This window comes from Mobula birostris, chromosome 9, assembly GCF_030028105.1.
Source record: "Mobula birostris isolate sMobBir1 chromosome 9, sMobBir1.hap1, whole genome shotgun sequence".
NCBI classification, from domain to species: domain Eukaryota; kingdom Metazoa; phylum Chordata; class Chondrichthyes; order Myliobatiformes; family Myliobatidae; genus Mobula; species Mobula birostris.
The window spans coordinates 147,134,693-147,265,801 of NC_092378.1; the positions used below are offsets into that span (position 1 = coordinate 147,134,693).

The window sequence follows — 131,109 nt, forward strand, 5'->3', positions numbered from 1 at the left end:
TAAACAATCTATTAACAGGAATTGAGAAAGAAATGAGCAAAAATTGCAAAGGGAGTGGAGTGTTGGGTGTGGATCTGTGCGTGTGTGTGTGTGTGTGTTGGTGTTAGACTAGACTCTGGGAATTGAGGAGTCTAATAGCTTGGGGGAAGAAACTGTTACACAGTCTGGTCGTGAGAGCCAGTTCAACATCAAAACAAGCAATTGATCATCAATACCAAAAGCCTGCATGGATTAGAGAAATGGCAACAAATCGTTAAAAATGTGAAATTGGGTGTGCTAGAAAAATCATTGCAGGCACTACCCATTCATCAAAATATTTTTTTCCAAAAAATCCCTTCAGGAAAATGCTATAAGGCTATTAAAACAAAAATGTCATGCCATCTGAAAAGTGTCTTCACCCAGGCAGTTAATCTGATCAACCATTCCAGTTACTGTAGACCACCCCTACATTCCTCTATCTGTTACCCCCATCACTGCACTGTACCTTAAACACCTTAAATCACTTTTTATAATGCTGTTTATATTGTAAATACATGCTGGTGTTTATGCATTTATGCACATTTTATCTCATATTTTAACTTTATTCTTTACATATTTTTTAGTCTCTATTTTGTTAAATATCGCCGCTCTTTTAGTTGCATGTCCCACCAACTAATATTGATTGGCACCTGATTAGTTCCAAGGGTTTAGATGGGGCTGAGTTTGTTAAGTGTGTCCAGGACAGATTCCTGTCACAGTATGTGGACAGGCCGACCGGGGGAATGCCATACTAGATCTAGTACTAGCTAATGAACCGGGTCAGGTCACAGATCTCTCAGTGGGTGAGCATCTGGGGGACAGTGACCACTGCTCCCGGGCCTTTAGCATTATCATGGAAAAGGATAGAGTCAGAGGGGACAGGAAAACTTTTAATTAGGGAAAGGCAAATTATGAGGCTATAAGGCTAGAACTTGCGGGTGTGAATTAGGATGATGTTTTTGCAGGGAAGTGTACCATGGACATGTGGTTTAGAGATCTCTTGCGGGATGTTAGGGCTAAATTTGTCCCGGTGAGGAAGATAAAGAATGGTAGGGTGAAGGAACCATGGGTGACAAGTGAGGTGGAAAATCTAGTCAGGTGGAAGAAGGCAGCATACATGAGGTTTAGGAAGCAAGGATCAGATGGGTCTATTGAGGAATATAGGAAAGCAAGAAAGGAGCTTAAGAAGGGGCTGAGAAGAGCAAGAAGGGGGCATGAGAAGGCCTTGGCAAGCAGGGTAAAAGAAAATTCTTCAATTATGTGAAGGGAAAAAGGATGACAGGAGTGAAGGTAGGACTGATTAGAGATAAAGGTGGGAAGATGTGCCTGGAGGCTGTGGAAGTGAGCGAGGTCCTCAGCGAATACTTCTCTTCGGTATTCACCAATGAGAGGGAACTTGATGATGGTGAGGACAATATGAGTGAGGTTGATGTTCTGGACCATGTTGATATTAAGGGAGAGGAGGTGTTGGAGATGTTAAAATACATTAGGACAGATAAGTCCCCAGGGCCTGACGGAATATTCCCCAGGCTGCTCCACGAGGTGAGAGAAGAGATTGCTGAGCTTCTGGCTAGGACCTTTATGTTCTCGTTGTCCACGGGAATGGTACCGGAGGATTGGAGGGAGGCGAATGTTGTCCCCTTGTTCAAAAAAGGTAGTAGGGATAGTCCGGGTAATTATAGACCAGTGAGCCTTACGTCTGTGGTGGGAAAGCTGTTGGAAAAGATTCTAAGAGGTAGGATCTATAGGCTTTTAGAGAATCATGGTCTGATCAGGGACAGTCAGCGTAGCTTTGTGAAGGGCTGATCGTGTCTAACAAGCCTGATAAAGTTCTTTGAGGAGGTGACCAGGCATATAGATGAGGGTAGTGCAGTGGATGTGATCTATATGGATTTTAGTAAGGCATTTGACAAGGTTCCACATGGTAGGCTTATTCAGAAAGTTAGAAGGCATGGGATCCAGGGAGTTTGGCCAGGTGGATTCAGAATTGGCTTGCCTGCAGAAGGCAGAGGGTGGTGGTGGAGGGAGTACATTCAGATTGGAGGATTGTGACCAGTGGTGTCCCACAAGGATCTGTTCTGGGACCTCTACTTTTTATGATTTTGATTAACGACCTGGATGTGGGGGTAGAAGGGTGGGTTGGCAAGTTTGCAGACGACGCAAAGGTGGGTGGTGTTGTAGATAGTGTAGAGGATTGTCAAAGATTGCAGAGAGACATTGATAGGATGCAGAAGTGGGCTGAGAAGTGGCAGATGGAGTTCAACCCGGAGAAGTGTGAGGTGGCACACTTTCGAAGGACAAACTCCATGGCAGATTACGAAGTAAATGGCAGGATACTTGGTAGTGTGGAGGAGCAGAGGGATCTCGGGGTACATGTCCACAGATCCCTGAAAGTTGCCTCACAGGTGGATAGGGTAGTTAAGAAAGCTTATGGGGTGTTAGCTTTCAGAAGTCGAGGAATAGAGTTTAAGAGTCGCGATGTAATGATGCAGCTCTATAAAACTCTGGTTAGGCCACACTTGGAGAACTGTGCCCAGTTCTGGTCACCTCACTATAGGAAGGATGTGGAAGCATTGGAAAGGGTACAGAGGAGATTTACCAGGATGCTGCCTGGTTTAGAAAGTATGCATTATGATCAGAGATTAAGGGAGCTAGGGTTTTACTCTTTGGAGAGAAGGAGGATGAGAGGAGACATGATAGACGTGTACAAGATAATAAGAGGAATAGATAGAGTGGATAGCCAGTGCCTCTTCCCCAGGGCACCGCTGCTGAATACAAGAGGACATGGCTTTAAGGTAAGGGGTGGGAAGTTCAAGGCGATATTAGAAGAAGGTTTTTTACTCAGAGAGTGGTTGGTGCGTGGAATGCACTGCCTGAGTCAGTGGTGGAGGCAGATACACTAGTGAAGTTTAAGAGACTACTAGACAGGTATATGGAGAAATTTAAGGTGGGGGCTTATATGGGAGGCAGGGTTTGAGGGTCGGCACAACATTGTGGGCCAAAGGGCCTGTACTGTGCTGTAATATTCTATGTTCTATGTTATATGTTAACTCACCACAACAAGTTCCTAATACACGCAAATGTACAGTACTGTGTAGAATTCTTAGGCACATATCTATAGCTAGGGGGGCTAAGTCTTTTGCACAGTACTGTATATTATGTCTTCCCAGTTTTCAAATAACACTTAATATTACTGAGCTAAAACAAATCTAAGTGCTCTCATTTCTGATTCCCAGCCACCTTTCTACTTTAACCAATATACAGTACTGCGCAAGTCTTAGGCACTGTAGCTACATATTTGAGCCTGGGACTTTGGCACACTACTCTGTATGGCAAATAAAGTTGATCTTTGATGTTAATTACAGATGTTGATAGGTGTTTATTACCACAGCTGTTCTGATCAGAAACGTATGTCTGAAAGGACAGATCCACAGAGTCCAAAGGCCATGCCTGACCAGTGTGTGGAACGACTGGATGGTACACAATGGTGGCTTACTGATAGACCAATGGAGAACATTTCTCTGTCACAAACTCACTAATCGACTATATAAGTTGCTTTGTTCATGAATTGAAGGGCAGGTACTTGCAAGTCCCAAAAATATCTGCTGGGACTTTTTCCAAATAAACAACAATTGAAACAGACTCAGTAGTCACTTTATTGGGTAGCTCCCGTCCCTAATAAACCATATGCTGCTGGTCTTCTGCTGCTGCGATATTTCCAATTCAAAGTTCGATGTGGAGTGTGTTCAGAGATGCTCTTCTGCACACCACTGTTGCAATGTGTGGTTATTTCAGTTATTGTCACCTTCCTGTCAGCTTGGAGCGGAGCTCTGACCTCTCTCATGAACAAAGCGTTCTTGCCCACAGAACTGCTGTCACTAGCTGTTTCTTTTTTTAATTTTTGCATCATTCTCTGTAAGCTCTGGAAACTGTGTGTGAAAATCCAAAAAGATCAGCAGTTTCTGAGATACTGAACTCACCCCTTATGGCAACAACGATCATTGCACAGTCAAGCTAACATTTCCCCCATTCTGACATTTGATCTGAACACCAGCTGAATGTTTTGATCATGTCTGCATGTCTTTATGCATTGAGTGCTGCCACATGACTGGGTGATCAGATATTTCCATCAACGAGCAGACGTACGGGTAATGGTACTGAATGTGTGGTTGCACTTCTGGTGAACAATGAGATTTGAGCCAGAGGATGGTGAATTTGTGGAACTTAGTACCACAGGCAGCTGTGGAGGTATTTAAGGCAGAGCTTAATAGGTTCTTGATTGACGATGGCATCAAAGGTCATGGGGAGAAGACTGGGGAGTGAGGCTGAGGAGGGGTAAAAGGATCAGCTGTGATTGAATGGCAGAGCAGACTTGATGGGTCAAATGGCCTAATTCTGCGCCTATGTCTTATGGTCTTAGGGTCTTATTTTCCTGAACCATTGAAGAACCAGCAAGCTGAACATTTTCATTTATTCTCTTTATCAAACTGATGAATGTTTGGTCATCATAATCAAATCTATCACCAAAAACTATGGAACAGATGATATTGCCAACAGCAGCACTTAACTGAATGGTTGGATTAAATTCTTGGCCTGCAGAGACAGAGATCATTCACAAGTTACTAAAAATGCTGAATACCATTCGACTCTTTATTAAGTGTCCTGAATAGTCTTTCAGTTTCCTCTTTGAATTCAGCATATTTCTGGTGTTTTTCACTTATTGATTTCTATATGTTATGTACAGTGCCTATAGATATTATTCATCCCCCCCCCCCCCCGGAAGTTTTCATGTGTTATTGTTTTACAACATTGAATCACCATGGATTTAATTTGGCTTTTTTGACACTGGTAACACAAAAAGACTCTTTTATGTTACAGTGAAAACAGATCTCTACAAAGTGGCCTAAATTAATTACAAATACTAAAAAAAACAAAATAATTGATCACATAAGTATTTCCCCCCTTTAATATGACTCACCAAATCATCATGGGTGCAGCCAAATGGTTTTAGAAGTCACTTAGTTAGTTGAATGGAGATCTATGTTTGGAGACCTGTGTGCAGTCAAGGTTTTGCAATTGATTGCAGCAAAAATACACTTACACCTAGAAGATCCAACTAATGACGAGTCAGTGAAGAAGAAGAAGAAAGCCCTTAACTCCGACTGGAGTCATCGGGCAGCTGTCATAACGGCCTGTTTTTAGCAGGCTTTCCTATTTTGACAAGCCTGAGTTGCTAGATTGATGCTCCACCCAGCATAGATGGAAAGTATGCAAGGGAGCTGGCTGGATTCGAACTCGTGAGCCTTCGCTCTGAAGTCCGGCGCTGATGCCACTACTCCACCAGCCGGCAAGTTATATATCTCTCGTTACATGCACGTGCAGTGCAACTCTTTGAGTGATTATGTGGAAAATTAGAAGTTAATAACTCATGTCCTTCTACTTTAGGCTACAAACTTATCAACCACTCCTGCTGTGGACCACTTTCTGGAGGTCCAAGATGCCGACTTCTACAAAGAAGGGATCAGTATGCTGCATGACTGCTGATGAAGTGCGTAAATGTAGGAGAGGACTATGTTGAAAAGTAAATGTGCTAGGTTTTCTAAAATTGATTCCGTCTACCTTATCAATCACCCCTCATATATTGTGGTTATATGTTTGTGGTGATTAGATGCGAGATGCACAATGTTACAATTTCATATATAGTTTACAACCAATTAGTAGGATGATATTTTGAGAACAGGGCATCATTTATGATTTCTCTTTAAGGTAAGGGATATGTTTTACACATTTTCTGAAATTTGGGCACTTATGTCAGGATATTTCAGGAAATTGTTGATATGTATTAATAGTCATGAATGAAACCAAGTAAATTTTTTTATACTAATCACCATGAATATTGTCATTGCTGCTATTTTCCAGTTCTGGCTATTTATTATTATTATCTGTTTATATTTAGACAATTTGCATCATTGGTTGCTTGTCAGTATTTGTTTGAGTGTTGTTTTTCATTGATTCTATTGTATTTCACTGTTCTATTGTGAATGCCTGCAGGAAAATGACTCTCAGGGTACTATCAGCTGACATAATGTACTTGCGCAATAAATTTGAACTTTCAACTCTTTATTAAGTATCCTGAATTGACTCTTTTTGTTGATGTCTAGTTCTTGACTTTGGCAGCATAGTTTAGTACAAAGACAAACATCAGTCAGGTCAGTAACCAGTGAGCTAAAGGCTGAGCAAACACACATTGAGACACCAAGGGGTTTTTCTGGAATACATATTCCTGGTACTTTTTAATGCACTGATGAAACACACTGCTTCCCATTCCACTGCGGATAGACTGAATGAGCTAGGGCGTTTGTTTTTGGAGTGAAGGAAGCTGGGAGGTGACTTGATGGAGGTTTACAAGAGACGTTGATTGAGTGGACAGCCAGAGACTTTGTCCCAGTGTGGAAATGGCTAATATGAGGGGGGATAAATTTAAGGTGATTGATGGAAAGTACGGAGGAGATGTTAGTAAGTATTCACACAGAGAGTGGTGAGTGCATGAAAAGTGCTGGTGGAGGCAGATATATCAGAGACATTTAAGAAAATCTTAGAGAGCAACATGGACAATCAAAGCATGGAGGGCTATGTCAGAGGGAAGGTTTAGATTAATAATCTTACAGTAGGTTAAAAGGACAACACAATATTGTGGGCTGAAGGGCCTTTACTATACAGCAATGTTCTATGTTTTATGCTTTTTATGTTTACTCACTTGGACTTACCTTTATGGGATTCAAACACTTTTATCATGAAATGGGCTTCTTTAATGATTTTACCTTCAATAGTTTTCTTGCCCATCCCAAATTCCCGTAGAGTGGACATGGTGAACCTTTGCATTTGCCTCCAAGATTCCCCATTACTCAAAAGGATGCCTACAGTTATTCAGACAAGTTGTCAATGCAACCTGCTACCAAAATTAAAACTGATGAAAAATGAGGAAATATGCTTTCTATCTAATGGAGTGACAGTGGTGACTTATCGCTACCAGACTCACGTTAGGCAATTCACTACTCAACTCTTAATTAATTTGGAGCTTTTATTTTAACTTCTCAACACAAATATCAATGGGGCAGCACGGTAGTGTAATGGTTAGCACAAGGCTTTGCAGAACAGGTGACCGGGGTTTATTTGCAACTGTTGCCTCTAAGGAGTTTATAACTTCTCTCTGTGATCACATGGGCTGGAAAAGCCTGTTCTGCAAAGTAGCTCAACAAATAATTAATTAAATAAGCAATGTTAACCCAGGCCAACAATTTAAGTCATGAATCTTATTCTTCCCTCTCTCCCAAAACTGCACCCAATCAGCGAGAAGGAGCACACGAGGAAGCAGTGATATCACTTCGGTATGTGGCTGAAGCTTACAAAACAGTAGTGCTTCATGGCAGATTGCGGAGCTGGTTGCATCCAATCAGTGAACGGGATGTATTGGAAAGGTGAATAATAATCAGGTAGGAACAAGCGGAGCGGTCGTTGTATGAGTGGGTCAGTGTTGGAGTGTCATTGGCTCATTGGGCTTAGGCAATATCAGGCTGATAAGTTTCTTTTCCTTCTGTATTTGTCATAAGGGGGGCGCTGGGAGCGGATCCAAATGCAAGACACAGACTCTGAAGTACTAGGAAATGGACTAGATTTAGGGGCGGGACTGGATGAGGAACTAGGAACCTGGAACTTGGAACCTGGACAAGGACTCCGAGCCAGAGACTGGACAAGGAACCGAAACCTGTGTCTTGACTTGGGCTCAGACTCCGGATCTAGTTGAGGATATGACATGGCTACAGGACTGGTTGAGGCACATGGACAGGACGAGAACACAAAGCCTTGACTTGGACGTGGCGTGGACTAGGTGAGCTTCTTGGATGTGACTTGTACTAGACGAGGTTCTTGGACAGTACAAGAGACTCCAGCACTGGGCTGGAAGAGATACTCCTGGGCTGGGCGAGAACACATAGCCTTGATTTGCTCGCAGGAGAGACAGGAACGCAGAGCCTCGCTTGAGGGATAGACAGGAACGCAGAACACATAGCCGGGACCCTTCCTTGGGAACAGGACATAGGGCTGCGACTAATACATCGAATGTTGAACACGACAAGATGGTTCTTAACACTAGGTAGCGGCAAACAGCCGGACCTACATAGCAAAGGCATGGACACAGAGGCAGTTCAAAACAACAGTAGACAGTTCCTTATCTTGCTCCAGTGCTTGAACTTGACAGTGGTGCAGGCGAAGTTTGTAGACGAGGGTTCCAGGCCAGGCAAAGCTTTACACAAGGCAAGGCAAGGCAAGGCAAGGTGAGGTGAGGCTTCAGTCTAGTCAAGGCTTCAGGCGAGGCAAGGCTTCAGAAGGAAGGGGCAAAGAAGGGGTTTGGACAGGAACAATCCAGCAGACAAGCCCTGGTCTCTAGAGGTATTTATGTGTCTGCCCAAACGCGAATCATGTGCCTTCATTAGCACAACCAACAGAACAATGGAAAACCGGAAAACCTGGAATACGGATGCATGGACCGGGCATACCCGTTCCTATGTCTTTGGGAGGACACGCACGCCCGACCCTGAGGATTGCCGATCGACACCGGACTCCGCCTGAGTATCGACCTGGGCAGAAGGTGTGGCTCTCATCCAAAGTCATTGCTCTCAAAAACGAGCCAAAGAAACTCGCCCTCGCTTCCTGGGACCTTTCGACGTCGGAAGTATCATCCACTCCACAGCAGTCCGACTTAAACTACCAAGATCTATGCATATCCACCCTACTTTTCAGGTTTCCCAATTAAAACCTCTTTCCGTCAGCCCCTTGTGTCCTCTGATCGAAACCCCTTCACCTGCCCGGATCATCAACAACCATCCGGCATACACCGTCCGGCGGCTTCTAGATGTGCGCCGTCGTGGCAGGGGCCTCCAATACCCGGTCGACTGGGAAGGGTACGTCCCGCTCTTTCATCCTGGACCCCTCCCTCATCCAAGACTTCCATCGGGACCATCCGGACAAGCCTAGACGCTCGCCTGGAGGCTCCCATTGAGGGGTTGTAGTATCATGGTCCCGTCCGGCATTGCCCTATCTTGCTATTATCTCCTTCATGAGGTCTTAATCCCCTCGTCTGATTTCCAATTATTCCCACTTTTAAGGTGACCTTTCCATCTTCAGATCTTTTATTTTCTCAAGAGCCCTAGCCTAATTACAGCAACATCACACACTTCTGGCCTAGAGACTCTCGGATCTCTGCCATACTGCTAGTGCCTTCCACAGTGAAGACTGATGCAAAATACTCAATCAGTTCATTCACCATTTCCTTTTCCCAAAATCACAGGACTTCCTCTCAGCATCATCTTCTAGCGGTCCAATATCTAATCTCGCCTCTCCCCTCACACTTCATAAAGCTGAAGAAACTTTTGGTATCCTCTTTAATATTATTGCCTACTTTACCTTTGTACTCCACTTTTCGTTCTTTATAACTTTTCAGTTGACTCCTATTAGCTCTTAAAAGCTTCCCACTCGTCTGAATTCGCATGAATTGTTGCTCTATTACATGCCCTCTTTGGCTTTTACGATGGGTTTGCCTTCTCTTGGAAGCCTTTCTCTGCCTTCTGTTTTCTCGCCTGAAGCCCTGCCTTGTCTTGCCGGTAACCCTCGCTTCGCCTGAAGTTCTCGTCTTGCCTTGCTTTGCCAGGAGCCTTGCCTTGAGTTGCCGTAACTCTCGCCTCGTCTCGACTGCAGTCCTATCCTCGAGCCACCCTGTACCTAGCTCCCTTCCTGTCCCTTGTCTCCGCCCAAGTAAGCCGAGTCGTCTTGCCGTTACCTGGGGTGGATTCTGTCCCTTCCTGTCCCATGCCTCTGTCCGGTGGTGATCCGTGCCCTGCCCAGGAGATCCACGCCCTGCCCGGGAGGAGCCTGCCAAACCTCGCCTCAAGTCTCCTGCCTCCAGCGTCGCCCCGCCTCAAGTCTCCTGCCTCCAGCGTCGCCCCGCCTCAAGTCTCCTGCCTCCAGCGTCGCCCCGCCTCAAGTCTCCTGCCTCCAGCGTCGCCCCGCCTCAAGTCTCCTGCCTCCAGCGTCGCCCCGCCTCAAGTCTCCTGCCTCCAGCGTCGCCCCGCCTCAAGCCTCCTGCCTCCAGCGTCGCCCCGCCTCAAGCCTCCTGCCTCCAGCGTCGCCCCGCCTCAAGTCTCCTGCCTCCAGCGTCGCCCCGCCTCAAGTCTCCTGCCTCCAGCGTCGCCCCGCCTCAAGTCTCCTGCCTCCAGCGTCGCCCCGCCTCAAGTCTCCTGCCTCCAGCGTCGCCCCGCCTCAAGTCTCCTGCCTCCAGCGTCGCCCCGCCCCAAGTCTCCTGCCTCCAGCGTCGCCCCGCCTCAAGTCTCCTGCCTCCAGCGTCGCCCCGCCTCAAGTCTCCTGCCTCCAGCGTCGCCCCGCCCCAAGTCTCCTGCCTCCAGCGTCGCCCCGCCCCAAGTCTCCTGCCTCCAGCGTCGCCCCGCCCCAAGTCTCCTGCCTCCAGCGTCGCCCCGCCCCAAGTCTCCTGCCTCCAGCGTCGCCCCGCCCCAAGTCTCCTGCCTCCAGCGTCGCCCCGCCCCAAGTCTCCTGCCTCCAGCGTCGCCCCGCCCCAAGTCTCCTGCCTCCAGCGTCGCCCCGCCCCAAGTCTCCTGCCTCCAGCGTCGCCCCGCCCCAAGTCTCCTGCCTGCAGCCTCCAGCGTCGCCCCGCCCCAAGTCTCCTGCCTGCAGCCTCCAGCGTCGCCCCGCCCCAAGTCTCCTGCCTGCAGCCTCCAGCGTCGCCCCGCCCCAAGTCTCCTGCCTGCAGCCTCCAGCGTCGCCCAACCCCAAGTCTCGACCTTGTCCAGTCTCTGGCTCGGAGTCCAAGCCCGGGCTGCTAGCTCTCTTGTCCAGTCCTGTTCCAGGTTCCTGGTTTTCGTATCCATATCCTTGCCGTCGCACTGTATCCTAGTCCTGTCCCTAGTACTTCAGTGTTTGTGTCTTGCACTTGGGTCCGTTCCCAGCCACCGCCCTATGACAGTACCCTGGACGTTAAGCTCCCAGCTATAATCTTCTTTTGTCCATGACATCATATATACCCATCAGTAATTGTGGTACGTTCATCTACCATATTCCATATACCACGTGCAATAAAATACCAACTACCCCATCCTCAGCACTATCACTGCAATTCCCATCCTCCTGACAAATTAGATTAAACCCTCCCGAACAGTTCCAGAAGACCTGTCCACAAGGATTTTGGTCCCTCTCGGGTTCTAGTGTAACCCAACCCCGTGTACAGGTCATGCCTTCTCTGGAACAGATCCCAATGATTCAGAAATTTGAAATCCTGTCCCCTGCACCAGTTCCTCCGCCATGCATTCATCTGCCAAACCATTCCATTCTTCACCACTAGTACATGGCACAGGCAGCAATACAGAGGTTATTAAGCTGGATGTCCTGCTTTTTAGCTTCCAAGCCAGCTACCTAAAGTCTCTGTTCTATACTTCCTCATCCATCCTACCAATTTTATTTGGAGTCATTGAGTCTGCTCAACCTTCCCCTGCCGTGGACCCAGTCTGAGACACCCTGTTCCTGGCACCTGGGAGGCAACATACCAGCTGGGTGTCTCTATCACACCCACAGAATTTCGTCGCTGTTCCTCTGACTATGGAATCGCCTATCACCGCTGCAGTCCTCTTCATCTCTCTTCTCTTCTGAACCTCAGCACCAGACTCAGTGCCGGAAACCCGGTCACTGTAGGTCGTCCCCCTCAACAATATCCAAAGTGAGATACTTACTATACCACTTCTGACAGACACCCAGTTACCTGCACCCTACGAGTGACTATCTCCCTGTAGCTCCTATTCATCACCTCCTCATTCTCCTGTATAAGCCCATGATCATCGAGCTGCCTCATCAATTCCTTAATTTTATTCGCTGAGGAGCTGCAGCTCAGGGGCCTGGTGCAGATGTGGCTATCCAGGAGGCTGGGGGTCTCCCAGAATTCCCACATCTCACCCACAGAACAAAACATTGCCCTGGAGACATTCTCGCTGCACTAACAGCGCCCTGGCAGATCATGAATGAAGGAAAAAAAGAAAATGACCAGATACTTATTTCGCCCAATCCTGATGAGCCAAAGCCTCTCCAAGAATGGCCACTCCGCTTGCGGCTGCCTTACCTGTGGAACCTCCCCGGTTTCCTTGGCTGCGTAAGTTAAGGCAATGCACAGGCCGGTCCGGCCAAACCGGTGAGATTAAGGCGCCTCTCACCGCAAAGCCCGGTTTGTGTGAATTTCTACCCGGTTACAACTCAGTGCGAAGAAATAACAGACAGCACACTGCATATGATTAGAGGGATTATATTTATGAATCCTAACTTAACTAAAAGGTTCATAAAGAAAAGGAAAAGAAAACAAAAAGGGCCCTTTATAATTAAACACTCTAATGGGAACAAGTTTGAGTTCAACTCTTCCCAAAATTCATACTCTCCGATCCTCAGTTGATCTCGGCACCTGGATCACAACCCAAACATTGCTTCTACAGAAAGATTTTTACGTTGGTAGTAAAACTGTTCCCAAAATCCATCCTCTTTTATTTTCCTTATTACTTCCCCCCTTGCACAATGATCCATCCCATGTGCTTCTGAGATCAGGATAGACAATAAAGGGGTGGGAGCTACCAGTAGGCCATCTTCCGAGGTCCATAAGGCTTTCTGGGTTCTGCTTGGCCCCCCTTCGTCTCCACAGAGTTTGTTCTGCCAAAGTTGCCTTTCCCTGTATTTCAATTAGGTCCTCTACCATAGGTTCCGGCTCTAGACTTACCTGGGGTGCAATGACAACGGATGTACACCCAGACGCTTTCCTGGCTGCTTCATCTGCAGCTTGATTTCCCTTTGTTACTGCATCGTTTCCTTTTTTATGTGCCTGGCATTTTACTGTAGCTATGGCTTTAGGTTTCATCAGTGCTTTTATTAGATCTAAAATCTGCTGACAGTGCCGTATGGGATCTCCATTGCTCTTTTTAAAACCTCTCTGTTTCCACACTGCCCCAAACAAATGACACACTCCATGAGCATATGCTGAATCTGTATAGATATCTATTTTCTCTCCTTCCATCATTTCGCTGCCGTCAAAGCTCTGATTTCCGCTAGCTGGGCGGAGCACAGTTGGGGACATGCCTCTATTCTGATGACCTTGAAGTCTGCCTGATCTTGTTGCACTACTGAGAACGCTGCGTGATTCCCATCGTGATCTCTGTAACAAGACCCATCTACGAACAGGACCTTTTTATCTTCGTCCTCTAATGGTTCTGATCATAAATCTGCTCTCAATTTAGCGAATGTCATTGTTTCCCCTGCACAATCATGGGGTTCTCCTTCATACCCTAAAGGGACATAATCAGCTATGTTACTGGTGGTGCATCTCTGTATAGTTATATCTGGAAATGTCAGTAGCATCTGATATGCTGCTATCCGGCTGGTGTCAACACAAATTTCCCTCTTTCCAGTAATTCTGCTACCTTGTGGTGTGTGTACAGAATCACAGGATAGCCCATGGTTACGGATGATGCCTTTTCATATGCATAGTATAGTGCCACCAATCCCTGGTAACAAGGTGGGTACCCCTGAGCCACCTCATCCGGTTTTGCACTGTAGTATGCTATCGGTTGCTTTGCTTTACCTGTGCCAGTCTCCTGCATTAGAACTGCAGTGGCGTAACCTTCCTGTCGGTTGGATACGAACAGATGAAAGGCCTTCGCGTAGTCAGGCAAAGCTAACGCTGGGGCTGACTGCAATTCCTGCTTTATAGTATTGAAAGCCACTTCCGCCTCCTCATTCCACTGTAGATTATTTCTCAAGCTTGTATCTCCTGCTTCCTTCATTAGTTTCCTCAGTGGCATTAAAATTTCAGCATATCCCCCAATCCAATCTGAACTATATCCTGTCAGTCCCAGAAACGTCATCATCTGTCTCACTGTCTGGGGCTTGGGAGCTTTAGTTATAGCCTCAATTTGATCCGGCGCTATCGCCCTCGCTCCCTTGGATATCACTCTACCTAGGTATTCTACCTGTTGCTTGCAAAATTGCAGCTTCTTTCCAAATACCTTATACCCTCCATGTGCCAGTCTCTCTGAGAGGGTTATGGTATCCTGTTCACACTGTCCCTCACTTTCGGAGCAAATCAACAAATCATCCACATACTGTATCAATGTACTTTCCAATGCTATGCCCTCTAGGTCCGCCTTTAACACTTGATTAAATACGTGTGGTGAATGTTTAAATCCTTACGGCATTCTAGTGTAGGTATACTGCTTGTCTCTGTATGTAAATGCCAATAGGTACTGACACTGATCTGCCAGGGGAACGCTGAAAAAAGCTGAACACAAATAAATCACTGAAAAATAGTCTGCCTCTGGTGGAACATTAGTCAAGAGCGTGTGTGGGTTGGGAATTACCGCTGGCCAGTCCTCCACTACCTCATTCACCGCTCGCAAGTCATGCACCAGTCTCCATTTAGATTTATCCGCTTTAAGGACAGGTAACAGTGGGGTATTACATGGGCTGTCTGTCCTTTTGAGTACTCCTGCCTCCAGTAGCCCCTGTATCGTTGGCGCTATTCCCTCTTCTCCCTCTGGTTTCAAGGGATATTGTGGTCTCCTGGGTGGAACTGCTCCCTTTTTCAGCTTTATTTCTCCCGGACTGGCTGTTCTTATTCTCCCTACATCCGTATCATGTTGTGACCACAGAATAGATGGTAACCTATCCAGCCTGTAATCTCTCTGCTGGCCTTCCTCCTTTCCCAATAACGTCAGGTGTGGTTGGGGAGTTACATCGACCTCCTTTGTTGTTCCTACTATATCTATATCTACCTCTATTTTAAAGTAGTTGTTGTCTGCCGATACCCACACCTGTGGCATAATTTTCCTCCACACCGCTACGGTTGCAGTGTGCTTTACTAAGGGTCCCAGGTCTTTAGACTGATGTCCCTCATTTACCAGCAGCGTTATGTGGGGCTCAGCTTCCAGTATCCTGTACCATTTCTCCAAGAAGGTATTCCACCTGACTTGCAGGGCTGCCCCTTGTCTCCCAATTATTATAGCTTATCCTCTTAGGTGTTGCCGGTTACCTGCCTCCTTGTACCATCTCTCCTCTAACTCTTTGTTCTGAGTTTCATCAAAAATCACTGTGCAATGTAACTCGGATTTGGGCGCTACAGCCTGGGGCAATATAGCCTGCACGCCCTTTTTCCATTTTTCCCAGATTTCCCAAATCTGATCTTCTATGTCTCCTATCCAAAAGACATTAGCTTTCTTGACTCCCCGCATTAGTAATTGAGCATTTACTCTTCCCACACTCAACCCACTTCTGGTTCATTCTAATTTTAATTCTAGTTTTAATAGGGCATCTCTGCCTAGCAAATTCACCGGAGTTCCTTTGGACACTAATATCGGCAAAACTATTCCTTTGCTGCCCATCCTTAACCTCACTGGAGCCATACATTGTGTCAACTGTGTTTTTCCCGAGAACCCTACAGTCTTAATAAATTTTCCTGATATAGGAAGGTGAAGGGCATACTACGGCTGTACGCAAGTATATGTGGATCCAGTATCTATCATCATTGGTGTCAGCTGCCCTTCTAACACAACCTGACCAATGGGTTCCTCTTCTGCCTCTCTTGTTATCACTGGGTAGTGTCCCTTCCCACCTGGGTTCTCTGGGCACCACTAATGTCTTGCATAGGTTTTCACGGGTCCACTCGGCCCTGCGGGGACTGGTCCTTGGCTAGACTGTGGTTCCCATCTCATTGGTTCCTGCTCGTACGTGACGACCCATGGCTTACGTGGGCAGTCCCTTCTCATGTGTTCTGGCTGGTTACATCCCCAGCACAGTCTCTGTATCTCTTTTTTGACTTGTTTCCTTACTGGCGCTTCCTGCCCATAACCTCTCCGCCCCCCTCCTTGGGATTTCCAGTCCTGTCTGGGCTGCTGTTTAAATTTATCCTTTCCCTGATAGGGCATTTGCGGAAAAGCTCCCCCAAAGACGTTTATTATTGGCATCGGGTTTTCTAGACTCTGTCTTAAGGCACGACCGGTCCCTCCATGTAATGGCATTTCATTCATTTCAACGGCTGTGCTTAAATCGGTCACTGCTGGCAGCATCTTCTTGCCTTTTCCTTTTTCCTTCTTTTTAAGTTCTTCAAGCTGCATTCGTATCAGCTTTCCTTGCACTTCTTCAGCTGCTCAGACAACTTTCGTTTGTCTTTTCGATATTTTTCGACCGCATGGACTACGTGGTCCCTGAATTCCTGTGGGGTCATTGACATCAGTCCAACCACTTCCTCAAGTTTAGACTTAACTTAGGGAGGCATCGCATCCAAAACAGTATTTCGGAACATCATGGTCATAAATGGGTTGCCTTCCTCCTCTTGTTCAGTTTCCAGTCTCCACCTTTTCAACTGATTTTCTATATAGGCTGCTGGATTTTCACTGTCTCCCAGTGGATCCCCTTTCATGGCTTTGGGGTTCATTTTGGGTGGATCGAGCTCCCTGAGGGCCCCCCATACCCTCTGCCTCACTATGTCAAATTTGGCCCCGTCAATCAGTGTGCTGTCCGCATTCTGTATGCCAGCCACTTCCATCAGCTCTTGTAGTTTGGAGGTTCCTATCAGGTTTACCAGCAGCGCCTACAAATCTCCCATAGCCAACATTCGTCCCGTGGTTTCTTCCTCAAAGGCCCTAATCCACTTCCCTGCACCCTCATGTGGGCTGGGCAAGGTGTTTTTCAGCCCTTCCAGGTCCTGGGATCCCCAAGGAATATAGTGTACTTATCCCAATCCATTTACTAACAACGGCATCATTCTCCCTTTCCTTTCCCACATATCCTGACTCTCCTCCTTGCTTGACTCCCCATCTGCTTCTGAGCACGTTTTCACTGGCTGCCACATGATTCTTTCCGGGGTTTTCTTTCTCCCTTGGCCTCCTCGTGGAGTTCTTCCTTTTTGCCTTGAGCTAGCATTTGCTTGGGCCCATGTGAAATCCTCAAACTCCCGTTGGAAATTCATTCTCTGCTGTAATTTCCTAATCTCTCCCTCTGTTTCTAATATCTGCCTTTTCACTCTTTCTTTTCCTCCTTCAAGACTCCTATCTCCTATTCTCTGCCTACACTCTCCTGCATCCTCTCTTTCGCTACTTAACTCTTGCTCTCCCGACAAGTTACCTTCTGCACTGGCCTGTTCAGTTCCGTGCCCATATAACAAAGATTTCTCTTCATCCCTTTTCGCTTTTAATTCCTGTAACCCTTTGATCTCTTCTTCTATTTCCCTTTTCTCCTGTTGTATCTTTGCTCTGTCTTCTTCTATTACCTTCCGTAGTTCCTCCTGCTCCTTTTCGTCATTCTTTCTTTCCTCCTCGGTATCGCCGACTTTAATTTCTCCATTTAGATCCACTTTTCCTGTTGTCATCGGACCCTGCTTAAGGATTTCTTTCTCATAAAAGGGAAAAGGTTTTCCTACGTCTTTCAGGTCTGGGTATAGAGCTGAAGCCGGCTCCCTGTTATGCTTTTCCTTTTCTTTATCAGACTGCCCCTTTCGTTTCTCAGTGTCTTTTTTACTTACTATTAATATACTTACCGTCTTTCTTAACCTTGACACCCCGGGAATTTTCTGCTCAATATTTCTACTGCTGTGCTCTTGATTAATCCTCTGAGCCTCCTTTTATCCCCAATTCTGCCAGATTCTTTGGATCGGAGAGACCCTTCGGCAGTTGCTTCACACTTCTGAGTCCCCGAGACCCCCCAAAACCAACAGAATTTTTAGTCCGAATTAACGCAAAAAGGGCTCATCTTTTTTCTTTGGGTGCACCCTTAATTCTGTTAGCCCCGTGAGGGTCCCCGAGGGACCGGGAAGCGTCCCAATCTGCCGTTCCTTTCCTCGCGGGTCTCTATCCGATCCTGTTCGTGACGCCAATTTTCTCGTGGTTTCTCGTTTCTCACAAACGACAAGGAGACGCAGAAAACTCGTCAAGACGTTTTAAACTTTAATTTGCTAATCAAAGCTGAGAGAATCTGAAAGCTGGTAGCTGACAGCCCACCGAAGCTTGTATACAGCATTTTTTATAGCAATTTCCTATCTTAGCTACATTATCATATCCAGTCGGCCTGCGATTACTTATCATCAATATATCCGCTCTCGACTTTCCACTATTGTTTTACTCCCCAACTTAATTATGTCCTAGTTTACATTTTAGACCATATGTCCTTTCATCCCTAACCGCAGTTATCTCTTAATTAGTCTTGCGTTGACATACTGCCACATATTTCATCACCTTACTCGCCACCGTTATCTTTCTACTTGGTTTCATTCTAGTTCTCTCCATGAATTAATAGTGATCAGGTCAAAGGTCATGGCTACAGAGTGAATACCACCTATTCAGCTAGCAGTGGTTGAATAGTAAATATTGAAAATGCAAATTGTCCATTTGAGTAAACACTGCGCTTATTATTCAATGCGCATCTGGGAGGAGCGGCTACGGTTGTTGCTGTAGCAACGAGCGTGACCACGCCTCTCGCATGCGGGTTAACGTCTCCCCAGTTGCAGAACTAAGCATTACAGTGGGTCCGAGCTCGCTCAGTTTTTGCCTGGAATCCTGGTCCTGACTGCTGGACGAAGTCGTAAATCAAAAGGTGCCGGGCGATGTCTTTCCCCGGTGTTTTCTCACTGGATACTGTGTTTTTGGTGCTCCTCTGCGCCCTCACCGTGTTGATTATCGCTTATTTTCGCAATGGGTCTAAATCTCACGCAGAGCTCAACTTCCCCCCAGGGCCCACTCCTCTTCCTATCATCGGGAACCTACACCTCCTGGGTCTAAAGAACTCCCACGTAACTCTCATGGAGGTAAGAGGAGTCGCGATCCAGACCAGCAAAGACTGGACATTGTGTATCGGTCCTACCGAGTGCCTGGGAGTGTCGTTAGCGATTCAATTCAGTATTCCGGGAAACACGGCAGGAAAGTTACACGTAACACATATAAAAATAATGCTGGTGTACGCAGCAGACCAGGCAGCATCTATAGGTAGAGGTACAGGACTGACGAATGGTCTCGGCCTGATACATCGACTGTACCTCCTCCTTTTGATGCTGCCTGGCCTTCTGCGTACACCAGCAATTTTTATGTGTGTTGCTTGAAATTTCAGCATCTGCAGATTTCCTTGTGTTTGCGAGGGAAGTTACGTAATACTTTCGCAACTTCCAAAACAACTCCCACTTGGAAATTCCCCTCCAAGTCACTCACTTTCCTGACTTGGAAGCATATCGCCGTCCCATCATTGTCGTTGGGTCAAAATCATGCAATTCCCATCCCAATAGCACTGTGGGTGTCCCTACACCTCAGGGACTGCAGCGCTTCAAGGCGGCAGCTGATCGCCACCTTCTCAAGGGCAACTAGGGATGGGCAATAAATGCTGTCTTAGCTGGCGATGTCCACATCCCAAACATTACTAGTTTAAAAAAAAACTCTTGTTGCACATACTACCTGTTCTAGATAAAACTAGTCAGTGTTTCAACAATAGGAAGTCTTCTGTTAGTACTTTTTCTGTAATAGATGAATATTTACAAGAAAAAAACCGTGCAACATGTTAGTCAATGCGTTAAGTTTTTCAAAATACATTTTAAAATATTAGTATAGCTGTTATTTATGTGCCCCCCCACCCCCGGGATGGTATGCTTCCACAATAATTGAGTGGCTTTCCCGCCCGACCCGGCCACTCTCTATCCAGTAGCGGAAGAACCCTCGGTCAACTGGAGTCTTCATTTCCTCCCTTGGAAACCCCAGACAATTCGGATTGGCAGCGACATCTTCTCCATAATTTCCAACAGCACAGGAGAGGTTAACCAAAAGGTTTTGTGCTTAACCCCGCTTTATATTTATGGTTGCGAGGCTAAGCACAGCTCCAATGCCATACTTAAATTGGCTGACGACACCGCTGTTGTTAGCTGAATCTGAGGTGGTGATGAATCTGCATATATCTGGGAGATTGAAAATCTGGCCAAGTGTGACCTCAACAGCAATCTCAACAAGTTCGAAGAGCTGATTACTGACTTCAGGAGGAGGAAACCAGAGATCCACGAACCAGTTCTTATCGGGGGATCAGAGGTGGAGGGGGTCAGCAACTTTAAATTTCTCGGTGTGTTAGCTAGTTATGTGTGTGTACATTTTATTAGTTTGTCTTTTGTATTTGTAAAGTGTGCTGCCTTTTGCACAACGCCTGTTTGCCCAGTCGGGCATGGTCCTTCTGATTCAATGTTATGGTTCTTGGATTTACTGTGCCCGAAAGAAAGCAAATCTCAGGGTTGTAAATGGTGATATATATACTTTCAACTTAGAGCTATACTTGTAGCTCTTCCCTACCGAGCTTTTGCGGTAGTCGCGCCTAGCATCCTTCAGCACGTCCTCCCGCAGGCAGGAATGTGCCAGTCGGTAAAATTCCCCTGTGGACATCTCGAAGTGCTGACAGACCAAAGGGCGTCTGGCACCAAGTTGATCTTTCAGCAACACGTGTCTCCGGGGGAATAACCACAGATCAGAATGTCCTGTTACACAGCAGCTCAAGGTGAACTGTGACGCACGCTCATGCCTGGGCGAACAGCCCGGCGAGGAAACCTGCCGTGTCCATGGGTACAGCGATGGGAGCATTTAAATTTAGTTGGTGTTTGTGAACGTGTTAGTCTCTGTTATTGTCTACATGTTGTTGTTGTATTGCAGAATGTAATTTGTATTAAAGGGGTTTATATAAAATATACGCAAATTCAGATATTAATAGAATGGAGCCAGGGAGTGTAAACTGAGAGCAGCCGCCAGAGAGAGAGTCCACCTCTAACATGTGGAAGTTGTTTAAAGACCAGCTGATGCGCACACTGCAGGATGTCAAGGTACGGTAATGTGAGTTTGGATGACCAGAGCGGTTATGGAACATGGAATATAAAACATTACAGCACGGGAGCAGGCCCTGCGGCCTGCCGTGACCAATAGCTAATCAACCTAAGCTCTTCTCCCCATACAATGTCCATGTCCCTCAATTTTTCTCACATTCATGTGCCTATCTTAACGTCTCTTAAAAGTCCCTAATGTATCTACCTCCATCATCACCCCAGACAGACCATTACAGGTATCCACTACTCCCTGTGTAAAAATTTTGCCTCTCACTTCTTCGAAATTAGCCTACTTCACCTTAAATGCATGTCATCTGGTATTAGAGCTTTCAACCTGAAGAGAAAGATATTGCCTGTCCACTCTCTCTGTGCCTCTGATAATCTTATAAAGCTCTGTCACGTCTCCCTGCAGCCTCTGGCTCGACAGCGAAAGCAACCCAAATCTGTCCTACCACTCATGATAGTCATGGTCCGGTCCGTGAAATCTGCATTCCAGTTCACAGTCTGGTCCAGTTCCTTATTCCGGGTTTTCCCCAGTTTCTGTTCAAGCAGCTGATTCTCGTTTGTGCTGGCTGCATAAATAGCTTCAGGATTCAGCCTCTGGTGGCTGGACTGTTCTGTCATAATAGGGGGCGCTGGTGGCGGACCCAAATGCAAGACACAGACACTGAAGAACAAGGAACAGGACTAGGATGCAGGACCTGGGCTTGGACATGGTTGCACAGTTTTTTCTTGTAAATATTCAGGTATTACAGAAAAAAATACTTGGAGAAGACCTCCTAGTGTCGAAACACTGGCTAGCTTTATCTAGAACAGGTAATATCTACAACAAGAGTTTTTTTAAATTATTAATATTTGGGATGTGGAGATCGCCAACTAAGACAGCATTTATTGCCCATCCCTAGTTACACTTGAGAAGGTGGCACTGAGCTGCCTTCTTGAACCGCTGCAGTCCCTTAGGTGTAGCTACACCCACAGTGCTATTAGGATGGGAATTGCATGATTTTAACCCAGCGACAATGATGGGACGGCGATATGCTTCCAAGTCAGGAAGGTGAGTGACTTGGAGGGGGATTTCCAAGTGGTAGTTGTTTTGGAAGTTGCGAAAGTATTATGTAACTTTCCTCGCAAAAATGATGTATCGGGCCGAGACCCTTCATCAGTCCTGTACCTCTTCCTATAGATGCTGTCTGGCCTGCTGCGCTCACCGGCATTTTCTGTGTGTTGCTTGAAATTCCAGCATCTGCAGAATTCCTCGTTGTTTTGAACTGTCTCTGTGTCCACGCCTTCACTAGGTAAGTCTGGCAGTTTGCCGCTACCTAGTGTAGGGAACCATCTGTATCCATGCCTTTGCGGGGTAGGTCTGGCCATTTCCCGCTACCTAGTTTTGGGAACCATCTGTGTTCACGCCGTCACTAGGTAGGTCCAGCCATCTGCCGCTACCTTGTGTTGTGAACTGTCTCGTCCTATTCTGCATCCTGTGTGATGAATCCCGGCCCTACATCCTGTACCCAATTAGGGGTCCCGGGTCTTTGTTCTGTGTATCAGTCCCGGCCCTACGTCTTGCTTCCAAGGGGGGTCCTGGCTCTGTGTTCCATGTTCCTGTCTCCCCCTTGACCAAGGCTCTGCGTTCCTGGCTCTCCCTCGACCAAGTCAAGGCTTCGGGGTCTTGTCCCGTCCTAGCCACGATCCAAGAAGCTTGTCCAGTCCAAGCCTTGACTTTGTGTTCTCGTCTTGTCCATGTGTCTCGCCTAGCCCAGGAGTACCTTGCCCAGCCCGGTGCTGGGGTTCCCTTGTCCTGTTCAGGAGTCTCACGTCCAGTCCTGTTGACACTCCTTGCCCTATAGCCACGCCTTGTCCTCGCCACGTCTGGCGTCCGAGCCTGAGTCAAGTCCCAGGTTCTGGGTCCTTGCCCAGTCTCTGGATTGGAGTCCATACACAAGCCTCGAAGAACCCAAGCCTCGAGGTACCCCAGCCACGTCCAGCCTTGTATCCATGTCATGTGCTTGCCAGGTTCTGGGATCCGAGCCCGAGGCAAGACCTAGGTTCTAGGTCGTTGTCCAATCTCTGGCTCGGAGTCCAAGCCCAGGTCCAGTTCATAGTTCCTAATCTGGGTTCCCTGTTTCTTGGCCATGTCCTAGCCCAGGTCCAACATCCTAGTCCTGTTCCTTGATCTTCAGTGTCTGTGTCTTGCATTTGGGTCCACCACCAGCGCCCCCCATTATGATAATGATAGCACATGCTCTCTAATCAGGCAACTTTCTGGTAAACCTCGTCTGCACCCTCTCCAAAGGCTCAACATCCCTCCAATAATGGGGCAAGCAGAACTGAATGCAATGCAGGCTAACTAGAGTTTCATAAAGCTGCAAAGTAACTTCCAGAACTTTGAACTCAATGCTTCGACTTACAAAGGCAAGCATGCCATCTGCCATCTTAACCATTCTGAAGACCTATGTCGCCACTTTCAGGGAGCAAAGAACTTGCACCCCAAGATCCCTCTTCTCATCAATACCAATAAGGGTCTTGCCGTTCATAGCGTACCCACCACTCGCAATTTAAATGTAAAGAAATAATGAAGGTTCCGGCATCTGCAGAATTCCTATTGTTAATGAAGGTTCCGGTTCTGGTGAAGAAGATGGTGCCAGCATACAACGTGACCAATAGCGTTGTCCTTCAGACAATTCACAAAACTATTTATTTTACTTCTTCTATCAAATAGGATTATTTTATAAAGCTAAGTGCAATTGGAACCTGTGATTTACATTTTGATGGCGTCTTTTTGGGTCGATTAAACAATCTGCTGCTTTTTCATCTCTGAAGGAGGTCGGCGAGGTTTGCAGAGTGTGTGGTCTGTATGCCAAGAAACACCGCGGAGAGTTTAAAAAGGCAGGTTGCTACCAACGGCTGTCTTTTGGATCGGGACTACCGAGCGTCGCGGGAGCTGAATTCTGAAGGAAGGCAGTTTTTTTTAAAAAACTTCGAGTGCAAGAAGGACGAGACTGCGCAGGCGCATGACGTCAACAGAACAGTGTGGAGAGTTTGAAAAGGAGACCACCCTATACAGCGGGCAGCTGTCAGAGCGGACAGCGGAGTGAGTGGGAGCAGGGTGTAGGGCTTTGGCTTCCACGGGCTTCAGCGGTAAACGGGAAGAGGCGAGAGCGAAGCACCAACTCTTTTTTTCTCCCCACCACCCCACCCCACTTCGCGAATTGGTCCGGACAGACAGGAACAGCAGGGCTCTCACAGCTAACGGTACGAGCTAACGGTTTAAAAAGTACGTCTGTTTAGATTTCCAGAAGTTCAGAAGGAAGCTAAGAAGCAGGATCTCCAGGGTTGTAATCTCGGGATTATTACCTGTACCACGTGCTAGCGAGGGCAAGAATAGTAGGGTCAGGCAGATGAATGCGTGGCTGAGAGACTGGTGCAGGGGGCAGGGCTTCAGATTCTTGGATAATTGGGATCTCTTCCCGGGGTAGTATGACCTGTTCAAAAATGACAGGTTGCACCTGAACCCGAAGGGGACCAATATCCTGGCGGGAAAGTTTAATAGTGCTGTTAGGGAGGGTTTAAACTAATTCGGCAGGGGGATGGGAACCGGAATGACAGAGCAGAGGAAGGGGAAAACAGAAATAAATCTAAGATAGTGAGCAGTAAATATGTCAGGAAAGACAGGCAAATTTGTAGCCATTGGGATGAGTTGCAGTGCAATAAAGTTGCAATGAAATAAGGTTGCAGTGAAATCAAATCGAGAAGTACCAAATACTAGTCTTAAGGTGTTATACTTAAATGCACACAGCATAAGGAATACGGTGGATGATCGTGTGGTACAGCTGCAGATTGGCAGGTATGATATTGTGGCATTCACTGAGACCTGACTAAAGGATGCATGTCTCTGGGAGCTGAATGTCCAATGGTACACGGTGTATCCGAAGGATAGGACGGTAGGCAGAGGGGGAGGCGTGGCTTTATTGGTAAGAAATGATATTAAATCATTAGAAAGAAGTGATATACGATCGGAAGGTGCGGTATCTTTATGGGTTGAGCTAAGAAATTGCAGGGGTAAAAGGACCCTGATGGCAGTTATTTATAGGGCTCCAAACAGCTGCAGGGATGTGGACTACAAATTACAACAGGAAATAGAAAAGACTTGTCAGAAGGGCAGTGTTATGATAATTGTGGGGGATTTTAAGATGCGAGTGGATTGGGAAAAATCAGGTCGGCACTGGATCTCAAGAGAGAGAATTTGTAGAATGTCTGCGAGATAGCTTTTTAGAACAGCTTGTTGTTGAGCCCACTAGGGGATTGGCTGTACTGGATTGGATATTGTGTAATGAACCGGAGGTGATTAGAGGGATTGAGGTGAAGGAACCCTTAAGAGGCAGTGATGATAACATGATTGAGTTCACTGGGATATTTGAAAAAGAGAAGCTGAAATCTGATGTGTCGATATTTCAGTGGAGTAAAGGAAATTACAGTGGCATGAGAGAGGAACTGAGCAAAGTTGACTGGAAAGGCACACTGGCAGGAAAGACACAGAGCAGCAGTGGCTGGAGTTTATGCCAGAAGTTAGGAAGGTGGAAGACAGGTATATTCCAAAAAAGAAGAAATTTTCGAGTGGAAGAAGGTTGCAACCGTGGTTAACAAGAGAAGTCAAAGCCAAAGTTAAAGCAAAGGAGAGGGCATACAGGGAAGCAAAAATTAGTGGGAAGACAGAGGATTGGGAAGTTTTTAAAACCTTACAAAAGGAAACCAAGAAGGTCATTAAGAGGGAAAAGATTAACTGTGAAATGAAGCTAGCAAATAATATCAAAGAGGATACTAAAAGCTTTTTCAAGTATATAAAGAGTACAAGACAGGTGAGACTAGATATAGGACCGATGGAAAATGATGCTGGAGAAATTGTAATGGGAGATAAGGAGATGGCAGAGGAACTGAACGAGTATTTTGAATCAGTCCTCACTGAGGAAGACATCAGCAGTATACCGGACACTCAAGGGTGGCAGGGAAGAGAAGTGTGCGCAGTCACAATTATGACAGAGAAAGTACTCAGGAAGCTGAATAGGCTAAAGGTAGATAAATCTCCCGGACCAGATGGAATGCACCCGCATGTTCAGAAGGAAGTAGCTGTTGAGATTGTGGAGGCATTAGCGATGATCTTTCAAAAGTCGATAGATTCTGGCATGGTTCCGGAGAACTGGAAGACTGCAAATGTCACTTCGCTATCTAAGAAGGGGGCAAGGAAGCAAAAAGGAAATTATAGACCTGTTAGCTTGACATCGGTGGTTGGGAAGTTGTTGGAGTCGATTGTCAAGGATGAGGTTACAGAGTACCTGGAGGCATATGACAAGATAGGCACAACTCAGCATGGATTCCTTAAAGGAAAATCCTGCCTAACGAACCTATTACAAATTTTTGAGGAAATTACCAGTAGGCTAGACAGGGGAGATGCAGTGGATGTTGTATGTTTGGATTTTCAGAAGGCCTTTGTCAAGGTGCCACACATGAGGCTACTTAACAAGAGCCCATGGAATTACGGGGAAGTTACATACGTGGATAGAGCGTTGGCTGATTGGCAGGAAACTGAGAGTGGGAATAAAGGGATCCTATTCTGGTTGGCTGCCGGTTACCAGTGCTGTTCCACAGGGGTCCGTATCGTGGCTGCTTCTTTTAACATTGTACATCAACGATTTGGATTATGGAATAGATGGCTTTGTGACTAAGTTTGCTGACGATACGAAGATAGGTGGAGGGGCCAGTAGTGCTGAGGAAACGGAGAGTCTGCAGAGAGACTTGGATAGATTGGAAGAATGGGCAAAGAAGTGGCAAATGAAGTACAATGTTGGAAAGTGTATGGTTATGCACTTTGGCAGAAATAATAAACGGGCAGACTATTATTTCAATGGGGAAAGAATTCAAAGTTCAGAGATGCAACGGGACTTGGGAGTCCTCGTACAGGATACCCTTAAGGTTAACCTCCAGGTTGAATCAGTAGTGAAGAAGGCGAATGCAATCTTGGCAATTATTTCCAGAGGAAAAGAGTATAGGAGCAGGGATGTGATGTTGAGGCTCTATAAGGCGCTGGTGAGACCTCACTTGGAGTATCGTGGGCAGTTTTGGTCTCCTTATTTAAGAAAGGATGCGGTGACGTTGGAGACGGTACAGAGAAGATTCACTAGAATGATTCCGGGAATGAGAGGTTTAACATATGAGGAACGTTTGTCCGCTCTTGGACTGTATTCCTTGGAGTTTAGAAGAAAGAGGGGAGACCTCATAGCAACATTTCGAATGTTGAAAGGCATGGACAGAGTGGATGTGGCAAAGTTGGTTCCCATGATGGGGAAGTCTAGTACAAAAGGGCATGACTTAAGGATTGAAAGGCGCCCATTCAGAACAGAAAAGCGAAGACATTTTTTTAGTCAGAGGGTGGTGAATCTATGGAATTTGTTGCCATGGGCAGCAGTGGAGGCCAAGTCATTGGGTGTATTGAAGGCAGAGGTTGATAGGTATTTGAGTAGCCAGGGCATCAAAGGTTATGGTGAGAAGTCGGCGGAGTGGGACTAAATGGGAGAATGGATCAGCTCAGGATTCAATGGCGGAGCAGGCTCAATGGGCCGAATGGCCGACTTCTGCTCCTTTGTCTTATGGTCTAAACCTGGAGACTTGGTACGAGCCAATGATCGACTCCATTTCTGGCTGCTTTTAGAGGACCCTGCAGTTCATGTTGTATGTATTTCTGGTTTCTGGTTACTTCTCTTGTTTGTGATTTGACCCCTTTCTTATTGCTATTTTGTGTGATTTTCATCAGGGTAGACTGTCTGTCTGGCTTGCAAGCAATGAACTACACAGTGCTACATGGAACTAAACTGAATTTTCCTGGACTGTCTCAAGGATGCTGTGGTTTTGATCTGTCATATTCTGTGTTTTTTCCTTGTTCTTTGCCATTTGATCTTTTGTTCTGCATTGGGTGTTTGATGTTTTCTTTGACCGGGTTCCATGGTATTTCCTTCTTTCGTGGCTGTCTGTGGGAATACCAATCTCAGGGTTGTATACTGTATGCATACTTTGATAATAAATGTACTTTGAACTTTAAAGATTGTAAACATTTGAAATATAAATGTTATAAACTTCGAAAAAAATAAAAAGCCCGGGTATTTCAGGTTTAAGAGGATAGAATTACTCAGAGCCCATGAAGGATATAGAGGTGGCAAAAGGCAGCTGAAGCAGGGAATTTGGAAGAGCAAAGGAGTCATGGAATATCCTTGATTTAAGTCTAATTATAAAACACTTTGGGTTGCCGTGGTAGCATACTGGTTCATATATCACAGCTCAGGGAATCGGAGTTCAGAGTTCAGTTCCGACACTGTCTATAAGGAGTTTGTATGTCCTCCCCGTGAGGAGCGTGGGATTACTCAGGATGCTCTGGTTTTCTTCCACCGCCCAAAGATGTACAGGTCAGGGCATTCATTGGTCATTACAGATTGTCCTGTGATGAGGCTTGGGTTAACTAGGAGCGTTGCTGAGCAGTGAGGCTTGTTGCACCAGAAGGGCTTGTTCTGCACTGTATCGCCAAAGAAATAAACAAACAAACAAACAAACAAATAAATAAATAAAATGAAGACCTTCAACTGCCCTGAATGGTGGGAGCAAGTATAGAGGAGTGTTAGGAATGGATGACGTACACTCAGTGGACACTTTGCCTGGTACAGGAGTGGGACCCAGTGTGATCTTCTGCTGCTGTAGCCCATCCACTTCAAGGTTCAACATGCTGTGCGTTCAGAGATGCTTTTCTGCTCACCACTGTTGTAATATGTGGTTATTTGAGTTATTGTCATCTTCTTGTCAGCTTGAATAAGTTTGGCCATTATCCTCTGTCCTCTCTCATTAACAGTTTGTTTTTATCCACAGAACTGCCACTCACTGGGAGTTTTGTTCACTGTTTGCACCATTCTGTACACTCTACAGAAGTTTGTGCATGAAAATCCCAGAAAGTCAGCAGCTTCTGAGATACTCAAACCACCCTGTCTGGTGCCAACAATTATTCCACAGTCAAAGTCACTTATTTCTTCCCCATTCTGATGTTTGCACTGAACAACAAATGAACCTCTTGACGATGTCTGCATGCATTTATGCACTGAGTTGCTGCCACATGATTGGCTGATTAGATGTTTGCATTAATGAGGTGTCTGTGTGTACTTAATATAGTGGCCACTGAGTGTCGTTCCTGGGCTGTACACTAGTGGCCATTTCTGATGAAGTGATAATATAACTGAATATAAAAAAAACAAGGATTTAATTGTTTAATTAATGAATTGATGATATAAATGTGTTCCTGCTATTTCAGCTGTCTGAGAAATATGGTCCAATCTTCACCATCAAGCTTGGGATGATGAGAGCTGTGGTTCTGGCTGGCTACGAGACAGTGAAGGATGCTCTTATCAACCATCCAGATCAGTTTGCAGGAAGAGCCCACATCCCAATATTTGATGATTTAACACAGGGTTTCGGTAACTATCGACATCATTATTATCAAACCAAGTTACATTTGGTTGCATCCTCATTCTTCTCAGTTCAGTTCTTGTTGGAGGCTTGTTATTCTGAAGTGTAAAGCTTGCAATGGTCTCAGACACAACATGAACACACAAGATTAGGCAGGTACTGAAACTCCAGAGTAATACACACAAAGTACTACAGGAACTCAGTGGGGCAGGCAGCACCTACAGAGAGGAATAAAGAGTCAATATTTCAAGCCGAGGCCCTTAATTGTGACCGGAAAGAAAGTGGGTAGAAGCCAAAACAAGAAGCTAGAGTGAGGGGAAGGAGTACAAGATGGAAGGTGACAGGTGAAGTCAATTGAGGGGAAGGTGGGTGGATGGGGAAAGAGTGCGGTTGAAGTGAGAAGCTGGGGGGGGGGGGTAAAAGTGAAACCAGGTGAGGGGGAGATTTGGTAGGTCGAGGAGAGGTAGGGTGGATGATGTGAGAAGCTGGGAGCATCTTCAAATGTCCTTGCAATCGTTTGCAAATTCTGCTTAATATAATCTCATTATACCCAGGTAATTTATCCCTGCGGAAATTTTCATTGGTGTACAGAGGGAGTGTGGTACTATTGGGGGGTGAAATGAGTCACCAAGCTGGACTTCCACAATAAAAGATCGTGTGGCCATATTTTAAAGAATTTGTTCTGCCTGTTATCTTTGCCAGTGTTGATCCCAGTAACAACACACATGCAGGTTATTGGGATCATAGGCTACCATAATTTACCCCTAGTATAGGCATGTGATTGGACAGTCATGACCTAGAAAGTTATATGGCAATGTAAGAACAGAGGCTGTTTCTTGGTGTTTGGTGTATGTTGTATTGTAGGCCATCAACTAATTAAATATAAAAGAAAACATCTAACTGCAATGAGTCAAAGACAATGGAAAAAGGCAAACCAGATGTCTTTGTTCCAGCCATGTGGTAGAAGCAATGGATACCGATATTTTGTGAGACTGTTCTGCAACCTCCATTTTGTGAACTGGTTCTGCTCAGATGTAGCTGGATCAAACCACTTAGAAGTGAACAAATAAAGCACCTACGAGCTCATTTCCAAATAAGACATTGTTTGTGAGATGCTCATATATAACACCTTTCAGCCTTGTATTCATCAACCGGTCACAGCGGCTCCATGCAGTGGGTTATGCCCCTCAACAGTCTCCAAAGCTATGATTGAGGGTAAAGGCCACAGGGGTAATGTGTGGCTGCCCATTTCCTTTCCTTCTCCTGGCAGTCACCCAGGTACTGCACTCCTGAATCCTCGGGGTGACGAACTTCCTGCAGCTCCTATCTGTGACTTCCATATGAGTCAAAGGTCAGCGAGCTGCAGCTGCGGCTCCAGTTCCTTAACATGTTCTATCAGGACCTGCAACTCAATGCACCTGGGTGCAGATATGGTTATCCAGCAGCGGGATGGACTCCCAGAATTCCCACATTTCACACACAGAACAAAACACAGCCCTGGAGCCATTCTTGCCGCACTAACTGGACCCTTAAACATGAGGAATGAAGAATAAAGAAATAGGAAAAGAAACTTATCAGCCTGATAACACATAAGTCCAATGAGCCAATGGCATTCCAACACTGGCCCACTCATACAATGACCACTCTGCTTGCTCCTACCTTATTATTCACCTTCCTAATGAATCCCATTCACTGATCGGATGCAACCAGCTCCGAAATCTGCCATGAAGCTCTACTGTTTCGTAAGCTTCAGCCACATACCAAAATGATATCACTGCTTCCTCGCGTGCTCCTCCTCACCGGTTGGGTGCAGTTTTGGGAGGGAGGGAAGAATAAAATTCATGACTTAAACTGTTGGCCTGAGTTACCATTGTTTATTTAATTAATTATTTGTTGAGCCACATTGCGGAACAGGCTTTTCCGGCCCACGTGATCACAGGGAGAAGTTATAAACTCCTTACAGGCAATGGTGGGAAATGAACCCCGGTCACCTGTTCTGCAAAGCCTTGTGCTAACCATACACTACCGTGCTGCCGCATTGATATTTGTGTTGAGAAGTTAAAATAAAAGCTCCAAATTAATTAAGAGTTGAGTACTGAATTGCCTAACGTGAGTCTGGTAGCGATAGGTCACCACTATAACTCCATTAGATAGAAAGCATATTTCCTCATGTTTGATCAGTTTTCATTTGGGTAGCAGGTTGCATTGACAACTTGTCTGAATAATTATAGGCATCGCTTTCAGTAACGGGGAATCGTGGAGGCAAATGCGAAGGTTCACCATCTCCACTCTACGGTACTTTGGGATGGGCAAGAAAACTAGTGAAGATAAAATCATTGAAGAAGCCCATTTCCTGATAAAAATGTTTGAATCTCATAAAGGTAAGTCCAAGTGAGTAAACTTAAAAAGCATAGAACCTAGAACACTGCAGTAAAGGCCCTTCAGCCCACAATATTGAGTTGTCCTTTTCACCCACTGTAAGATTATTAATCTAAACCTTCCCTCTGACATTGCTCTCCATTTTTGATCGTCCATGCTCCGATCTAAGATTTTCCTAAATGTCTCTGATATATCTGTCTCCACCAGCACTTTTCATGCACTCACCACTCTCCGTGTGAATACTTACTAACATCTCCTCTGTATCCATCAATCACCTTAAATTTATCCCCTTGTGGCGGTGTGCTACACACAGCGCCAGAATAACCACACGGAGTCGGTGAGTTGGAGTTGCGATAAAGAGATTTATTCAAACTTCGCGGCCTGCTTTAAAGCCTTCCCGTTCCCGCACTCCCTGGGGTGGGACTGCTGTGGGGAATGCACATTCGCAGCCTCCCCCTCCTGTCTTCTCCTATAATTTTGGATCTCCCCCTCCCCCTCCAACTTTCAAATCCCTTACTCAGTCTTCCTTCAGTTAGTCCTGACGAAGGGTCTCGGCCTGAAACGTTGACTGCACCTCTTCCTACAGATGCTGCCTGGCCTGCTGCGTTCACCAGCAACTTTGATGTGTGTTGCTTGAATTTCCAGCATCTGCAGAATTCCTGTTGTTTACCCTTCCCACGTACGGGTTCTTCCCCCTGCTGGTGAAGATGGCCTGGCGCCCTTTTTGGGGCCGGCCCTCTGCCTGCGCGCGTTGTTTCGTGAGCCGGTTCGTGTGTGCTAGAAAGTGGGTCGCCACATAACCTCCCCCCCCCCCCCCGCCCAGAACCGGCGATACGTCCCCCAGTGTCCACAGTCTGGATCGGCCTCTGTTTCGGAGGTCTTGCACTGCGCCGCTGTGCCTGAGCCTGGACCGGCTGCGCCAAGTTCACATGGGCCGGTTTGAGTCGGTCCACCGTGAAAACCTTCTCTCTCCCCCCAATGTCCAGCATGAACGTGGATCCGTTGTTCCTGATTGCCTTAAACGGCCCTTCATAGGGTCGCTGTAGCGGTGTCCGGTGTCCGCCCCGTCGTACAAAAAGAAACTTACAGTTCTGCAGGTCTTTGGGTACGCAGGTCGGGCTCTGTCCGTGCTGTGAAGTGGGTATGGGCGCCAGGTTACCGAGCCTCTCCCGTAGTCTGTCCAGGACTGCTGTGGCTTCTTCCTCTTGCCCCCTTGGGGCTGGTACGAACTCTCCTGGGACGACCAGGGATGCGCCGTACACCAACTCGGCCGACGAGGTGTGCAGATCCTCCTTGGGCGCCGTGCGGATTCCGAGCAGGAACCAGGGAAGTTTGTCCACCCAGTTAGGCCCTTCCAGGCGGGCCATGAGAGCCGACTTCAGGTGACAGTGGAAACGCTCCACTGGTCCGTTTGACTGTGGGAGGTAGGCAGTTGTGTGGTGTAGCTGCGATGCTAAAAGGCTGGCCATAGCTGACCATAGTCTGGAGGTGAACTAGGCGCCCCTGTCGGAGGTAATGTGGGCCGGTACCCCGAAGCGTACTACCCAGGTTGCGATCAGTGCTCGGGCGCAGGATTCGGAGGTGGTGTCGGTGAGCGGGACCGCCTCTGGCCATCTCGTGAACCGGTCTATCATAGTTAGGAGGTACCACGCTCCTCACGACACTGGCAGGGGCCCCACGATATCCACATGAATGTAGTCGAACCTCCGGCGGGTGGGTTCGAACTGCTGCGGCGGGGCTTTGGTGTGCCGCTGTACCTTGGCCGTATGGCACTGCATGCATGTTTTGGCCCATTCACTGACCTGTTTACGAAGCCCATGCCACACGAACCTGCTGGCGACCAGCCGGACGGTTGTCCTGATGGAGGGGTGCGCTAAGTTGTGAATGGACTCGAAAACCCGCCGGCGCCAGGCTGCTGGGACGACGGGGCAGGGTTGGCCGGTAGCTACGTTACACAGTAGGGTCCTCTCACCTGGGCCTACGGGGAGGTCTTGGAGCTGCAAACCGGAAACCACAGTCCTGTAACTAGGGATCCCCTTGTCTGGCTGCTGTGCCTCCACCAGTACTGCACAGTCCACCCCCTGGGACAGGGCCTGTATGGTAGGTCTGGATAGTGCGTCCGCCACGACGTTGTCCTTTCCTGAGACATGCCGGATGTCTGTGTGTGTACTCGGAGATGTAGGACAGATGTCGCTGCTGGCGGGACGACCAGGGTCGGACACCTTCGTGAACGCAAAGGTAAGCGATTTGTGGTCTGTAAACGCGGTGAAGGGCCTACCTTTTAAGAAGTACCTGAAATGCCGGATTGCCAGGTATAGTGCCAATAGCTCCCGGTCGAAAGCACTGTATTTGAGTTCGGGTGGTCGTAGGTGTTTGCTGAAGAACGCCAGGGGTTGCCAGCGACCCTCGATGAATTGTTCCAGCACTCCCCCGACTGCTGTGTTGGATGCGTCTACCGTGAGGGCAGTAGGGACGTCCGTTCTGGGGTGCACTAGCATCGCGGTGTTTGCCAAGGCTTCTTTGGTTTTAACGAAAGCGGCTGTGTCCTCTTCGTCCCAGGTAATGTCCTTGCCCTTACCCAACATCAGAGTGAACAGGGGGCGCATGGTTCGGGCTGCTGAAGGGAGGAAACGGTGGTAGAAATTCACCATACCCACGAATTCCTGCAGGCCTTTGATTGTGTTGGGTCGGGTGGAGTGGCGGACCGTGTCTACCATGGCAGGCAGAGGAGTTGCTCCGTCTTTAGTAATCCTGTGGCCCAGGAAGTCGATGGTGTCGAGTCCGAACTGGCATTTGGCCGGGTTGATGGTAAGGCTGAATTCACTCAGGCGGGAGTAGGGCTGGCGGAGGTGGGACAGATGCTCTTGACGGCTACTACTGGCTACGAGGATGTCGTCCAAATAGATGAATGCAAAGTCCAGGTCACATCCCACCGCGTCCATCAGCCGCTGCATTAGTCCGTGCGGCATTCTTTAGAGAAAATGGCATTTGGTGGAATTCGAAAAGTCCAAACGGGGTGATGAGTGCTGATTTGGGGATGTCGTCAGTATGTACCGGGATTTGATGGTATCCCCGGACGAGGTCTACCTTGGAAAAGATCCTTGCGCCGTGTAGGTTTGCTGCAAAGTCTTGAATGTGTGGCACAGGGTAGCGGTCTGGCGTTGTAGCCTCGTTCAGTCTGCGGTAGTCACCGCATGGCCTCCAGCCCCCCGTTGCCTTGGGCACCATGTGCAGGAGGGAGGCCCATGGGCTGTCGGACCCTCGTATGATCCCCATTTCCTCCACCTTCTTGAACTCCTCCTTCGCCAGTCGGAGCTTGTCCGGGGGAAGCCTTCGAGCACGGGCGTGGAGGGGTGGTCCCTGGGTCGGGATGTGGTGCTGTACTCCGTGTCTGGGCATGGCTGCCATGAACTGCGGTGTCAGTACTGATAGGAAATCCCCAAGGAAGGGTCCCGGCTATGTGTTCTGCGTTCCTGTCTATCCCTCAAGCGAGGCTCTGCGTTCCTGTCTCTCCTGCGAGCAAATCAAGGCTTTGTGTTCTCGCCCAGCCCAGGAGTATCTCTTCCAGCCCAGTGCTGGAGTCTCTTGTACTGTCCAAGAACCTCGTCTAGTGCAAGTCACATCCAAGAACCTCACCTAGTCCACGCCACGTCCAAGTCAAGGCTTTGTGTTCTCGTCCTGTCCATGTGCCTCAACCAGTCCTGTAGCCATGTCATATCCTCAACTAGATCCGGAGTCTGAGCCCAAGTCAAGACACAGGTTTCGGTTCCTTGTCCAGTCTCTGGCTCGGAGTCCTTGTCCAGGTTCCAAGTTCCAGGTTCCTAGTTCCTCATCCAGTCCCGCCCCTAAATCTAGTCCATTTCCTAGTACTTCAGAGTCTGTGTCTTGCATTTGGATCCGCTCCCAGCGCCCCCCTTATGACAAATACAGAAGGAAAAGAAACTTATCAGCCTGATATTGCCTAAGCCCAATGAGCCAATGACACTCCAACACTGACCCACTCATACAACGACCGCTCCGCTTGTTCCTACCTGATTATTATTCACCTTTCCAATACATCCCGTTCACTGATTGGATGCAACCAGCTCCGCAATCTGCCATGAAGCACTACTGTTTTGTAAGCTTCAGCCACATACCGAAGTGATATCACTGCTTCCTCGTGTGCTCCTTCTCGCTGATTGGGTGCAGTTTTGGGAGAGAGGGAAGAATAAGATTCATGACTTAAATTGTTGGCCTGGGTTAACATTGCTTATTTAATTAATTATTTGTTGAGCTACTTTGCAGAACAGGCTTTTCCAGCCCATGTGATCACAGAGAGAAGTTATAAACTCCTTAGAGGCAACAGTTGCAAATAAACCCCGGTCACCTGTTCTGCAAAGCCTTGTGCTAACCATTACACTACCGTGCTGCCCCATTGATATTTGTGTTGAGAAGTTAAAATAAAAGCTCCAAATTAATTAAGAGTTGAGTAGTGAATTGCCTAACGTGAGTCTGGTAGCGATAAGTCACCACTGTCACTCCATTAGATAGAAAGCATATTTCCTCATTTTTCATCAGTTTTAATTTTGGTAGCAGGTTGCATTGACAACTTGTCTGAATAACTGTAGGCATCCTTTTGAGTAATGGGGAATCTTGGAGGCAAATGCAAAGGTTCACCATGTCCACTCTACGGGAATTTGGGATGGGCAAGAAAACTATTGAAGGTAAAATCATTAAAGAAGCCCATTTCATGATAAAAGTGTTTGAATCCCATAAAGGTAAGTCCAAGTGAGTAAACATAAAAAGCATAAAACATAGAACATTGCTGTATAGTAAAGGCCCTTCAGCCCACAATATTGTGTTGTCCTTTTAACCTACTGTAAGATTATTAATCTAAACCTTCCCTCTGACATAGCCCTCCATGCTTTGATTGTCCATGTTGCTCTCTAAGATTTTCTTAAATGTCTCTGATATATCTGCCTCCACCAGCACTTTTCATGCACTCACCACTCTCTGTGTGAATACTTACTAACATCTCCTCCGTACTTTCCATCAATCACCTTAAATTTATCCCCCCTCATATTAGCCATTTCCACACTGGGACAAAGTCTCTGGCTGTCCACTCAATCAACGTCTCTTGTAAACCTCCATCAAGTCACCTCCCAGCTTCCTTCACTCCAAAAACAAACGCCCTAGCTCATTCAGTCTATCCACAGTGGAATGGGAAGCAGTGTGTTTCATCAGTGCATTAAAAAGTACCAGGAATATGTATTCCAGAAAAACCCCTTGGTGTCTCAATGTGTGTTTGCTCAGCCTTTAGCTCACTGGTTACTGACCTGACTGATGTTTGTCTTTGTACTAAACTATGCTGCCAAAGTCAAGAACTAGACATCAACAAAAAGAGTCAATTCAGGATACTTAATAAAGAGTTGAAAGTTCAAATTTATTGCGCAAGTACATTATGTCAGCTGATAGTACCCTGAGAGTCATTTTCCTGCAGGCATTCACAATAGAACAGTGAAATACAATAGAATCAATGAAAAACAACACTCAAACAAATACTGACAAGCAACCAATGATGCAAATTGTCTAAATATAAACAGATAATAATAATAAATAGCCAGAACTGGAAAATAGCAGCAATGACAATATTCATGGTGATTAGTATAAAAAAATTTACTTGGTTTCATTCATGACTATTAATACATATCAACAATTTCCTGAAATATCCTGACATAAGTGCCCAAATTTCAGAAAATGTGTAAAACATATCCCTTACCTTAAAGAGAAATCATAAATGATGCCCTGTTCTCAAAATATCATCCTACTAATTGGTTGTAAACTATATATGAAATTGTAACATTGTGCATCTCGCATCTAATCACCACAAACATATAACCACAATATATGAGGGGTGATTGATAAGGTAGACGGAATCAATTTTAGAAAACCTAGCACATTTACTTTTCAACATAGTCCTCTCCTACATTTACGCACTTCATCAGCAGTCATGCAGCATACTGATCCCTTCTTTGTAGAAGTCGGCATCTTGGACCTCCAGAAAGTGGTCCACAGCAGGAGTGGTTGATAAGTTTGTAGCCTAAAGTAGCAGGACATGAGTTATTAACTTCTAATTTTCCACATAATCACTCAAAGAGTTGCACTGCACGTGCATGTAACGAGAGATATATAACTTGCCGGCTGGTGGAGTAGTGGCATCAGCGCCGGACTTCAGAGCGAAGGCTCACGAGTTCGAATCCAGCCAGCTCCCTTGCATACTTTCCATCTATGCTGGGTGGAGCATCAATCTAGCAACTCAGGCTTGTCAAAATAGGAAAGCCTGCTAAAAACAGGCCGTTATGACAGCTGCCCGATGACTCCAGTCGGAGTTAAGGGCTTTCTTCTTCTTCTTCACTGACTCGTCATTAGTTGGATCTTCTAGGTGTAAGTGTATTTTTGCTGCAATCAATTGCAAAACCTTGACTGCACACAGGTCTCCAAACATAGATCTCCATTCAACTAACTAAGTGACTTCTAAAACCATTTGGCTGCACCCATGATGATTTGGTGAGCCATATTAAAGGGGGGAAATACTTATGTGATCAATTATTTTGTTTTTTTTAGTATTTGTAATTAATTTAGGCCACTTTGTAGAGAACTGTTTTCACTGTAACATAAAAGAGTCTTTTTGTGTTACCAGTGTCAAAAAAGCCAAATTAAATCCATGGTGATTCAATGTTGTAAAACAATTAAACACAGAAAACTTCCGGGGGGGGGGGGGATGAATAATATCTATAGGCACTGTACATAACATATAGAAATCAATAAGTGAAAAACACCAGAAATATGCTGAATTCAAAGAGGAAACTGAAAGACTATTCAGGACACTTAATAAAGAGTCGAATGGTATTCAGCATTTTTAGTAACTTGTGAATGATCTCTGTCTCTGCAGGCCAAGAATTTAATCCAACCATTCAGTTAAGTGCTGCTGTTGGCAATATCATCTGTTCCATAGTTTTTGGTGATAGATTTGATTATGATGACCAAACATTCATCAGTTTGATAAAGAGAATAAATGAAAATGTTCAGCTTGCTGGTTCTTCAATGGTTCAGGAAAATAAGACCCTAAGACCATAAGACATAGGCGCAGAATTAGGCCATTTGACCCATAAAGTCTGCTCTGCCATTCAATCACAGCTGATCCTTTTACCCCTCCTCAGCCTCACTCCCCAGTCTTCTCCCCATGACCTTTGATGCCATCGTCAATCAAGAACCTATTAAGCTCTGCCTTAAATACCTCCACAGCTGCCTGTGGTACTAAGTTCCACAAATTCACCATCCTCTAGCTCAAATCTCATTGTTCACCAGAAGTGCAACCACACATTCAGTACCATTACCCGTACGTCTGCTCGTTGATGGAAATATCTGATCACCCAGTCATGTGGCAGCACTCAATGCATAAAGACATGCAGACATGATCAAAACATTCAGCTGGTGTTCAGATCAAATGTCAGAATGGGGGAAATGTTAGCTTGACTGTGCAATGATCGTTGTTGCCATAAGGGGTGAGTTCAGTATCTCAGAAACTGCTGATCTTTTTGGATTTTCACACACAGTTTCCAGAGCTTACAGAGAATGATGCAAAAATTAAAAAAAGAAACAGCTAGTGACAGCAGTTCTGTGGGCAAGAACGCTTTGTTCATGAGAGAGGTCAGAGCTCCGCTCCAAGCTGACAGGAAGGTGACAATAACTGAAATAACCACACATTGCAACAGTGGTGTGCAGAAGAGCATCTCTGAACACACTCCACATCGAACTTTGAATTGGAAGTATCGCAGCAGCAGAAGACCAGCAGCATATGGTTTATTAGGGACGGGAGCTACCCAATAAAGTGACTACTGAGTCTGTTTCAATTGTTGTTTATTTGGAAAAAGTCCCAGCAGATATTTTTGGGATTTGCAAGTACCTGCCCTTCAATTCATGAACAAAGCAACTTATATAGTCGATTAGTGAGTTTGTGACAGAGAAATGTTCTCCATTGGTCTATCAGTAAGCCACCATTGTGTACCATCCAGTCGTTCCACACACTGGTCAGGCATGGCCTTTGGACTCTGTGGATCTGTCCTTTCAGACATACGTTTCTGATCAGAACAACTGTGGTAATAAACACCTATCAACATCTGTAATTAACATCAAAGATCAACTTTATTTGCCATACAGAGTAGTGTGCCAAAGTCCCAGGCTCAAATATGTAGCTACAGTGCCTAAGACTTGCGCAGTACTGTATATTGGTTAAAGTAGAAAGGTGGCTGGGAATCAGAAATGAGAGCACTTAGATTTGTTTTAGCTCAGTAATATTAAGTGTTATTTGAAAACTGGGAAGACATAATATACAGTACTGTGCAAAAGACTTAGCCCCCCTAGCTATAGATATGTGCCTAAGAATTCTACACAGTACTGTACATTTGCGTGTATTAGGAACTTGTTGTGGTGAGTTAACATATAACATAGAACATAGAATATTACAGCACAGTACAGCCCTTTGGCCCACAATGTTGTGCCGACCCTCAAACCCTGCCTCCCATATAAGCCCCCACCTTAAATTTCTCCATATACCTGTCTAGTAGTCTCTTAAACTTCACTAGTGTATCTGCCTCCACCACTGACTCAGGCAGTGCATTCCACGCACCAACCACTCTCTGAGTAAAAAACCTTCTTCTAATATCGCCTTGAACTTCCCACCCCTTACCTTAAAGCCATGTCCTCTTGTATTCAGCAGCGGTGCCCTGGGGAAGAGGCACTGGCTATCCACTCTATCTATTCCTCTTATTATCTTGTACACGTCTATCATGTCTCCTCTCATCCTCCTTCTCTCCAAAGAGTAAAACCCTAGCTCCCTTAATCTCTGATCATAATGCATACTTTCTAAACCAGGCAGCATCCTGGTAAATCTCCTCTGTACCCTTTCCAATGCTTCCACATCCTTCCTATAGTGAGGTGACCAGAACTGGGCACAGATCTCCAAGTGTGGCCTAACCAGAGTTTTATAGAGCTGCATCATTACATCGCGACTCTTAAACTCTATCCCTCGACTTCTGAAAGCTAACACCCCATAAGCTTTCTTAACTACCCTATCCACCTGTGAGGCAACTTTCAGGGATCTGTGGACATGTACCCCGAGATCCCTCTGCTCCTCCACACTACCAAGTATCCTGCCATTTACTTTGTAATCTGCCATGGAGTTTGTCCTTCGAAAGTGTGCCACCTCACACTTCTCCGGGTTGAACTCCATCTGCCACTTCTCAGCCCACTTCTGCATCCTATCAATGTCTCTCTGCAATCTTTGACAATCCTCTACACTATCTACAACACCACCCACCTTTGCGTCGTCTGCAAACTTGCCAACCCACCCTTCTACCCCCACATCCAGGTCGTTAATCAAAATCATAAAAAGTAGAGGTCCCAGAACAGATCCTTGTGGGACACCACTGGTCACAATCCTCCAATCTGAATGTACTCCCTCCACCACCACCCTCTGCCTTCTGCAGGCAAGCCAATTCTGAATCCACCTGGCCAAACTCCCTGGATCCCATGCCTTCTAACTTTCTGAATAAGCCTACCATGTGGAACCTTGTCAAATGCCTTACTAAAATCCATATAGATCACATCCACTGCACTACCCTCATCTATATGCCTGGTCACCTCCTCAAAGAACTTTATCAGGCTTGTTAGACACGATCAGCCCTTCACAAAGCTACGCTGACTGTCCCTGATCAGACCATGATTCTCTAAAAGCCTATAGATCCTACCTCTTAGAATCTTTTCCAACAGCTTTCCCACCACAGACGTAAGGCTCACTGGTCTATAATTACCCGGACTATCCCTACTACCTTTTTTGAACAAGGGGACAACATTCGCCTCCCTCCAATCCTCCGGTACCATTCCCGTGGACAACGAGAACATAAAGGTCCTAGCCAGAAGCTCAGCAATCTCTTCTCTCACCTCGTGGAGCAGCCTGGGGAATATTCCGTCAGGCCCTGGGGACTTATCTGTCCTAATGTATTTTAACATCTCCAACACCTCCTCTCCCTTAATATCAACATGGTCCAGAACATCAACCTCACTCATATTGTCCTCACCATCATCAAGTTCCCTCTCATTGGTGAATACCGAAGAGAAGTATTCGCTGAGGACCTCGCTCACTTCCACAGCCTCCAGGCACATCTTCCCACCTTTATCTCTAATCAGTCCTACCTTCACTCCTGTCATCCTTTTTCCCTTCACATAATTGAAGAATTTTCTTTTACCCTGCTTGCCAAGGCCTTCTCATGCCCCCTTCTTGCTCTTCTCAGCCCCTTCTTAAGCTCCTTTCTTGCTTTCCTATATTCCTCAATAGACCCATCTGATCCTTGCTTCCTAAACCTCATGTATGCTGCCTTCTTCCACCTGACTAGATTTTCCACCTCACTTGTCACCCATGGTTCCTTCACCCTACCATTCTTTATCTTCCTCACCGGGACAAATTTAGCCCTAACATCCCGCAAGAGATCTCTAAACCACATGTCCATGGTACACTTCCCTGCAAAAACATCATCCTAATTCACACCCGCAAGTTCTAGCCTTATAGCCTCATAATTTGCCTTTCCCTAATTAAAAGTTTTCCTGTCCCCTCTGACTCTATCCTTTTCCATGATAATGCTAAAGGCCCGGGAGCAGTGGTCACTGTCCCCCAGATGCTCACCCACTGAGAGATCTGTGACCTGACCCGGTTCATTAGCTAGTACTAGATCTAGTATGGCATTCCCCCGGTCGGCCTGTCCACATACTGTGACAGGAATCTGTCCTGGACACACTTAACAAACTCAGCCCCATCTAAACCCTTGGAACTAATCAGGTGCCAATCAATATTAGTTGGTGGGACATGCAACTAAAAGAGCAGCGATATTTAACAAAATAGAGACTAAAAAATATGTAAAGAATAAAGTTAAAATATGAGATAAAATGTGCATAAATGCATAAACACCAGCATGTATTTACAATATAAACAGCATTATAAAAAGTGATTTAAGGTGTTTAAGGTACAGTGCAGTGATGGGGGTAACAGATAGAGGAATGTAGGGGTGGTCTACAGTAACTGGAATGGTTGATCAGATTAACTGCCTGGGTGAAGACACTTTTCAGATGGCATGACATTTTTGTTTTAATAGCCTTATAGCATTTTCCTGAAGGGATTTTTTGGAAAAAAATATTTTGATGAATGGGTAGTGCCTGCAATGATTTTTCTAGCACACCCAATTTCACATTTTTAACGATTTGTTGCCATTTCTCTAATCCATGCAGGCTTTTGGTATTGATGATCAATTGCTTGTTTTGATGTTGAACTGGCTCTCACGACCAGACTGTGTAACAGTTTCTTCCCCCAAGCTATTAGACTCCTCAATTCCCAGAGTCTAGTCTAACACCAACACACACACACACACACGCACAGATCCACACCCAACACTCCACTCCCTTTGCAATTTTTGCTCATTTCTTTCTCAATTCCTGTTAATAGATTGTTTACATTTATATCATTTATTATTATATTGCAATTTGTCCTTTGCTCTGCCTAATGTCTTGTTTATTAATTATTGTACTTTCTTGCACTGTTTTGTGCACCTTATGTAGTCCTATGTAGGTCTGAAGTCTAATGTAGTTTGGTGTTGTTTCAGGTCATCTAGTGTAGGTTTGTGTTGTTTCATATAGCACCATGGTCCTGAGGAACGTTGTTTTGATTTTACTGTGTACTGTACCAGCAGTTATGGTTGAAATGACAATAAAAGTGACTTGACTTGACATAGAATAGAACTTTATTGCCATTGCTCAAGACAATGAGATTACGGTGCTACTCCTGCCCCTACAAAACAGATATTTATAATGAATATGATATGGCTTAATTTGTTTTTTAAAAATCCCATATTTGCCACTAAGAGGGCCTGCAGCAAATTTATATCTTCCTTCTGTTCAAGGAACAATACATGCCCCAAATAGAGCATCTCAAAGTTCAGAGGTATCTGGGACCTAAGTACCTTAACTAATGTTCTATGAATACCTTCCCAAAATAGACTTAATTTAGGGCAATCCCAGAAAATATGAAAATGATTTGCCTCCTTGGAGCCGCACCTTCTCCAACACATCACATTTGTATCTTCATATTTTTCCTGATATGGGGTCTTGAAGTATCTTATAATGTTTTTCCAACAATGTTCTCTGCAAGTCAAAGAATTAGTCGAGGACCATTGAAAGCTGCAGATTTTCCCCAAGCCTCCTCTGAAGGTACCAACCCCGCTTCTTTCTCCCACTTCTCTTTAATATACAGTGTATTTACATTTTTAGCATGGGAGAGGGCATTATATAGGCGAGAAACTGATTTACTAGGTATTGAACTGCAAGCCAAATTCAGAATCTTGAAAAATTCTAATTCTACTGTTGATAGGTCTGAAATCAATCACTAGAAAATGGCTAAATCCAATACCACCTACATTAGAAGATTGGTACGAAATTATCTTGGAAATATTTAAAATGGAAAAGTTGACTTACTCCCTGAGAACTCAGAAAGAAAACTTTTATCAAATCTGGAATAAATGGATTGAATATATAACCCCAATGCGAGCAGACTTTAGATGACTCTCCTAATGATTTATATTGCTCTTCTCATCAACACAGTAATATTGCTAACGTAAGCACCCTTAGTCTAAATGTTTGTTTTTTTTTGTTTTTTTTTGGAAAATAGAGAATTAACACAAGTAAAGGGAAAGATTTGGGAAAGGGATAAAAAAATGAAAAAATTAAGTAAATAAGTACATAGGAATTGGATAATTATGTCTGCGGGCAGGAGCAAGCATGAACAATTTAGGATATAAACACCTACAATGGTTGGTATATAGGCTTGTATACAACATTTTGGACCAGTGGAAATGGTCCAGAAGGGTTGTGTGGAAACTATTGTTACCATTTTTCTTAACAACTAATTTCATTACTTAACCTAATAGGTTAGATTTACCACAGTACATAATTATCTATTTAAATGTTTATTTTCCTTTTATATCATCTCAATGTGTACTTAAGAATGTATAAATAATTGTAGTTTTATACATATAAAAAAATGGAAAAGGTTATATGTGTGAAAAAAGTACATGATATTTGTGAATTCCTTATCCAAATAAAAATAAAATTAAAAAAAAAATCCCATATTTACACGCAACAAGTGATTTTATCGTCCATAACAGTCAAATGCCATTGTTAAGCTGGGGTGCAGCATTATTCGGCTGTAGAAAACCCCCGAGAAGAAGCTGTTTTTCAGTCTTATTGTCTTGCCTAAGAGTTTCTGTATCTCCTACCAGATGGCAGGAGATTGAACAGACTGTGTTCAGGATGGGTTGGGTGTGTAATAAGGTTATGAGCATGCCGTTAACATTTAGAGTTGTAGCTTGTCTACAAGTCCAGTAGTTGAGTCCCAGTGATGTGCTGAGCCACACTAATTACTTGTTACAGTGGTGTGTGATCAGTTTTACTGCAGCTAGACTACAACACTGTGATTACGTATGTCAGTATGCTCTCTATCGCACTTTGATAAAAATTGGCCAGCAATGTTTGGAGCAGATTAGCTCTCCAGAAGCACCTCAGGTAGTATAGTCACTATGATAGAGTCACAGAAAAGTACTGGGTCAGCCACAGGCCCTTTGGCCCATCTAGTCCATGCTGAGCCATTGAAACAGCCTACCATGTTCCTCAGTGCCCTACCAGTCACCATGCAAGACCTACCCTGGTTGGTCCTACCAAAGTGCCACACCTCGTGCTTGTCTGCACTAAATTCAATCTGTCATTTTTTGCGGATTTTTTCCAGTTGGTCCAGATTCCGCTGCAAGAGACCAAGAGAGCTTCTCAGTCATGTTCATCCACAAAAACCTGAAGCTGGAATTCCTTTCCACTAGCTCACCTTTTATGAATAACAGGGCTTGATTGGCCAGGACCTCTTGCCCTCCTGAAGTCAATTATCATTTTTTGTTTTCTTGATGTTGAGTGATCGGTTGTAGTTCCTGCACCAATCAGACAGAGTTTCAGCACCTCCTCTCTGTTTGGTATTGCTTGTGATTAGGCCAATCACAGTCGTGCCATCTACAAATTTGGTGATTGACTTTGTAGCATGAGTGGGAGTGCAGGGATAGGTGAAGAGAGAGTGGATAAGGGGATTCAGTGCACACCTCTGTGGGGCACCGGTATTCAGGGTTGGGGGAGGGGTGTTGATGTGCACTTGCCTAGTATCACCATGTTGGAAAGATTAGTGAAGAAGTTCAAGATCAAGTTACAGATCGATATACGAAGACCTACATTGTGGAGCTTGGCAGCACTTGTTCGGTAGTGTTTTGTTAAAGGCCGAGTTGTAATTAACCAAAACCAGCCTGATGTATGTGTCTTTGTGATTTTAGTGTTCCAACACAGTATGAAAGGCTATTGAATTGGCATCTTTACTTGATCTTGTAGACAAACTGGTGCTAGTTCAAGGTAGCCAGCATGATATCCTTGATGTGGGACATGACCAATCTTCCCAAGCACTTGGCAACTATGGGAGTGAGTGCCCCTGGTCTGTGGTCATTAGGACATGTTGCCACTGACACCCCAGGGATTAGTATGACGGTGGCTGCTTTGAAGCATGCTGCAACTAGAGCCAGGGGCAATGAAAGTAGTCAGAACTTCCTGCTATTTCAGAACAACACTACTGATAGCAATGTTTTTATTTATAGCTTTATAATTCTTTTTCCCATACTGGGATCTCTACCCGGTTCACACAAGAAAATAAGGAAAAATGAAATAATGGTTGGGCAGTTTATCAAAGACTTCATAACCAAGAACTACCAGACACTGGATGCAAACAATCCAAGGAGCTTTATTGATGTGTTCATGTTAAAACAGCAGCAGGTATGTTCCACACCAGCTCATAGTTTGCATGTTACCCTTTTTATAGAATTCCACAGTTATTGAAGTACTTTGAATTTAATCCCTCAGGACTATGGTGGGAATCAAACTCCTGTCTCTAAGGTCCTGTATTCTAAAAGGAGGATGAGGTAACCATGGCTGACATGGAAGTCAAAGACACCAGCAGCATGGAAAGTGTCAGGGGGTAGACGTGAGCATTTACAGAGAGAAGGCGCTTGGGAAGCTGAAAGGTCTGAAGGTAGATAAGTCACCTGGATCTCATGGATGACACCCCAAGGTTCAGGAAGAGCTAGCTGAGGAGTTTATGGAAGCATTACTAGTGATATTTCAAAAGTCACCAGATTCTGAAATGGTTCTGGCGGACTGAAAAGTTGCAAAAATCACTTCAATATTTAAGAAGGGTGAGAGGCAAAAGACAAGAAATGATAGGCCAGTTAGCCTGACTACAGAGGTTGGTAAGCTGTCGGAGTCCATTACTGAAGGTAAGGCTGCTTAAAAAGATAAGATCCCATGGTATTACATGATTGATACTAGCAAAGATAAACAACGGGAGACAAAGAGTGGGAATAAGAAGGGTGTTTTCTCTTTGGCTGCTGGTGACTAGTGGAGTTCCATGGGGGATGGTGTTGGGACCCCTTATTTCACATTATACATCAATGATCTGGATGACTGAATTGATGTCTTTATGGCCAAGTTTGCAGAAAATATGAAGATATGTGGAGGGACATGTAGTGTTGATAAAGCAGGGAGCCTTCAGAAGGAGTTGGGCATATTATGAGAATGGGCAAAGAAGTGGCAGATGGAATAAAGTGTAGGAAAATGTATGGTCATGTACTTTGTTAGATGAAATAAAAGCAGAAACTTTTTTCCTAAGTGGGGAGAAAATTCAGAAATCAGAGGTGCAAAGTGACTTCGAGTCCTTATACAGGATTCCTCAAATGCTAACTTGCAGGTTGAGTTGGTAGTAAGTAAGGCCAATGCAATGTTAATATTCACTTCTTGAGGGCTAGAGTATAAGTGCAAGAATATAACGCTGAGGTTTTATAAGGTATCGCTCAGACGCATTTGGAGCATTGTGAGCAGTTTTATCTAAGAAAGGATGCTCTGGAATTGAAGAAGGCTCCAGAAGACGGTCTCAAGAATTATTCTGGGAATGAATGGGTTCACACATGAGGAGCATTTGATGTCTGCAGGCCTGTATTTTTTCCAAGAATGAGGGGATCTCATTGAAATCTGTTGAATATTTGGAAGTGTGAATATTGAGAGTGTGGTTGTAAAGAGGATGATTCCTGTAGTTCCTATATTGGACGGGGGCGCGGGGGTGGTGGGGGTTCTAGGACCAGAGGGCACATCTTCAGAACACAAATAACAGTGATGTAGAGTAACTTATTCAACCAGAGGGTGGTGAATTTGTGGAATTCTTTACCAGAGTTGGTTGTGGATGCCACGTCATTTAGTATATTTGAAGCATAGGTTTATTTCCTCTTGATTAAGTAGAGTGTCAAAGGTTTTCGAGAGAAAGTAGCAGAATGGGGTTGAGAGGGTTAATAAATTCATCATGATGGAATAGTGGAGAAGACTTTATGGACCAAATGGCCGAATTCTGCACATGTATCTTATGATCTTACCATCTTTTACAGGAATCAGGGAACCCAAATACATATTTCCATGAAGACAACCTGATATTCACAGTAGCCGACCTGTTTGGTGCTGGAATGGAGACAACTTCGACCACCCTTCGTTGGGCTATGCTACTGATGATTAAGTATCCTCAGATTCAGGGTGAGGAGCATCTGATTGATGACTGTTTTTCCTCATGTGCGAATCTGTGCTCTCACCCTGCTGCTGAGTGCATTAACTATTGTGTTCCAGAAAATGTCCACAATGAAATCACCACCATAATTGGTTCAGATCGTTTCCCCAGAACTGAAGATTGGAAAAATTTGCCGTACACTGATGCAGTGATCCACGAAATCCAGAGATTTGCTAACATTGTGCCATTGAACGTCATGCACTCAACAACAGAGGACTTGAACTTCAAAGGATATTTCCTTCCAAAGGTACGTGAGGTGAAATGAGTGACTGATTGCCAGCAATTGTTCTTTGAAAGGGCAAATGGACTGTTTGTGACTAAATATTTAAAATTTCTTTGTGCAATTTTATATAACATATAAAACTGAAATATTCAACTTTTTGGAAGCATCAAGCATGGGTCAGGGGATGAGATGCAGAGGGCAGCTTGCAGTAAAATGGACTTTGTTTTTGTTCTAATTGTGTCATACTTGTATGATTTTGTACCATGAACATTGTTGTTGTGAACGTTCTATCTCTGGAAATCTCACTCCACTCTTTCAGGAGGGACGGAGGTAAAGACAGGAAATTATAGAACAGTTAGCCTGGGGTTGGGAAGGTGCTTGAGTCCATTATGAAGGATGATGCTTTGGGGTACATGGAGGCCCATGATATAAAAAAGGCCAAAGTCAGCATGGTTTCCTTCAGAGGAAATCTTGCCTGACAAATCTGTTGGAATTCATTGAGGAAACAACAAGCAGGATAGACAAAGGAGAGTCAGTCGATGATGTTTACTTGGATTTTCAGAAGGCCTTTCACAAGGTACTGTATATGAGGCTTCTAAAGATATGATGATGGTGAAAACCTTGTGATCCTATGTGCCTGTGATGTTGCTGCAAGCAGATGTCTTATTGCATCTGTGCATACTCGTACTTGGACATCGGATGATAATCTCGACCCGAGATGAAGCCCACACCCTGTCCATCACAGGCGAAGCCCTTCTCACTGTTGAACACACTTATGTGGAATGCTAGCACAAGGAAGTAGCACCCATCATCAAAGGCCCCCATCATCCAGGCCATGCTCTCATCTCTCTACCACCATCAGTCAGGATGTTCAGAAGCCACAGGTCCCACACTACACAGTGCAGGAGCAGTTATTATCCTTCAGTCATCAAGCTCCTGAAATGGCATGAATAACTTCAGTCACCAATGCTCAGAACTGACTCTACAACCTACAGACTCATTTTCGAGGATTCTTTACAACTAATGCTTCCTGTGTTATCTTCATTTGCAGTGATTTTCTTCTTCTTTGTCAGACTTTGACTGCGCATAGTTTTTTTCTTTGATTATGATTATGATTATGAAGACACGCAGTCCTCTTTTATTGTCATTTAGTAATGCATGCATTAAGAAATGATACATTATTTTCTCTGGTGTGATATCACAAAACACAGGACAAATCAAGACTGAGAAAACTGACAAAACCACATATTTATAACATATAGTTACAAACAGTGTAACAATACCATAACTTGATGAAGAAGTCCGTGAGCACAGTAAAGTTCAAAGTTTCTCAAATGTCCCACAGCTCACGCAGACGGGAGAAGGAAGAAAACTTCTCCCTGCCATGCCGACCACAATCCGACTCTGAATCATCTGAAAACTTCGAGCTCTGATCAGCTCTCCGACACTGAGTGCTGTGCGCCATCTCTATCCGAACGTTTCGACCTCCTTCTCAATCGCCAAAAGCAGGAAAGGCCGCGGATTTTGAGGCCTGCCCTCCGAAAGATTCCGAACCACACAGTAACGACAGCAGTGACCGGGCGTTTCAGAAATTTCTCCAGATGTTCCTCTGTGTTTTCACGTCCATTCTCCATCAACTCAGAATTGTCTACGGCCCCTATTTAACAGATACAATATCATTTTTCACCGGAGAGCTGCGCACACGCAGGCGCGCTGCCATCTTCAAATTCTGTTATATTTCTATTTTCCTGTACATGCGTGCAAGAAAATGAATCTCAAGGTAGTTCATTGTAGCATATGTGTCACACCCTGGTAAAGGTTTCACTGCTGATGTTGTAGGGTATTTCATCTAATGGTCTTCCTGTAGAAGCAGAGTTTGTGTTGTTGTTAAAGATAACGGGTGCTTCAAAATGTTAGCCATGCAATCAGGAGAGAAGGCTGGGGAAGCGGGTTTGTTTTGCTCCTGACACTGGTGTGAGCCTTGATTTTTGTTCCGCAGGAGGTAAAGATAGAAGACGCTGGAGAGAACCGATGATAGGATTCAATCCGGTGGGGATTATTTTTCGATGGAGCAAGGTGCAGGAATCTGCTGAGGATCAGTGAATATGTATTTTGGAAGAGTAGAGATCCCACCTGTGCATATTTGACTGCTTAATTATAATGGGCCCTTTTTTTGTTTTTTTCTTTTTTTTACTAACTCAAGTTAATATTCATAAAAATACTTCCTTTAATTATATGGGGTATGCAGTCTGTTATTTCCTGGCAACGAGCTGTAACAGGCCAGGAAATCACACAGCATTCACACAAACTGGGCCATGGATTGGAGAGACATCCCAATCTCACGGATTTGGCAGGGTGTACACCCTAGACGTACACGACCGAAGAATGGTGGGTTTCTTGGTGCTGAGCTGAGAGACTACCAGCAAGGGATAAGGAGCTGTTTCCTGAGATGCCCAGGAAGAAAGGAAGTTCATACTTTGATACTAAACTGACATCAAACTTTGAACTTTTGCAGTAAGGCTAAGAGATATAAATGGTATCTGAGGGAGTCCTCTCTCACCCAGAAATGGTAAGCACCTGGAATAAGTGTATGTTGAACTAACTGAGATATTGGAGTAAGCTTGATTAAGCAGGGATACTTTAAGAAGCTGCTTTACTCAGGACTGACAGTAGAGGTCTGAGTAGCTCTGAGAGACTGATACTGTATGCTGCCTTCAGACACAACAACTTGAGTCTCAACGTGGACAAGACCAAAATGATGATTGTGGACTTCAGTGAGGTGGAATCCAACCACTTCTCACTGCACATAAACATCTCTGCTGTAGAGTTAGGAGCACCAAGTTTCACAGAGTGCACATAACTGACAATCCAACCTGGTCCCTCAACACCACCTCAGCATCTCCACTTCCTGAAGAGATTGACCCAGTGAGGCTTCTCCTCCATTCTAATGAATTTTTACAGAAGCACCATCGAGGGTGCTCTAACCAACTCCATCACTGACTGCTACAGCAATTGCAAGGCGTCTGACTGCAACTCCCTACAGAGGGCTGCGAGAACTGCAGAGAAGATAGTCAGGTTCTCTCTTGCACTCATCACAGATACTTATCAGGAGTGATATGTCTGCAGGGGCTCAGACATCGCTACTGATCCTTCTCATTTATCCAGCAATCTCTGACCTTCGACCATCAGGCAGGAGGTACAGTGGTATTAGGAGGATATCTATCTGGATCTGAAACTACTGAACACCCCGTCACAACCCAGGACTCATCACACATGAAGGGCCAGCAGCGTTATACTTTTTAACTTGTGTCATAACTGTACCTTATTATTTCTTAATTTAATCGTGGAAATATAATTTGTGCTATGTGTGCGAGATTTCTGTACTGAGTTGTGCAGCTTGGTCCAGAAGAATGTTATTTCGTTTGGTTAAATGACAATAAACTGAACTTGAATTTGAAACTTCAGATAAGTGAGTGACAGAGAGGGAATTTCAGAGGTCAATGCACTGCTGGTTCCGTAAGGTTTTATGGCCAGGGAAGGTGTTGGGGATAAGCTCCTACTACCTATTAAATGCGAACTAAATAAGTATTTTGCTTCAGTCTTCACTACGGAAGATACTGTCAGTATGGTGGAAGTTCCAGGCGTCAGGAGTCATGAAGTGTGTGGTTGCCATTACGAAACAGAAGGTTCTTGGGAAACTGAAATGTCTGAAGGTAGCTAAGTCACCTGGACCAGATGGTGAACACCCCACAGTTCAGTAAAGCTGGCTGAAGAGATCGTGGAGGCATTAGTAATGACCTTTCAAGTATCACTAGATTCTGCAATGGTTCTAAATAGCTGGAAAATTGCAAATGTCACTCTACTCTTAAAGAAGGGAGAGAGGCAAAAGAAAGGAAACCATAAGCTAGTTAGTCTGACCTTGGTGGCAGTGAAGATGTTTGAGTCGATTATTAAGGATGAGGTCTCAGGGTACTTGGAGGCACATGATAAAATATTTGACAAAGGAGAGACTGTCTAAAATTTTTCCTAATGTTGATAGTCAGTGTGATAGATGTAAAACTGAGACAGCTACATTGACACATATGTTTTGGTCGTGTTCTGTATTGAAACAGTTTTGGAAATCTATTTTCTCTCCAATTTCTAAAGCTTTAAAAATTAATTTACAACCTAATAAGTTTTGTTCGGTATAATCCCTCAATATATTCATCGTTTTTCTATATCAGGCCAACATGTAATTGCATTTGTTATATTATTGGCCAGAAGGGTTATTTTTTATTGAAATGGAAAGATGCCTCTGCTCCCACTTTGATACAATGGTTCTCTCAGGTGATGCTATGCCTTAGTTTGTGGAAAATCAGAAGTTGAACTTTTCATCCTCGATTTGACTTTGAGAAAAGGTGAGGTTCTTTGCCTGCTCCTATTATCTGATTTGAGTTAATTAAGATGGTTTCCTTCTGATTCTTGTTTAACTGGATTTGAGTTGGTGAATTGATGCTTTTCTTTTATGGAAGATTATATGGTGCATAGCTCCAGGGTTGTGATGTCAATGGTTATTTTTCTCTCTTTTCAGTTTCTTTTTTGTTAGCAGTTTTTTTTTTATTTTAGTTAGTAGGGGTTCTTTTTTTCCTTCTTTCTTTTTTCCAAAAAAAAATTCTACAACACTTTATTTTTCTTATTATTACCTGTATTGATATATTGTTTAGCTTTCTTAATCTGTTATAGGTAATTTAATTCCTCATTGTACATATTGACATGCTGCCTTGATTACTTAAATGTATTTTGTTGATCTCAATAATAAACAATAAAAAAGATTTTAAAATGAAAAAAAAAATGAGGACACAGTTGATCTTGGCTGAGTGAAGGACATTGGAGATCTGCTGGAAGTCCAAATGTATCTGAAGTGTGGAATAGTTGCCAAGTTTGTAAATTCTGCTCCAGTGAACATATTTTCAGTGATAATTATCAAAGGGAATAACAACCTAATTTGTAAATTACGATCATAGGGCAGTAGAATTCTTAACCAGAACATTATACTTTCATAATCAGAACAAAAATGAGTTTCTTTATGTAGAATGTGATATTTGTCACCGGGCTAAACTATAAAGAAGCAATCAATGGTGGCTTCCTAATCACAAAGCATACATTCCTGCAAGTTCCAAAGATTAGAAAGATAGAAACATAGAAAACCTACAGTACAATACAGGCCCTTCAGCCCAAAATGCTGTGCCAAACATGTACTTACTTCAGAAATCACCTGGGGCTACCCATCCCCTGTATTTTTATAAGCTCCATATACCTACCCAGGAGTCTCTTAAAAGAACCTATTGTATCTGCCTGCACCACTGTCGATGGCAGCCCATTCCACGCACTCACCATTCTCTCCATAAAAAACTTACTCTAGACATCTACTCTGCACTTTAAAACAGTGTCCTCTCGTGCTAGCCATTTCAGCCCTGGGAAAAAGCCTCTGGCTATCCACACGATCAATGATGATGATGATAAGGCCAATGCACCGTATGCCATCTTAACCACAGAGTCAAACTGCGCAGCATCTTTGAGTGTCCTATGGACTCAGACTGCAAGATCCCTCTGATCCTCCAAACTGCCAAGAGTCTTACCATGAATACTATATTCTGCCATCTCCATCATATTTGACCTACCAAAATAAACCTGCTCAGACTTAACTGGGTTGAACTCCATCTGCCACTTCTCTGCCCAGTTTTGCATCCTATTGATGTCCCGCTGAAACCTCTGACAGGCCTCCATGCTATCCACAACTTCCCCAATATTTGTGTCATCAGCAAATTTAGTAACCCATCCCTCAACTTCCTCATCCGGGTCATCTTTAAAAATCATGAAGAGAAGGGGTCCCAGAACAGATCCCTGAGGCACACCACTGGTCACCAAACTCCATGCAGAATATGACCCATCTACAACTACTCTTTGCCTTCTGTAGGCAAGCCAATTCTGGATCCACAAAGCAATGTCCCCTTGGATCCCATGCCTCCTTACTTTCTCAATAAGCCTTGCATGGGGTACCTTATCAAATGCCTTGCTGAAATCCATATACACTACATCTACTGCTCTGCCTTCATCAATGTGTATAGTCACATCCTCAAAAAATTCAATCAGGCTCGTAAGGCACAATCTGCCCTTGACAAAGCCATCCTGACAATTTGCTAATCATATTATACCTCTCCAAATGTTCACAAATTCTCCCTCTCAGGATCTTCTACATCAACTTACCAGCCACTGAAGTAAGACTCACTGGTCTATAATTCTCTGGGCTATCTTACTCCTTTTCTTGAATAAGGGAACAACATATGCAACCTTCCAATCCTCCAGAAACTCTCCTGTCCCTACTGATGATGCAAAGGTCATTAGCACATCCTCTTTCTTGTCTACATGCTCAAGTTTTTCAGTCCACTGCAAATCATCCCTACATTTGCCAAGGTCCTTTTCCATAGTGAGTACTATTGCAAAGTATTCATTAAGTACCTTTGCTATCTCCTCCGGTTCCATACACACTTTTTCCACTGTCACACTTGATTGGTCCTATTCTCTCACATCTTATCCTTTTGCTCTTTACATACTTATAGAATACTTTGGGGTTTTCCTTAATCCAGCTCACCAAGGCCTTCTATTGGCCCCTTCTGGCTCTCCTAATTTCATTCTTAAGCTCCCTCCTGCTCACCTTATAATTTTCTAAATCTCTATCATTACCTAGTTTTTTGAACCTTTCATTAGCTTTTCTTTCCTTGACTAGATTTTCAACAGCCTTTGTACACCATGGTTCCTGTACCCTACCTCACTGAGGTACACCATGACTGGGGAAAGTCCGTCTGTCCCCCTCAAAACCAAACATTGTTTCGTTTGGTTGTATATCTGTTTTCAGATGGTTCTGAAAAGGGTCGACTCGTTGCGTGTTGCTCTGATGGGAATCATCAAATATTCCCATTCAGGACCACTGCAGCTGATATCCGCAGTCAAAGCCATACATACTGCAGAAAGCAACATCGTCTCAAGACAGTTCAAAAATTATCGAAACTCAGAAATGACAGATACCAGACTGTAGGCTGAAGTCGCAAGTGCAGTTCCCCTTTAAGAAATAGGAAGCGAGGGAAGTGTGCTGGGCTGCAGGTAAGCTCGAAATGCACAGGCTTCAGACCCCCACTCCGACAGTCCTGTGAGCGGATGTTCAGTCTCTGGAAAATAAAACTGAAGACATCACAGCAAAATTGCTGTACCAGACAGATACTGGGGACCACTGTGCTTCATGGAAACATAGTTACCCCCGCCATTTCAGATGCAGCACAGTAGTTCGATGGCTTCACCATTAACCATAAAGACAGGACAGCTCAGACTTTTAAAGACAGAGATGGAGTATACTTTATGATTAACTGCACAGACATGGCAGTTCTGTCTCAGTACTGCTCAACTAATCTAGAACATCTAGCAGTCATATGTGGTCCTTTTTATCTGTCAAGGAAGTGTTCTGCCACCATCCTTGTCTGTCTGTTTGTCTAGGTACCATATCTGATGCGGTCGTTGGTGACCATGGTTTTCCAGACAGATCTATCCTTCGTTCTTTGGATAATTTCCATTTCCTCAATGTGTAGCCACCTGGCTAGGTTTTTGATGTACCTAAGCCAAGGTCTTCCTCTAGGTTTGCTCCCCTCGATCGTTCCAGAGAGTATGAGTTTTTCCAGTTCACCTTTCTGCATGATGTGTCCTAGGAATCTGAGTTGTCTTTCTCTCATGGTTGGTATGAGTGATCTAACTGCTTGGGCTCTTCTGAGAACTTCTTCATTTGATGTGTGTGTGGTCCATGATATTTTTAACATTTTCTGGTAGAACCATAATTCAACTGCTGCTCGTCTCTTTTCCATTGCTGGGGAAATAGTCCAACATTCACTTCCATAAGTCAGGATAGAATAAACGTAGCACTGCAGTATTCTGTTTTTGGCGTACATACTCATCTTTCTGTCTGTTAATATGGTCTTCATTTTTTGGAAAGCTTCTTTCGCCATTGCTATTCTGTATTTGATCCGTGTCGCAACTGCCATCACTTGTTATTAGGCTGCCAAGATATCTGAATTTGTTGACTTGTTTGATGCTTGCATTTCCGATCTTGATCACACATGGTGGGATGTTTATCTTTCTGGAGATGACAATACTTTCTGTCCTCCTGGTGTTGATTGAGAGGCCTCTGCGATCACTTTCTGCTGCCACTATAGTGAGTAGTTCTTGAAGTTTTGTTTCTGAGTCAACTATTAACGTCATGGTCCCGTCCGGCAATGCCCCATCTTGCTATTATCTCCTTGATTAGGTCTTAATCCCCTCGTTTGATTTCCAATTATTCCCAGTTTTCATTAATTACAGCACAACTGCTTTCCATCAGCGAACTGAGGATAAGAACCCTGGCGTCACTGTCATGCTTCGCCAGTTCGTTGGTCCATTCCAGTGTGTGTAAACCTCGTTTCCTGATTCCTTCAGACTGTTGGTTCTAAGCTCCGCACCATTCCCTGGATCACCTACATAAACCTGTCTCCGTGTAAAGATTCTCCTGAATACCTGTTCCACGTTCGCGGCTGCGCTAACGCCTCACGACCCTGTCTCCGTGCCTGTGTCCTGCTCTTTGGTTCGTCCCCAGCCACGTGCTTGCAACAGAACGACCTGGCCAGAATGAACCCAGCGGACACGGACCCCGTGCAACAAGCCCTCGCCAGCCAGGGCTACCTACTGGGCGCCCACGACCAACTGCTCAGAGAGGTCACGAAAAACCTTCTTGCGCTGTCCATCAATGTAAGGAAGGACAGTGCGCCGGTCACCGGGTATCCGCTTCCCTTACTCCGTCCCTTCCAAGAGCCCCGTCTGACCAAACCACACAGCCTGGGATGGTTATGCCCCTTCGAGAGCCGTACGTACCCGAACCGGAACCCTACGCTGGGGACCAAGGGTACTGCCGGGCCGCCTTCTTACAATACTCTTTGGTCTTTGAGTAACAGCCACTTATGTACACCTCGGACATATCAAAAATTGCGTACATCATGGGGCTGTTACGAGGGGATGACTTGGCATAGCCCACCGCGATCTGGGACAACCGACCAGAGGTCTGTTCCTCTTTCTCCTCCTTCGTCTCCGAAATGAGGAAGGTCTTTGAACAGCCCATTCACGGTAAGGACACCACTAAGCGCTTGCTCACTCGCTGTCAGGGTTCGCGAAGCGTAGCAAAACACTCCATCGAGTTCCGAACATTAGCGAACGACTCTGGGTGGAATGACGAGGCACAACGGGAAGTGTTTCGGCAGGACCTCTCAGATAAGATAAAAGATGAATGGGCAGCGAGGGATGACGCGGACAGCCTGGACTCTCTGATCTCTCTAGTCAGCAGGCTCGATAATCGACTTCAAGAGCGTCTGAGAGAGAAGACCAGTCGCCCCATTCCTCGGGTCATCCCATGTTAACCTTAACATCTTGAGCCAGCCTCCCTTCCCCGGCCGCTCCAAGTATAGCTCCTGCTCCGACCGTCCCCACTATCCTGGGGGAGGAACCGATGCAGCTGGGATGGAAAAGTCTCTCCGCTGCCGAACGACTTCGGAGGGAGAGCTGGGAATGTTACCATTGCGGCCAGCCTAGACATTTCCGGGATACCTGTCCTCTGCGGCCAAAGGGAGGGCTCACCAGTAGAACGGGGGACCCTGGTGAGCCGGACGACACTCCATTCAATCCCCCAGACACGGATGCAGATCCCGGCTACCGTGAACTATCAACAGCAGTCCCTGTCCCTATCCGCCTTGGTGGATTCTGGTGCCGAGGGAAATCTGCTGGACGAGACCATAGTCTCCCGGGCCGGAATACCTAGGGAGCCATTAAGCACCCTTCTGGAGGCCCAGGCGCTGGATGGAAAACTGCTGGCTTGGGTTACCACTGTACGCACCCCTGACCTTCATTCTGTCCGGAAACCATCGAGAGGAGGTAGGATTTAATCTCATCCACTCTCCTCAAGCTCCTGTAGTTCTAGGATATCCCTGGCTGAACCACAACAACCCCTACATCGACTGGTGTACCGGGAGGATAGCCAGTTGAAGCCCGTGTTGCCACGCCACCAGTCTGCGGTCGGCCCCATCACCTAGGGAGGCTACCGCGACCTCGCCTGCCTTGGAACCCCTCGACTTGTCCGGAGTCCCTGCAGAATACCATGACCTGGGACATGTATTTGGCAAACAACGGGCTCTTTCCCTACCTCCGTACCGACAGTATGATTGCGCTATCGACCTTCTCCCGGGGGCGTCGTTATCTATCAGTTGTCTGTATAACTTGTCCTGACCGGAGAGAGCGGCCATGGAGAAATACATTCGTGAGTCCCTCGCGGTGGGCATTATTCGACCTTCATCCTTCCCGGTGGGCGCCGGTTTCTTCTTTGTAGAGCAAAATGACGGGTCGCTTTGTCCCTGTATTGATTAGAGGCCTAAACAATATAACAGTTAAAAATAAGTACTCACTGCCCCTCATTAACTCGGCATTTGAACCACTTCGCGGAGCCACCACCTCCTTGAAGTTGCACCTTCGAGGCACCTACCATCTAGTCAGGATGAGGGAGGGAGAGGAGTGGAAGACGGCCTTTAATACACCATTGGGCCATTTCGAATACGTGGTCATGCCGTTCGGCCTCGCTAATGCCCCCGCCGTTTCTCAATCCCTAATAAATGATGTGTTGAGGGACTTTATTAACCGCTTCGTGTTCGTCTACCTAGATGATACCTTATTATTTTCTATCAGCCTCCAGAAACACATTCACCATGTCCGTCTAGTCCTCCAGAGACTGCGGGAGAACAAGTTATTTGTGAAGGCGGAGAAGTGTGAGTTCCAGGTTCGCTCGGTCAGCTTCCTGGACAACATCGAGTGCGGGCAAGTGAGGGCAGATCCCGAGACAATCCGGGCGGTGGAAGAATGGCCCAGACCCACGACCCGCAAACAACTTCAGCGGTTTTGGGGACTTGCAAACTTTTACCGCCGATTCATCAGGGATTACAGTCGGGTGGCGGCGCCCCTCACCCGACTTTCTTCTCCCACAACACCTTTTCTTTGGGACTCCGAGGCCGATTCCGCTTTCACGGAACTGAAGAGACATTTCACGACAGCGCCCATCCTGGTCCAACTGGACCCACCCCTCAATTCGTTGTTGAGGTTGACGCCTCCGTCTCTGGAGTGGGAGCAGTCCTGTTCCAACGATCGAGTCCGGTCGAGAAGCTTCATCTTTGTGCCGCCTTTCCTCGCCGGCTGTCCCCCACCGAGTTGAACTACGACGTGGGGAATCGGGAACTACTGGCGGTCAAGCTAGCATTGGAGGAGTGGAGGCACTGGCTGGAGGGGGCGGAACACCGGTTTCTTGTTTGGACTGATCATAAGAACCTGGGATTTATTCAGACCGCCAAACGTTTGAACTCCCGGCAGGCCCGTTGGTATTATTTTTTGGATGATTCAAGTTTTCTCTCACATACCGTCCAGGGTCCAAGAACGGGAAACCTGACGCGCTCACCCGCCAATACAATTCCAAGGAGGACACTTCCAGTCCAAAGACTATCCTCCCACAATCCTGTGTGGCGGCAACTCTCACCTGGGAAATTGAGTCCATAGTAAAGGAAACCCAAAGGCATGACCGTGACCCCGGCAAAGGACCCGCCGATCACCTTTTTGCGTCTGATTCCGTCAGATTTCAGGTTCTCCAGTGAGGGCGCACATCTCAGTTCGCTTGCCACCCCGGGATTGATCGGACCCTGGCTCTCCTGAAAAGACACTTTTAGTGGCCTTCCATGAAGGCGGATACCCGTTCCTATGTCTTTGGGAGGACACGCACGCCCGACCCTGAGGATTGCCGATCGACACCGGACTCCGCCTGAGTATCGACCTGGGCAGAAGGTGTGGCTCTCATCCAAAGTCATTGCTCTCAAAAACGAGCCAAAGAAACTCGCCCTCGCTTCCTGGGACCTTTCGACATCGGAAGTATCATCCACTCCACAGCAGTCCGACTTAAACTACCAAGATCTATGCATATCCACCCTACTTTTCAGGTTTCCCAATTAAAACCTCTTTCCGTCAGCCCCTTGTGTCCTCTGATCGAAACCCCTTCACCTGCCCGGATCATCAACAACCATCCGGCATACACCGTCCGGCGGCTTCTAGATGTGCGCCGTCGTGGCAGGGGCCTCCAATACCCGGTCGACTGGGAAGGGTACGTCCCGCTCTTTCATCCTGGACCCCTCCCTCATCCAAGACTTCCATCGGGACCATCCGGACAAGCCTAGACGCTCGCCTGGAGGCTCCCATTGAGGGGTTGTAGTATCATGGTCCCGTCCGGCATTGCCCTATCTTGCTATTATCTCCTTCATGAGGTCTTAATCCCCTCGTCTGATTTCCAATTATTCCCACTTTTAAGGTGACCTTTCCATCTTCAGATCTTTTATTTTCTCAAGAGCCCTAGCCTAATTACAGCAACATCACACACTTCTGGCCTAGAGACTCTCGGATCTCTGCCATACTGCTAGTGCCTTCCACAGTGAAGACTGATGCAAAATACTCAATCAGTTCATTCACCATTTCCTTTTCCCAAAATCACAGGACTTTCTCTCAGCATCATCTTCTAGCGGTCCAATATCTAATCTCGCCTCTCCCCTCACACTTCATAAAGCTGAAGAAACTTTTGGTATCCTCTTTAATATTATTGCCTACTTTACCTTTGTACTCCACTTTTCGTTCTTTATAACTTTTCAGTTGACTCCTATTAGCTCTTAAAAGCTTCCCACTCGTCTGACTTCGCATGAATTGTTGCTCTATTACATGCCCTCTTTGGCTTTTACGATGGGTTTGCCTTCTCTTGGAAGCCTTGCTCTGCCTTCTGTTTTCTCGCCTGAAGCCCTGCCTTGTCTTGCCGGTAACCCTCGCTTCGCCTGAAGTTCTCGTCTTGCCTTGCTTTGCCAGGAGCCTTGCCTTGAGTTGCCGTAACTCTCGCCTCGTCTCGACTGCAGTCCTATCCTCGAGCCACCCTGTACCTAGCTCCCTTCCTGTCCCTTGTCTCCGCCCAAGTAAGCCGAGTCGTCTTGCCGTTACCTGGGGTGGATTCTGTCCCTTCCTGTCCCATGCCTCTGTCCGGTGGTGATCCGTGCCCTGCCCAGGAGATCCACGCCCTGCCCGGGAGGAGCCTGCCAAACCTCGCCTCAAGTCTCCTGCCTCCAGCGTCGCCCCGCCTCAAGCCTCCTGCCTCCAGCGTCGCCCCGCCTCAAGCCTCCTGCCTCCAGCGTCGCCCCGCCTCAAGCCTCCTGCCTCCAGCGTCGCCCCGCCTCAAGCCTCCTGCCTCCAGCGTCGCCCCGCCTCAAGCCTCCTGCCTCCAGCGTCGCCCCGCCTCAAGCCTCCTGCCTCCAGCGTCGCCCCGCCTCAAGCCTCCTGCCTCCAGCGTCGCCCCGCCTCAAGCCTCCTGCCTCCAGCGTCGCCCCGCCCCAAGCCTCCTGCCTCCAGCGTCGCCCCGCCCCAAGCCTCCTGCGTCCAGCGTCGCCCCGCCCCAAGTCTCCTGCGTCCAGCGTCGCCCCGCCCCAAGTCTCCTGCGTCCAGCGTCGCCCCGCCCCAAGTCTCCTGCGTCCAGCGTCGCCCCGCCCCAAGTCTCCTGCGTCCAGCGTCGCCCCGCCCCAAGTCTCCTGCGTCCAGCGTCGCCCCGCCCCAAGTCTCCTGCGTCCAGCGTCGCCCCGCCCCAAGTCTCCTGCGTCCAGCGTCGCCCCGCCCCAAGTCTCCTGCGTCCAGCGTCGCCCCGCCCCAAGTCTCCTGCGTCCAGCGTCGCCCCGCCCCAAGTCTCCTGCGTCCAGCGTCGCCCCGCCCCAAGTCTCCTGCCTCCAGCGTCGCCCCGCCCCAAGTCTCCTGCCTCCAGCGTCGCCCCGCCCCAAGTCTCCTGCCTCCAGCGTCGCCCCGCCCCAAGTCTCCTGCCTCCAGCGTCGCCCCGCCCCAAGTCTCCTGCCTGCAGCCTCCAGCGTCGCCCCGCCCCAAGTCTCCTGCCTGCAGCCTCCAGCGTCGCCCCGCCCCAAGTCTCCTGCCTGCAGCCTCCAGCGTCGCCCAACCCCAAGTCTCGACCTTGTCCAGTCTCTGGCTCGGAGTCCAAGCCCGGGCTGCTAGCTCTCTTGTCCAGTCCTGTTCCAGGTTCCTGGTTTTCGTATCCATATCCTTGCCGTCGCACTGTATCCTAGTCCTGTCCCTAGTACTTCAGTGTTTGTGTCTTGCACTTGGGTCCGTTCCCAGCCACCGCCCTATGACAGTACCCTGGACGTTAAGCTCCCAGCTATAATCTTCTTTTGTCCATGACATCATATATACCCATCAGTAATTGTGGTACGTTCATCTACCATATTCCATATACCACGTGCAATAAAATACCAACTACCCCATCCTCAGCACTATCACTGCAATTCCCATCCTCCTGACAAATTAGATTAAACCCTCCCGAACAGTTCCAGAAGACCTGTCCACAAGGATTTTGGTCCCTCTCGGGTTCTAGTGTAACCCAACCCCGTGTACAGGTCATGCCTTCTCTGGAACAGATCCCAATGATTCAGAAATTTGAAATCCTGTCCCCTGCACCAGTTCCTCCGCCATGCATTCATCTGCCAAACCATTCCATTCTTCACCACTAGTACATGGCACAGGCAGCAATACAGAGGTTATTAAGCTGGATGTCCTGCTTTTTAGCTTCCAAGCCAGCTACCTAAAGTCTCTGTTCTATACTTCCTCATCCATCCTACCAATTTTATTTGGAGTCATTGAGTCTGCTCAACCTTCCCCTGCCGTGGACCCAGTCTGAGACACCCTGTTCCTGGCACCTGGGAGGCAACATACCAGCTGGGTGTCTCTATCACACCCACAGAATTTCGTCGCTGTTCCTCTGACTATGGAATCGCCAATCCCCGCTGCAGTCCTCTTCATCTCTCTTCTCTTCTGAACCTCAGCACCAGACTCAGTGCCGGAGACCCGGTCACTGTAGGTCGTCCCCCTCAACAATATCCAAAGTGAGATACTTACTATACCACTTCTGACAGACACCCAGTTACCTGCACCCTACGAGTGACTATCTCCCTGTAGCTCCTATTCATCACCTCCTCATTCTCCTGTATAAGCCCATGATCATCGAGCTGCCTCATCAATTCCTTAATTTTATTCGCTGAGGAGCTGCAGCTCAGGGGCCTGGTGCAGATGTGGCTATCCAGGAGGCTGGGGGTCTCCCAGAATTCCCACATCTCACCCACAGAACAAAACATTGCCCTGGAGACATTCTCGCTGCACTAACAGCGCCCTGGCAGATCATGAATGAAGGAAAAAAAGAAAATGACCAGATACTTATTTCGCCCAATCCTGATGAGCCAAAGCCTCTCCAAGAATGGCCACTCCGCTTGCGGCTGCCTTACCTGTGGAACCTCCCCGGTTTCCTTGGCTGCGTAAGTTAAGGCAATGCACAGGCCGGTCCGGCCAAACCGGTGAGATTAAGGCGCCTCTCACCGCAAAGCCCGGTTTGTGTGAATTTCTACCCGGTTACAACTCAGTGCGAAGAAATAACAGACAGCACACTGCATATGATTAGAGGGATTATATTTATGAATCCTAACTTAACTAAAAGGTTCATAAAGAAAAGGAAAAGAAAACAAAAAGGGCCCTTTATAATTAAACACTCTAATGGGAACAAGTTTGAGTTCAACTCTTCCCAAAATTCATACTCTCCGATCCTCAGTTGATCTCGGCACCTGGATCACAACCCAAACATTGCTTCTACAGAAAGATTTTTACGTTGGTAGTAAAACTGTTCCCAAAATCCATCCTCTTTTATTTTCCTTATTACTTCCCCCCTTGCACAATGATCCATCCCATGTGCTTCTGAGATCAGGATAGACAATAAAGGGGTGGGAGCTACCAGTAGGCCATCTTCCGAGGTCCATAAGGCTTTCTGGGTTCTGCTTGGCCCCCCTTCGTCTCCACAGAGTTTGTTCTGCCAAAGTTGCCTTTCCCTGTATTTCAATTAGGTCCTCTACCATAGGTTCCGGCTCTAGACTTACCTGGGGTGCAATGACAACGGATGTACACCCAGACGCTTTCCTGGCTGCTTCATCTGCAGCTTGATTTCCCTTTGTTACTGCATCGTTTCCTTTTTTATGTGCCTGGCATTTTACTGTAGCTATGGCTTTAGGTTTCATCAGTGCTTTTATTAGATCTAAAATCTGCTGACAGTGCCGTATGGGATCTCCATTGCTCTTTTTAAAACCTCTCTGTTTCCACACTGCCCCAAACAAATGACACAATCCATGAGCATATGCTGAATCTGTATAGATATCTACTTTCTCTCCTTCCATCATTTCGCTGCCGTCAAAGCTCTGATTTCCGCTAGCTGGGCGGAGCACAGTTGGGGACATGCCTCTATTCTGATGACCTTGAAGTCTGCCTGATCTTGTTGCACTACTGAGAACGCTGCGTGATTCCCATCGTGATCTCTGTAACAAGACCCATCTACGAACAGGACCTTTTTATCTTCGTCCTCTAATGGTTCTGATCATAAATCTGCTCTCAATTTAGCGAATGTCATTGTTTCCCCTACACAATCATGGGGTTCTCCTTCATACCCTAAAGGGACATAATCAGCTATGTTACTGGTGGTGCATCTCTGTATAGTTATATCTGGAAATGTCAGTAGCATCTGATATGCTGCTATCCGGCTGGTGTCAACACGAATTTCCCTCTTTCCAGTAATTCTGCTACCTTGTGGTGTGTGTACAGAATCACAGGATAGCCCATGGTTACGGATGATGCCTTTTCATATGCATAGTATAGTGCCACCAATCCCTGGTAACAAGGTGGGTACCCCTGAGCCACCTCATCTGGTTTTGCACTGTAGTATGCTATCGGTTGCTTTGCTTTACCTGTGCCAGTCTCCTGCATTAGAACTGCAGTGGCGTAACCTTCCTGTCGGTTGGATACGAACAGATGAAAGGCCTTCGCGTAGTCAGGCAAAGCTAATGCTGGGGCTGACTGCAATTCCTGCTTTATAGTATTGAAAGCCACTTCCGCCTCCTCATTCCACTGTAGATTATTTCTCAAGCTTGTATCTCCTGCTTCCTTCATTAGTTTCCTCAGTGGCATTAAAATTTCAGCATATCCCCCAATCCAATCTGAACTATATCCTGTCAGTCCCAGAAACGTCATCATCTGTCTCACTGTCTGGGGCTTGGGAGCTTTAGTTATAGCCTCAATTTGATCCGGCGCTATCGCCCTCGCTCCCTTGGATATCACTCTACCTAGGTATTCTACCTGTTGCTTGCAAAATTGCAGCTTCTTTCCAGATACCTTATACCCTCCATGTGCCAGTCTCTCTGAGAGGGTTATGGTATCCTGTTCACACTGTCCCTCACTTTCGGAGCAAATCAACAAATCATCCACATACTGTATCAATGTACTTTCCAATGCTATGCCCTCTAGGTCCGCCTTTAACACTTGATTAAATACGTGTGGTGAATGTTTAAATCCTTACGGCATTCTAGTGTAGGTATACTGCTTGTCTCTGTATGTAAATGCCAATAGGTACTGACACTGATCTGCCAGGGGAACGCTGAAAAAAGCTGAACACAAATAAATCACTGAAAAATAGTCTGCCTCTGGTGGAACATTAGTCAAGAGCGTGTGTGGGTTGGGAATTACCGCTGGCCAGTCCTCCACTACCTCATTCACCGCTCGCAAGTCATGCACCAGTCTCCATTTAGATTTATCCGCTTTAAGGACAGGTAACAGTGGGGTATTACATGGGCTGTCTGTCCTTTTGAGTACTCCTGCCTCCAGTAGCCCCTGTATCGTTGGCGCTATTCCCTCTTCTCCCTCTGGTTTCAAGGGATATTGTGGTCTCCTGGGTGGAACTGCTCCCTTTTTCAGCTTTATTTCTCCCGGACTGGCTGTTCTTATTCTCCCTACATCCGTATCATGTTGTGACCACAGAATAGATGGTAACCTATCCAGCCTGTAATCTCTCTGCTGGCCTTCCTCCTTTCCCAATAACGTCAGGTGTGGTTGGGGAGTTACATCGACCTCCTTTGTTGTTCCTACTATATCTATATCTACCTCTATTTTAAAGTAGTTGTTGTCTGCCGATACCCACACCTGTGGCATAATTTTCCTCCACACCGCTACGGTTGCAGTGTGCTTTACTAAGGGTCCCAGGTCTTTAGACTGATGTCCCTCATTTACCAGCAGCGTTATGTGGGGCTCAGCTTCCAGTATCCTGTACCATTTCTCCAAGAAGGTATTCCACCTGACTTGCAGGGCTGCCCCTTGTCTCCCAATTATTATAGCTTATCCTCTTAGGTGTTGCCGGTTACCTGCCTCCTTGTACCATCTCTCCTCTAACTCTTTGTTCTGAGTTTCATCAAAAATCACTGTGCAATGTAACTCGGATTTGGGCGCTACAGCCTGGGGCAATATAGCCTGCACGCCCTTTTTCCATTTTTCCCAGATTTCCCAAATCTGATCTTCTATGTCTCCTATCCAAAAGACATTAGCTTTCTTGACTCCCCGCATTAGTAATTGAGCATTTACTCTTCCCACACTCAACCCACTTCTGGTTCATTCTAATTTTAATTCTAGTTTTAATAGGGCATCTCTGCCTAGCAAATTCACCGGAGTTCCTTTGGACACTAATATCGGCAAAACTATTCCTTTGCTGCCCATCCTTAACCTCACTGGAGCCATACATTGTGTCAACTGTGTTTTTCCCGAGAACCCTACAGTCTTAATAAATTTTCCTGATATAGGAAGGTGAAGGGCATACTACGGCTGTACGCAAGTATATGTGGATCCAGTATCTATCATCATTGGTGTCAGCTGCCCTTCTAACACAACCTGACCAATGGGTTCCTCTTCTGCCTCTCTTGTTATCACTGGGTAGTGTCCCTTCCCACCTGGGTTCTCTGGGCACCACTAATGTCTTGCATAGGTTTTCACGGGTCCACTCGGCCCTGCGGGGACTGGTCCTTGGCTAGAATGTGGTTCCCATCTCATTGGTTCCTGCTCGTACGTGACGACCCATGGCTTACGTGGGCAGTCCCTTCTCATGTGTTCTGGCTGGTTACATCCCCAGCACAGTCTCTGTATCTCTTTTTTGACTTGTTTCCTTACTGGCGCTTCCTGCCCATAACCTCTCCGCCCCCCTCCTTGGGATTTCCAGTCCTGTCTGGGCTGCTGTTTAAATTTATCCTGTCCCTGATAGGGCATTTGCGGAAAAGCTCCCCCAAAGACGTTTATTATTGGCATCGGGTTTTCTAGACTCTGTCTTAAGGCACGACCGGTCCCTCCATGTAATGGCATTTCATTCATTTCAACGGCTGTGCTTAAATCGGTCACTGCTGGCAGCATCTTCTTGCCTTTTCCTTTTTCCTTCTTTTTAAGTTCTTCAAGCTGCATTCGTATCAGCTTTCCTTGCACTTCTTCAGCTGCTCAGACAACTTTCGTTTGTCTTTTCGATATTTTTCGACCGCATGGACTACGTGGTCCCTGAATTCCTGTGGGGTCATTGACATCAGTCCAACCACTTCCTCAAGTTTAGACTTAACTTAGGGAGGCATCGCATCCAAAACAGTATTTCGGAACATCATGGTCATAAATGGGTTGCCTTCCTCCTCTTGTTCAGTTTCCAGTCTCCACCTTTTCAACTGATTTTCTATATAGGCTGCTGGATTTTCACTGTCTCCCAGTGGATCCCCTTTCATGGCTTTGGGGTTCATTTTGGGTGGATCGAGCTCCCTGAGGGCCCCCCATACCCTCTGCCTCACTATGTCAAATTTGGCCCCGTCAATCAGTGTGCTGTCCGCATTCTGTATGCCAGCCACTTCCATCAGCTCTTGTAGTTTGGAGGTTCCTATCAGGTTTACCAGCAGCGCCTACAAATCTCCCATAGCCAACATTCGTCCCGTGGTTTCTTCCTCAAAGGCCCTAATCTACTTCCCTGCACCCTCATGTGGGCTGGGCAAGGTGTTTTTCAGCCCTTCCAGGTCCTGGGATCCCCAAGGAATATAGTGTACTTATCCCAATCCATTTACTAACAACGGCATCATTCTCCCTTTCCTTTCCCACATATCCTGACTCTCCTCCTTGCTTGACTCCCCATCTGCTTCTGAGCACGTTTTCACTGGCTGCCACATGATTCTTTCCGGGGTTTTCTTTCTCCCTTGGCCTCCTCGTGGAGTTCTTCCTTTTTGCCTTGAGCTAGCATTTGCTTGGGCCCATGTGAAATCCTCAAACTCCCGTTGGAAATTCATTCTCTGCTGTAATTTCCTAATCTCTCCCTCTGTTTCTAATATCTGCCTTTTCACTCTTTCTTTTCCTCCTTCAAGACTCCTATCTCCTATTCTCTGCCTACACTCTCCTGCATCCTCTCTTTCGCTACTTAACTCTTGCTCTCCCGACAAGTTACCTTCTGCACTGGCCTGTTCAGTTCCGTGCCCATATAACAAAGATTTCTCTTCATCCCTTTTCGCTTTTAATTCCTGTAACCCTTTGATCTCTTCTTCTATTTCCCTTTTCTCCTGTTGTATCTTTGCTCTGTCTTCTTCTATTACCTTCCGTAGTTCCTCCTGCTCCTTTTCGTCATTCTTTCTTTCCTCCTCGGTATCGCCGACTTTAATTTCTCCATTTAGATCCACTTTTCCTGTTGTCATCGGACCCTGCTTAAGGATTTCTTTCTCATAAAAGGGAAAAGGTTTTCCTACGTCTTTCAGGTCTGGGTATAGAGCTGAAGCCGGCTCCCTGTTATGCTTTTCCTTTTCTTTATCAGACTGCCCCTTTCGTTTCTCAGTGTCTTTTTTACTTACTATTAATATACTTACCGTCATTCTTAACCTTGACACCCCGGGAATTTTCTGCTCAATATTTCTACTGCTGTGCTCTTGATTAATCCTCTGAGCCTCCTTTTATCCCCAATTCTGCCAGATTCTTTGGATCGGAGAGACCCTTCGGCAGTTGCTTCACACTTCTGAGTCCCCGAGACCCCCCAAAACCAACAGAATTTTTAGTCCGAATTAACGCAAAAAGGGCTCATCTTTTTTCTTTGGGTGCACCCTTAATTCTGTTAGCCCCGTGAGGGTCCCCGAGGGACCGGGAAGCGTCCCAATCTGCCGTTCCTTTCCTCGCGGGTCTCTATCCGATCCTGTTCGTGACGCCAATTTTCTCGTGGTTTCTCGTTTCTCACAAACGACAAGGAGACGCAGAAAACTCGTCAAGACGTTTTAAACTTTAATTTGCTAATCAAAGCTGAGAGAATCTGAAAGCTGGTAGCTGACAGCCCACCGAAGCTTGTATACAGCATTTTTTATAGCAATTTCCTATCTTAGCTACATTATCATATCCAGTCGGCCTGCGATTACTTATCATCAATATATCCGCTCTCGACTTTCCACTATTGTTTTACTCCCCAACTTAATTATGTCCTAGTTTACATTTTAGACCATATGTCCTTTCATCCCTAACCGCAGTTATCTCTTAATTAGTCTTGCGTTGACATACTGCCACATATTTCATCACCTTACTCGCCACCGTTATCTTTCTACTTGGTTTCATTCTAGTTCTCTCCATGAATTAATAGTGATCAGGTCAAAGGTCATGGCTACAGAGTGAATACCACCTATTCAGCTAGCAGTGGTTGAATAGTAAATATTGAAAATGCAAATTGTCCATTTGAGTAAACACTGCGCTTATTATTCAATGCGCATCTGGGAGGAGCGGCTACGGTTGTTGCTGTAGCAACGAGCGTGACCACGCCTCTCGCATGCGGGTTAACGTCTCCCCAGTTGCAGAACTAAGCATTACAGTGGGTCCGAGCTCGCTCAGTTTTTGCCTGGAATCCTGGTCCTGACTGCTGGACGAAGTCGTAAATCAAAAGGTGCCGGGCGATGTCTTTCCCCGGTGTTTTCTCACTGGATACTGTGTTTTTGGTGCTCCTCTGCGCCCTCACCGTGTTGATTATCGCTTATTTTCGCAATGGGTCTAAATCTCACGCAGAGCTCAACTTCCCCCCAGGGCCCACTCCTCTTCCTATCATCGGGAACCTACACCTCCTGGGTCTAAAGAACTCCCACGTAACTCTCATGGAGGTAAGAGGAGTCGCGATCCAGACCAGCAAAGACTGGACATTGTGTATCGGTCCTACCGAGTGCCTGGGAGTGTCGTTAGCGATTCAATTCAGTATTCCGGGAAACACGGCAGGAAAGTTACACGTAACACATATAAAAATAATGCTGGTGTACGCAGCAGACCAGGCAGCATCTATAGGTAGAGGTACAGGACTGACGAATGGTCTCGGCCTGATACATCGACTGTACCTCCTCCTTTTGATGCTGCCTGGCCTTCTGCGTACACCAGCAATTTTTATGTGTGTTGCTTGAAATTTCAGCATCTGCAGATTTCCTTGCGTTTGCGAGGGAAGTTACGTAATACTTTCGCAACTTCCAAAACAACTCCCACTTGGAAATTCCCCTCCAAGTCACTCACTTTCCTGACTTGGAAGCATATCGCCGTCCCATCATTGTCGTTGGGTCAAAATCATGCAATTCCCATCCCAATAGCACTGTGGGTGTCCCTACACCTCAGGGACTGCAGCGCTTCAAGGCGGCAGCTGATCGCCACCTTCTCAAGGGAAACCAGGGATGGGCAATAAATGCTGTCTTAGCTGGCGATGTCCACATCCCAAACATTACTAGTTTAAAAAAAAACTCTTGTTGCACATACTACCTGTTCTAGATAAAACTAGTCAGTGTTTCAACAATAGGAAGTCTTCTGTTAGTACTTTTTCTGTAATAGATGAATATTTACAAGAAAAAAACCGTGCAACATGTTAGTCAATGCGTTAAGTTTTTCAAAATACATTTTAAAATATTAGTATAGCTGTTATTTATGTGCCCCCCCACCCCCGGGATGGTATGCTTCCACAATAATTGAGTGGCTTTCTCGCCCGACCCGGCCACTCTCTATCCAGTAGCGGAAGAACCCTCGGTCAACTGGAGTCTTCATTTCCTCCCTTGGAAACCCCAGACAATTCGGATTGGCAGCGACATCTTCTCCATAATTTCCAACAGCACAGGAGAGGTTAACCAAAAGGTTTTGTGCTTAACCCCGCTTTATATTTATGGTTGCGAGGCTAAGCACAGCTCCAATGCCATACTTAAATTGGCTGACGACACCGCTGTTGTTAGCTGAATCTGAGGTGGTGATGAATCTGCATATATCTGGGAGATTGAAAATCTGGCCAAGTGTGACCTCAACAGCAATCTCAACAAGTTCGAAGAGCTGATTACTGACTTCAGGAGGAGGAAACCAGAGATCCACGAACCAGTTCTTATCGGGGGATCAGAGGTGGAGGGGGGTCAGCAACTTTAAATTTCTCGGTGTGTTAGCTAGTTATGTGTGTGTACATTTTATTAGTTTGTCTTTTGTATTTGTAAAGTGTGCTGCCTTTTGCACAACGCCTGTTTGCCCAGTCGGGCATGGTCCTTCTGATTCAATGTTATGGTTCTTGGATTTACTGTGCCCGAAAGAAAGCAAATCTCAGGGTTGTAAATGGTGATATATATACTTTCAACTTAGAGCTATACTTGTAGCTCTTCCCTACCGAGCTTTTGCGGTAGTCGCGCCTAGCATCCTTCAGCACGTCCTCCCGCAGGCAGGAATGTGCCAGTCGGTAAAATTCCCCTGTGGACATCTCGAAGTGCTGACAGACCAAAGGGGCGTCTGGCATCAAGTTGATCTTTCAGCAACACGTGTCTCCGGGGGAATAACCACAGATCAGAATGTCCTGTTACACAGCAGCTCAAGGTGAACTGTGACGCACGCTCATGCCTGGGCGAACAGCCCGGCGAGGAAACCTGCCGTGTCCATGGGTACAGCGATGGGAGCATTTAAATTTAGTTGGTGTTTGTGAACGTGTTAGTCTCTGTTATTGTCTACATGTTGTTGTTGTATTGCAGAATGTAATTTGTATTAAAGGGGTTTATATAAAATATACGCAAATTCAGATATTAATAGAATGGAGCCAGGGAGTGTAAACTGAGAGCAGCCGCCAGAGAGAGAGTCCACCTCTAACATGTGGAAGTTGTTTAAAGACCAGCTGATGCGCACACTGCAGGATGTCAAGGTACGGTAATGTGAGTTTGGATGACCAGAGCGGTTATGGAACATGGAATATAAAACATTACAGCACGGGAGCAGGCCCTGCGGCCTGCCGTGACCAATAGCTAATCAACCTAAGCTCTTCTCCCCATACAATGTCCATGTCCCTCAATTTTTCTCACATTCATGTGCCTATCTTAACGTCTCTTAAAAGTCCCTAATGTATCTACCTCCATCATCACCCCAGACAGACCATTACAGGTATCCACTACTCCCTGTGTAAAAATTTTGCCTCTCACTTCTTCGAAATTAGCCTACTTCACCTTAAATGCATGTCATCTGGTATTAGAGCTTTCAACCTGAAGAGAAAGATATTGCCTGTCCACTCTCTCTGTGCCTCTGATAATCTTATAAAGCTCTGTCACGTCTCCCTGCAGCCTCTGGCTCGACAGCGAAAGCAACCCAAATCTGTCCTACCACTCATGATAGTCATGGTCCGGTCCGTGAAATCTGCATTCCAGTTCACAGTCTGGTCCAGTTCCTTATTCCGGGTTTTCCCCAGTTTCTGTTCAAGCAGCTGATTCTCGTTTGTGCTGGCTGCATAAATAGCTTCAGGATTCAGCCTCTGGTGGCTGGACTGTTCTGTCATAATAGGGGGCGCTGGTGGCGGACCCAAATGCAAGACACAGACACTGAAGAACAAGGAACAGGACTAGGATGCAGGACCTGGGCTTGGACATGGTTGCACAGTTTTTTCTTGTAAATATTCAGGTATTACAGAAAAAAATACTTGGAGAAGACCTCCTAGTGTCGAAACACTGGCTAGCTTTATCTAGAACAGGTAATATCTACAACAAGAGTTTTTTTAAATTATTAATATTTGGGATGTGGAGATCGCCAACTAAGACAGCATTTATTGCCCATCCCTAGTTACACTTGAGAAGGTGGCACTGAGCTGCCTTCTTGAACCGCTGCAGTCCCTTAGGTGTAGCTACACCCACAGTGCTATTAGGATGGGAATTGCATGATTTTAACCCAGCGACAATGATGGGACGGCGATATGCTTCCAAGTCAGGAAGGTGAGTGACTTGGAGGGGGATTTCCAAGTGGTAGTTGTTTTGGAAGTTGCGAAAGTATTATGTAACTTTCCTCGCAAAAATGATGTATCGGGCCGAGACCCTTCACCAGTCCTGTACCTCTTCCTATAGATGCTGTCTGGCCTGCTGCGCTCACCAGCATTTTCTGTGTGTTGCTTGAAATTCCAGCATCTGCAGAATTCCTCGTTGTTTTGAACTGTCTCTGTGTCCACGCCTTCACTAGGTAAGTCTGGCAGTTTGCCGCTACCTAGTGTAGGGAACCATCTGTATCCATGCCTTTGCGGGGTAGGTCTGGCCATTTCCCGCTACCTAGTTTTGGGAACCATCTGTGTTCACGCCGTCACTAGGTAGGTCCAGCCATCTGCCGCTACCTTGTGTTGTGAACTGTCTCGTCCTATTCTGCATCCTGTGTGATGAATCCCGGCCCTACATCCTGTACCCAATTAGGGGTCCCGGGTCTTTGTTCTGTGTATCAGTCCCGGCCCTACGTCTTGCTTCCAAGGGGGGTCCTGGCTCTGTGTTCCATGTTCCTGTCTCCCCCTTGACCAAGGCTCTGCGTTCCTGGCTCTCCCTCGACCAAGTCAAGGCTTCGGGGTCTTGTCCCGTCCTAGCCACGATCCAAGAAGCTTGTCCAGTCCAAGCCTTGACTTTGTGTTCTCGTCTTGTCCATGTGTCTCGCCTAGCCCAGGAGTACCTTGCCCAGCCCGGTGCTGGGGTTCCCTTGTCCTGTTCAGGAGTCTCACGTCCAGTCCTGTTGACACTCCTTGCCCTATAGCCACGCCTTGTCCTCGCCACGTCTGGCGTCCGAGCCTGAGTCAAGTCCCAGGTTCTGGGTCCTTGCCCAGTCTCTGGATTGGAGTCCATACACAAGCCTCGAAGAACCCAAGCCTCGAGGTACCCCAGCCACGTCCAGCCTTGTATCCATGTCATGTGCTTGCCAGGTTCTGGGATCCGAGCCCGAGGCAAGACCTAGGTTCTAGGTCGTTGTCCAATCTCTGGCTCGGAGTCCAAGCCCAGGTCCAGTTCATAGTTCCTAATCTGGGTTCCCTGTTTCTTGGCCATGTCCTAGCCCAGGTCCAACATCCTAGTCCTGTTCCTTGATCTTCAGTGTCTGTGTCTTGCATTTGGGTCCACCACCAGCGCCCCCCATTATGATAATGATAGCACATGCTCTCTAATCAGGCAACCTTCTGGTAAACCTCGTCTGCACCCTCTCCAAAGGCTCAACATCCCTCCAATAATGGGGCAAGCAGAACTGAATGCAATGCAGGCTAACTAGAGTTTCATAAAGCTGCAAAGTAACTTCCAGAACTTTGAACTCAATGCTTCGACTTACAAAGGCAAGCATGCCATCTGCCATCTTAACCATTCTGAAGACCTATGTCGCCACTTTCAGGGAGCAAAGAACTTGCACCCCAAGATCCCTCTTCTCATCAATACCAATAAGGGTCTTGCCGTTCATAGCGTACCCACCACTCGCAATTTAAATGTAAAGAAATAATGAAGGTTCCGGCATCTGCAGAATTCCTATTGTTAATGAAGGTTCCGGTTCTGGTGAAGAAGATGGTGCCAGCATACAACGTGACCAATAGCGTTGTCCTTCAGACAATTCACAAAACTATTTATTTTACTTCTTCTATCAAATAGGATTATTTTATAAAGCTAAGTGCAATTGGAACCTGTGATTTACATTTTGGTGGCGTCTTTTTGGGTCGATTAAACAATCTGCTGCTTTTTCATCTCTGAAGGAGGTCGGCGAGGTTTGCAGAGTGTGTGGTCTGTATGCCAAGAAACACCGCGGAGAGTTTAAAAAGGCAGGTTGCTACCAACGGCTGTCTTTTGGATCGGGACTACCGAGCGTCGCGGGAGCTGAATTCTGAAGGAAGGCAGTTTTTTTTAAAAAACTTCTTCGAGTGCAAGAAGGACGAGACTGCGCAGGCGCATGACGTCAACAGAACAGTGTGGAGAGTTTGAAAAGGAGACCACCCTATACAGCGGGCAGCTGTCAGAGCGGACAGCGGAGTGAGTGGGAGCAGGGTGTAGGGCTTTGGCTTCCACGGGCTTCAGCGGTAAACGGGAAGAGGCGAGAGCGAAGCACCAACTCTTTTTTTCTCCCCACCACCCCACCCCACTTCGCGAATTGGTCCGGACAGACAGGAACAGCAGGGCTCTCACAGCTAACGGTACGAGCTAACGGTTTAAAAAGTACGTCTGTTTAGATTTCCAGAAGTTCAGAAGGAAGCTAAGAAGCAGGATCTCCAGGGTTGTAATCTCGGGATTATTACCTGTACCACGTGCTAGCGAGGGCAAGAATAGTAGGGTCAGGCAGATGAATGCGTGGCTGAGAGACTGGTGCAGGGGGCAGGGTTCAGATTCTTGGATAATTGGGATCTCTTCCCGGGGTAGTATGACCTGTTCAAAAATGACAGGTTGCACCTGAACCCGAAGGGGACCAATATCCTGGCGGGAAAGTTTAATAGTGCTGTTAGGGAGGGTTTAAACTAATTCGGCAGGGGGATGGGAACCGGAATGACAGAGCAGAGGAAGGGGAAAACAGAAATAAATCTAAGATAGTGAGCAGTAAATATGTCAGGAAAGACAGGCAAATTTGTAGCCATTGGGATGAGTTGCAGTGCAATAAAGTTGCAATGAAATAAGGTTGCAGTGAAATCAAATCGAGAAGTACCAAATACTAGTCTTAAGGTGTTATACTTAAATGCACACAGCATAAGGAATACGGTGGATGATCGTGTGGTACAGCTGCAGATTGGCAGGTATGATATTGTGGCATTCACTGAGACCTGACTAAAGGATGCATGTCTCTGGGAGCTGAATGTCCAATGGTACACGGTGTATCCGAAGGATAGGACGGTAGGCAGAGGGGGAGGCGTGGCTTTATTGGTAAGAAATGATATTAAATCATTAGAAAGAAGTGATATACGATCGGAAGGTGCGGCATCTTTATGGGTTGAGCTAAGAAATTGCAGGGGTAAAAGGACCCTGATGGCAGTTATTTATAGGGCTCCAAACAGCTGCAGGGATGTGGACTACAAATTACAACAGGAAATAGAAAAGACTTGTCAGAAGGGCAGTGTTATGATAATTGTGGGGGATTTTAAGATGCGAGTGGATTGGGAAAAATCAGGTCGGCACTGGATCTCAAGAGAGAGAATTTGTAGAATGTCTGCGAGATAGCTTTTTAGAACAGCTTGTTGTTGAGCCCACTAGGGGATTGGCTGTACTGGATTGGATATTGTGTAATGAACCGGAGGTGATTAGAGGGATTGAGGTGAAGGAACCCTTAAGAGGCAGTGATCATAACATGATTGAGTTCACTGGGATATTTGAAAAAGAGAAGCTGAAATCTGATGTGTCGATATTTCAGTGGAGTAAAGGAAATTACAGTGGCATGAGAGAGGAACTGAGCAAAGTTGACTGGAAAGGCACACTGGCAGGAAAGACGCAGAGCAGCAGTGGCTGGAGTTTATGCCAGAAGTTAGGAAGGTGCAAGACAGGTATATTCCAAAAAAGAAGAAATTTTCGAGTGGAAGAAGGTTGCAACCGTGGTTAACAAGAGAAGTCAAAGCCAAAGTTAAAGCAAAGGAGAGGGCATACAGGGAAGCAAAAATTAGTGGGAAGACAGAGGATTGGGAAGTTTTTAAAACCTTACAAAAGGAAACCAAGAAGGTCATTAAGAGGGAAAAGATTAACTGTGAAATGAAGCTAGCAAATAATATCAAAGAGGATACTAAAAGCTTTTTCAAGTATATAAAGAGTACAAGACAGGTGAGACTAGATATAGGACCGATAGAAAATGATGCTGGAGAAATTGTAATGGGAGATAAGGAGATGGCAGAGGAACTGAACGAGTATTTTGAATCAGTCCTCACTGAGGAAGACATCAGCAGTATACCGGACACTCAAGGGTGGCAGGGAAGAGAAGTGTGCGCAGTCACAATTATGACAGAGAAAGTACTCAGGAAGCTGAATAGGCTGAAGGTAGATAAATCTCCCGGACCAGATGGAATGCACCCGCATGTTCAGAAGGAAGTAGCTGTTGAGATTGTGGAGGCATTAGCGATGATCTTTCAAAAGTCGATAGATTCTGGCATGGTTCCGGAGAACTGGAAGACTGCAAATGTCACCCCGCTATCTAAGAAGGGGGCAAGGAAGCAAAAAGGAAATTATAGACCTGTTAGCTTGACATCGGTGGTTGGGAAGTTGTTGGAGTCGATTGTCAAGGATGAGGTTACAGAGTACCTGGAGGCATATGACAAGATAGGCACAACTCAGCATGGATTCCTTAAAGGAAAATCCTGCCTAACGAACCTATTACAAATTTTTGAGGAAATTACCAGTAGGCTAGACAGGGGAGATGCAGTGGATGTTGTATGTTTGGATTTTCAGAAGGCCTTTGTCAAGGTGCCACACATGAGGCTACTTAACAAGAGCCCATGGAATTACGGGGAAGTTACATACGTGGATAGAGCGTTGGCTGATTGGCAGGAAACTGAGAGTGGGAATAAAGGGATCCTATTCTGGTTGGCTGCCGGTTACCAGTGCTGTTCCACAGGGGTCCGTATCGTGGCTGCTTCTTTTAACATTGTACATCAACGATTTGGATTATGGAATAGATGGCTTTGTGACTAGGTTTGCTGACGATACGAAGATAGGTGGAGGGGCCAGTAGTGCTGAGGAAACGGAGAGTCTGCAGAGAGACTTGGATAGATTGGAAGAATGGGCAAAGAAGTGGCAAATGAAGTACAATGTTGGAAAGTGTATGGTTATGCACTTTGGCAGAAATAATAAACGGGCAGACTATTATTTCAATGGGGAAAGAATTCAAAGTTCAGAGATGCAACGGGACTTGGGAGTCCTCGTACAGGATACCCTTAAGGTTAACCTCCAGGTTGAATCAGTAGTGAAGAAGGCGAATGCAATCTTGGCAATTATTTCCAGAGGAAAAGAGTATAGGAGCAGGGATGTGATGTTGAGGCTCTATAAGGCGCTGGTGAGACCTCACTTGGAGTATCGTGGGCAGTTTTGGTCTCCTTATTTAAGAAAGGATGCGGTGACGTTGGAGACGGTACAGAGAAGATTCACTAGAATGATTCCGGGAATGAGAGGTTTAACATATGAGGAATGTTTGTCCGCTCTTGGACTGTATTCCTTGGAGTTTAGAAGAAAGAGGGGAGACCTCATAGCAACATTTCGAATGTTGAAAGGCATGGACAGAGTGGATGTGGCAAAGTTGGTTCCCATGATGGGGAAGTCTAGTACAAAAGGGCATGACTTAAGGATTGAAAGGCGCCCATTCAGAACAGAAAAGCGAAGACATTTTTTTAGTCAGAGGGTGGTGAATCTATGGAATTTGTTGCCATGGGCAGCAGTGGAGGCCAAGTCATTGGGTGTATTGAAGGCAGAGGTTGATAGGTATTTGAGTAGCCAGGGCATCAAAGGTTATGGTGAGAAGTCGGCGGAGTGGGACTAAATGGGAGAATGGATCAGCTCAGGATTCAATGGCGGAGCAGGCTCAATGGGCCGAATGGCCGACTTCTGCTCCTTTGTCTTATGGTCTAAACCTGGAGACTTGGTACGAGCCAATGATCGACTCCATTTCTGGCTGCTTTTAGAGGACCCTGCAGTTCATGTTGTATGTATTTCTGGTTTCTGGTTACTTCTCTTGTTTGTGATTTGACCCCTTTCTTATTGCTATTTTGTGTGATTTTCATCAGGGTAGACTGTCTGTCTGGCTTGCAAGCAATGAACTACACAGTGCTACATGGAACTAAACTGAATTTTCCTGGACTGTCTCAAGGATGCTGTGGTTTTGATCTGTCATATTCTGTGTTTTTTCCTTGTTCTTTGCCATTTGATCTTTTGTTCTGCATTGGGTGTTTGATGTTTTCTTTGACCGGGTTCCATGGTATTTCCTTCTTTCGTGGCTGTCTGTGGGAATACCAATCTCAGGGTTGTATACTGTATGCATACTTTGATAATAAATGTACTTTGAACTTTAAAGATTGTAAACATTTGAAATATAAATGTTATAAACTTCGAAAAAAATAAAAAGCCCGGGTATTTCAGGTTTAAGAGGATAGAATTACTCAGAGCCCATGAAGGATATAGAGGTGGCAAAAGGCAGCTGAAGCAGGGAATTTGGAAGAGCAAAGGAGTCATGGAATATCCTTGATTTAAGTCTAATTATAAAACACTTTGGGTTGCCGTGGTAGCATACTGGTTCATATATCACAGCTCAGGGAATCGGAGTTCAGATTTCAGTTCCGACACTGTCTATAAGGAGTTTGTACGTCCTCCCCGTGAGGAGCGTGGGATTCCTCAGGATGCTCTGGTTTTCTTCCACAGCCCAAAGATGTACAGGTCAGGGCATTGATTGGTCATTACAGATTGTCCTGTGATGAGGCTAGGGTTAACTAGGAGCGTTGCTGAGCAGTGAGGCTTGTTGCACCAGAAGGGCTTGTTCTGCACTGTATCGCCAAAGAAATAAACAAACAAACAAACAAACAAATAAATAAATAAAATGAAGACCTTCAACTGCCCTGAATGGTGGGAGCAAGTATAGAGGAGTGTTAGGAATGGATGACGTACACTCAGTGGACACTTTGCCTGGTACAGGAGTGGGACCCAGTGTGATCTTCTGCTGCTGTAGCCCATCCACTTCAAGGTTCAACATGCTGTGCATTCAGAGATGCTTTTCTGCTCACCACTGTTGTAATATGTGGTTATTTGAGGTAGTCATCTTCTTGTCAGCTTGAATAAGTTTGGCCATTATCCTCTGTCCTCTCTCATTAACAGTTTGTTTTTATCCACAGAACTGCCACTCACTGGGAGTTTTGTTCACTGTTTGCACCATTCTGTACACTCTACAGAAGTTTGTGCATGAAAATCCCAGAAAGTCAGCAGCTTCTGAGATACTCAAACCACCCTGTCTGGTGCCAACAATTATTCCACAGTCAAAGTCACTTATTTCTTCCCCATTCTGATGTTTGCACTGAACAACAAATGAACCTCTTGACGATGTCTGCATGCATTTATGCACTGAGTTGCTGCCACATGATTGGCTGATTAGATGTTTGCATTAATGAGGTGTCTGTGTGTACTTAATATAGTGGCCACTGAGTGTCGTTCCTGGGCTGTACACTAGTGGCCATTTCTGATGAAGTGATAATATAACTGAATATAAAAAAAAACAAGGATTTAATTGTTTAATTAATGAATTGATGATATAAATGTGTTCCTGCTATTTCAGCTGTCTGAGAAATATGGTCCAATCTTCACCATCAAGCTTGGGATGATGAGAGCTGTGGTTCTGGCTGGCTACGAGACAGTGAAGGATGCTCTTATCAACCATCCAGATCAGTTTGCAGGAAGAGCCCACATCCCAATATTTGATGATTTAACACAGGGTTTCGGTAACTATCGACATCATTATTATCAAACCAAGTTACATTTGGTTGCATCCTCATTCTTCTCAGTTCAGTTCTTGTTGGAGGCTTGTTATTCTGAAGTGTAAAGCTTGCAATGGTCTCAGACACAACATGAACACACAAGATTAGGCAGGTACTGAAACTCCAGAGTAATACACACAAAGTACTACAGGAACTCAGTGGGGCAGGCAGCACCTACAGAGAGGAATAAAGAGTCAATATTTCAAGCCGAGGCCCTTAATTGTGACCGGAAAGAAAGTGGGTAGAAGCCAAAACAAGAAGCTAGAGTGAGGGGAAGGAGTACAAGATGGAAGGTGACAGGTGAAGTCAATTGAGGGGAAGGTGGGTGGATGGGGAAAGAGTGCGGTTGAAGTGAGAAGCTGGGGGGGGGGGTAAAAGTGAAACCAGGTGAGGGGGAGATTTGGTAGGTCGAGGAGAGGTAGGGTGGATGATGTGAGAAGCTGGGAGCATCTTCAAATGTCCTTGCAATCGTTTGCAAATTCTGCTTAATATAATCTCATTATACCCAGGTAATTTATCCCTGCGGAAATTTTCATTGGTGTACAGAGGGAGTGTGGTACTATTGGGGGGTGAAATGAGTCACCAAGCTGGACTTCCACAATAAAAGATCGTGTGGCCATATTTTAAAGAATTTGTTCTGCCTGTTATCTTTGCCAGTGTTGATCCCAGTAACAACACACATGCAGGTTATTGGGATCATAGGCTACCATAATTTACCCCTAGTATAGGCATGTGATTGGACAGTCATGACCTAGAAAGTTATATGGCAATGTAAGAACAGAGGCTGTTTCTTGGTGTTTGGTGTATGTTGTATTGTAGGCCATCAACTAATTAAATATAAAAGAAAACATCTAACTGCAATGAGTCAAAGACAATGGAAAAAGGCAAACCAGATGTCTTTGTTCCAGCCATGTGGTAGAAGCAATGGATACCGATATTTTGTGAGACTGTTCTGCAACCTCCATTTTGTGAACTGGTTCTGCTCAGATGTAGCTGGATCAAACCACTTAGAAGTGAACAAATAAAGCACCTACGAGCTCATTTCCAAATAAGACATTGTTTGTGAGATGCTCATATATAACACCTTTCAGCCTTGTATTCATCAACCGGTCACAGCGGCTCCATGCAGTGGGTTATGCCCCTCAACAGTCTCCAAAGCTATGATTGAGGGTAAAGGCCACAGGGGTAATGTGTGGCTGCCCATTTCCTTTCCTTCTCCTGGCAGTCACCCAGGTACTGCACTCCTGAATCCTCGGGGTGACGAACTTCCTGCAGCTCCTATCTGTGACTTCCATATGAGTCAAAGGTCAGCGAGCTGCAGCTGCGGCTCCAGTTCCTTAACATGTTCTATCAGGAGCTGCAACTCAATGCACCTGGGTGCAGATATGGTTATCCAGCAGCGGGATGGACTCCCAGAATTCCCACATTTCACACACAGAACAAAACACAGCCCTGGAGCCATTCTTGCCGCACTAACTGGACCCTTAAATATGAGGAATGAAGAATAAAGAAATAGGAAAAGAAACTTATCAGCCTGATAACACATAAGTCCAATGAGCCAATGGCACTCCAACACTGGCCCACTCATACAATGACCACTCTGCTTGCTCCTACCTTATTATTCACCTTCCTAACGAATCCCATTCACTGATTGGATGCAACCAGCTCCGAAATCTGCCAGGAAGCTCTACTGTTTCATAAGCTTCAGCCACATACCGAAGTGATATCACTGCTTCCTCGCGTGCTCCTCCTCACTGGTTGGGTGCAGTTTTGGGAGGGAGGGAAGAATAAAATTCATGACTTAAACTGTTGGCCTGAGTTACCATTGTTTATTTAATTAATTATTTGTTGAGCCACATTGCGGAACAGGCTTTTCCGGCCCACGTGATCACAGGGAGAAGTTATAAACTCCTTACAGGCAATGGTGGGAAATGAACCCCGGTCACCTGTTCTGCAAAGCCTTGTGCTAACCATACACTACCGTGCTGCCGCATTGATATTTGTGTTGAGAAGTTAAAATAAAAGCTCCAAATTAATTAAGAGTTGAGTACTGAATTGCCTAACGTGAGTCTGGTAGCGATAGGTCACCACTATAACTCCATTAGATAGAAAGCATATTTCCTCATGTTTGATCAGTTTTCATTTGGGTAGCAGGTTGCATTGACAACTTGTCTGAATAATTATAGGCATCGCTTTCAGTAACGGGGAATCGTGGAGGCAAATGCGAAGGTTCACCATCTCCACTCTACGGTACTTTGGGATGGGCAAGAAAACTAGTGAAGATAAAATCATTGAAGAAGCCCATTTCCTGATAAAAATGTTTGAATCTCATAAAGGTAAGTCCAAGTGAGTAAACTTAAAAAGCATAGAACATAGAACACTGCAGTAAAGGCCCTTCAGCCCACAATATTGAGTTGTCCTTTTCACCCACTGTAAGATTATTAATCTAAACCTTCCCTCTGACATTGCTCTCCATTTTTGATCGTCCATGCTCCGATCTAAGATTTTCCTAAATGTCTCTGATATATCTGTCTCCACCAGCACTTTTCATGCACTCACCACTCTCCGTGTGAATACTTACTAACATCTCCTCTGTATCCATCAATCACCTTAAATTTATCCCCTTGTGGCGGTGTGCTACACACAGCGCCAGAATAACCACACGGAGTCGGTGAGTTGGAGTTGCGATAAAGAGATTTATTCAAACTTCGCGGCCTGCTTTAAAGCCTTCCCGTTCCCGCACTCCCTGGGGTGGGACTGCTGTGGGGAATGCACATTCGCAGCCTCCCCCTCCTGTCTTCTCCTATAATTTTGGATCTCCCCCTCCCCCTCCAACTTTCAAATCCCTTACTCAGTCTTCCTTCAGTTAGTCCTGACGAAGGGTCTCGGCCTGAAACGTTGACTGCACCTCTTCCTACAGATGCTGCCTGGCCTGCTGCGTTCACCAGCAACTTTGATGTGTGTTGCTTGAATTTCCAGCATCTGCAGAATTCCTGTTGTTTACCCTTCCCACGTACGGGTTCTTCCCCCTGCTGGTGAAGATGGCCTGGCGCCCTTTTTGGGGCCGGCCCTCTGCCTGCGCGCGTTGTTTCGTGAGCCGGTTCGTGTGTGCTAGAAAGTGGGTCGCCACATAACCGCCCCCCCCCCCCCGCCCAGAACCGGCGATACGTCCCCCAGTGTCCACAGTCTGGATCGGCCTCTGTTTCGGAGGTCTTGCACTGCGCCGCTGTGCCTGAGCCTGGACCGGCTGCGCCAAGTTCACATGGGCCGGTTTGAGTCGGTCCACCGTGAAAACCTTCTCTCTCCCCCCAGTGTCCAGCATGAACGTGGATCCGTTGTTCCTGATTGCCTTAAACGGCCCTTCATAGGGTCGCTGTAGCGGTGTCCGGTGTCCGCCCCGTCGTACAAAAAGAAACTTACAGTTCTGCAGGTCTTTGGGTACGCAGGTCGGGCTCTGTCCGTGCTGTGAAGTGGGTATGGGCGCCAGGTTACCGAGCCTCTCCCGTAGTCTGTCCAGGACTGCTGTGGCTTCTTCCTCTTGCCCCCTTGGGGCTGGTACGAACTCTCCTGGGACGACCAGGGATGCGCCGTACACCAACTCGGCCGACGAGGTGTGCAGATCCTCCTTGGGCGCCGTGCGGATTCCGAGCAGGAACCAGGGAAGTTTGTCCACCCAGTTAGGCCCTTCCAGGCGGGCCATGAGAGCCGACTTCAGGTGACAGTGGAAACGCTCCACTGGTCCGTTTGACTGTGGGAGGTAGGCAGTTGTGTGGTGTAGCTGCGATGCTAAAAGGCTGGCCATAGCTGACCATAGTCTGGAGGTGAACTAGGCGCCCCTGTCGGAGGTAATGTGGGCCGGTACCCCGAAGCGTACTACCCAGGTTGCGATCAGTGCTCGGGCGCAGGATTCGGAGGTGGTGTCGGTGAGCGGGACCGCCTCTGGCCATCTCGTGAACCGGTCTATCATAGTTAGGAGGTACCACGCTCCTCACGACACTGGCAGGGGCCCCACGATATCCACATGAATGTAGTCGAACCTCCGGCGGGTGGGTTCGAACTGCTGCGGCGGGGCTTTGGTGTGCCGCTGTACCTTGGCCGTATGGCACTGCATGCATGTTTTGGCCCATTCACTGACCTGTTTACGAAGCCCATGCCACACGAACCTGCTGGCGACCAGCCGGACGGTTGTCCTGATGGAGGGGTGCGCTAAGTTGTGAATGGACTCGAAAACCCGCCGGCGCCAGGCTGCTGGGACGACGGGGCAGGGTTGGCCGGTAGCTACGTTACACAGTAGGGTCCTCTCACCTGGGCCTACGGGGAGGTCTTGGAGCTGCAAACCGGAAACCACAGTCCTGTAACTAGGGATCCCCTTGTCTGGCTGCTGTGCCTCCACCAGTACTGCACAGTCCACCCCCTGGGACAGGGCCTGTATGGTAGGTCTGGATAGTGCGTCCGCCACGACGTTGTCCTTTCCTGAGACATGCCGGATGTCTGTGTGTGTACTCGGAGATGTAGGACAGATGTCGCTGCTGGCGGGACGACCAGGGTCGGACACCTTCGTGAACGCAAAGGTAAGCGATTTGTGGTCTGTAAACGCGGTGAAGGGCCTACCTTTTAAGAAGTACCTGAAATGCCGGATTGCCAGGTATAGTGCCAATAGCTCCCGGTCGAAAGCACTGTATTTGAGTTCGGGTGGTCGTAGGTGTTTGCTGAAGAACGCCAGGGGTTGCCAGCGACCCTCGATGAATTGTTCCAGCACTCCCCCGACTGCTGTGTTGGATGCGTCTACCGTGAGGGCAGTAGGGACGTCCGTTCTGGGGTGCACTAACATCGCGGTGTTTGCCAAGGCTTCTTTGGTTTTAACGAAAGCGGCTGTGTCCTCTTCGTCCCAGGTAATGTCCTTGCCCTTACCCAACATCAGAGTGAACAGGGGGCGCATGGTTCGGGCTGCTGAAGGGAGGAAACGGTGGTAGAAATTCACCATACCCACGAATTCCTGCAGGCCTTTGATTGTGTTGGGTCGGGTGGAGTGGCGGACCGTGTCTACCATGGCAGGCAGAGGAGTTGCTCCGTCTTTAGTAATCCTGTGGCCCAGGAAGTCGATGGTGTCGAGTCCGAACTGGCATTTGGCCGGGTTGATGGTAAGGCTGAATTCACTCAGGCGGGAGTAGGGCTGGCGGAGGTGGGACAGATGCTCTTGACGGCTACTACTGGCTACGAGGATGTCGTCCAAATAGATGAATGCAAAGTCCAGGTCACATCCCACCGCGTCCATCAGCCGCTGCATTAGTCCGTGCGGCATTCTTTAGAGAAAATGGCATTTGGTGGAATTCGAAAAGTCCAAACGGGGTGATGAGTGCTGATTTGGGGATGTCGTCAGTATGTACCGGGATTTGATGGTATCCCCGGACGAGGTCTACCTTGGAAAAGATCCTTGCGCCGTGTAGGTTTGCTGCAAAGTCTTGAATGTGTGGCACAGGGTAGCGGTCTGGCGTTGTAGCCTCGTTCAGTCTGCGGTAGTCACCGCATGGCCTCCAGCCCCCCGTTGCCTTGGGCACCATGTGCAGGAGGGAGGCCCATGGGCTGTCGGACCCTCGTATGATCCCCATTTCCTCCACCTTCTTGAACTCCTCCTTCGCCAGTCGGAGCTTGTCCGGGGGAAGCCTTCGAGCACGGGCGTGGAGGGGTGGTCCCTGGGTCGGGATGTGGTGCTGTACTCCGTGTCTGGGCATGGCTGCCATGAACTGCGGTGTCAGTACTGATGGGAAATCCGCCAGGACCCTGGTGAATTCATCGTCGGACAGCGTGATGGAGTCCAAGGGTGGGGCTGGCAACTTTGCTTCACCTAGGGAGAACGTTTGAAAAGTCTTGGCGTGGACTAATCACTTCCCTTGCAGGTCGACCAGCAGGCTGTGGGCTCGCAGAAAATCCGCCCCCAGGAGTGGTTGGGCCACGGCGGCCAGTGTGAAGTCCCACGTGAACCGGCTGGAGCTGAACTGTAGCCGCACCGTGTGGGTGCCGTAGGTTCGTATTGTGCTGCCATTTGCGGTCTTCAGGGTTGGTCCGTGTTCTCTGTTGTGGGTGTCGTAACTCGTTGGAGGTAAAACGCTGATCTCCGCTCCGGTGTCGACCAAAAAGCGGCGTCCCGACTGCTTGTCCCAGACGTACAGGAGGCTGTCCTAATGGCCAGCCGCCGTAGCGATCGGCGGCGGCTGAGCCTTGGCGTTTCCCGGGAATTTGCAGGGTGGTCTACAGCGGCGGGCCTCTGTGCCCCACCACTGGTGGTAGAAGCACCATTGTTCGTTGGGCTCTGCTGCCGGGCCTGGTCTGGTCTGTCGTTGGGCACGTGGCTTGATGATCTGTGCGACGGATGCCACTCTCTCCTTCTTGGCATTCCACAGCACATCTGCCCGGCCCGCCACCTCCTGGGGGTTGCTGAAATCTGCGTCGGACAGCAGCAGGCATATGTCCTCGGGCAGTTGCTCTAGGAACGCCTGCTCAAACATGAGGCAGGGTTTGTGTCCTTCAGCCAGGGCCCGCATTTCGTTCATTAATGCCGACGGCGGCCTGTCTCCCAAACCATCCAGGTGCATTAAGCGGCGTGCTCGTTCGCGCCGTGAGAGTCCAAAAGTCCTTATGAGCAGTGCTTTGAATGCTGTGTATTTACTGTTCTCCGGAGGCGACAATATAATCTCCTCAACGTGTGCAGCAGTCTCCTGGTCGAGGGAGCTCAGCACGTAGTAGTAGCGAGTGGACTCCGAGGTTATCTGCCGAATGTGGAATTGTGCTTCTGCCTGTTCGAAACACAGACGGGTCCTCAGCGGCCAAAAGCTTGGCAGTTGTAACGAAACTGCGTGAACAGATGCGGCGTCGGTCATTTCTGGCCCAAATATTGTTTGGGCCGTCGGGGTCACCAAATGTAGCGGTGTGCTACACACAGCGCAAGAATAACCACACGGAGTCGGTGAGTTGGAGTTGCGATAAAGAGATTTATTCAAACTTCGCGGCCTGCTTTAAAGCCTTCCCGTTTCCGCACTCCCTGGGGCGGGACTGCTGTGGGGAATGCATATTCGCAGACCCTTCCCACGTACGGGTTCTTCCCCCTGCTGGTGAAGATGACCTGGCGCCCTTTTTGGGGCCGGCCCTCTGCCTGCGCGCGCCGTTTCGTGAGCCGGTTCGTGTGTGCCAGAAAGTGGGTCGCCACATCCCCTCATATTAGCCATTTCCACACTGGGACAAAGTCTCTGGCTGTCCACTCAATCAACGTCTCTTGTAAACCCCTATCAAGTCACCTCCCATCTTCCTTCACTCCAAAAACAAACCCCCTAGCTCATTCAGTCTATCCGCAGTAGAATGGGAAGCAGTGTATTTCATCTGTGTATTAAAAAGTACCAGAAATTCGTATTCCAGAAAAAGCTCTTGGTGTCTCAGTGCGTGCTTGCTCAGCCTTCAGCTCACTGGTTACTGATCTGACTGATGTCTGTCTTTGTACTAAACATTGCTGCCAAAGTCATGAGCTGGACATCAACAAAAAGAGTCAATTCAGGGTACTTAATGAAGAGTTGAAAGTTCAAATGTATTGCCCAAGTACATTATGTCAGCAGATAGTACCCTGAGAGTCGTTTTCCTTCAGATGTTCACAATAGAACAGTGAAATACAATAGAATCAATGAAAAACAACACTCAAACAAATACTGACAAACAACCAATGATGCAAATTGGGTAAATATAAACAGATAATACATAATAATAATAATAAATAGCCACAACTGGAAAAATAGCAGCAATGATAATATTCACGATGATTAGTATAAAAAAATTACTTGCTTTCATCCATAACTATTAATACATATCAATAATTTTCTGAAATATCCTGAAATAAGTGCCCAAATTTCAGAAAATATGTAAAACATATCCCTTACCTTAAGGAGAAATCACAAATGATGCCCTGTTATCAAAATATCATCCTATTAATTGGTTATAAACTATATATAAAATTGTAACATGGTGCATCTCGCATCTAGTCACCACAAACATATAACCACAATATACTTACAAAAGAGTAGTAAGGATGCCATAAGGGTATGAAAGGATATAACTGATACTAGATTCTGTAGTTCTAAATTCAGCCTGATGGAAAAACATTAATCTTTCATGTTGTTAGATTGACTACCAAAAATCACTTGATTCATGATTAATAGAAGCTCTTAATATATATAAACTACACACCCAATACTTGTGAAATTTCTACAGCATCTGATGAAGCATTGGCGTACCATAACTACCCTGTCCATTAATAACCAAAAAAGAACAACGACCGTTATCAAAATAAACGGAGGGCATCTCACTAAGCCACTATGGTTCTGTCCAGCTTTAATTCTGCCCTCTAATTTACTGAATCGTATGAAAATAGGGTATCAAATCAGAGACAACCAAACAAATTATACCTTCGCACACCTATATTTATTTCCTGCGGAGCATGAAGAAAGCTCACCTCTGTCCCAGGATATTGATGGAATTTTACCACTGTACTGTTGAGAGCATACTCACCAATTGCATCTCAGTGTGGTATGGCAATTGCCCTATATCGGTCCACAAAGCACTCCAGCATGTGGTGAAAACTGCCCAGCGGATTATCGGCACCCAATTGCCCACCATTGAGAACATCTACCATAAACGCTGCCTGGGCAGGGCGAAAAACATTATCAGGGATGCATCTCCCCCTAACCATGGCCTCCAAAATGGTAGGCGCTACAGGAGCCTCTGCCCCTGCACCAGTAGGCACAGGAAGAGCTTCTTCTCTGAGGCTGTGATACTGCTGAACCTCTCATCACAGCACTAAGCAGTATTGCATCCGTATTGTACTGTCTCAAGTACTTTTATATTTGTGTGCTGTAGCACGTTTTTTATTCACAGTTATTTTGTAAATAACACTATTCTTTGCATTTCTGGTCAGATGCTAAATGCATTTCATGGGCTTTGCATCTGTACTCAGCACAATGACAATAAAGTTGAATCTAAAAAAAAACTAAAATATATAGACAATTTGAAATTACACGCTCCTTCATCAGTAAAGCTAAAAGAATTATTTGAAATAGTAGAAATATATTCTAAAGATATAAACATGAACTTTGGAGTAGATAAGTACAGAACATTAAACATGAAGGGAGATGCAAAAGAGCTAGAAGAATATAAAACAATACAACCGATGGAGGAATATGAAACATATGAGTATCTAGGATATCAACAAGCAAAGACAATAGATCACAGTGGGATAAAGGGAAAACTTTCTACAGAATTTACTTGCAGGTTTAAAAAAGTCTGCCATAGTAAAAATATAACAAAAGCAATTAACACTTTCTCCATACCCATATTAATGTATTGTTTTGGCATAATATTGGTCTGAAACTAATCTAGAAACTTAACAAAGAAACATAAGACTTGAAATGACAAATTTTGGAAACACAACGAACACTCAAACACACTTAGATTAACACTATCTTGTACAGAAGGAGGAAGAGGAATAACAGATATTAAAAAATTATACAACGGTCAGATAAAACTTTTAAGGATATATTTTCATCAACAACAACATGTTGTAGCAATATATGGAAGCATATGCAATTCTGATAAGAAGTACACACCACTAAACTTAAATGAAAGCACAACCCAGAAAAATAAAGAAATTATCAGTACAGAAGAAAAGGTTAACTATTGTCCGTATCTAGGAGATGCACCTTTAGCAGCAATTACAGTCTTGAGCCTGTGTGGATAGGTCTATATCAGCTTTGCACATCTGGACACTGCAACTTTTCCGATTCTTCTTTACAAAACTGCTCAAGCTCTGTCAGACTGCATGTGGATTGTGAGTGAACAGCCCTTTTCAAGTCCAGCCACAAAAGCTCATTTGGATTGAGGTCTGGACTCTAATTTGACCATTCAGGACATTAACTTGGTTGTTTTTAAGCCATTCCTCTGTAGCTATGATTTTATGTTTGGGGTCATTGTCTTGCTGGAAAGCAAATCTTCTCCCAAGTCGCAGTTCTTTTGCAGACTGCATCAAGTTTTCCTCTAGGATCTCCCTGTATTTTGCTGCATTCATTTTACACTCTACTTTCACAAGCATTCCAGGGCCTGCTGCAGTGAAGCATCCCCACAGCATGAGGTAGTCACCACCATGCTTCACGGTACGGATGGTGTGTTTTTGATGATGTGCAGTGTTTGGCTTACAGCAAACATAGATTTTAGTCTGGTGGCCAAAATGTTCAATTTTGGTTTCATCATACCATAGAACCTTCTTCCAGCTGATTTCAGAGTCTCCCACATGCCTTCTGGCAAACTCTAGCCCAGATTTCATGTGATTTATTTTTTCAACAGTGGCTTTCTCTTTGCCATTCTCCCATAAAGCTGCAACTGGTGAAGCACCCAGGCAACAGTTGTTATAGGCACAGTCTCTCCCATCTCAGCCACTGAAGCTTGTAGCTCCTCCAGAGTTGTCATAGGTCTCTTGGTGGCTTCCTCTCTAGTCCCCTTCTTCCATAGTCACTCAGTTTTTGAAGATGGCCTGCTCTGGGCAGATTTACAGTTGTGCCATATTCTTTCCATTTCTTGATGACTGACTTCACTGTACTCCAAGGGAGAGTCAGTGACTTGGACATTTTCCTGTTTCCAGTTCCTGTCTTGTGCTTTTCAATAACCTTTTTACGGAGTTGCTTGGAGTGTTCTTCTGTTTTCATGGTGTAGTTTATCCCAGGATACTGACTCACCGTCAGTTGGATCTTCCAGGCACAAGTGTATTTTTGCTGCAATCAATTTCAACACCTTGACTGCACACAGGTCTCCAAACATCGATCTCCATTTAACTAATTATGTGACTTCTAAAACAATTTGGCTGCACCAGGGATGATCTGGTGAGTCGTATTAAAGGGGCGGGGGGGGGGGGAATACCTCTGCGATCAATTACTTTGTTTTTTTTTATTTGTAATTAATTTAGGCCACTTTGTAGAGATCTGTTTTCACTTTGACATAAAAGAGTCTTTTTGTGTTGATCAGTGTCCAAAAAGGCAAATTAAATCCACTGTGATTCAATGTTGTAAAACAATAAAACACGAAAACTTGTGGGGGGGGGGTGGATGAATAATTTTTATAGGCACTGTACATAACATTTAGAAATCAATAAGTGAAAAACACCAGAAATATGCTGAATTTAAAGAGGAAAGTGAAAGACTATTCAGGACACTTAATAAAGAGTCAAATGGTATTCAGCATTTTCAGTAACTTGTGAATGATCTCTGTCTCTGCAGGCCAAGAATTTAATCCAACCATTGAGTTAAGTGCTGCTGTTGGCAATATCATCTGTTCCATAGTTTTTGGTGATAGATTTGATTATGATGACCAAACCTTCATCAGTTTGGTAAAGGCAATGAATGAAAATTCTGAGCTTGCTGGTTCTGCAGTGCTTCAGGTAAGTAAGACCATAAGACCATAAGATGTAAGAGCAGAATTAGGCCATTTGACCCATCAAGTCTGCTCTGCCATTCAATCACAGCTGATCCTTTTTCCCCTCCTCAGCCTCACTCCCCAGTCTTCTCCCCATGACCTTTGATGCCATCGTCAATCAAGAACCTATTAAGCTCTGCCTTAAATACCTCCACAGCTGCCTGTGGTACTAAGTTCCACAAATTCACCATCCTCTGGCTCAAATCTCATTGTTCACCAGAAGTGCAACCACACATTCAGTACCATTACCCATACGTCTGCTCGTTGATGGAAATATCTGATCACCCAAACATGTGGCAGCACTCAATGCATAAAGACATGCAGACATGATCAAAACATTCAGCTGGAGTACAGACCAAATATCAGAATGGGGGAAATGTTAGCTTGATTGTGCAATGATCGTTGCTGCCATATGGGGTGAGTTCAGTATCTCAGAAACTGCTGATCTTTTGGGACTTTCACACACAACAATTTCCGGAGTTTACAGAGAATGATGCAAAAGAGTAAAAAACAGCTAGTGATAGCGGTTCTGTGGGCAAGAATGCCTTGTTCATGAGAGAGGTCAGAGGAGGATTGGCAGACCGGTCCAAGCTGACAGGAAGCCGACAGTAACTCAAACAACCACACATTGCAACAGTGGTGTGCAGAAGAGCATCTCTGAACACACACCACATCGAACTTTGAATTGGAAGTACTGCAGAAGACCATGAGCATACGCTTTATTAGGGACGGGAGCTGCCCAATAAAGTCGCTACTGAGTGTATTTCAATTGTAGTGTATTTGCAAAAAGTCCCAGCAGATATTTTTGGGATTTGCAAGTACCTGCCCTTCAATTCATTAAGAAAGCAACTTATATAGTCGACCAGTGAGTTTGTCATAGAGAAATGTTCTCCATTGGTCTATCAGTTCGCCGCCATTGTGTACCATCCAGTGGTTCCACACAGTGTTCGGACATGGCCTTTGGACTCTGTGGATCTGTCCTTCCAGACATACGTTCCTGATCAGAACAACTGTGGTAATAAACACCTATCAACAACTGTAATTAACATCAAGGATCAACTTTATTTGCCATACACAGTAGTGTGCCAAAGTCTGAGGCTCAAATATGTAGCGACACTGCCTAAGACTTTTGCACAGTACTGTATATTGGTTAAAGTAGAAAGGTGGCTGGGAATCAGAAATAAGAGCACTTAGCTTTGTTTTAGCTCAGTAATATTGTGTTATTTGAAAACTGTGAAGACGTAACATACAGTACTGTGCAAAAGACTTAGCCCCCCAGCTATAGATATGTGCCCAAGGATTCTGCACAGTACTGTACATTTGCATGTATTAGGAAGTTGCTGTGGTGTGTTGGTGCAAGATGCAACTAAAAGAGCAGCAACATTTAACAAAATAAATAATAAAAATATGTAAAGAATAAAGTTAAAGTAAAAATATGAGGTAAAATATTCATAAATGCATAAACACCAGCATGTATTTACAATGTAAACAGCATTATAAAAAGTGATTTAAGGTGTTTAAAGTGCAGTGCAGTGATGGAGGTAATAGATAAAGGAAGAACCAGTGGATGTGGTATATTTGGATTTTCAAAAGGCTTTTGACAAGGTCCCAGACAGGAGATTACTGTGCAAACTTAAAGCACACAGTATTGGGGGTATGGTATTGATGTGGACAGAGAATTGGTTGGCAGACAGGAAGCAAATACTGGGAATAAACGGGACCTTTTCAGAATGGCAGGCAGTGACTAGTGGGTTACCTCAAGGCTCAGTGCTGGGACCCCAGTTCTTTACAATATATATTAATGACTTAGATGAGGGAATTAAATACAGCATCTCCAAGTTTGCGGATGACACAAAGCTGGGCGGCAATGTTATCTGTGAGGAGGATGCTAAGAGGATGCAGGGTGACTTGGATAGATTAGGTGAGTGGGCAAATTCATGGCAGATGCAATTTAATGTGGATAAATGTGAGGTTATCCACTTTGGTGGCAAAAACAGGAAAACTGATTATTATCTGAATGGTGGCCGATTAGGAAAAGGGGAGGTGCAACGATAGCTGGGTGTCATTATACACCAGTCTTGGAAAGTGGGATGCAGGTACAGCAGGCAGTGAAAAAGGCGAATGGTATGCTGGCATTGATAGCAAGAAGATTCATGTACAGGAGCAGGGAGGTACTACTACAGTTGTACAAGGCCTTGGTGAGACCACACCTGGAGTATTGTGTGCAGTTTTGGTCCCCTAATCTGAGGAAAGACATTCTTGCCATAGAGGGAGTGCAAAGAAGGTTCACCAGATTGATTCCTGGGATGACAGGACTTTCATATGATGAAAGACTGGATTGACTAGGCTTATACTCGTTGGAATTTAGAAGATTGAGGGGGGAGCTTATTGAAACGTATAAAATCCTAAAGGGATTGGCCAGGCTAGATGCAGGAAGATCGTTCCCGATGTTGGGGAAGTCCAGAATGGGGGGTCACAGTTTGAGGATAAAGGGGAAGCCTTTTAGGACCGAGATTAGGAAAAATTTCTTCACACAGAGAGTGGTGAGTCTGTGGAATTCTCTGCCACAGGAAACAGTTGAGGCCAGTTCATTAGCTATATTTAAGAGGGAGTGAGATATGGCCCTTGTGGCTAAAGGGATCAGCGGGTATGGAGGGAAGGCTGGTACAGGGTTCTGAGTTGGATGATCAGCCATGATCGTACTGAATGGCGATGCAGGCTCGAAGGGCCGAATGGCCTACTCCTGCACCTATTTTCCATGTTTCTATGTTTCTATGAAGGTAGGGATGGCCTACCGTAACTGGCGTGGTTGATCAGGTTAACTACCTGGGTGAAGAAATGTTTCAGGTCGCATGACATTTTTGTTTTAATAGCTTTATAGCACTTTGCTGAAGGGAGTTTTTGGAAAAATTATTTTGATGAGTGGGCAGTGCCTAGAGTGATTTTTCTAGCACACCTAATTTCACATTTTTAACGATTTGTTGCCACTTCTCTAATCCATGTAGGTTTTTGGTATTGATGATCAATTGCTTGTTTTGATGTTGATAGCATGGAATAGAACTTTATTGCCATTGCTCAAGACAACGAGATTACGGTGCTACTCCTGCCCCTGCAAAACAGATATTTACAATGATTATTTAAAGATGGCGCCGGTAACTGGCGACTTTGCGCGTGCTCTCCCGAGCAAACAGCCCTCGCCACTATCCTATACCCGAGAAACCCTCCCAAACCTTCACTTTAGAAAGATAAAGATCAACAACACCCTGGCGAAGCTACTGACCCAGCTGGAGACCACCGCGCAAGAACTGCCTCTGAAACTCCAGACCGCACCTGGACCCGGCCAGCGAGGTCCACCACGTTCCCGGAGACCCGCGGTCTGCTACCGTGCCGGAGCGCTTGGAGACACGGCCCATTCCGACCAGAAGCTCTCCGGAGCAGGCGACCACACAGGAGTGACGGCAGAGACCCCAAGGTGCCCCGGACGATTCCCCGGAGCGACCACCGTAAAGCCCCGTTGGTGGCCATCCACAGCTGCCGGAAGTGAGCCCTCCGCCGCCGACCTCGGAAATCGAGCCCTGTGACTCGGTTTAAAGACTTGTTTCAGCAAGGAGCCCGGCCTTCCGGGATTAAGTGTCGGCTTCGGGGCCCGACCCAATCGACAGCCCGGGCCCCCGGCAGCTGGAAGTGGCAGGGGAGCCTCCCACGTTTCTCGGCCCGACCCGGAGCGTCTAACGACGCGACCGGCTGATCGATTCCCGCGGGGCGCGTCCACCAACATCAAAGAGCTGACAACAACACACTGCATCGATGGAGACCTGGAAAGATGCACTACTTACCAAGGAAGCGTGGGAGAAGAGCTGGGTTGCTGGTCAGATTGAAACTGAGGGGCTTCGGGGTCCCTGTGCCCACCAACCTACCAGCTAACGTGCAAGCCATAGACAACAAGGTGGATGATCTTAAAGGGAGACTCACCTACCAGGGAGATGCAGAACTGCTGTGTATTCTGTTTGACCGAGACCTGGCTCTCCCCTCCCACCCCGGACTGTGCCATCTGATCAGGGGGATTTTCAATCCATCGGGTGGACCGCACGGCATCTTCGGGCATGATGAGGGGAGGTGGTGTCTGCCTATTGATCAACATTGGGTGGCGCTTGGACACAGTGGCACTGACAAGCTCCTGCAGCCTGGACCTGGAACACCTGTCGGTGAAGTGTCGTCCCGACTATCTGCCACGGGAATTCACCTCGGTCATACTGACAGCAGTCTACATTCCCCCCCAGGCGGACGTGGAGTGTGCTCTGAACATACAGTATGCCAACATCAGTGAACTTGAGACCAGGTATCCGGAGGCTTTGCTCATTACAGCTGGGGACTTTAACCAGGCCAACCTCAGAAAGGCGCTGCCAAAGTTGTACCAACATGTCTGCTGCCCTACTAGAGGCCCGAATATACTTGACCACTGCTACACAGCAGTCAAGGATGCCTACTCTTCCGTCAACCTCACTTCGGAAAATCAGAACATCAGGCCGTACTCCTCCTCCCGGCTTATGAACAGAAACTGAAGCAGGAGGTCACAGTGTCAAAAGTGGTGTCGGGTTGGATGGAGGAAATGGATGAGGTCCTCCGTGACTGCTTTGAATCAGTGGACTGGTTAGTATTCAAGGACTGGGCATCTTCAACTGCTCCTTGCTTCAGTCTAAGATCCCCTCGTATTTTAAGAAGGCAACGATAATCTCAGTGCCGAAGAAGAGCAAGGTGGCATGCCTGAGTGACTATCGACCTGTGGCTCTGACATCAATTGCTATGAAGTGCTTCGATAGGTTGGTTATGGCACACATCAGCCACAGCCTACTGGTCAACTTGGATGCTTTGCAATTCACCTACCAGAGCAACAGGTCAACGGCAGATGCCATCTCTCTGGCTCTACATTCCTCCTTAGAACACTTGGAGAATAAAGACGCATACGTAAGGCTCCTTTTCATTGACTACAGCTCTGCCTTTAATACCATCATTCCAAATAAACTGATTCCTGAGCTCCGGAACCTGGGCCTTAGCACTCAGATCTGCAGCTGGATCTTCAACTTCCTCACAGACTGGACCCAGGCTGTAAAAATAGGGGTCAAGCTCTCCTCTACAATCACTCTGAGCACCAGTGCCCCACAGGACTGTGTACTCAGCCCCCTGCTGTACTCTCTGTACACCCATGATTTTGTAGCGAAGTTTCCATCAACCTCAATGTATAAGTTTGCTGATGACACAACAATTGTAGGCTGTATCTCAGGTAATGATGAGTTTGAGTACAGAGAGGAAATTAAGAACCTTGTGGCATGTTCCTCAGCCTACCATGCTCCTCAGTGCCCTACCATTCACCATGTAATACCTACCCTGGTTGGTCCTACCGAAGTGCAACACCTCGCTCCTCTGTCGTTTCTCAGTGGATTTTTTTCCATTTGGTCCAGATTCCCCTGCAAGCCATGGTAGTCTTCCTCACTAATCACCGTGCCTTCCCTATTATCATAGTTATGTTGATGGACCAAGAGAGCTTCTCAGTGATGTTCATCGACAAAAACCTGAAGCTGGAATCCCTTTCCACTAGCTCACCATTTATGAATAACAGGGCTTGTTTGACAAGGGCCTCTTCCCCTCCTGAGGTCAATTATCATTTTTTGTTTTCTTGATGTTGAGTGATCGGTTGTCGTTCCTGCACCAATCAGACAGAGTTTCAGCACCTCCTCTCTGTTTGGTATTGCTTGTGATTAGGCCAATCACAGTCGTGTCATCTACAAATTTGGTGATTGACTTTGTAGCATGAGCGGGAGTGCAGGGATAGGTGAAGAGAGAGTGGAGAAGAGGGTTCAGTGCACACCTCTGTGGGGCACCGGTATTCAGGGTTGGGGGAGGGGTGTTGATGTGCACTTGCCTAGTATCACCATCTGAGAAAGATTAGTGAAGAAGTTCAAGATCTAGATACAGATTGATATGCAAAGACCTACATTGTGGGGCTTGGCAGCACTTGTTCGGTAGTGTTTTGTTAAAGGCTGTGTTGTAATTAACCAAAATCATCCTGATGTAGGTGTCTTTGTGAGCTCAGTGTTCCAACACAGTCTGAAGGGTGATCAAATTGGCATCTTCAGTTGACCTATTGACCTTGTAGACAAACTGGTGCTAGTTCAGGGTAGCTGGCATGATATCCCTGATGTGGGACATTACCAATCTTCTCAAGCACTTGGCAACTATGGGAGTGAGTGCCCGTGGTCTGTGGTCATTAGGACATGTTGCCACTGATGCCCCAGGGATTAGTATGATGGTGGCTGCTTTGAAGCATGCTGCAACCATAGCCAGGGACAACGAGATGTTGTAAGTGTCCATCAGAATTTCCTTCGACTTAAAAACATTACTATCAAAATTATTGTTCTTATGTTACAGCTTTATAATGCTGTTCCCATACTGGGATTTCTATTCCGTTCAAAGAAGAAACTTCGGAAAAATCAAAACTTGATTTGGCAGTTTATCAAAGACTTCATAACCAAGAACTACCAGACACTGGCTGCAAATGATCCAAGGAGCTTTATTGATGCGTTCATGTTAAAGCAACAGCAGGTATGTTCCACACCAGCTCATAGTTTGCATGTTACCCTTTTTATAGAATTCCAGAGTTATTGAAGTACTTTGGATTTTATCCCTCAGGACATGGTGGGATTCAGACTCCTGTCTCTAAGCTCCTGTGTTCTAAAAGGAGGATGAGGTAACCATGGCTGACATGGAAGTCAAAGACACCAGCAGCATGGAAAGTGTTGGGGGGTAGACGTGAGCATTTACAGAGAGAAGGCGCTTGGGAAGCTGAAAGGTCTGAAGGTAGATAAGTCACCTGGATCTGATGGATGACACCTCAAGGTTCAGGAAGAGCTAGTTGAGGAGTTAATGGAGGCATTACTAGTGATATTTCAAAAGTCACCAGATTCTGAAATGGGTCTGGCGGACTGAAAAGTTGCAAGAATCATTCCAATATTTAAGAAGGGTGAGAGGCAAAAGACAAGAAATTATAGGTCAGTTAGCCCGACTACCGAGGTTGGCAAGATGCTGGAGTCCATTACTAAAGGTAAGGCTGCTTATAAAGATAAGATCCCATGGTATTACATGATTGATCCATGGTATTAGCATGGATAAACGATTGGCTGACAACAGGAGGCAAAGAGTGGGAATAAGAAGGGTGTTTTCTCTTTGGCTGCTGGTGACTCATAGAGTTCCATGGGGGTTGATGTTTGGACCACTTATTTCACATTATACATCAATGATCTGGATGACGGAATTGATGGCTTTATGTCCAAATTTGCAGACAATATGAAGATATGTGGAGGGACATGTAGTGTTGATGAAGCTGGAAGCCTTCAGAAGGACTTGGGCATATTAGGAGAATGGGTAAAGAAGTGGCATATGGAATACAGTGTAGGAAAATGTATGGTCATGTACTTTGTTGGAAGAAATACAAGCATAAACTCTTTTCTAAATGGGGAGAAAATTCAGAAATCAGAGGTCAAAGTAACTTGGGAGTCCTTGTACAAGATTCCTCAAATGTTAACTTGCAGGTTGAGCTGGTAGTAAGGAAGGCCAATGCAATGTTAGCATTAACTTCTTGAGGGCTAAGGTATAAGTGCAAGAATATAATGCTGAGGTTTTATAAGGCATTGCTGAGACTGCACTTGGAGCATTGTGAGCAGTTTTATTCCCTTATCTAAGAAAGAATATTCTGGAATTGAAGAGGGCTCCAGAAGACATTTACAAGAATTATTCTGGGAATGAAAGGGTTCACATATGAGGAGAGTTTGATGGCTCCAGGCCTGTACTTTTGGGAAGAATGAAGGGATCTCTTTGAAATCTGTTGAATATTTGGAAGTGTGAATATTGAGAGTGTGGTTGCAAAGAGAATGATTCCTGTAGCTCCTATATTGGTGGTGGGGGGGGGGGGCAGCGGGGGGTAGTTCTAGGACCAGAGGGCACAGCTTCAGAACACAAATAACAGTGATGAAGAATAACTTATTAAACCAGAGGGTGGTGAATTTATGGAATTCTTTGCCACAGTTGGTTGTGATTGCCACATCATTTAGTATATTTTAAGAATAGGTTAATAGCTTCTTGATTAAGTAGAGTGTCAAAGGTTATAGAGAGAAAGTAGCAGGATGGGGTTGAGAGGGTTAATAAATTCATCATGATGGAATAGTGGCGAAGTCTTGATGGGCCAAATGGCCTAATTCTGCACATGTATCTTATGATCTTATCACTTTTTACAGGAATCAGGTAACCCAAATACATATTGCCATAAAAACAACCTGGTAGTCACAGTCGCCGACCTGTTTGCTGCTGGAATGGAGACAATTTCGACCACCCTTCGTTGGGCTATGCTATTGATGATGAAATATCCACAGATTCAGGGTGAGGAGCATCTGATTGATGAATGTTTTTCCTCATGTGAGAATCTGTGCTCTCACCCTGCTGCTGAGTGCATTAAGCATCTCCTTGTGTTCCAGAAAAAGTCCACGATGAAATCAACACAGTGATTGGTTCTGAGCGGTTTCCGAGAACTGAAGATCGGAAAAATTTGCCATACACCAATGCAGTGATCCACGAAATCCAGAGGTTTGCTAACGTTGTGCCATTGAACGTCATGCACTCAACAACAGAGGACTTGAACTTCAAAGGATATTTCTTTCCAAAGGTACGTGAGGTGAAATGAGTGACTGATTGCCAGCAATTGTTCTATGAAAGTGCAAATGGATTGTTTGTGACTAAATACTTAAAATTTCTTCATGTAATTTTATGTGACTTGTCAAACTGACATATTCAACTTCTTGGAAGCATCAAGCATGGGTCAGGGGATGAGATACGGAGGGAACTTGTAGTAAAATGGACTTTGTTTTTTGTTCTAATTGTGTCTCTCTTGTATCATTTTGTATCAAGGATATTGTTGTGAACGTTGTATCTCTGGAATTTTCACTCTACTCTTTCAGAAGGGAGGGAGGTAAAGACAGGAAATTATAGACCAGTTAGCCTGACTTCAGTGGTTGGGAAGGTGCTTGAATCCATTATGAAGGATGATGTTTTGGGGTACATGGAGGCCCATGATATAAAAAGGCCAAAATCAACATGGTTTCCTTCAGAGGAAATCTTGCCTGACAAATCTGCTGGAATTCATTGAGGAATCAACAAGCAGGATAGACAGAGGAGAGTCAGTTGATGATGTTTACTGGGATTTTCAGAATATGGGCTGAGTTCAGAAAATTTAATAGTCTTCATGGTTTTTCTCTCTCTAGCCCTATTTTACATCATCATCTTTTCCTACCTTCTATGCGGGATCCAATATTTTACGACTGGCATAAAAAGGGTATTCGGCGCTTTGAAGATCTTTTCATTGATAACCATTTTGCAACTTTTCAACAATTGTCTGCTATGTTTAATCTACCTAATACTCATTTCTTTAGGTACCTTCAAATTAGACATTTCATTAACCTTTTGATATCAGACTTTCCTGAGATGCCTGAGAAAAATGTTCTGGATTTGTTTCTTTGTACTAATCCATTGGGTAAAGGTTTAATTTCCGCTATTCCGGATAAGTTGGTGATTTTGAGGCGTGCCCCTGTTGATAAAACTAGAACTGCCCGGGAACAAGATCTAAATATCTCCTTATCTGATGCAGTTTGGGTTTCAATTCTTAAGTCAGTCAACTCAACCTTTACTTTACTTTATTGTCGCCAAACAATTGATACTAGAATGTACAATCATCAACGCGATATTTGATTCTGCACTTCACGCTCCCTGGATTACAAATATTAAATATTAAAAATAGTAAAACTTAGTAAATATTCAATATTTAAATTATAAATCATAAATAGAAAATAGAAAAGTGGAAAGTAAGGTAGTGCAAAAAAACCAAGAGGCAGGCCCAGATACTTGGAGGGTACTGCCCAGATCCGGGTCAGGATCCATTCAGCAGTCTTATTACAGTTGGAAAGAAGCTGTTCCCAAATCAGGTCGTACGAGTCTTCAACCTCTCTATGTGCTCACCACTGCCTTTTGCAGTTTAAGGTTGTACACAGGGCTCACATGTCTAAAACTAAATTATCACGTTTTTACCCTGACATTAGCCCTGTCTGTGATAAGTGTAAAGGGGCTGAGGCTTCCCTTATTCATATGTATTGGACCTGTCCTAGTCTAGAGAAATTTTAGAGAGAGGTTTTTTTCAACCCTATCTCATATTCTTAATTGCCATTTAGAACCTGACTCTCTGGTTGCACTTTTTGGCACCTTGGGTGATGTAAGTTTGCACTTCAGTCCGACTAAATGCTGAACATTATCTTTTGCTTCTCTCTTGGCTAGACGGTTAGTTCTCCTTAGGTGGAAAGATGCTGCACCTCCCACTCACGTTTAGTGGCTTAGTGATATTATAGCCTGTTTGGACCTCGAAAAGATTAATCATTCACTTCTCAATTCAGACACAAAGTTTCATATGGTGTGGGGACCTTTTCTTGAATATTTTTACAATTCATCTTTAGGGTAAGTTTCTCTTTTATTTTTGTATGCTACAATCCTTTACTTTCAGATTTATTTTGTAAGTTATACGGTTTTTTGTTGTGAATTACATTATACTTTTGATAGTCGGCATTATACTTTCTTTTCTATATATATTTACAGTTCTCTGGGGTTGAATGCTCCGATTGATTTTTTTTCTTTTATATGCACAATGGTTGGCCTGGGTGTTTTTTTCCAGTAAGTGGTTGGGGTGGATACTAATTTTACATAATTCTCTTTCGGGTGCTTTTTCTCTTAATTGTTATGAATTACATATTGGATTTGTTTGTTTCGCACTGTATACATCTCCATTTTGTTGTTTGGTTCTCTTCTCGAGTTTCTTGTAGAAATGCATAATTTATAAAGAAGAAGGCCATTCACAAGGTACCAACATGAGGCTTCTAAACAAGATATGATGATGGTGAAAACCTTGTGATCCGATGTGCCTGTGATTTTGCTGCAAGCAGGTGTCTTATTGCACCTGTGCATACTCGTACTTGGACATCCGATGATAATCTCGACCCGAGATGAAGCCCACACCCTGTCCATCACAGGCAAAGCTCTCCTCAGTGTTGAATAGATCTACATGGAATGCAAACACAAGGAAGTAGCGTCCATCATCAACGGCCCCCATCATCCAGGCCATGCTCTCATTTCTCTACCACCATCAGTCAGGATGTTCAGAAGCCACAGGTCCCACACTACACAGCGCAGGAGCAGTTAATACCCTTCAGTCACCAAACTCCTGAACTGGCATGAATAAAATCAGTCACCAATGCTCAGAACTGACTCTACAACCTACAGACTCACTTTCAAGGATTCTTTACAACGAATGCTTTCTGTATTATCTTCATTTGCAGTGTTTTTCTTCTTCTTTGTCAGACTTTGACTGTGTATTGTTTCTTTCATAAAATTCTGTTATATTTCTTTTTTCCTGTAAATGCGTGCAAGAAAATGAATCTCAAGGTAGATCATTGTAGCATATGTGTCACACCCTGGTAAAGGTTTCACTGCTAATGTTGTAGGGTATTTCATCTAATCGTCTTCCTGTATAAGCAGAGTTTGTGGTATTGTTAAAGGTAACGGGTACTTAGAAATGTTAGCCATGCAATCAGGAGAGAAGGCTGGGGGAGCAGGTTTTTTTTGTGCCTGACACTGGTGTGAGCTTTGCTTTTTGTTGGGTTGGAAGTGAAGACAGAAGACGCTGGAGAGAACCAATTGTAGGATTCAATCAGGTGGGGAGCATTTTTCAATGGAGCAAGGTGCAGGAATCTGATGAGGATCGGTGCCTGTGAATTTTGGAAGAGTTGAGCTCCCACCTGTGCATATTTGACTGTTTAATTATAATGGGCCCTTTTTTGTTTTTTCCTCTTTTCTTTACAAACTCTTTACTTAAGTTAATATTCATAAATATACTTCCTTTAATTATATGGGATACGCAGTCTGTTATTTCCTGGCAACGAGCTGTAACAGGGCAGGAAATCACACAGCATTCACACAAACTGAGCCAAGTATGGGAGAGACATCCCAATCTCACGGATTTGGCAGGGTATACACCTGAGACTTACGCGACCGAAGAATGGTGGGTTTCTTGGTGCTGAGTTGGGAGATTGCCAGCAAGGGATAAGGAGCTGTTTCCTGAGACGCCCAGGAAGAAAGTGAGTTCATCTTTGATACCAAATTGAATTCCAACTTTGAACTTTTGCAGTAAGGCTGAGAGAGATAAATGGTATCTGAGAAGAGACCTCTCTCACCCAAAGATGGTAAGCACCTGGAATAAGTGTATGTTGAACTTACTGAGATGTTGGAGTAAGCTTGATTAAGCAGATGATTAACTCAGGACTGACAGCAGAGGTCCAAGCACTTCTGAGAGGCTGGTATGCTGTCTTCTGACACAACAACTTGAGTCTCAACGTGGACAAGACCAAAATGATGATTGTGGACTTCAGTGAGGTGGAATCTGACCACTTCTCATTGCACATAAACATCTCTTCTGTAGAGTTAGGAGCACCAAGTTTCTGGGAGTGTACATAATGGACAATCCTACCTGGTCCCTCACCACCACCTCAGCATCTCCACTTCCTGAAGAGATTGAGGCCAGTGAGGCTTCTCCTCCATTCTAATGAATTTTTACTGAAGCACCATCGAGGGTGCCCTGACCAACTCCATCACTGTCTGCTACAGCAATTGCAAGGCGTCTGACTGCAACTCCCGACAGAGGGCTGCGAGAACTGCAGAGAAGATAGTCGGGGTCTCTCTTGCACTCATCAGAGATATTTATCAGGAGTCATATGTCTGCAGGGGCCCAGGCATTCCTACTGATCCCTCTCACTTATCCAGCAATCTCTGACCTTCGACCATCAGGCAGGAGGTAGAGTTGCATTAGGAGAATATCTATCTGGATCTGAAACTACTGAACTCCCTGTCACAACCCAGGACTCATCACACATGAAGGGCCAGCAGCATTATACTTTTTAACTTGTGTCATAACTGTACCTTATTATTTCTTAATTTAATCGTGGAAATATAATTTGTGCTACGTGTGCGAGTTTTCTGTACTGAGTTGTGTAGCTTGGCCCAGAAGAATGTTATTTCGTTTGGTTAAATGACAATAAACTGAACTTGAATTTGAAACACAGAAACATAGAAAATAGGTGCAGGAGTAGGCCATTCGGCCCTTCAAACCTGCACCGCTATTCAGTATGATCATGGCTGATCATCCAGCTCAGAACCCTGTACCAGCCTTCCCTCCATACCCCCTGATCCCTTTAGCCACAAGGGCCATATCTAACTCCTTCTTAAATATAGCCAATGAACGGGCCTCAACTGTTTCCTGTGGTAGAGAATTCCACAGATTCACCACTCTCTGTGTGAAGAAGCTTTTCCTAATCTCGGTCCTAAAAGGCTTCCCCTTTATCCTCAGACTGTGACCCCTCGTTCTGGACTTCCCCAACATCGGGAACAATCTTCCTGCATCTAGCCTGTCCAATCCCTTTAGGATTTTATACGTTTCAATCAGATCCCCCCTCAATCTTCTAAATTCCAACGAGTATGAGCCTAGTTGATCCAGTCTTTCATCATATGAAAGTACTGCCATCTCAGGAATCAATTTGGTGAACTTTCTTTGTACTCCCTCTATGGCAAGGATGTCTTTCCTCAGATTAGGGGACCAAAACTGCACACAATACTCCAGGTGTGGTCTCACCAAGGCCTTGTACAACTGCAGTAGTACCTCCCTGCTCCTGTACTCGAATCCTCTTGCGATAAATGCCAGCATACCATTCGCCTTTTTCACCGCCTGCTGTACCTGCATGCCCACTTTCAATGACTGGTGTATAATGACACCCAGGTCTCGTTGCACCTCCCCTTTTCCTAATCGGCCACCATTCAGATAATAATCTGTTTTCCTGTTTTTGCCACCAAAGTGGATAACTTCACATTTATCCACATTAAATTGCATCTGCCATGAATTTGCCCACTCACCTAACCTATCCAAGTCACCCTGCATCCTCTTAGCATCCTCCTCACAGCTAACACTGCCGCCCAGCTTCGTGTCTTCCGCAAACTTGGAGATGCTGCATTTATTTCCCTCATCCAAGTCATTAATATATATTGTAAACAACTGGGGTCCCAGCACTGAGCCTTGCGGTACCCCACTAGTCACTGCCTGCCATTCTGAAAAGGTCCCGTTTATCCCCACTGTTTGCTTCCTGTCTGCCAACCAATTCTCTATCCACATCAATACCTTACCCCCAATACCGTGTGCTTTAAGTTTGCACATTAATCTGCTGTGTGGGACCTTGTCAAAAGCCTTTTGAAAATCCAAATATATCACATCCACTGGTTCTCCCCTATCTACTCTACTAGTTACATCCTCAAAAAATTCTATGAGATTCGTCTGACATGATTTTCCTTTCACAAATCCATGCTGACTTTGTCCGATGATTTCACCGCTTTCCAAATGTGCTGTTACCACATCTTTGATAACTGACTCTAGCAGTTTCCCCACCGCCGATGTTAGGCTAACCGGTCTATAATTCCCCGGTTTCTCTCTCCCTTTTTTAAAAAGTGGGGTTACATTAGCCACCCTCCAATCCTCAGGAACTAATCCAGAATCTAAAGAGTTTTGAAAAATTATCACTAATGCATCCACTATTTCTTGGGCTACTTCCTTAAGCACTCTGGGATGCGGACCATCTGGCCCTGGGGATTTATCCGCCTTTAATCCCTTCAGTTTACCTAACACCACTTCCCTACTAACATGTATTTCCCTCCGTTCCTCCATCTCACTGGACCCTCTGTCCCCTGCTATTTCCGGAAGATTATTTATGTCCTTAGTGAAGACGGAACCAAAGTAATTATTCAATTGGTCTGCCATGTCCTTGCTCCCCATAATCAATTTACCTGTTTCTGTCTGTAGGGGACCGATATTTGTCTTAACCAATCTTTTTCTTTTCACATATCTATAAAAGCTTTTACAGTCAGTTTTTATGTTCCCTTCCAGTTTTCTCTCATAATCTTTTTTCCCCTTCCTAATTCAGCCCTTTGTCCTCCTCTGCTGAACTCTAAATTTCTTCCAGTCTTCAGGTCAGCCACTTTTTCTGGCTAATTTGTATGCTTCTTCTTTGGAATTGATACTATCCCTAATTTCCCTTGTCAGCCACGGGTGCACTACCTTCCTTGATTTATTCTTTTGCCAAACTGGGATGAACAATTGTCGAAACTTCAGATAAGTGAGTGACAGAGAGGGAATTTCAGCGGTCAATGCACTGCTGGTTCCTTAAGATTTCATAGCCAGGGAAGGTGTTGGGGATGAGCTCCCACTACCTATTAAATGCTCCCCACAGCATGCATCTCAAATAGGTTCTAACAATCAAGTCCAGCTCCTGGCCTTCAAGTGTGGCTTAACTACTGATCCTGGCAAAAATGTTTCCACTGGCAGCAGAAAGGGAAAGGGTGCATTTCTGGCACCTTAAAACCAGCTGCTTCGGGCAGATGGGGCTCATCAGCCATGCTTGGCAGCTCATCAAGGAGAAGGAAACATGTGATTTCAAACCTTCACTGCCTTGGAGCTCTGCCCACTCAGGGGGAAGAGATGGAATCCAGATGGCAGTTGTACATTGAGTTCAACACTGACTGACAACTCCTGCGATGCCACTGGTGCCAAACTGAATTGGTGTTTGTCATTCCTTTGGATTTTGTGGTGTATTGTGTAGTGAGGAGAGGCTGTTGATAGGCAAACTTGCAGTCAACAGGATGAGCTGCAATGTAAAAGGTGGACAAAATCAAAAGGTGGACGGTAGAGCATCAATGGCTGAAATTTCTGGAAGCAATATGGAAGGCACAGGATATATACATCCCAAAGGGGAAGAAGCATTCTCGGGCCAAAATTACACAATCCTGGCTAACAAGAGAAGTCAAAACCAACAGAAAAGCCAAAGAAAGGGCATATAATAGAGCAAAAATTACTGGTTAGAGGGTTGGGAAGCTTTTAAAAACCAACAGAAGGCAACTAAAAAAAGTCATTAGGAAGGTAAAGATGGAATATGAAAGTGAGCTAGCCAATAATATTAAAGAGGATACCAAAAGTTTCTTTGGATACATAAAGTGTAAAAGAGAGCTGAGAGTGGATATGGGTCCCTGGAAAATGATGCTGGAGAGGTAGTAACAGCAGACAAGGAAATAGCAGACGAACTAAATAAGTATTTTGCATCAGTCTTCACTCTGGAAGACACTGTCAGAATGGTGGAAGTTCCAGCTGTCAGGACTCATGAAGTGTGTGGTTGCCATTATGAGACAGAAGGTTCTTGGGAAACTGAAATGTCTGATGGTCGCTAAGACACCTGGACCAGATGGCGAAAATCCCAGAGTACAGAAAAGCTGGCTGAAGAGATTGTGGAGGCATTAGTAATGATCTTTCAGGAATCACTAGAATCTGCAATGCTTCTGAATGACTGGAAAATTGCAAATGTCACTTTACTCTTCAAGAAGGGAGAGAGACAGAAGAAATGAAACCATAAGCTAGTTAGTCTGACCTTGCTGGCAGCGAAGATGTTGGAGTTGATTATTAAGGATGAGGTCTCAGGGTAGTTGGAGGCACATGACAAAATAGGCCTTAGAAAGCACGGTTCCTCAAGGGAAAATCTTGCCTGACAAATCTGTTGGAATTCTTTGAAGAAATAACAAGCAGGATAGAGAATGGAGAATCGGTTGATGTTGTGTACAAGTTAAGAGCCCATGGTATCACAGGAAAAATTGTAGCATGGAGAAAATCAGTGGCTGATTGGCAGCAGGCAAAGAGTGGGAATAAAGAGTCTTTCCTGGTTGCCGCCGAGACTAGTAGGGTCTGTGTTGGGAATGATACTTTAAGAAGCTGCTTTACTCAGGACTGTATTTCACTGACCTGGATGATGGAACTGATGGCTTTGCTGCAAAGTTTGCAGACAATAAGAAGACAGGCGGAGGGGCAGGTAGTTTTGAGGAAGTAGAAAGGTGACAGAAGGACTTAGACAGATTAGGAGAATGGGCAAAGACGTGCCAGATGGAATACAGTGTCGGGAAGTGAATGGTTATGCACTTTGCTAAAAGAAATGAAAGGGTTGACTCTTTTCTAAATGGAGAGAAAATACAAAAAAACTGACAGGCAATGGGGTTTGGGAGTCCTTGTGCAGGATTCCCTAAAGGTTAATTTGCAGGTTGTGTCTGTGGTGAGGAAGGCAAATGCAATGTTAGCATTCATTTCAAGAGTACTACAATATAAAAGCAAGTATGTAATGTTAAGATTTTCTAATGTATGGTGAGGCCTCTCTTGGAGGATTGTGTGCACTTCTGAGCCCCTCATCTTAGAAAGGATGTGCTGAAATTGGAAAGGGTTCAAAGGAAGTTCATGAAGATGATTCCAGGATTGAATGGTTTGTCATATGAAGAGTGTTTGATGGCTCTGGGCCTGCATTCACTGGAATTCAGAAGAATAAAGGGTGAGCTAATTAAAACGTATGGAATGGTGAAAGGCCTTGATAGAATGGGTGTGGAGAAGATGTTTCCTTACAGTAGTAAAGGCTAAGACCAGAGGACACAGCCTCAGAATAGATGGATGTTCTTTTAGAATGGAGATGAGGACGATTTTTTTTTTCTCCAGAGAGTGGTGACTCTGTGGAATTCTTTTTCACAGGGCTGTGGAGGCCAAGTCTTCATGTATATTTAAGGCAGGTTGATTGATTCTTGATTGTCCATGACATGAAGGAATATGAAGAGAAAGCAGGAGATTGGGACTGAGAGGAAAATTGGATCAGCCATGATGAAATGGTGGAGTTGACTCAATGTGCCAAATGGCCTAATTCTGCTCCTATATCATATGGTCTTATGGTCTTTGGATTGATCAGCTGTGTGGAGCATGCGAGCCTGCTACACGGGCAATAGCTATCCCTCCATATCATACTGCCCTGACCAGCATATCACATAGACAGCTGGGATACAACATTCATGGTTGATCTTGGCTGAGTGAAGGACTTTGGAGATCTGTTAGAGGTACGAATGTACCTGAAGTGTGGAATAGTTGCCAAGTTTGTTAATTCTGTTCTAGTGAAAATACTTTCAGTGATAATCCTCAAAGGGAATAACAACCTAATTTGTAAATTACATTCTTAGGGCACACCAGTGATCCCTTTGCTAACCTCGGTGCTGTGTGACAAAACTCAATGGAAATCCCCAAATGACTTCAACCCTTCCAACTTTCTGGATGCTGAAGGCAAGTTTGTGAAGAGAGATGCCTTTACTCCTTTTTCAATGGGTAAGAAGTTTAGATTACTGGATTGTAGGTTAGTGGGATTTCTCCTCTGACCTTGGCCCATTTGTCGGAAGGATTGTTTATGTCAGATGGTAAAGCAAACATATGTAGATGGTGGAAAATAAGTCATAGTCATTGAGCATGGAAACAGGCCATTCTGCCCACTATTCTATGCCAACCACTGTGCACCAATCAGTATCAATCACATCTTCCAGAACTTGGAACTGCGATTTTCTATTCAATTTCAGTGATTATCCACATGTTTCCTAAATGCTGTCAACAACTCTGTTTAAACTACTGTCTCAGGCAGTGATCCTGTCTATACCCCTCAGTTTTATTAAGTGCAATCACATACTCCGTGGCCACTTTATTAGATACACCTGCTCGTTAATTCAAAATTCTAATCAGCCAATCATGTGGCAGCAACTCAGTGCGTAGAAACAAACAGACATGGTCAAGAGGGACAGTTGTTGTTCAGAGCAAATATCAGAATGGGGAAGAAATGTGACCTCAGTGACTTCATCAGAGGAATGATTGTTGGCACCAGACAGGGTGGTTTGGATACCTTAGAAACTACTGACTTCCGAGGATTTCACGCACAACAGTCTCTAGCGTTTGCAAAGACTGATGTGAGAAGGAAAAAGCATCAGTGACTGGCAGTTCAGTTGGAAGAAATGCCTTGTAATTGAAAGAGGGTCAGAGGAGAAAGGCCAGACTGGTTTAAGTTGACAGAAAAGGAACAATAACTCAAATAACCATGTGTTAGAACACTGGTGTGCAGAAGAGCACCTCTGAATGTACAACATGTTGAACCGTGAAGTGGATGGACTACAACAGCAGAAGACAATGAACATACACACAGTGCTCACTTCCTTAGGTACAGGAGCTACTTAATAAAGTTGCCACGGAGTGTAGATTCATGGTTTTACAGAGCACAGAAACACATCTCCTCCTATACTGCTTCCTCAAGGGAAAACCGTCAAAACCTTCCTCATGACCGAAGTGCTTCTTCCAGGGGACATCCCAGAAATGTCCTCAGTCCCCACTCCAGCACTATCATATTGTGAAAGAAAATCAGGGTGTTATCTAAATACTCAGTAGGTCAATCAGCGTCAATGATAAGTGAGTGAAAGTTAACATTGGAGCTAATACTTTTTGGTGGAACTAGCAATACTTGGGAAACAATGGTTGAAGTTGCAGAGAAGTGGGGATGCCTCCGGAGGTGAAGGGAATGTCCATGACAGGGTGAAGATCAAGAGAAAATAAAGGTGAAGATGAGGGTGGTGCTGGCTGAGTGAGTGATAAAGACACATGGGGAGGGGCAGATAATCTGACGAGAGGAGGTGAATAAGGACACGGGAAAATGGCCAGAACAATGGGAAACACACAATGGTTGGAAATCTGAATTGAAAGAGAAAGTAGAGAATTTACAGCAAGCCAGGCCGCATCTGTAGAGGAAGAAATACTGCTACCTTGCATTCCCATTATAAAATGTTACTGTTCAATGTCTTGGGGTGAGGGTGACTAACTCTGGTTTTTGAAAATTGACATTGTTTTGCCACTCTGTTTTGCAGGACCCAGGGCCTGTGCGGGGCAGTCCCTGGCCAGGATAGAGCTTTTTCTGTTCTTTACCATCCTGATACAAAGGTTCAGGTTTCAAGTGCCGCCAAACATTACCAATCTGGAGCTCTCGTCAGATGTGGGCTTCACCTTAATCCCAAAGTACCAGAACGTGTGTGCAGTCCATCGCTGATGTAAACACATCATTTCATGACTTGTCTTGTTTTATCTCCTTTTCATTATTTTTGTAACCCTCTCATCAGAGCTCGTATAGAAACTTAGCTCGTTAGCTAACTCTGCTAATAGCCACGAGACTCGGTGATGAGAAGGCCACCTTTCATAAGCAACACATGTTCAGGGTTGGTATGATTTGGGGTTCAACCAAACAGGATAGTATGAATGTTCATAATTAAGCGACATAGGTTGTAGTGAATGCTGTGTAAAATACTGTCCAGACACAAATTTTGGTAGCCAAGAAATGAGAGATCGTGCACCGTATAAAATCAGAGAGAAAGTATATTTACCAAATTCTCAACATTAACAAAAAGTTACCAAAAAAATAAAAGGGCCCATTGCAATTAAACTAGTCCAATGTGCGCTTAAGTGTTGGAGCTCATTTCTGCATTAGTCGGAGTTGTTTCACTTTACAAATGCACTGGGCCCAGGGTCTGCATCAAAAACACCTGCCACATTCTGAACTATCTTCAAAGACCATCTTGAATGAACTAGTTCTCTCTGGAGTATTGGCCCTTCCCCCTTGGAGCCATTCACTTGCATGACGCACTTCTTACAACTGGGACTCTCCTTCCAACAGCATTCTGCAGCATCTCCCTTGTGCCCCGCTTGGCAGGTATCGCCAAAAGACCCCAAACCAGACTACTGTCCTTCAGATACAAAATGCTGGAGGAACTCAGCAAGCCAGGCAGCATCTGTGCAAAGGAGTAAACAGTTGACGTTTCTGGCCAAGACGTCGAATGTTTACTCTTTTCCATAGATACTGCCTGGCCTGCTGAGTTCCTCCAGCATTTTCTGTGAATGGCTTAGATTTCTAGCATCTGTAGATTTTCTCATCATTTTCATCTGCTGTCCTACAGAAATCTGATTCCACCCAGCTCTCCCGAATCTTCCACTGGACAGAAAGTTGCAATTGACTGACACAACATTCCTAACTTGGACAACATGGCTCCTTATCTTTAGCCGAAGCCAAAGCGCACTTTACTGCTTTTACAGAAAACTGCTAAAATAAAATACCCCACAGCACAGCAGTAGAAATCTTCACCAGAACATTATACTTTCATAATCAGAACAAAAATGAGTTTCTTTATGTGGAATGTGATATTTGTCATCGGGCTAAACTATAAAGAAGCAATCAATGGTGGCTTCCTAATCACAAAGCATATATTCCTGCATTCCTCCAAAGATTAGAAACATAGAAGCATAGAAAACCTACCGCACAATGCAGGCCCTTCAGCCCAAAATTCTGTGCCAAACATGTACTTACTTCAGAAATCACCTGGGGCTACCCATAGCCTCTATTTTTATAAACTCCATATTCCTACCCAGGAGTCTCTTAAAAGAACCTATTGTATCCGCCTGCACCACTGTGAATGGCTGCCCATTCCACGCACTAAACTTCTCTCCATAAAAAACACCCTGGACATCTCCTCTGCACTTTACAACAGTGTTCTCTCGTACTAGCCATTTCAGCCCCGGGGAAAAGCCTCTGGCTATCCACAGGATCAATGATGATGATGATAAGGCCAATGCACCGTATGCTGTCTTAACCACAGAGTCAACTTCCGCAGCATCTTTGAGTGTCCTATGGACTCAGTCTGCAAGATCCTTCTGATCCTCCAAACTGCCAAGAGTCTTACCATGAATACTATATTCTGCCATCTCCATCATATTTGACCTACCAAAATGAACCATCTCAGACTTAGCTGGGTTGAACTCCATCTGCCACTTCTCAGCCCAGTTTTGCATCCTATTGATATCCCGCTGTAACCTCTGACAGGCCTCCACGCTATCCACAACTCCCAGAATCTTTGTGTCATCGGCAAATTTAGTAACCCATTCCCTCAACTTCCTCATCCAGGTCATTTTTAAATATCATGAAAAGAAGGGGTCCCAGAACAGATCCCTGAGGCACACCACTGGTTACGGAACTCCATGCAGAATATGACCCAGCTACAACCACTCTTTGCCTTCTGTAGGCAAGCCAATTCTGGATCCACAAAGCAATGTCCCCTTGGATCCCATGCCTCCTTACTTTCTCAATAAGCCTTGCATGGGGTACCTTATTAAATGCCTTGCTGAAATCCATATACACTACATCTACTGCTCGTCCTTCATCAATGTGTTTAGTCACATCCTCAAAAAATTCAATCAGGCACAACCTGCCCTTGACAAAGCCATCCTGACTACTCCTAATCATATTATATCTCTCCAAATGTTCATAATTTCTCCCTGTCAGGATCTTCTCCATCAACTTACCAACCACTGAAGTAAGACCCACTGGTCTATAATTCTCTGGGCTATTTTACTCCTTTTCTTGAATAAGGGAACAACATCTGCAACCTTCCAATCCTCCAGAAACTCTCCTGTCCCTGCTGATGATGCAGAGGTCATTGCCAGAGCTCAGCAATCTCTTGCCTTGCCTCCCATAATATATCTCGTCCAGTCCCAGTAACTTGTCCAACTTGATGCTTTCCAAAAGCCTCCAGCACATCCTCTTTCTTAATGCCTACATGCTCAAGCTTTTCAGTCCACTGCAAGTCATCCCTACATTTGCCAAGGTCCTTTTCCATAGTGAGTACTAAAGCAAAGTATTCATTAAGTACCTCTGCTATCTCCTCCGGTTCCATACACACTTTTCCACTGTCACACTTGATTGGTCCTATTCTCTCACATCTTATCGTTTTGCTCTTTACATACTTGTAGAATACTTTGGGGTTTTCCTTAATCCAGCTCGCCAAGGCCTTCTAATGGCCCCTTCTGGCTCTCCTAATTTCATTCTTAAGCTCCTTCCTGCTCACCTTATAATTTTCTAAATCTCTATCATTACCTAGTTTTTTGAACCTTTCATTAGCTTTTTTTTCCTTGACTAGATTTTCAACAGCCTTTGTACACCATGGTTCCTGTACCCTACCTCACTGAGGTACACCATGACAGGCCCCCTCAAAACCAAACATTGTTTCGTTTGGTTGTATATCTGCTTTCAGATGGTGCTGAAAAGGGTCGACTGGTTGTGTGTTGCTCTGATGGGTATCATCAAATATTCCCATTCAGGACCACTGCAGCTGATATCCTCAGTCACAGCCATACATACTTCTGAAGACGGTTCAGAAAATTATCGAAACTCAGAAATGATAGATCGCAGACTGCAGGCTCAAGTCGCAAGTGCAGTTCCCCTTTAAGAAATAGGAAGCGAGGGAAGTGTGCTGGGCTGCAGGTAAACTCGAAATGCATAGGCTTCAGACCCCGACTCCGACAGTCCTGTGAGCGGAGTCCTGTACAGTGTCTGGAAAATAAAACTGAAGACATCACAGCAAAATTGCTGTACCAGACAGAGACTGCGGACCACTGTGCTTCATGGAAACATAGTTACCCCCGCCATTTCAAATGCAGCACAGTAGCTCGATGGCTTCACCATTCACCATTAAGACAGGACAGCTCAGCCTTTTAAAGACAGAGATGGAGTATACTTTATGATTAACTGCACAGACATGGCAGTTCTGTCTCAGTACTGCTCACCTGATCTGGAACATCTAGCAGTCATATGTGGTCCTTTTTATCTGCCAAGGGAGTGTTCCACCACCATCCTTGTCTGTCTGTCTGTCTAGGTACCACATCTGATGCGGACGTTGGTGACCATGGTTTTCCATACAGATCTATCCTTCGTTCTTTGGATGATTTCCATTTCCTCAATGTGTAGCCACTTGGGTAGGCTTTTGATGTACCTAAGCCAAGGTCTTCCTCTAGGTTTGCTCCCCTCGATCATCCCAGAGAGTATGAGTTTTTCCAGTTCACCTTTCTGCATGATGTGTTCTAGGAATCTGAGTTGTCTTTCTCTCATTGTTGGTATGAGTGATCAAACTGCTTGGGCTCTTCTGAGAACTTCTTCATTTGATTTGTTTGTGGTCCATGATATTTTTAACATTTTCTGGTAGAACCATAATTCAGCTGCTTCTCGTCTCTTTTCCATTGCTGGGGAAATAGTCCAGCATTCACTTCCATAAGTCAGGATAGAATAAATGTAGCACTGCAGTATTCTGTTTTTAGCGTACATACTCATCTTTCTGTCTGTTAATATGGTCTTTTTGGAAAGCTTCTTTCGCCATTGCTATTCTGTATTTGATCCGTGTCGCAACTGCCATCACTTGTTATTAGGCTGCCAAGATATCTGAATTTGTTGACTTGTTTGATGCTTGCATTTCCGATTTGATCACACATTTTGTGATGTTTATCTTTCTGGAGATAACAATACTTTCTGTCCTCCTGGTGTTGATTGAGAGGCGTCTGCGATTACTTTCGCTGCCACTATAGAGAGTAGTTCTTGAAGTTTTGTTTCTGAGTCAACTATTAATGTCATGGTCCCGTCCGGCAATGCCCCATCCTGCTATTATCTCCTTGATGAGGTTTTAATCCCCTCGTCCGATTTCCAATTATTCCCAGTTTTCTTTAATTACAACACAACTGCTTTCCATCAGCGAACTGAGGATAAGAACCCTGGCGTCGCTGTCATGCTTCGCCAGTTCGTTGGACCATTCTGGAGTGTGTAAACCTGTTTCCTGATTCCTTTGGACTGTTAGTTCTAAATTCCGCACCAATCCCTGTATAATCTAAGTAAACCTGTCTCCGTGTAAAGATTCTCCTGAATACCGGTTCCACGTTCGCGGCTGCACTAACGCCTCACGACCCTGTCTCCGTGCCTGTGTCCTGCTCTTTGGTTCGTCCCCAGCCACGTGCTTGCAACAGAACGACCTGGCCAGAATTAGCCCAGCGGACACGGACCCCGTGCAACAGGCCCTCGCCAGCCAGGGCTACCTACTGGGCGCCCACGACCAACTGCTCAGAGAGGTCACGGAAAACCTTCGTGCGCTGTCCTTGAATGTAAGGAAGGACAGTGAGCCGGTCACCGGGTATCCGCTTCCCTTACTCCGTCCCTTCCAAGAGCCCCGTCTGACCAAACCACACAGCCTGGGATGGCTACGCCCCTTGGGTCGGCAACACAATCCCTTCGAGAGCCGTACGTACCCGAACCCGAACCAGACGCTGGACACCGGGGAAGTGCCGGGCCTCCTTATTACAATACTCTTTGGTCTTTGAGTAACAGCCACGTACGTACATTTCGGACATATCAAACATTGCGTACATCATGGGGCTGTTACGAGGGTCTGCCTTGGCATGGCCCACTGCGATCTGGGACAACCGACCAGAGATCTGTTCCTCTTTCTCCTCCTTCGTCTCCGAAATGAGGAAGGTCTTTGAATATCCCATTCACGGTAAGGACACCACTAAGCGCTTGCTCACTCTCTGTCAGGGTTCGCGAAGCTAGGAAAATACTCCATCGAGTTCCGAACATTAGCGGCCGACTCTGGGTGGAATGACGAGGCACTACGGGAAGTGTTTCGGCAAGACCTCTCAGATAAGATAAAAGATGAATGGGCAGCGAGGGATGACGCGGACAGCCTGGACTCTCTGATCTCTCTCGCCACCAGGCTCCGTAATCGACTTCAAGAGCGTCTGAGAGAAAAGACCAGTCGCCCCACCTTACCATCTTCAGCCAGCCTCCCTTCCCCGGCCGCTCCAAGTATAGCTCCTGCTCCGACCGTCCCCACTATCCTGGGGGAGGAACCGATGCAGCTGGGATGGAACTGTCTCTCCCCTGCCGAACGACTTCGGAGGCGGAGAGCTGGGGATTGTTACCATTGCGGCCAGCCTGGACATTACCGGGATACCTGTCCTCTGCGGCCATTATAACAATATAACAGTTAAAAATAAGTACTCACTGCCCCTCATTAACTCGGCATTTGAACCACTTCACGGAGCCACCACCTTCTTGAAGTTGGAACTTCGAGGCACCTACAATCTGGTCAGGATGAGGGAGGGAGACGAGTGGAAGACGGCCTTTAATACACCACCGGGCCACTTCGAATGCGTGCTCATGCCGTTTGGCCTCGCCAATGCCCCCGCCGTTTTTCAAGCCCTAATAAATGATGTGTTGAGGGACTTTATTAACCGCTTCGTGTTCGTCTACCTAGATGATATCTTAATATCTTCTATCAGCCTCCAGAAACACATTCACCATGTCCGTCCAGTCCTCCAGAGACTGTGGGAGAACAAGTCATTTGTGAAGGCGGAAAAGTGTGAGTTCCAGGTTCGCTCGGTCAGCTTCCTGGACAACATCATCGAGAGCGGCCAAGTGAGGGCAGATCCCGAGAAAATCCGGGCGATGGAAGAATGGCCCAGACCCACGACCCGCAAACAACTTCAGCGGTTTTGGGGATTTGCAAACTTTTACCGCCGATTTATCAGGGATTACAGTCGGGTGGCGGCGCCCCTCACCCGACATTCTTCTTCCACAGCACCTTTTCTTTGGGACTCCGAGGCCGATTCCGCTTTCACGGAACTAAAGAGACATTTCACGACAGCGCCCATCCTGGTCCAACTGGACCCACCCCTCAATTCATTGTTGAGGTTGACGCCTCCGTCTCTGGGGTGGGAGCAGTCCTGTCCCAACGATCGAGTCCGGTCGAGAAGCTTCATCTTTGTGCCGCCTTTCCTCGTCGGCTGTCCCCCGCCGAGCTGAACTACGACGTGGGGAATCGGGAACTACTGGCGGTCAAGCTAGCATTGGAGGAGTAGAGGCACTGGCTGGAGAGGGCGGAACACCGGTTTCTTGTTTGGACTGATCATAAGAACCTGGGATTTATTCAGACCGCCAAACGTTTGAACTCCCGCCAGGCCCGTTGGCATTATTTTTTGGATGATTCAAGTTTTCTCTCACGTACCGTCCGGGGTCCAAGAACGGGAAACCTGACGCGCTCTCCCGCCAATACAATTCCAAGGAGGACACTTCCAGCCCATAGACTATCCTCCCAACATCCTGTGTGGCGGCAACTCTCACCTGGGAAATTGAGTCCATAGTAAAGGAAACCCAACGGCATGACCGTGACCCCGGCAAGGGACCCGCCGATCACCTTTTAGTGCCTGATTCCGTCAGATCTCAGGTTCTCCAGTGGGGGCGCACATCTCGGTTCGCCTGCCACCCCGGGATTGATCGGACCCTGGCTCTCCTGAAAATACACTTTTGGTGGCCTTCCATGGAGGCGGATACCTGTTCCTGTGTCTTTGGGAGGACACACACGCACGGCCCTGAGGATTGCCGATCGACACCGGACTCCGCCTGAGTATCGACCTGGGCAGAAGGTGTGGCTCTCATCCAAAGTCATTGCTCTCAAAAACGAGCCTAAGAAAGTCGCCCTCGCTTCCTGGTACCTTTCGAGGTCGGAAGTATCATCCACTCCACAGCAGTCCGACTTAAACTACCAAGATCTATGCATATCCACCCTACTTTTCAGGTTTCCCAATTAAAATCTCTTTCCGTCAGCCCCTTGTGTCCTCTGATCGAAACCCCTTCACCTGCCCGGATCATCGACAACCATCCGGCGTACACCGTCCGGCGGCTTCTAGATGTCCGCCGTCGTGGCAGGGGCCTCCAATACCCGGTCGACTGGGAAGGGTACGTCCCGCTCCTTCATCCTGGACCCCTCCCTCATCCAAGACTTCCATCGGGACCATCCGGACAAGCCTAGACGCTCGCCTGGAGGCTCCCATTGAGGGGTTGTAGTATCATGGTCCCGTCCGGCATTGCCCTATCTTGCTATTATCTTCTTCATTAGGCCTTAATCCCCTCGTCTGATTTCCAATTATTCCCAATTTTAAGGTGACCTTTCCATCTTTAGATCTTTTATTTTCTCAAGAGCCCTAGCATAATTACAGCAACATCACACACTTCTGGCCTAGACACTCTCGGATCTCTGCCATACTGCTAGTGCCTTCTACAGTGAAGACTGATGCAAAATACTCAATCAGTTCATTCACCATTTCCTTTTCCCAAAATCACAGGACATCCTCTCAGCATCATCTTCTAGCGGTCCAATATCTAATCTCGCCTCTCCCCTCACACTTCATAAAGCTGAAGAAACTTCTGGTATCCTCTATAATATTATTGCCTACTTTACCTTTGTACTCCACTTTCCGTTCTTTATGACTTTTTAGTTGCCTCCTATTAGCTCTTAAAAGCTTCCCACTCGTCCGCCTTCCCATGAATTGTTGCTCTATTATATGCCCTCTTTGGCTTTTACGATGGGTTTGCCTTCTCTTGGAAGCCACAGTTATGTCATTCTGTCTTTAGAATATTTCTTTCTCTTTGGGATGTATATCTCCTGTACCTTCAGAATTGCCCCCAGAGATTACAGCCATTGTTGCTCTGCCTTCATCCAAGATGGTGTTCCTTTCTGATCACTTTTAGATAGTTCCTCTTCTTGTACCTCTGTAATTCTCTTTACTCCAGTGTAATACTGATACATCTGACTTTAGCTTCTCCTCAAATATCAGGGTGATTTCTATCATAGTATCACTTCTCCCCTCAGGGTTCCTTTACCTTAAACCAATACATTGCACAACACCCAAGCTAGAATAGTTGATCCCCTAGCGGGCTCAACCACGAGCTATTCTAAAAGGATATCTCATACACAATCTAGAAAATCTCTCTCTTGGGATCCAGCACCAGTCTAATTTTCCTAATCTACCTGCATATTGAAGTACCTCCTGACTATCACAATATTTAACTTCTGATATACATTTTCTGTTTTCCATTGTAATTTGCAGACAACATCTGTACTACTGTTTAGGGGTCTGTATATATTTCCCATCAGTCTTTTTATCCTTGCAGATCCTTAGCTCTACCCACAATAATGCAACACCTTGCTGTCCTATGTCACCCCTTTCGAACGATTTGATAACATTTATTAACAACAGACCACGCCATTCCCTCTTCCTACCAGCCTGTCCTTTAAATACAACATGTACCTGTCATGGTCCGGTCCGTGAAGTCCGTGGTCCGGTCCGTGAAGTCCGTAGTCCGGTTCACGGTCCGGTCCATCGACCCATGCTCCAGGTTTTCCTGACTACCCTGTTTCTGGCTTGTTGAGCTCTAAATGAGTCAGCTGATGCTCGTAGGGGCTGGCTGAATATATACCTTCAGAAACCAGCATGTGGCTGCTGGATTGTTCTTGTCCTTACTCCTTTTATCCCTTGCTCTGCCTTCTGTTTCCTCGCCTGAAGCCCTGCCTTGTCTTGCCGGTAACCCTCGCTTCGCCTGAAGTTCTCGTTTCGCCTTGCTTTGCCAGAAGCCTTGCCTTGTGTTGCCGGTAACTCTCCCCTCGTCTCGCCTGCAGTCCTATCCTCGAGCCACCCTGTACCTAGCTCCCTTCCTGTCTCTTGTCTCCACCCAGGTAAGCCAGGCCGTCTTACCGTTACCTGGGGTTGATTCTGTCCCTTCCTGTCCCATGCCTCTGTCGGATGGTGATCCGCGCCCTGCCCGGGAGGAGCCTACCAAGCCTCACCTCAAGTCTCCTGCCTCCAGCCTCGCCTCGCCTCAAGTCTCCTGCCTCCAGCCTCCAGCATCGCCTCACCTCAAGTCTCCTGCCTCCAGCCTCTAGCATTGCCTCGCCTCAAGTCTCGTGCCTCCAGCCTCCAGCCTCGCCTCGCCTCACGTCTCCTGCCTCCAGCCTCCAGCCTCGCCTCGCCTCAAGTCTCCAGCCTCCAGCCTCTTGCTAATCCAAGTCTCTAGCCTCTAGTCTCAAGCCTCAAGCCTGAAGACTCCAGCCTCCTGCCTCCTGCCAAGCCTCGCCTCTAGACTCCAGCCTCGTCCTGCCTGCTTGCCAATCCTCGTCCTTGTCCAGTCTCTGGCTCGGAGTCCAAGCCTGGGCTGCTAGCTCTCTTGTCCAGTCCTGTTCCAGGTTCCTAGTTTTCGTGTCCATATCCTTGCCATCGCCCTGTATCCTACTCCTGTCCCTAGTACTTCAGTGTCTGTGTCTTGCACTTGGGTCCGTTCCGAGCCACCGCCCTATGACAGTACCCTGGACGTTAAGCTCCCAGCTATAATCTTCTTTTGTCCATGACACCATATATGTCCATCAGTAATTGTGGTACGTTCATCTACCATATTCCATATACCGCGTGCAATAAAATACCAACTACCCCATCCTCAGCACTATCACTCCAATTCCCATTCTCCTGACAAATTAGATTAAACCCTCCCGAACAGCTCCAGAAGACCTGTCCACAAGGATGTTAGTCCCCCTCGGGTTCTAGTGTAACCCAACCCCGTGTACAGGTCATGCCTTCCCTGGAGCAGATCCCAATGATTCAGAAATTTGAAATCCTGTCCCCTGCACCAGTTCCTCAGCCACGCATTTATCTGCCAAACCATTCTATTCTTCACCGCTGGTACATGGCACAGGCAGGAATACACAGGTTATTAACCTGGATGTCCTGCTTTTTAGCTTTCAAGCCAGCTACCTAAAGTATCTCTTCTAGACCTCCTCATGCATCCTACCAATTTTATTTGGAGTCATTGTGTACCAAGACTTGAGGCTGCTCAACCTTCCCCTGCCGTGGACCCAGTCTGAGACACCCTGTTCCTGGCACCTGGGAGGCAACATACCATCTGGGTGTCTCTATCACACCCACAGAATCTCGTCGCTGTTCCTCTGACTATGGAATCGCCTATCACCGCTGCAGTCCTCTTCATCTCTCTTCTCTTCTGAGCCTCAGCACCAGACTCGGTGCCACAGACCCGGTCACTGTGGCTCACCGCTTGTAGGTCGTCCCCCTCAACAATATCCAAAGTGGGATACTTACTATCGCACTTCTGACAGATACCCAGTTACCTGCAACCTACGGGTGACTACCTTCCTGTAGCTCCTATCCATCACCTCCTCATTCTCCTGTATAAGCCCATGATCATCGAGCTGCCTAATCAATTCCTTAATTTTATTCGCTGAGGAGCTGCAGCTCAGGGGGCCTGGTGCAAATGTGGTTGTCCAGGAGGCTGGGGGTCTCCCGAATTCCCACATCTCACCCATAGAACAAAACATTGCCCTGGAGACATTCTCGCTGCATTAACGGCGCCCTGGCAGATCATGAATGAAGGGAAAAAAGAAAATTACCAGATACTTATTTCACCCAATCCTGATGAGCCAAAGCCTCTCCAAGAATGGCCACTCCGCTTGCGGCTGCCTTACCTGTGGAACCTCCCAGGTTTCCTCGACCGCTGAGTTAAGGCAATACACAGGCCAAACTGGTGAGACTGAGGCGCCTCTCCCACCGCAAAGCCTGGTTTGTGTGAATTTCTACCCGGTTACAACTCAGTGCGAAGAAATAACAGACAGCACACTGCATATGATTAGAGCAATTATATTTATGAATCCTAACTTAACTAAAAGGTTCATAGAGAAAAGGAAAAAAACACAAAAAGGGCCCTTTATAATTAAACAGTCGAATGTGAGCAAGGTTGAGTTCAACTGTTCCCAAAATTCATACTCTCCGATCCTCAGTCGATCTCGGCACCTGGATCACAACCCAAACATTGCTTCTACAGAAAGACTATTACGTTGGTAGTGAAACCGTTCCCAGCGTGATACACTTGTATTCGCTCATTCTAATGTATCCCGCCCAGTGACTGGTCACAGTCCAACTCTGGAAAAACTGCCGGGAAGTGCTGCTTTTTTTTTTACCTTGGCTGCGACCCTAAGTGAAAATGCAGTTCTCTACCAGCGCTCCCGCTCAGTGATTTGTCACAGTGCAACTGTAATGTACTGTTCTACCTTACAGCCAAACAGAACATTATAGGCACAGGTGTACGCTAAAGATGCAACCACTTTGACGTCAATAACTTCTTAACCTAAAACGTTAACTTTGTCGTGGTTTCTCGTTTCTCACAAACGACAAGGAGACGCAGAAAACTCGGCAAGACGTTTTAAACTTTAATTTGCAAATCAAAGCTCAGACAATCAGAAACCTAGTAGCTGACTGCGCATCGAGGCGTGTATACAGCATTTTTATAGCAATTTCCTATCTTAGCTACATTATCATATCCAGTCGGCCTGTGATTACATATCATCAATATATCCGCTCTCGACTTTCCACTATTGTTTTACTCCCCAACTTATTTATGTCCTAGTTTACGTGTTAGACCATATGCCCTCTCATCCCTAACCACAGTTATTTCTTAATTAATCTTGCGTTGACATACTGTCACATATTTCATCACCTTACTCGCCACCGTTATCTTTCGACTTGGTTTCATTCTAGTTCTCTTCATGAATTAATAGTGATCAGGTCAAAAGTCATGGCTACATAGCGAATACCTTCTATTCAGCTAGCAGTGGTTACATAGTAAATATAGAAAATACAATGTGTGCATTTGAGTAAATACTGTAATACATAGAAAATACAATGCATGCGTTTGCATTTTCCAATATAATCAACCCTTTGAGACCCACAGGGTCTCATACAGAGAGAGAGGACTGAGAGTCTATGCGCAAAAGCTCAAATAAATCCCCGCATTTACTCCCAAATTTGGGTTAAACTATAGTTTCCTGCGCTTAGGACTCAAAGTGTTCTCTCCCTACCTCCCTAGGCCGCTGAGCCAAAAACCCATCCTTTCGTATCTGAGACAGGGGAAAAGACTCAGGAGCCTTCACAGTCTAATCCCCACATATTTCATCTCTCTCCTGTTCGTCTTGTGTGTCTCGTAGACTGTACGAATACATCATCGGTGCCTCCTTCTCCATAGGGCTCGACCCAACAATTTCCAGGAGCATTGGAGATCGTTTCATTGCAGCACGCACTACAAGCGACTTGAGGCATGGAAGAAAACAGCACAGAATGACCGCACAGCTTAGCAGTACAATACCGATGGTTACTGCAGTCTTGGTCAGCCATGCTCCCCATCCTCCTAGTTTACTATTTAACCAGTCAAAGAACTGGTGTCCAAACCCTGCATTTTGTTTAACTTCCTTTCTTAGATTTTTCAGTTTATTCATTGCTCTGGTAAACGATCCCTCCGGACTAGTGTTATTCGGTATAAAAGTACAGCACTGTTCCACAAACATTACACAAACCCCTCCTTTCTCTGCCAATAGCCAGTCTAGTACCTGTCTATTCTGCCACGCCACTCTACTGGTTGCATCTAGCTGCTGTCCCAAAGCCTCTAGTGCATCATCGGTGTAGTTAATGAATCTCTGTTGATTATAATATATATAATTTGTCCATTCAACATTTTTGCTAATCCCTATTATATGTATAAGTGCTTCCCAGCCCGCAGCAATCTCATTTCTTGCCTTAAACTCGTTGGGTATACCCTTCGGCTATTCTGTTCTGTCGATCCGAATCGTCAGGTCGGGCTCATATTTTCTCTTCTTCCGTTTTAGTGTCTGTTGCCGCGAGGTGTCAAACTGTATTTCAGGGGATCCTACAACTTCTTGAATCAGCATAACACGCGTACATGTACCCACCCAATTAAGGGGAAGCGTAGATCTCAGACCCCGCTCCTGTCCACACAGCCACCAGTTACCTGCTGACGGGAGTTCAGTGCACCCTCGGGCAGAGGGGTACCTGTCTAGTATCATCGGGCTGCGGTTACATCCCAAATCTTAACACATTTGCTGCTGAAATGCCCAACCGAGAGGTCACCCGTCCGCGTGAAACATTCATAACTCAAATGTTCCTGCATTTTAAGCTTTCCCAATGTGGGTGTCTGGCTTCTTTTATTTATAGCCCACGGTCCGCTGTAATTACAGTTAGAGGCAAGCTTGCTTTGATCAAACTGCGAGGAAGCCTGGTATAACATACACCAATAAGGGCACATTGGTGTGTTATCAATACATTTCTGATAACAAGGATCCGTCCCGCTACAAATTCCCATACTGCAGGTCTTGACTACACTTGGACACTGCCCCCTCCGCTCCTTTCGCCATTGCGTGCAGGTGGAAGAGTTATAAGGCATGGGGGCTACGTATTGCACCGGATTTGCCCTTCAGCAGAGTTAACCATTCTGTCTCTTCATCATCCCTGCTGTATAATTTGCCCATTGGTACCACATGTTCTGGTACCATGGTACGGAGGTAACCGTTGTGCTCCTCTTACTCCTTTCTCTCAGGTTTTGTGGGATTCTAACAGTCCCATGCCACATCTGCCAAATTAATGGTCTCCAAATCTGCACAAGAGTATCTGAGTGTATCATCCCGGGGGTGCGGGGGCGGGGGGGACTGGTCGCTCTCAAGTCGTCCCCATTATCTGAAAGAGTACTACCATCCATAACCCCATCCTTATGGTCTTCTCGCCCGTCCTCAGGACCAAACATTTCACTTATTACTTGGTCAAGCTCCTGCGGTTCAGTATCAGCTTCTTGTTGCTCTTGTCTGTCCCCTACTGTTTGTTCCTCTTCACCACTTACCTCGGGTGGCCCGCCTGACTGTACCTGCGGGATTGCTCTAGTGCAGTGATTGAGATGATACCAGGTGGAGCGTCCTTCCACTTGAACTGCGGTGGGCGATGCTTTGGTTACTGTAAAGGGCCCTTCCCTTCTGGGTTCGTTCCACTTTCTTCGAAACGCTCGCACGTAGACCTGATCGCCTGGCTTGATTGGTCCTTCCCCTTGATCGATCTCTGGCTCTTTCTGTTTTTCCTGTGCCTAAATAGACTTATGTATCATAGTTAATTGCCGCATGTATTGTTTTAATTCCAATTCCAAATGTTCCAAACTATACCCTTTATATGGTTCTCTCCCCCGGGGCACTGGCCTGGGCCTTCCGGTTAGCATTTCATGCGGTGTTAGACACGTCATCCGATTAGTCTGCATGCGGTAACTCATTAATGCTAACGGTAATGCATCGACCCAGTTGAGTTTAGTATCTGCACAGATATTGTTTAGTTTGGTTTTTAAGGTCCCGTTAATTCTTTCCACCATAGCCTGCGACTGAGGGTGATACACACATCCGAATCTCTGCTTTATTCTCAGTGCTCGCAGTACGAACTTAACCACTTTTTGGATGAAAGCTGAACCATTGTCTCAGCTAATTTCTGTCGGGATCCCAAACCTTGGGATCACTTCGTTTGTCAGGAATTTCACCACTGTTCCTGCCCCTTGATCTATCGGGGGTACTGCCTCTACCCATCTGCTGAATCTGTCGATTACCAGCAACATGTATCTTTTCCCTCTTACTGTTTTTATCATGTCCATATAGTCAATCACTAGGTGTTTAAATGGCCCTTCAGATACGGGTATACGACCTATTGGGGTTGTAATCCCTTTCCGAACATTATTCTGCGCGCATACCTCGCACTGTGACAATACATGGTCGTCTGAAGCCTGTAAATAGGGCGATCAAAATCCATCCTTTTTTATTTTCCTTATTACTTCCTCCCTTGCATCCCATGTGCTTCTGAAATCCATCCCATGTGCTTCTGAAATCAGGATAGTAGGTAACGGGGTGGGAGCTACCAATAGGCCATCTTCCGAGGTCCATAGGCTTTCTGGGTTCTGCTTGGCCCCCCTTCGTCTCCACAGAGTTTGTTCTGCCAAAGTTGTCTTTCCCTGTATTTCAATTAGGTCCTCTTCCATAGGTTCCGGCTCTAGACTTACCTGGGGTGCAATAACAGCGGAAGTACACCCAGACGCTTTCCTGGCTGCTTCATCTGCAGCTTGATTTCCCTTTGTTACTGCATCGTTTCCTTTTTTATGTGCCTGGTATTTTACTGTAGCCATGGCTTTAGCTTTCATCAGTGCTTTTATTAGATCTACAATCTGCTGACAGTGCTGTATGGGATCTCCATTGCTCTTTTTAAAACCTCTCTGTTTCCACACTGCCCCAAACAAATGACATACTCCATGAGCATATGCTGAATCTGTATAGATATCTACTTTCTCTCCTTCCATCATTTCGCTGCCGTCAAAGCTCTGATTTCCGCTAGCTGGGCGGAGCACAGTTGGGGACATGCCTCTATTCTGATGACCTTGAAGTCTGCCTGATCTTGTTGCACTACTGAGAACCCTGCGTGATTCCCATCGTGATCTCTGTAACAAGAGCCATCTACGAACAGGACCTTTTTATCTTCGTCCTCTAATGGTTCTGATCGTAAATCTGCTCTCAATTTTGCGAATGTCATTGTTTTCCCTACACAATCATGGGGCTCTCCTTCATACCCCAAAGGGACATAATCAGCTATGTTACTGGTGGTGCATCTCTGTATAGTTATATCTGGAAATGTCAATAGCATCTGATATGCGGCTATCCTGGCCGGTGTCAACACGAATTTCCCTCTTTCCAGTAATTCTGCTACCTTGTGGTGTGTGTACTTAATCACAGGATAGCCCATGGTTACGGATAATGCCTTTTCATATGCATAGTATAGTGCCGCCAATCCCTGGAAACAAGGTGGGGACCTCTGAGCTACCTCATCCAGTTTCGCACTGTAGTATGGTATCGGTTGCTTTGCTTTACCTGTGCCAGTCTCCTGCATTAGAACTGCCGTGGCATAATCTCCTGTCGGTTGGATACGTACAGATGAAAGGCCTTCTCGTAGTCAGGCAAAGCTAACGCTCGGGCTGACTGCAATTCCTGCTTTATTAATATTGAAAGCCACTTCCGCATCCTCATTCCACTGTAGATTATTCCTCAAGCTTGTATCTCCTGCTTCCTTCATTAGTTTCCTCCGTGGCATTAAAATTTCAGCATATCCCCCAATCCAATCTGAACTATATCCTGTCAGTCCCAGAAACGTCATCATCTGTCTCACTGTCTGGGGCTTGGGAGCTTTAGTTATAGCCTCAATTTGATCCGGCGCTATCGCCCTCGCTCCCTTGGATATCACTCTACCTAGGTATTCTACCTGTTGCTTGCAAAATTGCAGCTTCTTTCTAGATACCTCATGCCCTCCATGCGCCAGTCTCTCTAAAAGGGTTATGGTACCCTGTTCACACTGTCCCTCACTTTCGGAGAAAATCAACAAACCATCCACATACTGTATCAATCTCTAGGAAGAGGTACAGTCGACGTTTCAGGCCGAGACGCTTCGTCAGGACTAACTGAAGGAAGAGTGAGTAAGAGATTTGAAAGTTGGAGGGGCAGGGGGAGATCCAAAATGATAGGATGATAGGAGAAGACAGGAGGGGGAGGGATGGAGCCAAGAGCTGGACAGGTGATTGGCAAACAGGATACGAGAGGATCATGGGACAGGAGGTCCGGGAAGAAAGACAAGCGGGGGGGGGGGGGGGGTGGACCCAGAGGATAGGCAAGGCGTATATTCAGAGGGACAAAAAGGAGAGTGAGAGAAAGAACGTGTGTATAAAAATAAATAACAGATGGGGTACGAGGGGGAGGTGGGGCATTAGCGGAAGTTAGAGAAGTCAATGTTCATGCCATCAGGTTGCAGGCTACCCAGACGGAATATAAGGTGTTGTTCCTCCAACCTGAGTGTGGCTTCATCTTTACAGTAGAGGAGGCCGTGGATAGACATGCCAGAATGGGAATGGGATGTGGAATTAAAATGTGTGGCCACTGGGAGATCCTGCTTTCTCTGGCGGACAGAGCCTAGATGTTCAGCAAAGCGGTCTCCCAATCTGCATCGGGTCTCGCCAATATATAAAAGGCCACATCGGGAACACCGGACGCAGTATATCACCCCAGCCGACTCACAGGTGAAGTGTCGCCTCACCTGGAAGGACTGTTTGGGGCTCTGAATGGTGGTAAGGGAGGAAGTGTAAGGGCATGTGTAGCACTTGTTCCGCTTACAAGGATAAGTGCCAGAAGGGAGATCAGTAGGGAGGGATGGGGTGGGGGGGGGGGACGAATGAACAAGGGAGTCGCGAAGGGAGCGATCTCTGCGGAAAGCAGAGAGAGCAGGGGAGGGAAAGATGTGCTTAGTGGTGGGATCCCGTTGGAGGTGGCGGAAGTCACGGAGAATAATATGTTGGACCCGGAGGCTGGTGGGGTGGTAGGTGAGGACCAGGGGAACCCTATTCCTAGTGGGGTGGCGGGAGGATGGAGTGAGAGCAGATGAACGTGAAATGGGGGAGATGCGTTTAAGAGCA

General features: G+C 46.0%; 1 protein-coding gene across 1 annotated transcript; it reads left to right on the forward strand.

Moving 5' to 3' along the window:
• Nucleotides 1-18,703: 18,703 nt before the first annotated feature.
• LOC140203168 (cytochrome P450 2K1-like) lies at nt 18,704-113,508 on the forward strand. Its single transcript, XM_072269073.1, has 15 exons — nt 18,704-18,904; nt 29,280-29,442; nt 31,666-31,815; nt 38,745-38,913; nt 46,585-46,750; nt 48,409-48,550; nt 48,641-48,828; nt 81,337-81,499; nt 83,722-83,871; nt 92,839-92,999; nt 99,461-99,634; nt 101,323-101,464; nt 101,560-101,747; nt 111,245-111,386; nt 112,958-113,508. The coding sequence occupies exons 1-15, from the start codon at nt 18,704-18,706 to the stop codon at nt 113,134-113,136; spliced, it is 2,478 nt and encodes an 825-aa protein (XP_072125174.1). The 3' UTR covers nt 113,137-113,508.
• Nucleotides 113,509-131,109: the final 17,601 nt, after the last annotated feature.

What these genes read in the sequence shown, in the direction of transcription:
- LOC140203168 (XM_072269073.1), top strand. Translation starts at nt 18,704, where the DNA reads ATGTCTTTCCCCGGTGTTTTCTCACTGGATACTGTGTTTTTGGTGCTC. An exon ending in TAAGTATCCTCAGATTCAGG is followed by an intron (nt 48,551 to 48,640) that starts GTGAGGAGCATC and finishes ATTGTGTTCCAG; the next exon opens with AAAATGTCCACAATGAAATC. An exon ending in GAAATATCCACAGATTCAGG is followed by an intron (nt 101,465 to 101,559) that starts GTGAGGAGCATC and finishes CTTGTGTTCCAG; the next exon opens with AAAAAGTCCACGATGAAATC.